This window comes from Leucopleurus acutus (genome assembly GCF_964270905.1).
Source record: "Leucopleurus acutus genome assembly, chromosome: X".
In the NCBI taxonomy this organism is placed as follows: Eukaryota; Metazoa; Chordata; class Mammalia; order Artiodactyla; family Delphinidae; genus Leucopleurus; species Leucopleurus acutus.
In genome coordinates this window covers 95,137,301-95,281,479 of record NC_139148.1, presented here as the reverse complement: position 1 = coordinate 95,281,479, position 144,179 = coordinate 95,137,301, and the positions used below count along the sequence as shown (strand labels likewise).

The 144,179-nt window shown below is 39.2% G+C and overlaps 1 protein-coding gene across 9 annotated transcripts; it reads left to right on the top strand.

Moving 5' to 3' along the window:
* The first annotated feature begins 43,596 nt into the window (after nucleotides 1-43,596).
* Nucleotides 43,597-130,073, top strand: ACSL4 (acyl-CoA synthetase long chain family member 4). Of its 9 annotated transcripts, none has more exons than XM_082865042.1 (17): nucleotides 43,597-43,813; nucleotides 82,037-82,089; nucleotides 93,441-93,547; nucleotides 95,006-95,242; nucleotides 95,482-95,659; nucleotides 96,056-96,165; nucleotides 96,283-96,421; nucleotides 100,356-100,506; nucleotides 100,652-100,775; nucleotides 102,804-102,875; nucleotides 109,260-109,399; nucleotides 110,189-110,361; nucleotides 112,473-112,547; nucleotides 116,653-116,844; nucleotides 118,421-118,535; nucleotides 121,588-121,745; nucleotides 127,204-130,073. In XM_082865042.1, exons 4-17 carry the CDS (start codon nucleotides 95,015-95,017, stop codon nucleotides 127,359-127,361), a joined length of 2,013 nt encoding a protein of 670 aa, XP_082721168.1. In that variant the 5' UTR covers nucleotides 43,597-43,813; nucleotides 82,037-82,089; nucleotides 93,441-93,547; nucleotides 95,006-95,014; the 3' UTR covers nucleotides 127,362-130,073. The 9 variants fall into 9 exon arrangements, with proteins under 9 accessions (XP_082721168.1, XP_082721166.1, XP_082721163.1 ...); XM_082865040.1 differs by having other exon boundaries at nucleotides 95,003-95,242; XM_082865037.1 differs by having other exon boundaries at nucleotides 94,712-95,242.
* The last annotated feature ends 14,106 nt before the right edge of the window (nucleotides 130,074-144,179 follow it).

The following is a 144,179-nucleotide window of genomic DNA, read 5'->3' as shown; positions in this document are numbered from 1 at the left end:
TTCTTTTTTCTTTGTCAGTTTTGCTAGAAGTTTGTCAACATTATTGATCTTTTCAAAGAACCAGGTCTTTGTTTCATTGATTTTCTTGTTGTTTTTCTTTTAAAATTTTCATTAATTTTTTGCTCTTAACTTTATTATTTCCTTCTTTCTGGTTGCTTTTATTTTTCTAGGTTCTGGAGGTGGGAACTCAGATTATGGACTTGAGACTCTGTCTCTTTTCAAATATAAGCATTTAGTGCTATAAATACCTCTCTCAAAACTTCTTAATCTATGTTCCACAGATTTTGGTATATTGTATTTTCATTTTCATTCAGTTAGACTTCCTCTCTGTCTCATAGATTTAGAGGTGTGTTGTTTAGTTTCCAAGTGTTTGGAAATTTTCCTGTTATTGATTTCTATTTTGTTTCACTGTGATTGGAGAACACTTTCTTGTATGATTTCAGATCTTTTAGATTTAGTGATGCTTGTTTTATGGCTCAGGATATCGTATATCTTGTTATATGTTCTGTGGGTGCTTGAAAAGAATGTGTATTCTGCTGTTGTTGTGAAGAGTCTTCTATATGCCAACTAGATCCTGTTGGCTAATGGTGTTGAATTCTTTTGTATCCTTGATGATTTCCTCTCTAGTTGTTCTATCAACTGCTGAGATGGGGTGTTAAAGTCTCTAACTATACTTGAGTTTTGTTTACTTCTTTGAGTTCTATCAGTTTTTGTTTCACATATTTTGGAGCTATCTTTAGTGTATGAACATTTAGGATTGTTATCCTTCTTGGAGACTGACCCTATTATCACTATATAATGTGCCTGTAGAACTCTGATCACTTTCTTTGCTCTTAAGTCTAGTTTATCTATTATTATAGCAATTCTTACTTTCTCTTGATTAATGTTTGCATTAATGTAACTTTTCCCATTCTTTTACTTTCAACCAGCCCTTCCAGTTATATTTGAAGTGAGATTCGTTTAGCTAACATAGCATTGTGTCATATTTTTAATCCACTTTGCTCATCTCTGTCTTTTAATTGGTGTATTTAGACTCTTTATATTTAATTAGTGATATGTTAGGGCTTAAGTATGCCATTTTTTAAATTTTTTGATTGTTTTCTGTTTGTTCTCTTTGTTTTTCATCTTCCTGTTTTATTTTCCTGTCTTATTGTGGGTTACTTGAACATTTATTAGAATTCCATTTTTATTATCTGTAGTGTTTTGTGGTGTATCACTTTGAAAATACACCAAAACAAAATGAAAATACACACACACACACACACACACGCACATGCACACGCACACACACACGCACACACACACAAAAGAAAAGAAAAGAAAAAGAAAATTTGGTGGTTGTTCTACGTCTTACATTATATGTACATAACTTATCATGGCTTACTAGGGTTATTTTACCAGTCTGAGTGAAGGGTAGAAACCTCACCTCCTTTTATATCTCTTTATCTTTCCCTGTTTATAATATAATTGTTTTAAATGCTTCCTCTACCTACATTTAGAACCACATCAGACAATGCAATATTTTTTGTTTCAATCATTAAATATAATTCAGAAAACTCAAGAAGACAAAGAAAGCCCATTGTATTTACCCATATTATTTTTGTTTGCTGTCTTCTTCCTTCCTGATATACCAAGATTCCTTCTTTTATCATTTCCTTTCTGTTTATAGAATATCTGATAGCTATTCTTTTAGGGTAGGTTGGCTAGCAACAAATTCTCTTAGTTTTCCCACATCTGAAAATGTCTTGATTCCCCTTCATTCCTCGAGGATATTTTCCTCTGGATATAGGATTCTAGGTTGATGATTCTTTGCTTTCAAACATGTAAAATATTTTGTTACTTCCTTCTGGCCCTCATGGTTTCTGATGAGAAATATGTTGTCATTCAAATTGTTTTTCTTTACAGGCAAGGTGTTTTTCTCTGGCTGCTTTCAAGATTTTCCCCTTGTTTTTAGTTATAAATTTAATGATGATGTTTCTTTTTGTGGATTTCATTTCAGTTTATTTTGTTTAGGGTCTGTTCAGCTTCTTAAATCTGATCTGTAGGTTGATGTCTCTTGCCAAATTTGGAAAATTTTCAGCTTTCCTTGAGTACTTTTTTAGCCTTGCCCATTTTCTCTTCTCTTTCTGGGACTCTGATGGCATGAATGTTAGATCTTTTGTTATAGGTTCATAGGTCCCTGAGTGTTCTTTTTCCTTTAAGTCTATTTTCTCTCTGTTATTCAGATCGGGTAAATTCTTCTTTTTCCATCTTCTGGTTCATGGATTCTTTTCTCTGTCCCCTCCATTCTGCTGTTGAACCCATCCACTGAGCTTTTTATCTTGATTATTGTGTTGTTACCCTCTAAAATTTCTACTTGTTTATTTAGTTCTTTATGTCTTCTATTTTTCTGAGATTTTCTATTTTCTCATTTGTTTCAAATGCATTTGTAATTGTTTGTGGAAATTTTTTTTTTACTATAGCTGCTTTAAGATCTTTGTCAGATAATTCTAACATTCTTTTCACCTCATTGTTGGCATCTATTGATTGTTTTTTCTTATTCAGTTTGAGATCATCCTGGTTTTTCATAGATGGATGATTTTAGATCAAAACTTGGGCATATTCATAGTATATTGTGAGACACAACACCTCTTTTAAACCTTCTGTTTTTGCTGGCTTTCTCTGATAACCTTCTAGTAGGGCAAGGGGTAGGTCTCCTTCATTAATTTCAGGTAGAAGTAGATGTCCCAGTTCTCCACTTGGCCTCTGTCAGCACCTGAGTTGGGGGTTCCTTGTTACTGCGACATGAGGGTGGATGTTCTGGCTCCCCACAACAGTCTCCATTGACACCACTGGGGGTGGAGGAGAGATTATTACTGGCCAGCCAAGATGAAAGTCTGGCTTTCTCTCACATTACAGCCTGGTGAGGAGGTAAGTCTAGGCTTACCAGTTGGCATTTGCTGGCATGAGTGGGAATGAGGGTCACAGTCTTCTCTGTGTTGTTTAGCTAGAGTAGAGTGGTATTGTTTGAAAATTTTCTGCCTTGCTAGGCTGCCCCTTTCCCAGTTCTTTGGCTAAGTAGAGCAGACTTAACTTCTTAGACACTTTTTTCTGTGCCTGTTGGTATTTCTGGGTTGCCAGCTTCTTCAGATCCAAGTCTAGAATGTGTGAGGCAAAAAGAATATCCAGGTAAATTAGCACTGTGTAATTCTTTGGGTTCTGAAGTCCCTAGCTGGTCTGCTTTCTTCTCTGGACTTTTCAGAGTCTTCTTATGTTCGTTTTATATAGAATATCCAGGAGTTTCAGTTGTACTTAGTGGGAGAAATAGAGAAAAGTATATCAACTTCATCTTCTGAGAAGTGGAAGTCTCCTATTTTATTTTTGTAACCATGCTCATGCTTATTTTGATATATCTTTCTATATGTATCTCTCTTTAAAGAAAGCCATCTAATGAAGTTTCAGCTAAAGTCTTTTTTCCTCCCTTTAGGAAGTAGAGATATCAGCATACTCTAAAGCTGTACTCAAATCACTAAAGCAGGTGCTCAATATATTTTTGTGGATGTTAATGGCATTCCTATCACTACACTTCTTTTCTTTTCTTTTCTTTTTTTGCGGTACGCGGGCCTCTCACTGTTGTGGCCTCTCCCGTTGCGGAGCACAGGCTCCGGACGCGCAGGCTCAGCGGCCATGGCTCACGGGCCCAGCCGCTGCGCGGCATGTGGGATCTTCCCGGACCGGGGCACGAACCCGTGTCCCCTGCATCGGCAGGCGGACTCGCAACCACTGCGCCACCAGGGGAGCCCACTATGCTTATTTTCTAAGGTACAAGCTGACTAATATTTCTCCTCTACATTTTCTCATACTGTAAAATGTGGTTGGAGGAACAATAACCTAGATAGGGTTGTGAAATGGTGTCTGCAAAAATACTAGGTACAGCAGATAAGTATCTGAAGCCCTAATTTTGAAAAGACATGACATAGAACATCCACTGATAACAATTTCTAGCTTCTATTAGATTTCAATGCTTATGTGTATACAATTTTTGTGATAACATAACAGTATGATTTATTTAATTGTAAAAAAAGGATAGTCACATGTCTGGTATTTTCAACCAGACAACAGGCTCAAATGCTGAACTGTCTTTGTCGAAACCAGACACCTGGAAACCCCTGAACCTTACCCCACTGGAGCAGGGCAGGCAATCTGGGAAGTTTCCAGGAAGTTAAATTCAATAAGCATTTATTGTGCAATGAGAGGACATCTGGACCAGTGTACAGCACAGTGGTAAAGTCTAACAACAGGCACTATGTAAACAGATCGCTGGCATCAGAGGGCTCTCAGTAAGGACTACAGTTGTGTCCCCCAGTAGCCTGGAAGAGCTCACTGAGACAAGCATTTGGCTATAACCAAAGCACTGGGATGGATATGAGTATCAGGAAACAAGTAGAGCAGATTGAAGTTCAAGCAGAGACGACAGACAGATAGGAATGACAGGGCCCCAGGTCTAGAGGAATTACAATTCTGAGATGACCAAATTAAATACGCAGAGATAAAGGAGCAAGACGAAGGCCAAGTTAAAAGAAACAAGGCAAGAATCTAATCATCAGAATCTGAGTACAAAGAAGCCAGACTCTTCTACTGGAGCCACTTTATATGAACCTTGTACAGCAATCCATTTAAGCCTGACCTGCGATTAGGTGGAAAAAGTGGGAGGCTTCTGTACTCACTTTGTCTCTAGGATTTCTTCATGTTTGATTTTATTCACTCAATTCTCTTTTACTTCTAAGTTTGTTGTTACTATTTGTTTGCATTTGTTTTGTTTCGTTTTGTTTTGCCCTTAGTCTGATTCCAGACTTTAGCTCTTGCTCTCTATTGAACCTATTGGAATGCCGCTTCTGTAGTTATACAAAACTGCCTTGGCTTTGGTTCATGGCACTCTTCAGGATACCTGGAAAGCCTGGATGTGCTCTCAGGCTTTCCACACTATAGCCACAGTGAAATTGTGCTCTGTTCTGGTTCCATTACAGTCAACCGATTCGTCCTACACTTTGGCCCCCATCTGACAGGGGAGGGGGAATCCAATATAGAGTAATACCACAGTTGGCTTACTACTGAGGCACCAGAGATACTGGCCTAGGGCTCGTTAAATCTCTTTGACCACCATCCTTGGTTGCTGTGATCAGGGTGGGAACGAGTCTGTAGGTGGGATCTAAATGACCCAGTCAGGCAGATCATTTCATTTAACCTCCTAGTATCTTTAAAGGTCAATATAAAATTTAAACAAACACCACTTAGAAGTAATAATTGTTGTTAAGTCACTCTTGCACATTTTGACAGCACTCTAAGCTTAATAGAAAAAAAAATATGACAATTATCAGGTTATTAAGGCAGAGTTACAAAACCATTTCTCATAGAATGCCTAAGACATAAGATGCATATGGGCTCTTGTCTTGGTATGTCCAGACACTGGTGGGAAATGGTGAATGAATGGAGGAAGGACAGCACAATTGGAGGGGTTAATGTTTACTAGGAGCACAAAGTGAGAAACACTGAGGTCTAAAAATCAGGGAAAGTAAATAACTAAAAGCTTATGCTTTTAAAATCACCTTCATTTCCATGTTTCCTCAGCACCAAAGTGCCTGAATCTTCCTGCCAAAAATTATGCTTTGTCTTGCCCGTACACTCACATCTCAGCCGGGGAGTTCCAAACAGAGACTCTCACCTACAGGGTCTCAGTGAAGTTTTCCGGGATTGGTTCTTGCCTTAACAGGAATGATATTAAGCTCCAAATCTCAGACAAACTGGACCAGTGTCAAGCCCTTATTCATCCCTTTTACCTGTTGCCGGAACTTCTTGCCTCTGTTCTGATTTTGGACACCAAAACTTCTAATCTGGTTTCTAACCCTTGTAACCTCTGCCTGAGTTTCAAGTCCATTCTTTCAGTGTGTTCCAGAACTGCCCTCTATTCTAACTTTATACTTTCTTAAACTTTCACTCTTGTCTGAGCATTTCATTCTGTCCACCATCTAGCTCTGCTGACCTTTCTTGTCCAGTTTCAGACTTCAAGCTTCCCGGTTACCATCCATTTCTTGGATCTTCACCAGACACGGCCTGTTTTGTACCTAGTTTTCTTGGATATCTAGCCTTAGCTTCTGTTTTTCAGTCCTGGGCTTTTGTCCTGATCCTTGATATTGTCAGCATCCCATGTTCTTAGTTTTGACCCAGGATCAACCTGGCTTTGGTTGTTCAGTAAGTAAATTGCCTGGTAGTCATGCTCTTAGGTCCTTTGGGCATTCATACTGATGACCTTGCCTCCCATTCCAGGGACTCCCACCTCACTCATTCTTCCTGTAACTGTACCCTATGTTTCCATCTTCTCTAAATTCCTCCCCTCCAACAAATACTATCTAGCTTTATGTCCTAATTTCTTACCTATACATTTAAAATAGACTAGTTTAGGGCTTCCCTGGTGGCGCAGTGGTTGAGAGGCCGCCTGCCGATGCAGGGGACGCAGGTTCGTGCCCCGGTCCGGGAAGATCCCACATGCCGCGGAGCAGCTGGGCCCGTGAGCCGTGGCCGCTGAGCCTGTGTGTCCAGAGCCTGTGCTCCGCAATGGGAGAGGCCACAGCAGTGAGAGGCCCGTGTACCACAAAAACACACAAAAAAACTAGTTTATGTTAACAGTTAGTTATCTAACCATTCCCTTCTTCCATGTAAATCTATGTGCACTTTATTTTTTTAATTTAATTTATTTATTTATACAGCAGGTTCTTATTAGTTATCTGTTTTATACATATTAGTGTATATATGTCAATCCCAATCTCCCAATTCATCCCACTCCCTGCCCTCGGTTTCCCCCCTTGGTGTCCATACGTTTGCTTTCTACATCTGTGTCTCTATTTCTGCCTTGCAAACCGGTTCATCCGTACCATTTCTCTAGAATCCACATATATGCGTTAATATACGATATTTGTTTTTCTCTTTCTGACTTACTTCACTCTGTATGACAGCCTCTAGGTCCATCCATGTCTCTACAAATGACACAATTTCGTTCCTTTTTATGGCTAATATTTCACTGTATATATGTACCATGTCTTCTTTATCCATCCGTCTGTCAATGGGCATTTAGGTTGCTTCCATGACCTGGCTATTGTAAATAGTGCTGCAATGAACAATGGGGTGCGCGTGTCTTTTTGAGTTATGGTTTTCTCTGGGTATATGCCCAGTAGTGGGATTGTCAACAGCTCTTTAAAATGTGGGCATAGTCCCTGAGGAGGGAGGAAGTTAATTTTTCTTTAGTACCTGTTTTCACTAACTGAAAGAAATTCAAAGAGGATTTTCAGTTTTACAAAAAAAAAAAAAAAAAAAGGCAAAAAGCAAAAATAGCGTTCAGCATTTATTTGGCAGCCAGCAACGCATCTGAGCAGGCAGAGTGGCACTGCCAAGCTCCTTCCCCTGGAACTACACTTAGCATCTCAGCATCAAGCTGCCATAGCTTTGAACTGTGTCTGTGGGCATCTGTACTTTATCTCGATTTATTTTTTGCATCCATCAGGAAGATATGTCCTAAGGTAACTGTTTCTTTGCTTTATGCCATTTTGGCTTACAAAAGATTTCATAGGAATGCTCTACTTTTGAAAAGCGGGGGAAACCCCTACTCATTAAACAAAACCTCCCCTTCCCACCCCCGCCCCCCATCCCGTCCCTGGCAGCCACCATTAGCCTTGTATCTACTTTTGAATGGGGTCAGCTTCTGCTTATAACAGGCTCAATATGGATATTAAAGGAATACCACACTCTGTTTTTCTTTTTAACCCAAAATTATGAATGGGCGTTAAGGTAGAGCTGGTGGACATATTCTATTCCAACAAGCAGGAACGACCTAAGTAATCCTGTCAGTTGCGCTTAGTTTTGAAATGTGATGAACTCTAGAGGCAAAAAAGAGTGCTGTGGAAATCCATTTTTTCTTTTTTTTGTTTAAAAGAGTCTCTTGGATCTTGAATGTGCTATGATCTTTCTCTACATTGGAAGAATTCAGCTAATTATCAACCTTAGGTCTTTCTTCCACTCTTTGTGTAGTTGACATTTTCAGAATATAAATGCAACAAGAGAGGTTTCAAGGTGCCGAACATGTTTCAGCAATATAAAACAATACCATTAAATGCATTCAGTGATAGGTATGAACTTTGTATAGCATTTAGATAGGTATTTTGCAGTTGAGTTAAGATGAGAAGATAAATATCTCCTAATTAGTTCATAAGATAAATACCTCCAGCATTAAGAAAAGAAAACAAAATCCCCAAGAAAACTGAGGGAAAGTTTCCCTACCTAGAGGGTTTGGCTTTTGAACCGTTCATCCAGGGAAAGAAGCTCTGAATCACCTGTGCGTTTTACAATCCCAGAGGAACGTGAGCAAATCCCTAGAGCCAGGAAAAGGCTTTAAGGTGAGAAATGGTCCAAAGATCTTATTTCCTCATACTTGCCCTGTGATAGTCTGAAAAAAAGGCCTTTTCAGATATGTTAGTTTTGTTTTGTACCATTTAAAATTATATGGGTACATCTTGCCTACCATTCCAAAAGGACTTTCAGTAGTAAATTCTCCCATGTATGAGTACTCTCTATATTAATTTCCTCCTGGCCCACACATTCTCCAGGAAGCTCATTTTGACTCAATTTTCCGAAACAAAGTCACAAATGCTCTCCAATGCCTATTGTCTCTTCACCCTGGAGTATTCAGAAACTTGGGGACTGCCTCCCATGACCTACACTTTGGGACATGGATGACATCAGGGCAAGGGTCATTCAACAGAATGTGACTCTGGAAGGTGAAGAATCAGATATTCAAAGTCAACACAGAGAATAAGTCCAAGGAGTCCTAAAGAACCTTACAATCTACCCAACCAGTGAAATTGACACACATGAGATCATTGGAGGGGAATAAATAATGATTGGTATGATATTGCTCATATAAACTCATGTAAATAAAATATGAATTGAGAGAAGGGTGACAACAGGGTGGCCAAAGCAGGCGAGAATCATGCTGAGTCAAAGCGTGGGTAACATTTACTCTGGCACACGGGGAAAGGATGAAGACTCTACACTTAACACTTCCTAGTTTTACAATTCTTTCCTGTATATATAGACTCATTCTATCTTCGTGGCAAGCCCTTCAGGTAGACAGAGAAGGCATTCTTATTCTAGCCCATAGGTGGGTCCTGATGCACAGTGGTAAGTAATTTGCCCTGGGTCTAGAGTCAGTGAGTGGAAGCACGTACCACTCCAGGTCCAGGAGAGCCTCTGCCTACAAGGAGCTTACACCTGTTCATCATGACTCTCCTACAGGTATAAAATGAATGTGTTAAAGATTTTATTTATCTTGTTATTAATGAAAGAAGTGGTAAGATGCTACAACCAGTTCAAAGGAGTAGTTGAAGAGGCACACCTTTATATGGAGTAAAGAAATGTTGAAATGAATTTAAAAACAGATGGGACACTGGCTTTTTCCATGGGGGGCAGGGAGGAGGAGGAAACTCAACTGAACCTCCACCAGACAGAACTTATTTGTATGTCTGTGGACAAGAATTATTTTTCATTGCTACCAGTTATCTCCAACTTCCAGAGTTTTAAAATAGCTCAGAGAAAATCAAAGCCTGGAATCAGATAGCCCGGAAGAATCTGCTCTAAACGATGCATAGTTTCCAATGGAGACAGCCAGTAATCTTTTTTGCTTATTATAAATTTCCCTATTCATCTGACTTATAGACACAAACAGAATACAAATGAAGTAGTAGTAAATGATACCAGGCCACAGGGCTGGAAATGGGGGTTATGGATACCTGCCACCATACCTTGGGCTCCCAAGCTGGTCTGGAGCTTCTTAGGACCAGGAACCTAATCCAGGGTGAGGGAAGTTGTTTTGTATTAAGAAGAGTCATTCAGAGGGATCTGCCCTAAGCCAGGCCAGTTTTGAGTTCAAGGCAGGCTTGAAGATGAGGTTTCCAAGTTGCTAAGTGGTAGATGGTGGTGGATGCATTCCAGGCTGGCCAATTTTATAGTGATTCAGATCACTATTTAATTAAGTTTATATCTAGCAGAGCTTTTTTTTTTTTAAAGAAATTAGTAATTAATTTTATGATCTCAACATGGATGCACTCTCCTTACTGCCAGAAACTAGGGGTTCCAGATGAGCAAGGAAGAGGTTTTTATTGATGTCCTAATGAGGGGGTTGCACAGACATGCACTTACGAAAGTTACATTCACATCCATATATGTGAATATATAGCTCATCCATTAAAATGTAATTATGTACTTATGCAAGGTGACACAAATACTAATACATAGACTTGGCCTTCCATGCATGCATCCACCTACATGGTGTGACCTGAAGGGTGATTACGAGCTTCCCCGATCCCTGATGTCCCCCTAGCGACATTAATTTATGACATTCCCACTATTAATGTTACTTCTTTGGAGAAAGAGTTAGTTCCAGAAGGCCCATGTTAAAATGCAGCAGGATCTTTTAAAGAGGAGTAAGAAAAGAGTGGGATGAAAAGGTCTAGAATGCAGACAGAGAGGGCAGGCCTGAGAAGGAAGCCACGGGGGCAGCTCTGGAAAGTGTCACGAGAGGTGCCCTGAGAGCTCTAGATACCAAGAAGGAGGATCAGTGACAAGGAGGGCAGGAAAAGAAGAGTGGAAGCATTAGAAAATAAAATTGACCATATCACAGAGTTGTGATGGCTCTGTAACAGTATCCAACAATACAAATACTGTACATTAAGAATTATTCTGTAGGAGAATTTAATTTTCAAAAGTCAAGTCACATATTTTATGAGAGGCATCTAATTTTCCTAATGTTAGTATGTTGTTGAAAAGTACTTGGCTGAGAACTGATACTCTGGGACAAAAGTTGCAAATCAGGTATTACCAGAAAACAAGAGTAGAAGTGGGAAAACTGGTTTATCAGCCAAGGTTAAGGACTTAAATGCAAATAGCCAAGAGAGACATCTTTACCTCCATCTGCATCCTCGTCATCCTTGGGATCAAAGCAGGCATTAAATACCTATTGGTACACGGAGCTGTAGCAAATAAGTAAGCATATACGTGGTCCCCTGCCCTCATGGGATTTCTAATGCTGTAGACAATTCCATGGCAGAAGTACAGTAAACAAATTCAGAACTTGAAAATTTAATACCTGACATTAATGTAATAAATTACATATTTTCACTGAGTGCACATAAGAGGGTAAGTGCATTTACCAGAGCACTGAGCAAAGGAGCTTGAATAAGGAATTACTGCCACTTTCTCAAGACTTGTCTGGTGGAGATAGACTTTTAAGAGCTGTTTAAATGATGGGAAAAATGAAGCTCATAGAATGAGATTGGGTATATTTTAGTAGAATATTCAGAGACGGGCATCAAATAAATGGGTAAATGACATCTGTTATGGAACTCTGTTCCTTTACCCTCACATTTTCTTGAGGGAACATAGATTAGAGGGACCACCATGGTCTCTATCCTTGACCCTCCTTTATGCTTCACCCTACCAAGTGAAGAAAGACTTACCTGGGTAATGAGTTTCTGAGAAGAGATTGAGAATGTTCTGCTCTGCCATTTCCAGGTCTTCTGTGTAAGGGTTTTATTGTGGTTTTCTCTTAGCTTATGGGAGAAAGCCTGAGCTTGTCTCCCTGAATCAGTGACTAAGTGGACGAGGATTCCTAATTCAGGGGTGGAGGGAGGTGTTAGAAAAACAGCTGAGGTCTCACATCTCAGCTGTGTCTTCCAGCCCAGTTTTCTAACTGATATTTTCAGCTCCTATCTGACTCTGGTGTTTGTCTCAGTTGCTTTCAAATTAGGAAGAGGAAAAGGGGTGTTCTCTATTGTTCTCCTAAAACCCAACAGAACAATGGGTAAATTTATCAGGAAGAAGTAGACAGGGATGATAAAAACAGAAAGAAAACTCTCACAAACCTCATGAAGAAGCTCAAACTTCACCACCTTCCATTTTCCTTACTATAATAGTCCTCACGAAGATATGCTATTTAGTTCAGTGCTTCTCAAACTATAGTGAAAGGCCAGTGTTTCTTTCTTCCTTTTTTAAAAATTCCAATCCATCATGGAATGCTGCTTTTAATTTTTTCCACATTTTTATTGGAGTATAATTGCCGAATGATGCATTTAAAAAATAAAATGAGTCCATCAACAAACAGATGAACGGATGAAGAAGAAGTGATATATATATACAATGGAATACTACTCAGCCATAAAAAAGAATGAAAGTTTGGCATTTGCAACAACATGGATGGACTTGGAGAGCATTATGCCAAGTGAAATACATCAGACAGAGAAAGACAAATACTGTATGATATTGCTTCTATGTGGAACCTAAAAAATACAACAAACTAGTGAACATAACAAAACAGAAGCAGACTCACAGATATAGAGAATATAGTGGTTACCAATGGGGAAGAGGGAAGGGGAAGTATAGGGGTAGGGAATTAAGAGGTACAAATACTATGTATAAAATAAATAAGCTACAAGGATATATTGTTCAGCATAGGAAATATAGCCAATATTGTATAATAACTATAAATGAAGTATAACCTTTAAAAATTGTGAATCAGTACATTGTACACATGAAACATATAATATTGTACATCAACTATATCTCTATAAAAATACAATGAGAATGAATTACTATAAAATGATAGTAAATAAAAACCAAAGACACACAAAATGCAAGCCCCCAATTTTTATTATTGGATTGGCCAAAAAGTTCGTTCAGGAAAAACGAACGAACCCAATAATTAGGTCCAACAGATATAATAAATACTGCTGCTTTGCTATAAATGTTTATAAAAGCTAACTCTTAATATCTGACTTATCTCATCACAGACCAGTAACAAGCAGTCTATGAACCACCACTGGTCTGCAGCCCACACTTTTTAGTAGTATTGATCTGGTCCACTCGGTTCACAGAACCCTCATCATCCTCCTATAATGATGCAGAGTGGCATAGTGGTTAAGAGCACAGGATCTGGCAACAGACTTCCAATTCCCACTGAATGAGTGGTGGAGTTAATACCTCCCTTAAAGGGTAGGTATGAGGAGTAAACGGGAATTTGTGTAAAGCAGTTGACTGTGTCAAGCCTCTTGTAAGTGTTCAATAAATGTTATTTGTATTCTGGACCAATATCCATGTTGGGTGGTAGGTTTCTGCTTAATGTTTTGGAAGAGGCCTAAATGGGTGTAAATAAATATCTCCACAATTTTTTCTTTGAATGAGTCAGATTGCATTATCAATTATTATCTTCTAATAATTGGGGTAATTGGGTCTTTGTGTTGTGTGTTTTTTTTTTTTTTTTTTTTTTTTTTTTGCCCAGAGGATGACAGAATCTGTGCATGTGAATCAAGGGACTTGAAGACTAGGTCTCAAATCTGCATTGGTTCATCCTCGAGATGCAAACGTGACTCTCTTGGGTAAGCTCTAGAGAAGTAGTCTAGTCAAAATCATAGTCATCAATAGCTGTAAACAGTCATAGTCAGAGGTCTACCCTGGCCTCAGAAGATCATTGTGTCTGTTTCTAGCAATATTTGCAATGTTTGTTAGTGCTGCCTAATATTTTCTCCTAAAATATTGGTTCTACTTCCCATGAGACAAGCAGACCTGGAAGGCATGCATGGAACTAGAACAACTCGGGAGTCGGGGAGGGGTGCATTGAGGGTGTCCTGGAGCTTATAATGTACCTGACTGACTTGGGTCAGGAAGCAAAGTGTGCCAAATGGCCTTGTAACAGTGTCACACAGAGATTTCTACTGGTCAGAGAAGCGGCTAACTCTTCCAAGCCCCGCCCCTTCCTTGGAACTTCCTATTCTGCAATTTTCCAGTGCCAGCTAAATCTACCTCATTATAAAAAAGTAATAAAGTATAAAAAAAGTAATAAAGCTACACCTGAGTGGCATAGAACATTAACTGGTTGTTTCCCCATATCAAACAAACATGCTTTTCAGAAAGGCAGAGCTAATGAAAGTCTGATTTGCTTTCACTGTTCCGGTCTGTTCAGTCTGTAGGGCCAAAGCTGAGGTGATCTGGGTCATGGGGACTCACCCGGCCACCGAGGATCCTGCTCTGTGGAGAACCGAACCGACTTTTTTTTTTCCAGTTTGGTCTGGTAAAGTTACAAGTTTCATGTTCCAAATTTACTTCAAGGCACTGCAGAGTTGAGTCCTGTGTGGTTATAAAGGGAATACTACCTACTAAGACAGGTGAACCAAAATTCTCAGAGATTAAATTTGCTTTTTAACAGAGGGAATAAGCTCAATGATATTTGAGGGCCGGTGTGCGTGTGGTGTGATGATATTGTAAAGTCAGGCCTTCAACAGGCATGTTATGTTCATCTCTGAATTTAACGCTTCTGAAACCCCATGCATTCTCACCAATGGCAGGAAAGAGGGCCTAAGGACTACCAGAAGAGAAGGAGATTTATTACCTTGTTATATTATTGATAAAAAGAAAGCTGAGTGATGAGTAAGACATTTCCCCCTAGAAACAAGGCCATCTGGCAGGACCTTGGCAGAACCGAAAACAATACAAAGAATATTAATGCTCAAATCCTCCTTCAAAATTAAAAGCCATTCTTGTTTCTCAGCTAATGAGTAAAAATGCTACATATTTACCTGGAATATAAACTGCAAATGCCTGTCTCACTGTCCTTGAATTTTTCGAGAGATGAGTGGGGAGGATTGCTATTTTAACAATTGAAATAAAATTACTCTCCCATTGAAATGATCCACTTCCTGGTGGGAAGCCTCACCTGGGGAATCGAGCTCTCTGTAGCCACATACTCAAATTCAGTTAAGGAGACAATGAGAAATAATAGAAGAGTCATTTAAGAGGAAGTCAATCTTTTGACGAAACAGAACAAAAGACTGACCCCCAGGAGGCTTCATGTTTCCTTCGGCCATTTTCTGAAAAGGCATAGTATAAAGTAGTCACTAGTGAATGAGAACACCTTGGTTCTGATCCAATGGAGTCCTTGGATAGCCCAGGCCACAGTGAGAAAACACTGGGCTAAAATATCCTGGTAACCTAGAGCTAATAAGCACACTGTAGAAGCCACTAATGTTCCCATGGCAGTAGCCCCCGCCTACACCCCAAATTCCATCTGCCATAGATGATTCACCTGACTGTGTTCCTCTCACCATTTGAGCTTTTTTTTTTTTTTTTTGGTTCATTCATTTATGCTTCAGATTAAGTGGCATTTAGTTGTGTGGGAGTCCTCTTTGGTTAATATGTGGCAATCTTCTGAAGACTTTCTAGCCTGTCTTCACTCAGGGCTGACTGAACCTTCTCAGGAAGGAAGACTCAATGGTTTTTTGTTCTGGACTTACTGAAGTCCCCTGAGATCCAATCCAGACCTCCAATCAGATTCTTGAATAGTCACTGCTCTCCTGGTGTCCTCATAATTCTTGAGCTGCCCTAAGTGCAGGATGAACCTTCTAGATACAATAACTGTCTTATAAAGGGTTTCTAAACCTTACTTGACTTCCAGAAGAAATTCAAGGACCTCTTAAGCCATTCTTGGACCCAAAGATTTGGGATGAGTATACTTAGTGGTCTAAATATAGTTTTGGGGCAGGAAGGCTAACCACCTTGCTTCTGGGGTAGAGAGAGAGAATACTTGTTACACTTAACACTTGATTAATGCTTTACCATTTTCAATGTGTTTACTATTGTCTTATTAAATCCTCCCAAGCTGTGAGGTGAGAGTGTGGGTATTTCCATAAAGAAACTGAAGTCAGAAGGTTAAGTAACTTCCTCAAATGTACTATTCCAAACTCTTTCAACTGGAAAGGTAACTTGAGCACAAAAGTGGATTTATTTGTTCTCATAACTCTGTGATACCTGGCAGAATTGAAGGGAGAAAATGTTGCCAGGAACCAGGGCCTCAGAGATTGAAATAAGGAATCAAAATTACCAGAAATGTCTCTCTAATCATCTTTATTTCTTCTTGTCTCTGCTTGGATTCCTTCTATATGCAGGTTCTCTTTATATGGTGGGAAAGATTGTGGGTAGTAGCCCCAATCATATGCCCTTAAAAAGTCATGATCAAAGTGAGGACTACCTTTACTTCAGACAATTTTGGGTAAGGATTCCAATTTGCTTAGCCTAGGTCACGTGCCCTATCCCTTCAGCCAATCACCGTTTCCCAGGAGATGCTGTGCTATGGTTGGTCCAGGCCTGGACCATGTGCCCATTCTTGTAGTGCAGAGTTGAGGGTGAAGGGGGAGCACTTGATTGACAGCTTCACCAGGAAGACAAGGAATGGGGAGAGGGTTCACTAAAGGGAAGATAATGTTACTAGGCAAAGAACAATGGGCAAGTGTGTGGGGTAGACAAGTACCACAACTACCACTGCCCACTACACCAATATTCTGGAAAATGCAGGTCACTCTTTCCAAATCACCATGCTAGGAGAGAGTGAAGAAAAACAAATTGGGTAAACACACAGGAGAATGTTTAAGGAATTTTAGAAGGCTAATTTAGAGCCCTTAGTCATTATTTTTGAGAAGTCATGAAGAAGAGGTAGACCTGGAGATATGAAAAGTCTGCGTACAACCCATAATTGAATATTTGTCTAGTTAAGAGTCATGCTTGGTAAGTTAAGAGAGCAGCAGTTTTCAAATATTTTGTTTTGAAGAACCTCTTACACTCTTAGAAATTATTGAGGACCCTAAAGATCTTTTGTTTATGTGAGCTATAGCTATCCATGTTGATCAAATTAGAAATTAAAACTAAGACAATTAAAAATATTTATTAGCTTAAAAATAAAAATGAATCACATGTTAACAAAAATAACATTTTAATGAAAAATAATTTTAATTTCTACTGCTTCATCAAGGATATTCCTAAGCAAACTGGCATTTCTTTTTCAGTAAGTGGATGGTGGTAAAGAATACAACGACTAGTAGTATAGTTTCATGCCTCTGTCTTGATTCACACTAAGGCACAAGCAGTTTTACCCACCACTGCTTTTTCACCATCAGCACAAATGCCAACACTCCAGAAAAAAGGAAATCCTATTTTGACCTCTCCAGTGCCCCCAAAGGGCCATGGGAACCCCCAAGCATCTGTGAACGATACTTTGAGAATCACAATTGTTCCAGGGTCAAGTACTAAATAGCAATCAGCCCAGCTTTATATAAAGGGAGTCATTCCATGACATTTTAATTTCTTTCTTTGATAGAAAAATAGGCCAAGGAGTTGAGTGAAACAGTATCATTGTAATGAAGTCACTTTGAAACTGTTTAAAAGTCTTGTTAGGTTTTCACGGTCATCAACAACAGAAAGCATTTGTTAAGCTTGCAGTTCCCAAGGATAGATCCCTGTTTCTTCTAAGCATTTAAAAGTGTAAGCTAGAATATATTGACAGAGTTTGCCACAGGAATAACTATGTAAGAGAGGCAGGTGGCAAATTTAAAAAAAAAAAAAAGAGCTCAGATTTAAACAATTGAATTTATATGTCAAATACTCAGATTAATTGATTGTCAGTCTTGCCCATGATAGCATCGTCAATGGCAAGTTGCGTAGACTTGTCAATATGGACAGCACAAGGGAGCCACATCTGTCTGGAAGCTCACACCCAGAAAAGAGATACACGGTGTTTCACAGGCTGAGCCCTGGGGATGATATATCAAATCCATTCATGATTCCAAAAAGAAATGGATAGAGTGAGTAATATATCAATGTATAGCTCTAACCAGGACACTTGGTTAAATTGGGACGGCATCTTGGGAACAGGCCAGGTAATTAAAAAACAAATATATCAGGCCACTGGACAGAGTTTTGGGGCATTGAAGTTCTAGAGGTGGAACTTTGTTATTATAGATTTATTTGTGTGCTTGTTTAATTGTCTGCCTTTTTTCACCACAGTATCCAGAGCCTAACATATTGTTCAGTAAATATTTACTGAATAAATAAATAAATGATTGCTTCTAGGTGTTCCTGCATGGTCTGACCTCTACCTCCCTTCCCAACCCCTTCTCCCACCACGTTCCACCTGGCTTTCTGGACTCAAGTCACAGTGACCTTATTTTCATCCCTTGACCACACCATACTGTCTACCATCAAAGAGCCCATGCTGTTCCCTTTGCTTGGAATGATCTTCCACTCTATTCCCTAATTACTACTCATTTGTCAGGTACCCAGCTCCAGTTTTAGATTTATGTTCCTCAGGAAAGCCCACCTTGAGCTCCATGACTACAGCAAACCTCCTCTTATAAGCTTGGGCAGGACCCAGCACAGTTGTGGGGTTCCATTTATTTGTGTGGTTATTTGACTGATGTTGGTCCCTATTCCTACCTGATGAGATTGTAAGTCACATGAAGGCTGGGACTTGGTCTGTTTTCACTCAGCATTAGAGGTCACAGCACAGTGCCTGGGGCCTGGTGAGTGTTTCACCATTACTTGTGAAATGAAGGAGAGAATGAATGGAATATGCTGTTCCCTTGTCATGGAAGACATCTAATACCATTTAGGATGGGGGAGGCACATTGGAGGAGCCACTGCTTATCCTCTGGTTTCTTCAATTCTTCTCACTCTCTTTATTCCCCTCTGCAATTTATTTGCTTTCTGTGGTTACTCAGCTGAAATGGCCATTAGAATCCTGATAGGCTAGGATAATTATTTAGAGCAGGAGTGGGCCAACTATGACCCATGGGCCAAATCTGGCCCATGGCCTGTTTTTGTAAATAAAGTTTTATTGGAACACAGCTATGCCCATTCATTTACATATTGCCTATGACTGTTTCTGCCCCACAGCAGCAGAGTCAAGTAGTTGCAATAGAAACTGTCTTGTGAAGCCTAAAATAACTCCCATCTGGCCCTTTACAGGGAAAGTTTGCTAACTCCTTTTTACAGAAATGTACGGGCTTTTTGAAAACCCAGTATCTGCGTTTAACTTCCCATGTGTTGCTGGACTTCCTAGTTACACACTTACAATGATCACTGTGTGTGAGGGTTTAACACAAAAGGATATTAGGCAACTAGTAGTCTTTCCACACAATCTTCACAAAAGAAGGTGTTCTTTGATTTGTAGCCAAAGTCGGCCCTACTGAGCCCGCAAATTTTGAGTACCTTGCATGATGATAGTTAATATTTATTGAGCACTTTCAGTGAACCAGGCTCTTAACACCTTACATGGAATTTTCTCATATATTCCTCACAACAACTCTTTGGTGCATAGATTATTATTATTATTCCTGCTTTATAGATGAGGCAAGTAAGGCCCAGAGAGGTTACACTGCATGTCAATATCACACAGCTTGTGGAAGTACCTGAGCAAGAATTTGATTTGGAAGATTCTGACTCCACACAGGATCTGTGCTTTTAACCACTCTACCATCCTTCCCATTTGATTCCTTCACTCCAAAAAAGCCACCCCGTTTTTGATTTCTAAATATGAAGACAGTTCATGTGCTGTTGTTTCCAAGTGGGACCACTCAGAGTTTTGAGGTTTGAAGGTAAGATGTGGAAAGGTTTTTAAAAAAAAAAAAAAAAAAATCCCAGTACTTGGCAGACTGCCAGACACATTAAAGTCAATCAATAAATGTCTTTATTGTAGTTGGAAGCGAGATGGCATTGAAGAGGAAGAGGATGAAAACAAAGAATTCTCCACTAGGAGATTCACCTCATCCTAGGTCATTGCCAGTGGATGAGGATATAGTTCCAAGTATTGGATTCACTGCTTAGAGATCTGGCTACCTCTGAGCATGTGAGTGGAAGTAGAAATATCTCAATACTTTGATTAGTTCTTCCTTGTAAACAAAATGGAAGATGGAAGCAAACTGTAATTAATTAACTATAGTACAGAATCAATACGCCATACTCTATAAATATTAAAAATAATGAGAACACATTTCACTAAATGAATTATGAGTACAAAATCTAACTCGTTCAAATTTTCTGATATGATTAAATGGACTTCATCAAAACAGTTTTGTCTCCACAGTCAATGCTTAGCTCTTTTTTTCTTTCTTTTTTTCCTTTTCTTTCTTTTCTTGTTCACTGTTCTTATGGGCTCTGGTTAGTTCAGTGATGTACTCTGACTATCCCCTCCTCTCATAAAATGGTCATAAGATCTCAGACACAAGATCATTTAAAGAGCAGATGCCCAAATTGCAACAAAATTAAGATTCCCACCCCACCCCGAAACAGATAGGACATATTGTGCCTCAGTTTGTGCACAAAGTTTTGCCTTGACCTTCTGTGTTGATAACTGCACCATTTGGAGTCAGCATTGGCAGCAGTAAGTTTCGGTCCTCTGTTCTCTGGTTTGTGTTGCAATGAATTCAAATTGTTTCAATGCCATTAGCCTAGTTGTATTCCAGGACTTGGTTGTTGGTGAATCTATCCTGACAATTAATGCTAAGTATAGCTTGTAGCTGACCCCAACACACTTAATTTGCTAAGATAACAAGCTTAAAGGACACCTAGATGAAATGTCCAATTCCCACTAACAGGCCCATATTGTTTTAGTGAGAGGGAACTTGTGAACCTGCTAGACTTCTCGAGGCAGCCAGATTTATTCAAAAGTTGCTGAAGCCCAGTTCTGTCGATGGCATTAAGGGCTTTGGTTAGGTCAAAATACCATGTGTAATCTTGACGCTCCTCCCCGCATTTTTGCAAAACCAACCACATGATCGTGCCCAGCAGAAGCATCCTGCTACTTTGCATCCCATTCTGATTTCTTAAGTTCATGGTTTTGAGGTGCTGTGTTAGGAAGGACTTTGCCAGCCAGAGGAGTGGTAGGAATATGTTCTTTCATTCTTCCATTCAACAGCTATTTATTGTGTACCTATATGCTCTAAGTACTAAGGATACAACCGTGGAACAAACCAGACAAGAGTCCCTTGCTCTCATGGAGCTTACATACTTGTTGGGAGGAAAACAGAAGAACAAATACAAGATGTCAGGTGGTTATAAGTCCTACGAAGAATAATAAAGCAAGTTAAGAGGAGGGAGTGAGAGAGAGAGACACGGATGATCAGTGTTAGGGATATGTGCTACTTTAGGGAGGGCAGTTAGGGTAGTTAGGGATCCACTGAGACCTGAATGAAATGAGGGATGTCAGAGGGAATTGCATGACTAGCAGCAAAGCAAAGTCCATGGGGAAAGACAGTGCTTGGGTTGTTCAAGGAAAAGCAAGGAGGCCTTTGCTGAAGGGCAAAAGCAGAGTGAGGGAAGAGGGGGGTAGTACATGGGGAGGTCAAGGAGATAGTTGGGAACTAGATAGTGTAAGGTCTAGTGGGCTCAGATCATGTTATGATAAAAACTAATCTTGGTTTTACATTTTTTCTTTTAGAGTTTCCATTTGTAAACTGGACCATTGATTAATATAATAATGTTTAATTTAGATATTTCTATATTTAGTTGCAGAGGTAAAAGCAGCCAGCTTATATCTCAATAGCTCAGAAACCTTTAGTTTCAAAGGAAACATGGTTTGGAAATAAAACAATTAGAACAGGAATTGATACTTGTATGTTGTAACAAAGTTGTGTCTTATTCAAAACAGACTAGTTCCCAGTGGATGGCTTAATTTTTGGCATGATAATGCCTGACATTTTCAAAATGCTTTCAAATCTGTGATCTCATCAGACTCTCATAACAACTCCAAGAGATGGGGGGACAGGTGGTATTGCTGATATGGAAACGGAGGGAGTTGATATGGTTTACCCCAAGATAACCCAGTGTATGAGTCAGTATTAGAGCAAGAGACTCCTGACTCGGAATACCGCTCCCCCCAATAATCCTTTTAGCATCGCCTGCTAAAAGGATTATTGAGTAACTTTTTGACTCAGAGGTCAGCATGTTGAATCAACCAAATTATTAGTTTGTTCCTCCCTTCTACCTCCCAAGGGCATAAAAAAATGCACTATAGACTTGAGTAAGAAGGCAAGGGATTTCTCTCTGCCTCTCTGTCTCTCTGTCTCTGTCTCTGTCTCTCTTTCTCCCAGAGCAATCTTTGACCAGAAGCCTATAGACTTTGAAAGCATAGCTCTACACTCAGAGAAAGGGTGGGTACGTAGGACCCAACCATACTGAAGATCACAATAGTACAGGGGCTACCCTTTTCCCACTCTTCCAGAAACCACTCTGGAAGAGTACAGCAGCTCTCTCGGAGTCCCACGCATCTATGAATAAGGCTCATTACTTTAACAAGTTAAACTTCTGCCATCATATTCTCAACTTAACAGTATTTACAGTATATATATATATATGTTTTTCTAGTTTTACTGAGAAGTATTAACAGTATATCTACTAACATCTTCCTAAAGGTATATGGTAAAAAGTAAAAGTACCCCCTCATAAAAATAGCACAATCCCCTTCAAGAAATGGAATGTTGATTTAAAGAGGGGAGAGTTATTTTTTGGACATTATCAAGTGATTGAGTGACAAAGCGAAAGAAAGAATTCAGGATTTTTGAATTCCGGAAGTGGAGAGAGAATCCACATATTGTCACAGCTACTTTTTCATTACAGATGTTGACTTTTCCTGAGGCCCAGTCCTCAGTCGTCTCCCATCTCTACGCTCTCACCCTGGGCAAACTCACTCACATCCACAGCTTAATTGCTACATGCACACCCATGAGTTCCCCAATTTATATTTCCAGCTCAGACCTCTCATCTGACCTCAGACTGGTATATCCAAATGCCTAACTGGACCGGTCCTCTAGGATGTCCCAACGCCCCCTCAAACTCAACTTGCTCCCCAACCTGGTCCTCTTCTAGCCTTCCCTCTCTCAGTGGATTGCCCTATCATTCTATCCAGTGGTACTTAGGAATATTTTGATACCTCTTTTTTCCTCCCCCACTTTGAAACCTGCTTTTCTGGGGTCAAATTTTGCTTATTTTACTTCCTAAAATCTCCAGAATCCATCCACTTCTTTAGATCTCCATTACCACCATCCTACCACCTCTTTCCTAGACGACTGCAATAGCTCTTCATCTACCCACATTCACTCTGGCTCCCTCTAATCTGTTCTCTTGATTGCAGTCAGAATGGTCTTAGCATAAGGGACGCCATATTGTCTTCATGCTTAAAAGCTTTATGGCTTCCCATCACTCTTAAAATAAACACAAAGAAAACCCCTTAATGTAGCCTACAAGGCCCTGCATGACCTGGCACGTACTTATTTCTCCAGCCTTATCACAGACCCCTACACTTTCCTCACCTACTGCCACATTTGTCTTGAAGTTCTTCACGCCACCATGCTCCCTCCTGCTATGTGGCCTTTGCATATCCAGATTTCTTTGTTTGATTTCTTTGTTGTTCCTTCCTTTCTCACCTCTTATTCATCCTTTAGATCTCATTTTGAGTCCCCAAGCAGGTCAACTCCAGCTGTCATCAAGTGTCTGGGCACTGTGTACTAGCCTTTGTAGCACTTATTATAGTTCCCTTTTGACATCTGTTAGTGTGATTATTGTCTGTCTCCCCACTAGAGTGTTAGCTCTTTGAGAGCAAGAACTTAGCACAGTATTCCTAGCGCCTAGCACACACTATATGCCTGGCGCATGGTGGGCACTTAATAATTATTTGTTGAATGAATGACTAAGTATGTTTAAGTACATTGGGTCAGTACTTTTTTCCCTGGAGAACAAACACTGGGCCTTTTCAGTTTTTTACATTCCTTAAAGCTACTGACTGGATTCCATGGCCATGCCCAAGTTTAAATAGTTACCCATGTTTTGTAACAGTAGATTCAAGGATGGCAAGACATAGGCCTAGTTAGGGCTCCCATAAATTTAAATACCAGTGAAATAAAAGGCATAGAGTTTTGCAACTGGAATTTCTGATGTAAACCATTGAAAAGAATGCCACCTTATTAGTGCCATTAGAATAATTTAATTTTTAACATTTTGTCCATTGTGTTTTTTCCCCTTTTAAATAGACTTTATTTTTTAGAGCAATTTTAGGTTCATAGCAACAGTGAGCTGAAAGTACAGAGAGTTCCTATATACTCTCTGTGCCCAGGCACGCACGGCCTCCCCCGACCCAGAGTGGTACATTTGTTACAATCGATGAACCTACACGGACACGTTATAATCACCCAAAGTCCAGAGTTTACCTTAGGGTTCACTCTTGGTGTTGTATGTTCTATGGGTTTTGACAAACATATAATGACATGTATCCACCATTACAGTATCACACAGAATATTTTCACTGCCCTAAAATTCCTGTGTTCTGCCTATTCATTCCTCTCTCCCCCCTTATTCCCACATTCACTCTGGCTCCCCTCTTTTTCTAGTGACCTTTTTATGGCAACCATAGTTTCACCTTTTCCAGAGTGTCATATAGTTAGAATCACAGAGTATGTAGCATTTTCAGATTAGCTTCTTTCACTTAGTAATATGCATTTAAAGTTCTTCCATATCTTTTCATGCCTGGATTGCTTTCTAGCGCTGAGTAATATTCGATTGTCTGGATGTACCACGGTTTATGTATCCATTCACCTACTGAAGGACATCTTGGTTGCTTCCGGGTTTGGGGAATTATGAATAAAGCTGCTATAAACATTCATGTGCGGGTTTTGTGTAGATGTAAGTTTTCAGCTCATTTGGATAAATACCAAAGTGTGTCAATGCTCTGCCATATACTGAGCATGTTTCATTTTGTAAGAACCTGCCGAACTAGCTTCCAAAATGGCTGTATCATTTTGCATTCCCACCAGAATCTACATCCGCACCAGCATTTGTTGTTGTCAGTGTTCTGAATTTCGGCTATTCTAATAGGTGTGTGGTGGTATCTTATTGTTGTTTAATTTGCATTTCCTTAATGGTATATGATGTGGAGAATCTTTTCTTATGCTTATTTGCCATCTGTATATCTTCTTTAGTGAGGTATCTGTTCAGGTATTTTGTCCATTTTTAAAATTGAGTTGTTCATTTTCATATTGTTGAATTGTAGAACTTCTTTGTATATTTTGAGCAACAGTTCTTTATCACATATGTTTCTTGCAAATACTTTTTTCCCAATCTGTGGTTTGTCTTCACATTCTCTTGGTGTTGTGTTTCACAGAACTGAAGCTTTTAATTTTAATGAAGTCTAGCTTATTAATTATTTCTTTCCTGATTCTGGCTTTGGTGTTGTACCTAAGAAAATCCTTGCCATACCCAAGGTCATCTAGGTTTTTTCTCCTACGTTATCTCCTAGGAGTTTTATAGTTTTGCATTTTACATTTAGGTCTATGATCATTTTCAGTTAATTTTCGTGGAAAGTGTAACTAGATTTTTTATTTTGCATATGGATGTCCAATTGTTCAAGCACCATTTGTTGACAGGATTATCTTTGCTCCATTGTATTGCCTTTGCTCCTTTGTCAAAGATCAGTCGACTATATGTATTTTTGTGGGTCTATTTCCAGGCTCTCTACTCTGTTCCTTTGATTTATTTGTCTGTTCTTTCACCAATCCCACTTGGTCATGGTATAGAATTCCTTTTATACATTGTTGGATTTGATTGGCTAATATTTTGTGGATGATTTTTGCTTATATATTCCTGAGAGATATTGATCTGTAGTTTCCTTTTCTTGTCATGTCTTTGTCTGGTTTTGGTATTAGGGTAATGCTGGCTTCATAGAATGTGTTAGGAAATATTCCCTCTCTTTCTATCTTCTGAAAGAGATTGCAGAGAATTGGCCTAATTTCTTCCTTAAATGTTAGATATAACCCACCAGTGAACCTATCTGGCCTTAGTGCTTTCTGTTTTAGAAGGTTATTAATTATTGGTTCAATTTCTTTAATAGATATGGGCATACTCAGATTGTCTATTTCTTTTTGTGTGAGTTTTGGCAGATTGTGTCTTTTGAGGAATTGGTCCATTTCATCCAGGTTAAGAAATATGTGGGCGTGGCATTGTTCATAGTATTCCTTTATTATCCTTTTAATGTCTATAGGATCTTTAATGATGTTACCTATTTCATTTCTAATATTAGCAATTTGTATCATCTCTCTTTTTTCTTAATTAGCCTAGCAAGAGGCTTATTGATTTTATTGATCTTTTCAAAGAACCCAATTTTTGTTTTGTTGATTTTCTCCATTGATTTCCTGTTTTCAATTTCATTGATTTCCTCTCTAATTTTTATTGTTTTCTTCCCTGGGCTTGCTTTGGGTTTATTTTGCTTTTTAGCTTTGGAGGTTTCTACTGATATATCCTCAAGCTCAGAGATTCTTTCCTCACCTGTGTCCAGTCTACTAATGAGGCCATCAAAGGCATTCTTCATTTCTTTAACAGTATGTTTGATGTCTAGTGTTTCTTTTGTATTCTTTTTTTTAGAATTTCCGTCTCTCTGCTTATATTGCATATTTTTACTTTTTCTTTAGAGCCCTTAGCATATTAATCATAGTTGTTTTAAATTCATGGTCATAATTCCAATATTCCTGCCGTACTGAGTCTGGTTCTGATGCTTGCTTTGTCTCTTCAAGCTGTATTTTTTTTTGTCATTTAGTATACCTTATAATTTTTGGTTGAAAGCAAGACATGTTGTACTGAAAGTAAAGATCTTCCATATACAGGCCTTTAGTGATATGCTGGTAATGTGTAGCGGGGAGAGAAAGTTTTCTATAGTCCTATGATTAGGTCTCAGTCTTTTAATGAGCCTGTACCCCTGGGCTATAAAAGTCATCAGTGTTTCTCAGTCCTCCCTTCTCACCTTAGGTAGGACAGGATGGCTGGAGGGAATTGGAGTGGGTATTTTTCTTTCCTCATGTGGAAGGCTAGAGTAAGCTAAAATTGAGTATTTCATTCCCTCCAAGTAAGTCAGGCTCCACTACAACCCTAATAGGTTAGGCTCTGGTAAGATAGATTCTCTTGAGGGTTAAGTCTTGTTAAGAAAAACAGAATGCTCTGGCCTATTTGAAAATGGATACTTTTCCCTTCCTCCTGCCAGAAGCCTGAGGGAATTTCCCTTTTTTCCTCACTATAAGAACCTGGTAGACAAATGTAAAATAGCTAGCTAGTGGGAAGCAGCGGCATAGCACAGGGAGATCAGCTCCGTGCTTTGTGACCACCTAGAGGGGTGGGTTAGCGAGGGTGGGAGGGAGATGCAAGAGGGAGGAAATATGGGGATATATGTATACATACAGCTGATTCACTTTGTTATACAGCAGAAACTAACACAACATTGTAAAGCAATTATACTCTAATAAAAACGTTAAAAAATAATTTTAAAATAGTTAAAAAAAAAAAAAAAAGAACCTGGTAGAGCTCCAGGAGATAAAACTCACACAAGTGTGGGTTCTCCCCTTGAGTTTTTAACTCATAGACTTGTCCACACTAAGCCTCCAGTAATTCATCCATTGCAATTCAGGTTTTCCTACCCCAGACTGGTTCCTCTGGAGGTTTCTGCTTAGATAAGCTGTGATTCCCTGTCTCTGCCTGTCTGTCTCTCCAATTTTAAGGGACCATTTTACCCTGTGACCTCACTTCTTCTGTGGATCTAAGAAGAGCTGTTGATGTTTCAGTTTGTTCAGCTTTTTACTTTTTCTCAGGATGGAGTGCCGACTTCCAAGCTCATTACATGCTGGACAGGAAACCGGAAGTTCCTGTTATGTTTTTAATGCCACCTTTCAATGTAGATGTTATCTCTGCAACGCTTAGATACAAACGTTAGAAACAACAAGGTAATCTGATCTGTGTTAAAGAGTGAATTGCTTACTGAAATATTGGCAGGCTAGAATGACAGGCACTTCATTGTATATTAACTGTACAACTGATCAAATGGCTATTATTCTCCCCAGGCGAGGGTTAAGGTGTTTTTTGTAAGAAAAGGACTTCAACCTCAAAGGGTGGAGCAATAATGGTTAACTCTCAGAAGACAGGGACTACACCCTAAGCCATTCTTATTTATGATTACTTGCCTCCATCTCTGCATCATCATCGCTGCCTCTTGTACTATTAAAAGATGTCACTGTTGGTGGAGTCTTCCATGTGTGGAAGAGTGATTGAAGAGTCTCAAAAGTGAGGCAGTTTTCTCTACACTCCTGTGTGTAAGGAGATCTAGGTGCCGTTTCTGTGGCCTTTCACAGTTCACAGCTCTAAAAGTCTATTCCCATTTGCAGTCTGTCTCTCCCAAACTTCTTTTCAGCTCTTCCCCAGCATGAATCTTCTGCTCCAATCAGGCCAGTCTTCAGACTCTCCTCGACATGCCATGTTCATTCCCAGCTTCCGCCATCACTCATATTGTTTCTTCTTCTCTGTTATCCTCTCTTGCCCTCCTTCAGGATCCGTCTGGCTCAAGTCCAGACTTCTCGGTAAAACTTTCCACTACCTTGGCCTTTTTGCACTTGTTCTGACACTTCTAGTCAGTACCAGGGCATTTAGCCCATTTGTTTTGTTTTATAGCTTCCTCTGGTTTATGTATTCAAGTCTTGTCTCCATAATAAGAGATTATATCTTATGTCTCTTTCATATCTCCCATGGCACCTAGTACAGTGGAAGGCACGTTATCATAGTTTCTGCTTGTTGACGACTTGCTTGATTATTATCTGCTGAGGATGTCTGAAATTCTACAGTAATGGGAAAATCCTCAGAGTTCTGCTTTACTTCGACTTTATGGCATTTTCCTGGGGAGAGGGACTACCTGTCTATAGTTACCCAACTTGTACCTGCTATGTGGAAACTGTTAGAATGTGCAACAGACCTGGTATAATTCCACTTACCTTCATTCTAAGACCTCTTTTTTGGTGATCCTCGTTTTTCATTTGATTTTAAAGACAATGATGATATAGTTATTAAAGAAACCCTAGACCGAACTCTGAGGATCTTTGGACTGATCTAAAGATTGATATTGCTTTAACACTATTCTTGCTTCCTTAATCACCTGAGACATCGATTTTATAATTTTGATTTTCTGCTTTGTCCAGATAGCAAGATTTGTCACTAATTTTTAGTTGTCTATCTCCATGATTATCTTAGGATGTTATGTAATGTTTCCATTGATGTAGCCAGTAAACGACCTCAGTAGTATTTGCATTTATTTCCTTGATTATTTGCACATCATCTTGTGAATATTTTCCACGGCACACACTCAGACTACAGGAGCACTTGGATCTTGTATGAATTACATGCTTATTGAGAAGAAGATTGGAAGCTTACCCCAAAGACGAGTTTCTGAATTCCTTGCTGGGTTATTAGTCTTGGCTACCAAAGATAAAAATGGACCTACTACGCAATCTTTTTTTACATCCTTAGTGACTGAGGGGAATGGTCAGGATACCAATACCTACAATATAACCGACCATATTATTATGGGATCTTATGGACATTATCTGATTCTTAGCAATAAGACAAGTGACTAGGGTTCAAGAAATCTGTGCTAAATCTTTTGTCAGTTGATAATATGTTCTAGAATTCTTAGTGTTGATTGAATTTTTTTTTGTATCTGTCACGATGCAAAGAGCATGAATGCCTGTTATTCCACATGAAGTAAACTGTTCAAAGAAAATGAGACAAGGAACAAAATAGTGTTATATTTATCCAAGAGTTGTAAAAGTCTGGATTTTCAGCCATGTAATGGTTTGAAGCTATCTACTTTCATAAAAAGAAACATTGGTCACTGAAAGGAGCAAGTGGCTCCCTGTGTGAAGTGTTTATAAAAGGATATTTAGAGCTTACCACGGGGGCTAAAGCTAGATGATTCCTCTGAAGGAGAAGAAGGATCCTTGTTGACTTAAGAGACTATCTGAGGAAGACTAACTCTTGGGAATTTACAGAGGATGAGAACTGTAGCCAGTTAATGACATTAGATAAGATGGCTTGAAGGACTCTCAGTGGAAACTGCAGTAGAATTCCTTTAGCTCTGGGAGGGGAGTGATGGCTTAGGCCTGGAGGAGTAGGTCTTCTATGGTGGAGGTAGGCTTAATAAGCCCCAGTTTTTATTAGAGGTGTGGCCTTGAAGACAAGAATTATTTAACACAAATATGTCAGACTTTTCCAGAGGGTGAAATGAGATCACATGAACACTACTATCCAAATGTCATCAGCTGCAGGTAGAGTGTTGGTGCTCTTTCTTCTTTTGTGTGTCCCAGCAAAAAAAAAACAAACAAAAAAGAAAACCCCAACAAACAAAAGCCCAACTTATCACTCCTTCTTCAGGCCAAACCACAAAGTCTCCATGTATGCAGAATTAGGCTAATAGGTGAAGGAAGGAATAGGGGAAAGTGTCAGCTGATTTTTTTCAGACAAAGTTCTAGCACTAGCTTCAGCCTAGTCAAGATAGTCTCTCACACATATATTAAGAACATAGGCTATGTTTCTATTAGGGCCTGGTGGAAATAGGAAGAGCATATCAGAGGAAGGAAACAGTGGTATAAAAGGAACCACCACTTCAGAAAGAGAATTCAACCTTGAAAGAGGTTTTGACTGTCTTTGTCATTCTTTCTTACTGCTCTCTTTCATTTTTTCAGGTTTAGTTTCAATATTGAGTCAAACTCTTTTGTTCATTCCTCTTTAGATCCAGAAGAGTACAGTTAATTAGTATTCGTGGCTGAACAACCATGAGTTAAGATGGATTTTCATCATGAAACGCTATGGGAAGTGATGGGTGATGTTGAGTTTGGTAGACCTCTTTGCCTTGAATTAATTCTACTTTATATCTAAAGCAGAAGACTTCTGTTCCATAATTCAGTGGGATATCTTTTCAGGAAAACCAGCCTTATTATGAAGATAATATCACTCTCGAACTACAGTTACTGCAACAGTGAAAACATGCAAGTACTCCCCCCATCCTTTTTTTTGAGCAGAGAAAGGTTTATTGCAGGGCCAAGCAGGGAGAACCGGTGGCTCATGTTCGAAAGACCCAAACTTCACAAGTAGCCCTTTTAAATTAGTTATCTCACTCTGAAGATTTTCAAACCATAAAAAAGAAATAGTTGAACAATTACCTCATGTCTTGAAATGGAAGAGTTTACAGACTTGATTTGTTAGATATTGTTACCCATGAGGGAAATGACAGTAAACCCCACTTCAATAGGTATGTTGTGAATTTCCAGACAAAAGTGGAGAAGAGGAAAGTTCTGGAAGCTATGGGTGATGACTCAGGAGATTTTAAAGTTATAAGAAAAATTCTTGAACATCAAGAGTTGTTGACAACATAGAGAAGAATCTCGACTTGGTAAAATATTACAAGGGGTGGGAAGTGCTATAACGAAAAAGCAAATGGTTAGATTGACCTAGAGCTCTGTTTCTCAATCAGGGGGCGTTTTGCCCCCTAGGTGATGTTTGGCAATGTCTGTAGACATTTAAAAAGAAACCTTTTAAACTTTAGTATAGCTTTAGAGTTACAAAAGAGTTGCTAACACAGTACAGAGACTTTCTGAATACCTCTAGGTAGTTTCTCCTGTTGTTAACATCTCACACTAGTAGGATATATTGTTATGACCAAAGAAACAATATGGGCAACATTATTATTAACTAAATTTCATGACTTATTCAGATTTCCTTAGGTGTTACCTAGTATATTTTTTCTGTTTCAGGATCCTATCCAGAAAACTACATTGTATTAATTGTCATATCTCCTTAGCTTTCTCTATGTGACAGTTTCTCAGATTTTCTTTGCTTTTGATGATCTTGACAGTTTTGAGGAGTACAGGTCAGGTATTTTGTAGAGTGTGCCTCAATTGCTATTTGTCTGATGTTATTCTCATGATTAGATTGGGGTTGTGGGCTTTTAAGGGGAAGGACAATAGAGGTGAAGTACCATTCTCATCACATCATATGCAAGGCTATCAACATGACATCACTAATGGTGTTAATCTTGACAACCTGTTGAAGATAGTATTTGTGAGGTTTCTCCACTGTTAAGTTATTCCCATCCACTTCCCGTCCTGCCCATCCCACACTCTATTCTTTGGATGCAAGTCACATGCTTGTGTAGCCCTCCCTTGCAGGGTAAGGTATGCTCCATCTTGTCTAAGGGGGAGTATCTACGTAAATTATTTGGAATTCTGTACAGGAGATTTGTCTCTTCTCCCATATTTATTTATTCATTGTTCACTTACATTTGTATGGAATCCTGAATATTTATTACAGACATTTAGATTTTTATAACAGTCTGGGTAAGGTGCTTATGGCATCTAGTGGGCAGAGACAGTAGTTGCTGGTCCTATAATGCACAGGACAGATCTCCACAACAAAGAGTTGTTTCACCCCAAATGTCAATAACACCAAGGTTGAGAAACCCTGCTTTAGAGTCTTGGACGTTCTACTATGTTAGATATTGCATATGGAAATACAGGTCTAATTTCATAATTGAAGTCAGTGAATAAAAGTTGTGCTTTCAGAGAACTTTGCTGGAATACATAAAATGAATAATTCTTTTGGTGTCATATAGACATAAAGTAGGAGATTTAGTCTCTCTAAGACTATGTACAAAATGAGCTGGAAAGTTGAGGCAGCCACCCAGACTCTTCAAATCCAGTGGTATCCTCCACCTATCACCCTGCTATTGAAAAATTTTGAATAGTACAGAGTGGTAGTGTGCACTGAGTGAATTTACTGAATATTTACTTAGCACCAGTGTATGAGTTCTGGGAATCAAGAGAGGCTTTGGAATGACCCTTGAGGTGGGAAGGTGAAATGAAAAAGAAAATGCCATTGCCTTCAAAGTCTACCTCTGTACAGGCTCCTTTCCACTTCCTTGCCTTGTACTAGAATGGTGGTACTCAACCAAGGTCAATTTTGCATCCCCCAAAACATTTGGAAACATCTGCAGATGTTTTGGGGGAAGTCACAGCCTCAGGGGAGGGGTGGTGCTGGCATCTAGTGAGACCAGGGATGCTGTTAAACATGGTATAATGCACAGGACAGCTGGATAAAGAATTATCCAGCCCCAAATGCCAATAGTGCCAAGGTTGAGAAACCCTGGACTAGAGGGGAAGAAAACAATCTTTCAACTTGATCAAATTAATTTCTCACAACCAGAGAAAGGTGTAGTTATCTTGGTAGAGCCCTTTTAAAATTGTGTGTGTGTGTGTGTGTGTGTGTGTGTGTGAGCGTATGTGTGTGTTTCACCAAGCTCTTTTCACTACTTCCTTGTCCAGATGATTTCTGGTGCTGAAAGACATTTTCAGAGCATAGGTGCATCTGAGTAAGATCAAACTTCTTACGCTAGCCTAGAAAACTCTGAAAAACCAGGCCCTCCCCACCTTTCTGTCTTCTTTCCATGCTCTTCTGCCCTTGGTTCTCTTGATCCAGCCAACTGTGAAAGGTGCAAGCCCAGACTGGCGTTACGACCTTTGCATTTGATGATCCTTCTGCCTGGACCACTCTTCCCCAAGATTTAAGCATGGCTGGCTTCCTTTCATCATCCCCATCTCAGCTTAGACATCACCTTCTCAGTAAAGCTTTCCCTAATCACCCTATCTAAAGTATACCGCCACACAAAACTCTTGATCCCATAGTTTTATATTGTCCAGAGCACTTACCACTTTCTGAAGTTATCTTATTCGTTTGTCTTCTACTTTAACATACAAGCTCTCTAGGAGCAAGAACCATGTCTCTTTAGTTTAGCTCGTATCTGTGTGCCCCACACCCAGTCTGGCACAGAGTCAGAGTTAAATGAATATTTATTTAATGACAAAATGGATGGATAAATGAGTTTGGAGTAAAGATTTTAAATTTCTGGAAATTCGAATTTCTAAGAAATTTTTTTTTTTTTTGCTTCAGTAGGCTCTTAAGAAAAAAAATGAAAACTGGGGAGTAAAATTTCAAGTTGAGAGTATTTAAAAAGAACTAGTTGTAGTTTGAAGTCTTCATCATTTAGGAGCACACTACGTGGTATATAAATTTCATTAGATCATAAAATAGTTATGCTTGTTGTATTGCATATAAGTGAAGAATTTATTCAAGTAATTACAAATTCAGAATTAAATTAAAAAGAATTAAACTTTCATTCCTAGATTTTTTTCCCACTTAAGAGAAGTGGAAAAACCCTTGAGGACAGGTGAAAACATCAATGCTGAAGCTGTTAGGTTTTAGGACTTAGGATCCCAGGCAGAGATTGAAAACATTCACTCTTAGAAAACAAGCCAAGAGAAGTGAACAAGAAAAATACCTCACAACTCACTGAACATAGATTTTACCCCCAGGGAACGTTGTCTACTCAGTTTTATTTTCTGAAGTATTACTATCAGCATTGAGGTATTACTGAGATATTACTGTCTTCTTTGATGCTTCAGTTCATGATCTTTTGAAAATAGAAAGTTTATCATCTATTGCTTTGTTCTTTCAATGCAGAGTTTTAATAAATAACTTATTGAGGTGAAATTCACACAGCATAAAATTAGCTATTTTAAACTATACAATTCAGTGACATTTAGCCCATTCACAATGTTGTACAACCGCCACCTCTACCTAGTTCCAAAACATTTCCAGAACTTCAAAGTAAAACCCTGCCCCCATTAAGCAGTGTCTCCTCTACCCTCAGCCTCTGACATTCACTTTTCCGCGTTCTGTCTCTAGGGATTTATCTATTCTGGATATTTCATATAAATGGAATTATAGGGACTTCCCTGGCGGTGCAGTGATTAGGACTCAGCCAGGGGCCAGTAGGCCAGGGTTTGATCCCTGGTCGGGGAACTAAGGTCCCACAAGTTATCTTATTAGTTATCTGTTTTATACATATTAGTGTATATATGTCAATCTCAATCTCCCAATTCATCCCACTCCCTGCCCTCGGTTTCCCCCCTTGGTGTCCATACGTTTGCTTTCTACAACTGTGTCTCTATTTCTGCCTTGCAAACCAGTTCATCTGTACCATTTTTCTAGATTCCACATATATGAGTTAATATACGATATTTGTTTTTCTCTTTCTGACTTACTTCATGCTGTATGACAGTCTCCAGGTGCATCCACGTCCCTACAAATGACCCAATTTCGTTCCTTTTTATGGTTGAGTAATTTTCCATTGTATATATGTACCACATCTTCGTTATCCATTCGTCTGTCGATGGGCATTTAGGTTGCTTCCATGACATGGCTATTGTAAATAGTGCTGCAATGAACATTAGGGTGCATCTGTCTTTTTGAAGTATGGTTTTCTCTGGGTATATGCCCAGTAGTGGGATTGCTGGGTCATATGGTAATTCTCTTTTTAGTTTTTTAAGGAAACTCCATAATGTTCTCCAGAGTGGCTGTATCAATTTACATTCCCACCAACAGTGCGAGAGGGTTCCCTTTTCTCCACACCTTCTCCAGCATTTGTTGTTTGTAGATTTTCTGATGATGCACATTCTAACTGGTGTGAGGGGATACCTCATTGTAGTTTTGATTTGCATTTCTCTAATGATTAGTGATGTTGAGCAGCTTTTCATGTGCCTCTTGGCCATCTGTATGTCTTCTTTGGAGAAACGTCTGTTTAGGGTTGTTTGTTTTTTAAATATTGAACTGCATGAGCTGTTTATATATTTTGGAGATTAATCCTTTGTTGATTTGTTTGCAAATATTTTCTCCCATTCTGAGGGTTGTCTTTTTTTTTTTTTTTTGCAGCCATTTATTTTACTTAGATCTGTCCCCATGCTGGTACATATAGATCAATTTCATTCACATAAATATATTGAATAAATATACCATATTTTATTCGTGCACTGATGAAAAAAAATCTTCTTCATTAAATAAGTCTTACCCATTAACAGAATGATAAGTACTTGTGTTTTATTGGAAAGACACTCTAATTCCCTTTCAAACATGTATTACAAGCATATCTTTTTAATAACCTTTTGAAGACTGCTGACATGTGATAATGAGGTCTGCTCTCCCCTCCCTGCTGAGTGTCATGAGATCTACCTGTATGTCAGAAGGCTTCTGAAAACCCAGAAAAATTCTTGAAGGGCTTTTTTAGGAAGTGCCACATACTAAAGAAAGTTTGCGATTTTTGACGTGTTAAGGAACTGAGGTATGGTGTTTGCCTAGCCTCTGGATATTAAGCATTTCCCTCTTTCCTTCCTGCAATGCCATTCTTAGTAAATGACCAAGTTTTGTTTAAAATTCTACATCTATGGCTCTTTTTTTCATAGCACCATTCTTTCTGTTTGTTTGTTTGTTTTTGTGGTACGCGGGCCTCTCACTGCCGTGGCCTCTCCCGTCGTGGAGCACAGGCTCCGGACGCGCAGGCCCAGCGGCCATGGCCCACGGGCCCAGCCGCCCTGCGGCACGTGGGACCCTCCCGGACCTGGGCACGAACCCGCGTCCCCTGCACCGGCAGGCAGACTCAACCACTGCGCCACCAGGGAAGCCCTCGTAGCACCATTCTTTGATTAATTGACATTACATTTTCCCCAGTGATGCATTGTGCATATTTTTATGTGTCTCCTTGGGCGGAGTTTCTGTGTAAGAAACTGTGTGAAAGTTGCTCTAGAAAAATTACTTAGAAGTTGAACTGTTGGTTTAGAGGGTTTGAGTATTTTTGGGTTTATCTAAATATTGCCAAATTGCTTTGCTAGAGTAGCTATTCTAATTTGTCCTACTTTCTATATAAGATTTCCCTTTTCCCACCACTCTTACCAGCAGGTGGTGCTGTGAAACATTTAATCTGGTTGCTGAACGTGGTATCTTTTTGTTGTTTTCATCTACATTTACATGGTTATTTATGGTACTGTTCTCTGTTCTATACCGTTGAACTGTCTAGTCTTACATGAATAACGCACTATTTTGATTCCTATAACTTTAAATAATAAAGAAATAACTTTAAATAATACATTTTGATATTCGTAGAAACCTATGTTCTTTCTATCGTGCAACACTGCCTTGATATCATACTTTTTACATGTACTTAGCTCTTTCCAGTATCTTATCTCTATAAAATATTTTAAGCTTCTGGAAGTGAAAGAATGTTTATTAGGCACCATCTGTATACTGAATATGGGTTAATTTCTGTTGCTTCTTTCTTAGCACTTATTAGGGTGTGATACATATAGCAGGTAAATGAATGAATGAATAAACTAGCAGATCTCTGCCTCAATCGGTCAATGGGTGTGTGAAAGAAGATCTAATTAGGCTGTGGCCTTGCCTGATGCCTTAACTCATACCATTATTGTACCAGCACCTGGCACCTACAGTAATGGGTCCTCTCAGCTTTATCAGAGTTCCTGGAAGGAGTGCTATTAAAGCCGCTTCCTGAGTTCCTGCTTTAGTTTCTAAAACATTATTCCACTGGGTCTTCCTGCCCCAGACTCAAGAGAGTATCATTGATGAGCTAGGACAGTAAGGGACCATCTCTGAGTGATACCTAGCACTGAGGGTTGTCTTTTTGTCTTATTTATAGTGTCCTTTGCTGTACAAAAGCTTTTAAGTTTTATTAGGTCCCATTTGTTTATGTTTGTTTTTATTTCCATTACTCTAGGAGGTGGGTCAAAAAAGATCTTGCTGTGATTTACGTCAAAGAGTGTTCTTCCTATGTTTTCCTCTAAGAGTTTTAGAGTGTCCAGTCTTACATTTAGGTCATTAATCCATTTTGAGTTTATTTTTGTTTATGGTGTTAGGGAGTGTTCTAATTTCATTCTTTTACATGTAGCTGTCCAGTTTTCCCAGCACCACTTATTGAAGAGACTGTCTTTTCTCCATTGTATATCCTTGCCTCCTTTGTCATAGATTAGTTGACAATAGGTGCGTGGGTTTATCTCTGGGCTTTCTATCCTGTTCCATTGATCTATATTTCTGTTTCTGTGCAAGTACCATATAGTCTTGATTACTGTAGCTTTTTTTTTTTTTTACATCTTTATTGGAGTATAATTGCTTTACAATGGTGTGTTAGTTTCTGCTTTATAACAAAGTGAATCAGTTATACATATACATATGTTCCCATATCTCTTCCCTCTTGCGTCTCCATCCCTCTCACCCTCCCTATCCCACCCCTCCAGGCGGTCACAAAGCACCGAGCTGATCTCCCTGTGCTATGCGGCTGCTTCCCACTAGCTGTCTACCTTACATTTGGTAGTGTATATATGTCCATGCCTCTCTCTCGCCCTGTCACAGCTTACCCTTCCCCCTCCCCATATCCTCAAGTCCATTCTCTAGTAGGTCTGTGTCTTTATTCCTGTCTTACCCCTAGGTACTTCATGACATTTTTTCCTTAAATTCCATATATGTGTGTTAGCATATGGTATTTGTCTTTCTCTTTCTGACTTACTTCACTCTGTATGACAGACTCTAGGTCTATCCACCTCATTACAAATAGCTCAATTTCATTTCTTTTTATCGCTGAGTAATAGTCCATTGTATATATGTGCCACATCTTCTTTATCCATTCATCCGATGATGGACACTTAGGTTGTTTCCATCTCCGGGCTATTGTAAATAGAGCTGCAATGAACATTTTGGTACATGACTCTTTTTGAATTATGGTTTTCTCAGGGTATATGCCCGGGAGTGGGATTGCTGGGTCATATGGTAGTCCTATTTGTAGTTTTTTAAGGAACCTCCATACTGTTCTCCATAGTGGCTGTACCAATTCACATTCCCACCAGCAGTGCAAGAGTGTTCCCTTTTCTCCACACCCTCTCCAGCATTTATTGTTTCTAGATTTTTTGATGGTGGCCATTCTGACTGGTGTGAGATGATATCTCATTGTAGTTTTGATTTGCATTTCTCTAATGATTAGTGATGTTGAGCATTCTTTATGTGTTTGTTGGCAGTCTGTATATCTTCTTTGGAGAAATGTCTATTTAGGTCTTCTGCCCATTTTTGGATTGGGTTGTTTGTTTTTTTGTTATTGAGCTGCATGAGCTGCTTATAAATTTTGCAGATTAATCCTTTGTCAGTTGCTTCATTTGCAAATATTTTCTCCCATTCTGAGGGTTGTCTTTTGGTCTTGTTTATGGTTTCCTTTGCTGTGCAAAAGCTTTTAAGTTTCATTAGGTCCCATTTGTTTATTTTTGTTTTTATTTCCATTTGTCTAGGAGGTGGGTCAAAAAGGATCTTGCTGTGATTTATGTCATAGAGTGTTCTGCCTATGTTTTCCTCTAAGAGTTTGATAGTTTCTGGCCTTACATTTAGGTCTTTAATCCATTTTGAACTTATTTGGTGATGGAGGATTACTGTAGCTTTGTAGTATAGTCTGAAGTCAGGGAGTCATTCCTCCAGCTCTGTTTTCTTTTTTTCCTCAGGTTGCTTTGGCTACTCAGGGTCTTTTGTGTCTCCATACAAATTTTAAGATTTTTTTGTCCTAGTTCTGTAAAAAATGCCATTGGTAATTTAGTAGGGATTGCATTGAATCTGTAGATTGCTTTGGGTAGATTAGTCGTTTTCACAATATTGATTCTTCCAATCCAAAAACATGGTATATATCTCCATCTGTTTGTGTCATCTTCGATCTCTTTCATCAGTGTCTTATAGATTACTGAGTAGAGGTCTTTTACCTCCTTAGGTAGGTTATTCCTAGGTATTTTATTCTTTTGTTGCAATGGTGAATGGGATTGTCTCCTTAAGCTCTCTTTCTGATCTTTCATCGTTAGTGTTTAGGAATACAAGAGATTTCTGTGCATTAATTTTGTATCCTGCTACTTTACCAAATTCATCAATTAGCTCTAGGTGTTTTCTGGTGGCATCTTTAGGGTTATCTATGCATAATATCATATCCTCTGCAAACAGTGACAGTTTTTTTTTTTGTTTTGTTTTGCAGTACGCAGGCCTCTCACTGCCGTGGCCTCTGCCGTTGCGGAGCACAGGCTCCGGACGCGCAGGCCCAGTGGCCATGGCTCACGGGCCCAGCTGCTTCACGGCACGTGGGATCCTCCCGGACCAGGGCATGAACCCGCGTCCCCTGAATTGGCAGACGGACTCCCAACCACTGCACCACCAGGGAAGCCCAACAGTGAAAAGTTTTACTTCTTCTTTTCCAATTTCGATTCCTTTTATTTCTTTTTCTTCCCTGATTGCTGTGGCTAGGACTTCCAAAACTATGTTGAATAATTGTAGTGAGAGTGAACATCCTTGTCTTGTTCCTGATCTTAGAGAAATGCTTTCAGTTTTTCACCATTGAGAATGATATTGGCTGTGAGTCTGTCGTATGTGGCCTTTATTATTTTGAGGTAGGTTCCCTCTATGCCCACTTTCTGGAGAGTTTTTATCATAAATGGGTGTTCAATTTTGTCAAAAGCTTTTTCTACATCTATTGAGATGATCATATGGTTTTTTTTCTTCAGTTTGTTGATATGGTGTATCACATTGATTGATTTGCATATGTTGAAGAATCCTTGCATCACTGGGTTAAATCCCACTTGATTATGGTGTATGATCCTTTTAATGTGCTGTTGGATTCGGTTTGCTAGTATTTTGTTGAGGATTTTTGCATCTATATTCATCAGTGATATTGGTCTGTAATTTTCTTTTTTTGTAGTATCTTTGGTTTTGGTATCAGGGTGATGGTGACCTCATAGAATGAGTTTGGCAGTGTTTCTCCCTCTGCAGTTTTTCGGAAGAGTTTGAGAAGGATAGCTGTTAGCTCTTCTCTAAATGTTTGATGTAGTTCACCTGTGAAGCCATCTGGTCCTGGACTTTTGTTTGTTGGAAGATTTTTAAACACAGTTTCAATCTCATTACTTGTGATTGGTCTGTTCATATTTTCTATTTCTTCCTGGTTCAGTCTTGGAAGGTTATACCTTTCTAAGATTTTGTCCATTTCTTCCAGGTTGTCCACTTTATTGGCATAGAGTTGCTTGTAGTCGTCTCTTATGATGCTTTGTATTTCTGTGGTGTCCATTGTGACTTCTCCTTTTTCATTTCTAATTTTATGGATTTGAATTCTCTCTCTCTTTTTCCTGATGCATCTGGCTAAAGGTTTATCAGTTTTGTTTATCTTCTCAAAGAAGCAGCTTTTAGTTTTATTCCTCCTTGCTATTGTTTTCTTTGTTTCTATTTCATTTATTTCTGCTCTGATCTTTATGATTTCTTTCCTTCTGCTAACTTTGGGTTTTGTTTGTTCTTCTTTCTCTAGTTCCTTTAGGTGTAACATTAGATTGTTTATTTGAGATTTTTCTTGTTTCTTGAGGTAGGATTGATTGCTATAAACTTCCCTCTTTAAACTGCTTTTGCAGACTTCCCTGGTGGTGCAGTGGTTAAGAATCCACCTGCCAATGCAGGGGACACGGGTTCAAGCCCTGGTCTGGGAAGATCCCACATGCCGTGGAGCTACTGAGCCTGCGTGCCACAACTACTGAGCCCATGTTCCGCAACAAGAGAAGCCACCGCAATGAGAAGCCCGCACACCGCAATGAAGAGCAGCCCCCGTTCCCCATAACTAGAGAAAGCCCGCGTGCAGCAACGAAGACCTAACACAGCCCAAAATAAATAAATTTATTTTTTTTAAAAAAACTGCTTTTGCTGCATCCCATAGGTTTTGGATCATTGTGTTTTTGTTGTCATTTGTCTCTTGGTATTTTTTGGTTTCCTCTTTGATTTCTTCAGTGATCTCTTGGTTATTTAGTAGCGTATTGTTTAGCCTCCATGTGTTTGTGTTTTTTATATTTTTTCTCTGTAATTTATTTCAAATCTCATAGCGTTGTGGTCAGAAAAGTTGCTTGATATCATTTCAACTTTCTTAAATTTACCGAGGCTTGATTTGTGACCCAAGATGTGATCTATCCTGGAGGATGTTCCATGCGCACTTGTGAAGAAAGTATAATCTTCTGTTTTCAGATGGAATGTCCTATAAATATCAATTAAATCTATCTGGTCTATTGTGTCATTTAAAGCTTGTGTTTCCTTATTAATTTTCTGTCTGGATGATCTGTCCATTGGTGTAAATGAGGTGTTAAAGTTCTCCACTATTATTGTGTTACTGTCAATTTCCTCTTTTATAGCTGTTGGCGTTTGACTTATGTATTGAGGTGCTCCTATGTTGGGTGCATATATATTTATAATTGTTATATCTTCTTGGATTGAATCCTTGATCATTATGTAGTGTCCTTCCTTGTCTCTTGTAACATTCTTTATTTTAAAGTCTATTTTATCTGAAATGAGTATTACGACTCCAGCTTTCTTTTGATTTCCATTTGCATGGAATCTTTTTCCATCCTTCACTTTCAGTCTGTATGTGTCCCAAGGTCTGAAGTGGGTCTCTTGTAGGCAGCATATATATGGGTCTTATTTTTGTAGCCATTCAGCAAGCCTATGTCTTTTTTTTTTTTTTTTTTTTTTTTTTTTGCGTTACGCAGGACTCTCACTGTTGTGGCCTCTCCCGTTGCGGAGCACAGGCTCTGGACACGCACGCTCAGCGGCCATGGCTCACGGGCCCAGCCGCTCGGCGGCATGTGGGATCTTCCCGGACTGGGGCATGAACCCATGTCCCCTGCATCGGCAGGCGGACTCTCAACCACTGCGCCACCAGGGAAACCCAAGCCTATGTCTTTTGGTTGGAACATTTAATCCATTCACATTTAAGGTATTTATCAATATGTATGTTCCTATTACTATTTTCTTAATTGTTTGGGGTTTGTTTTTGTAGGTCCTCTTCTTCTCTTATGTTTACCACTTAGAGAAGTTCCTTTAACATTTGTTGTAGAGCTGGTTTGGTGGTGCTGAATTCTCTTAGCTTTTGCTTGTCTGTAAAGCTTTTGATTTCTCTGTCGAATCTAAATGAGATCCTTGCTGGGTAGAGTAATCTTGGTTGTAGGTTCTTCCCTTTCATCACTTTAAGTATATCATGACACTCCCTTCTGACTTGTAGAGTTTCTGCTGAGAAATCAGCTACTGACCTTATGGAAGTTCCATTGTATGTTATTTGTCATTTTTCCCTTGTTGATTTTAATAATTTTTCTTTGTCTTTAACTTTTGTCAATTTGATTACTATATGTCTCGGTGTGTTTCTCCTTGGGTTTATCCTGCCTGGGACTCCCTGTGCTTCCTGGACTTGGGTGACTATTTCCTTTCCCATGTTAGTGAAATTTTTGACTATAATCTCTTCAAATATTTTCTCTGGTCCTTTCTCTGTCTCTTCTCCTTCTGGGACCTCTATAACGTGAATGTTGGTGTGTTTAATGTTGTCGTAAACGGCCCTTAGGCTGTCTTCATTTTGTTTCATTCTTTTTTCTTTATTCTGTTCCACAGCAGTGAATTCCACTGTTCTCTTTTCCAGGTCACTTGTCTGTTCTTCTGCCTCAGTTATTCTGCTATTGATTCCTTCTAGTGTATTTTTTCATTTCAGTTATTGTATTGTTCATCTGTGTTTGTTCTTTAATTCTTCTAAGTCTTTGTTAAACATTTCTTGCATCTTCTCGATCTTTGCCTCCATTCTTTTTCCGAGGTCCTGGATCATCTTCACTATCATTATTCCGAATTCTTTTTCTGGAAGCTTGCCTATCTCCACTTCACTTAGCTGTTTTCCTGGGGTCTTATCTTGTTCTTTCATCTGGTACATAGTCCTCTGCCTTTTCATTTTGTCTATCTTTCTGTGAATGTGGTTTTTGTTCCTCAGGCTGCAGGACTGTAGTTCTTCTTGCTTCTGCTGTTGGCCCTCTTGTGGATGAGGCTATCTGAGAGGCTTGTGCAAGCTTCCTGATGGGAGGGATCGGTGGTGGGTAGAGCTGGGTGTTGCTCTGGTGGGCAGAGCTCAGTAAAACTTTGACCCACTTGTCTGCTGATGGCTGGGGCAGAGTTCCCTCCCACTTGCTTGTTTGGCCTGAGGCGACCCAGCACTGGAGCTTACAGGCTCTTTGGTAGGGCTAATGGTGGACTCCGGGAGGGCTAACACCAAGGAGTACTTCCCAGAACTTCTGCTGCCAATGTCCTTGTCCCCGTGGTGGGCCACAGCCATCCCTTGCCTCTGCAGGAGACCCTTCAACACTAGCAGGTAGGTCTGGTTCAGTCTCCTATGGGGTCACTGCTCCTTCCCCTTGCGTCCTAATGCACACATTACTTTGTGTGGGCCTTCCAAGAGTGGAGTCTCTGTTTCCCCCAGACCTATTGAAGTCTTGCAATCAAATCCCACTGGCCTTCTAAGTCCGATTCTTTGGGAATTCCTCCTCCCATTGCTGGATCCCCAGGGGGGAAGCCTGATGTGGGACTCAGAACCTTCACTCCAGTAGGTGGACTTCTGTGGTATAATTGTTCTCCAGTTCGTGAGTCACCCACCCAGGGGTTATGGGACTTGATTTTATTGTGATTGCACCCCTCCTACCATCTCATTGTGGCTTCTCCTCTGTCTCTGGATGTGGGGTATCTTTTTTGGTGGGTTCCAGTGTCTTTCTGTCGATGATTGTTCAGCAGTTATATGTGATTCTGGTGCTCTCACAAGAGGGAGTGAGTGCATGTCCTACTCCACCATCTTCAGATTATTTCTGACTTTAGAATACTTCTGAACTTTTACAGTTTCTTTTATACTGTGCAGAAGATAGAAAGATCAGAAGCAAACAGGAATGAAAGAGCTAGTGTTATAAAATTATATTTGGCAGATACCCCAAATGTCTTCCTGGCCTCAACTCCTGAGAATATCACATTTTCCATAACACTGCAAAGTTCCTTTCTGATATCAGGTCTTACTGGCCTTGAATATTTGCTGATACAGTTATATTTAACTGTATCATAGCAGGAATGTCATAAAAGTGGCAGACAGGAAATATGGAAGGCATATAGATGGGGCAAGTTGACCACCAACTCCACGTATCCATTGGGTAAAGAGGAGGTTGCAACCTCCTCTACAAAGGAGTGGACCTTTGTAGAGTAGATTGACCACATGCAGATAATTGACAAATGCATTGGAAGAGTTTACTTTTTTTCTTTAACAAATTAGGTAATGGAGAAGAAATCATCTTTCCCCTCAAAATTTCCACTTGCTTTCTCAGACACATTCCACATAAATAGAACAAACCATATTTTCCTGTTTTTTTTAAATGATATTCCTGATTGTTCTTTTAATCTGAGCAATACAGGGCACTTTAATAAATGTGGTTATGGTAATTTTGCTTATGATTAGATTATCAAACGTCTGGCAAATTGACATGAGGTCGGCAATGTAGCAAAATAGGTTGAGCTTTGAGCCCAGTCAGGAGATCTGTGTTCCGGTCCCCAGTTCTGAAATAACTAGTTCTGTAAACTTGGATAAATTACTTAACCTCTTGAAGCCCCAGTTTCCTCATTTGTAAATAAATGAATGATTGGACTCTAGATTATCCTTAAAGTCCATTACAGCTCTAAAATTCTATTTGAGAAGTTCATGTGTTATGTTAAATTTCAGAGGCAATGCATACTATTTCTATGTTTGCATATATAAAAATTAAAACTGTTGCCTCAGTTCAAACATGTATCAACAGAATAAGTTAAAAAGGAGAAAAAAATAAGGCCTAGGGACACAGGCTTTCAAGTTCTGAAGCCACGCTCCTCTTTGTGTACTGGCTAAGTGCCTCGGTATTTTCTACATGTGATGATCTGTCCTCTGCCCTGAGGTTTCTTAATCTAAGTTTTGCAATGTGTGTCGTAGATATTTGTTTATCAAACATAATGCAACTGGCTCAGACAGGACATAACACTATTTCCTAGTCAGTGCCTAAAACATTTCTCACCTCCTGAACTTTACCAGTCTTAAATTCCATAACTTCTGTGACCTCAAATGAAGATACCTTGACTTTCACTTAATCTGAGGATGGATTTTATTTTTTGCAGGAAGATACTGGGTTTTGAAACGATCCCCTCCCTTCACTTGTGAAAAACGTTATACTAAATGATAAGGTGATTCTGCCCTGCCACCCATACAGCTTCCTTCCAGGCCTTGTGGCACAAGACCTGGGGAGCTCTGGGTCATTTCATTGCCATTGCCAGGGGAGTAAAACTGACAACTCTAGTCCCTGATGAAGAGTCAAGAGCTTACGATCTATCTGGGAAGGGTTATGTTACATGTAGGTAAAGCATGTTCATAATCTTGGGATTAATATACAAAGCCAATGGAAAGGGTGAAGCTGGTCATCTCAGATGAGAGAAGCTGACGTGGTCTTTGCATTAGTATTTATTTCCAATTTTAGAGGTTTCCTCATATTAGGATGCTACCAGAAAACTACTAGAGCTAATCAATGAATTTGGTAAAGTAGCAGGATTCAAAATTAATGCACAGAAATCTCTTGCATTCCTATACACTAACAATGAAAAATCTTAAAGAGAAATTAAGGAAACTAGCCTATTTACCATTGCAACAAAAAGAATAAAACACCTAGGAATAAACCTCCCTAAGGAGACAAAAGACCTGTATGCAGAAAACTATAAGACACTGATGAAAGAAATCAAAGATGACACAAACAGATGGAGATATATACCATGTTCTTGGATTGGAAGAATCAACATTGTGAAAATGACTATACTACCCAAAGCAATCTACAGATTCAATGCAATTCCTATCAAGGTGCCAAGGGCATTTTTCACAGAAGTAGAACAAACCATTTTAAAATTTGTATGGAAACACAAAAGACTCTGAATAGCCAAAGCAATCTTGAGAAAGAAAAACGGAGCTGGAGGAATCAGGCTTCCTGACTTCAGACTATACTACAAAGCTACAGTAATCAAGACAGTATGGTACCAGCACAAAAACAGAAATATAGTTCAATGGAACAGGATAGAATGCCCAGAGATAAACCCATGCACATATGGTCACCTTATCTTTGATAAAGGAGGGAAGGATATACAATGGAGAAAAGACCGCCTCTTCAATAAGTGGTGCTGGTAAAACTGGAGAGCTACATGTAAAAGAATGAAATTAGAACACTTCCTAACACCATACACAAAAACAAACTCAAAACGGATTAAAGACTTAAATGTAAGGCCAGACACTATAAAACTCTTAGAGGAAAATATAGCCAGAATCCTCTATGGCATAAATCACAGCAAGATCCTTTTTGACCCACCTCCTCAAGAAATGGAAATGAAAACAAAAATAAACAACTGAGATCTAATGAAACTTAAATCTTTTGCATAGCAAAGGAAACCATAAACAAGACAAAAAGACAACCCTCAGAATGGGAGAAAATATTTGCAAATGAAACAACTGACAAAAGATTAATCTCCAAAATATACAAGCAGCTAACGCAGCTCAATAACAAAAAAACGAACAACCCAATCCAAAAGTGGGCAGAAGACCTAAACAGACATTTCCCCAAAGAAAATATACAGATTGTCAACAAACACATGAAAAGATGCTCAACATCACTAATCATTAGAGAAACGCAAATCAAAACTACAATGAGGTATCACCTCACACCAGTCAGAATGGCCATCATCAAAAAATCTACAAACAATAAATGCTGGAGAGGGTGTGGAGAAAAGGGAACCCTCTTGCACTGTTAGTGGGAATGTAAATTGATACAGCAACTATGGAGAACAGTATGGAATTTCCTTAAAAAACTACAAATAGAACTACTATATGACCCAGCAATCCCACTACTGGGCATATACCATAGAAATCCATAATTCAAAAGGAGACATGTACTACAGTGTTCATTGCAGCACTATTTACAATAGCCAGGACATGGAAGCAACCTAAGTGTCCATCAACAGATGACTGGATAAAGAAGATGTGGCACATATATACAATGGACTATTACTCAGCCATAAAAAGGAAAGAAATTGAGTTATTTGTAGTGAGGTGGTTGGACCTAGAATCTGTCATACAGAGTGAAGTAAGTCAGAAAGAGAAAAATACCGTATGCTAACACATATATATATGGAATCTAAAAAAAAAAAAAAGGTTCTCATGAACCTAGGGGCAGGACAGGAATAAAGATGCAGATGTAGGGAATGGACTTGAGGACACGGGGAGGGGGAAGGGTAAGCTGGGACAAAGTGAAAGAATAGCATTGACATATATACACTACCAAATGTAAAATAGATAGCTAGTAGGAAGCAGCTGCATAGCACAGGGAGATCAGCTCAGTGCTTTGTGGCCACCTAGAGGGGTGGGATAGGGAGGGTGGGAGGGAGATGCAAGAGGGAGTGGATATCGAGATATATGTATACATATAGCTGATTCACTTTGTTATACAGCAGAAACTAATACAACATTGTAAAGCAATTACACTCCAATAAAGATGTCAAAAATAAAAACTGTACTAGATAAGATAAAGGCTCTATCAAACTTTATGATCACAGAACTTTATCAGAAAAGTGGTCTGTTCTGCACTAACTTAAGACCTGTTTTTCATATATTTATTACTTCTTGGCTATTTTTTGTTAATTTACAGGTGTACTTTGCATCAGTGCTTTCCTTGTGTTTCTGTATTTAGTCTTTCTCTTAGCCCTAGTTCAGCTTGTTTATTTCCCAAAAAGAAGCAGCTTCTGCAAAATGCTGGGAAAAATCCTGAATGTACACGAATAGGGATATGACTAATACATTATGGTATACGCATACTATGGAATACTGCGTAACAGTGAAAAAAGGAGGAGGTAAAATTCTTTAGATACCTATCTACATACAAACATAATGACATGGAATAATGTTTGTGATATATTATTAAGTGCATAAGAGCAATTTGTAGAGCAATATGCATAATCTCATTTTGAAAAAATAAGTATATGTGACTGTATACATGCACAGCAAACATTTAGAATGATATATACCAGATTGTTTACAGTTATGTCTGTGGAGAGGTATCAGAGATTCTTTTACTTCATATACTTCTATTTGAACAAAAGAAGTAAACATGCACTTCATTTGTAATTATATATATATATATATATATATATATATATATATATATATATATATATATATATATATATAAAATAAAGAGACAGTCAGGGCTTCCCTGGTGGCGCAGTGGTTGAGAGTCCGCTTGCCGATGCAGGGGACACGGGTTCATGCCCTGGTCCAGGAAGATTCCACATGCCGCGGAGCAGCTGGGCCCGTGAGCCATGGCTGCTGAGCCTGCGGGTCCGGAGCCTGTGCTCTGCGACGGGAGAGGCCACAACAGTGAGAGACCATCAGTGGAAAGTGGGGCTTGCTGTGTGAAAATTTGCTTTGTAAATAGCCTTTGAGAAATGTATTATTCCATGTACAGTGGTGTACAGCTACTAAGAGTTTGTCCACCTTCATATAGGACCTAATCTGCACCATGGCTCAATAAAGAGCGAGCGTAGTCTCAGGCAGGAGCTGATTCATAAACTGATCTAGACTGCCATACTTAAATTTTGCCCAGGGGCAATAAAATCAGATTTGTTGAACTCTTTCATAAATACCATTGAAATGAGCTTGCAGAAAGTTGAGGTTAGCCACCGATTCTGAAAGTTGCCAGTGTGGATGGATTAGATACATATCATAGCCAAAAGTGACCCTCAAAATCTATGAATTCGCCTTCAAGGTATTTGCTTTAAATGTCTTTTTATAGGAAGGGTTTTCCCTGGGTCTAATATAGAAGTAGGATGTTCCAAAATGAGACTTTGCTTCTCTCTTAGATGGGTTTATGTGATAATGAGATGGACATGTGAAACATTACTTATTCAGTCATATGTACATTTCCTCTGGAATAATAATAGTATCCACCTCATAGACTCATTGCGAGGGTAAAATGAAATAATACATGTAATGTGTTTGGGGCAGTGCCCGGCACATACTAAGTATTCAATAACTGGTGGCCATCATTATCCAATCACTTGCTAAAGATTTTCCATTTGAATAACAATAACTTGGCCTGTACCAGTTGCCATATATGGTCCAAGTGAAGGAGACATATTTCTTACAGTATTTTAGTTTGAAAAAGGATTGCTTTGAATGAATGTTTGAAGGTTTAAGCAGAGTGAATACCTAGGTGTAATGATGGGGCTTGTGGATTTCACAGAAGGCATTAGAAAGGGTACATTTAGAGGATTGAAAAGAATGGGGGTTGGCTTGGAGGTCAGAGAGTGATTTAGTGAATGAAAGTGAAGGTGGTGGTTGTGGACCACTTCGAAAGGGATTTAGCCCTTGGCTTTAAAGAAGTCACTAAATAAATAGGAGAATCTGGAGAAAGATAGGTGTGGTGTAATGGAAGGATACGAGTTTTGGTTCTAGTTTCCTTTTTTCTCATCTGTAAAATGAGGAGGTCAAAGTTAGTAATTAATAGCCACCATTTTCTACATGCTTGCCATAAGCCAGGCATCTTAAGAGCATGATTTCATTGAACCCTCCCTCAGAAAAGCCTTATGAATGAGGTACCATTATTATCCTCAACTCGCATATGAGGAGGCTGAGGCTCAGAAGAGGTTATATAACTTGGTCTAGGGTGGTCCAAGTCCAAAGCCCAAATAGTTTTCCTCCTGCTACTCTGACTCTCTGTGGCCTCCTGACTCTAGTAGCCAATGATTCTGAATAAGGGACATTTACAAATTTTAAAATTTTAAAATTTGGCTTGTCTTTTAAGAATGGGTGATGAAATCAAATCTTCCTGTATGTGAAAAGGAAAGGAAAATTGAGATTTAAGGTGAGTTATGATATCGATGACCTTTTCCCCTAACATTACTGGGCTAGAATCACTACAGAAAATGGGCAAAATATAGAAAAAGGTAACTTTTTGCAGATTTGATGACTACCACCGCCCATTAATTTGCCTCTGGCCTTATGGATAATATGAATATTTATTTTTCTTTTTGGGAAGGTTGCTAAAGCAGTTTGCAAGGATATTGTGGAGGATTTTATTTAGAGGGGATAGGAATTCGTTTTTCAAAAGAGAAAGAACGAGTTAATGAGAGACAGTCAATTCAAGTTTCATTAAAACCCTGCTGGGATTTTGATTTGGACTTTACAGATGAATTTGGGAAGAACCGAGTTTTTACTATACTGTGTTTTCCCATCCAGATGCGTTCAGTGTCTTTCTATTTGTTTTGGCTTTTCAATTAATTTAAAAGCCAGTGAAATGTACTGGAATGACAAGAAATCGTTGTTTGAACAGATAAAAAAGTCATTTCTCAAAAAATAACATTAAATCTAGCTGCAGTGTCTTTGGCCATTTTTGAAAGGAGTAGCCTAGGTTATTATTTATGTTCACAGTGAGAGCATCTTCTGCCTAGGTTTCTGATTTCACCAGTTGTTTCAGACATGCCATTGAAGACAATATTTGGCTTGGTTATTGGGTCTGAGAAAAAAAAAGGTCTCATGAATGACAAAGCATAACATCATTTGTCTATGCAAATATTATTATAAAGTCCTGCTGCTTGTAGTGGGACCAAAAAGGAAATTATTATTTTACAAACATGTGAAGTATGTTTAACATGCAAAGGCTTGTTACACAGTCAATGAAGAACAGTTGTTTTCTGCCCTTCCATAAATAACTAATGCCAAGAGCAGCCTGGCTATCTGTTTCAGCTTCTTGTTACAGGAGAATAAAATGGGCAAGGCCTATATATCAGTACCCGCTAACAGAGCTGTCTTGGTAAATTCTGTTTGCCTTCAGTTTAATTTCCATGCCTTCGGTGGCTTTTCTGTTGTATTTTGAATCTGTCAATTGCACTGTACGTTTTCCTAACTCTTCTCCATTTTCACATGTTTATCTCTTCTGTTTCTAATTGGACTAATAGTTCTGGGAAAAACTTATTACCCAGGAAGCCTGATGTAGTGGTAGGCACCCTGGCCTAGGAGTCTTGGGAACTGTGGTAGGAAATCCGGGCTCTGCTACTAGTTAGTTGTATGACTAGGCAAGTCATTTAACCTGCATCTGTTTCTCTATTTGTAAATGGGATAATAATCCCCTGTCTTCCAAACTAGTAAACAATGGTGCAAATGTTCTCTCTAAAATGTCAGACAGTTGGCTGGGGGAATGTTTTGTTCCTGGGTAGTTGTTCTGGAGGGTTTCTGAGGACAAGAAATTAAGCAAGGCTTATTTTGACCCTGAAAAAGTGAAAAAAGAGCAGCTAGAAATAGTGTGGATACACTTGGTTTCCTTTTTGTAGATGTAGCTCTTTTATCCTCTTCACCCGGGGTGTGGTTAAGTGGAGAGGAAAAGGTGGGGTACAGTAGGTGATAAAGGTAGCCAGAACTGTCAGCATTAATGAATAGTGTAAGTGATAACGATCTTGAAAATTCAACTAGTTTCTTGTCTGATAAGTACCTCTATATCTATATTTACAGACATCCTTATACATAGGTATAGATGTAGACATATGCATACATACAAACAAAAACTGATAGCTTCAGGCTCTTCCCTTTATACCTTGTAAAGCTGGAAGAACTTCAGTAACCTAGGACTGACTCAGTGTTCATAGGAAGTTACCTAATTGAAAAGGTCTGAGCTCAGTGACTGCTAGTAAAGGAAATTGACAAGAGTACTCTTTCATTATGTGTTCTTTTTCATTTTGGTCTGATTTTGCTACACTGGGTCTGTTCTGTGTCTGTGGTTTTTGTTTTTTTTTTTTGCGGTACGCGGGCCTCTCACTGTTGTGGCCTCTCCCGTTGCGGAGCACAGGCTCCGGACGCGCAGGTTCAGCGGCCGTGGCTCACGGGCCCAGCCGCTCCACGGCATGTGGGATCTTCCCGGACCGGGGCACGAACCCGCGTCCCCTGCATCGGCAGGCGGACTGTCAACCACTGCGCCACCAGGGAAGCCCTGTGTCTGTGTTTTAATTCCACCACTAGACACTTAAGTTTATTGAGGGCAGGGATGATCATTTCTTTGATTTCGTTTGTGTTAACCCTATTGTACATGACAGTGCTCTGTCACTGTAGGTACCCAGTGAATTATATAGCTGAGAAATGATTAGTTATTTCTGGTATTACAACAAGATCTTGTAAATAAACATGACAAACTTGTTGGTTGAAGTCCTGAACTTTCTAGGTCAATCTCGAAAAAGGAAGTTATATGACTGCCATAGCAAAATTCATAGGCATATTATATATAAGTGGGTGGGCCTGTTGGAAATTGGATGAGTAATCCCACTTCAAAGAAGTAACATACAAAGGCTGTAGCTCTATGCTCTCCAACTGTGGGCCTCCAACCACGTACAGTGTCACCTGAGATGCTTATTAAAGATTCATATTTCTCAGCCCTGCTCAGATCCAGGTATCCATATTTTAACAATCACCCCAGATGATTCAGATGCATACTAAAGTCTAAGAACAACTCCAGCCTGTAACCTGAGGTGGTCACACACACACACAAACACACACGTTGTTACCTCCAGTAATTCTATGGGAAAATACAAAACAGCGAGTGAAATGACATGTCCGTTCCTAGCAAGAAGAGGAAGCTAGTCCTCCATTATGCATCAGACAACTGGAAGCATACTGGCATTTTCTTTCTTTTGGTGATATATTCTTGGCAGTTTGTCGTGGCTCATTTGCAATTATGGTCTGTCTCTTTTGAAACCCCGAGACAGTTCGCCAGCATTTTATTTTTACCAACAATTTCTTGAATCTCTTAGGAACAGTATTTGTAGGACTGGCTCAGAAACAACAATCGGGGCCAGTAAGATGTCATAGTGCTGCGGTGACGTTTCCTTATCAGTTATGAGCTCTTTTGCCATTACACCATCGTGGAAATGCAAGGCATTAAGTGAAAACCCTGCATTCCTGTAATATTTCATAAGTGGGGATGGCTGGATGGGGTCTTAACGTAGTGAGAGGCGAGATAAAGGGAAGAGAGGCGTTAGCTGGGGCTGGGAGAAGCAGGATGTCTTAGGCAAAGAACGTTAAGATCTCTCTCTATAGGAAGAGCAGTGAAGTCCGAAGATGAATATCTTGAAAGGGCAGCTGGAGGACGACCCGAGGGGAACTTTCATTCTGGGGTGGAGTCCTGGGAAGCGAGCGCAGGTGCGGGAGTGGGTCCGTTCTGCACCTCGCTGAAATCAGGCGCCCGGACCTCCCGAAAACACGCTCAATCACTCGGCCCCGGGGACTGGAGCTGGACCCTGCGGTGAGCCCGCGGGGCGCCGTTAGCCGGCTCAGCTCCGCCGGAGCACACCGAACCCCCCCCCCCCCCCCACCCCGCCGCTAGCAGCCTGCTCGGGCCCTCCTTTTCGGCTGACGTCGAGGTGAGCGGAGGCGGGAGCGTGGGTGGGCCGAGCGCGCCTTCGCCGGCGATTCGGCCGGCTGTGCCACACCACCGCGCGCCCCCGCTCCGCCCGCCCCTCCGGGCGCGTCTTTTCCGGGCCCGCGCCACGCTGCGCCTCGCCCCGCCTCCTCCTCCGCCGGCCCTCCGTGTGTGCGCGCGCCGCTGCGGCTTTTTCTCCGGCCTCCGTGGCGCGCCCCTCCTTGCCCCAGCGCTAGCGGGCACGCGGCTCCTTTCCACCAGCCTCTCGAGTGTCGACCGGCTGCGGAGACGCCGCAGGCAGCGCCTCCGGTGAGTAACCCCAGCCGGCGAGGCTCCTGCCCCGGCAACCCGTGCCCTGTCGCTGTGCCGGGGCCCCCGCTCCGGCCAAGCTATCGTCCCACACCTGAGCCCGGAGGAGGTTGAGGGGACGTTTCCATTACCGGAATCCGCTCGCTTTCTTCTGGAGCTCGGGCGTTCTACCCTCCCGCCTCCTCCGGGGCCGGGAAGATTCCCGAGGTCCCGGTATCATCTCCTTTGCTGAGGTCTCGGGTCCTCGAGACCCTGGCCTGCCTCTTCTTGCCGCTCACCGCCCTCCGAGAGCCAAAAGCATCTTCCCGATCGGGGTACTAGGCTTTGCCATGACCCTTTCTTTCCAAATGAGCACATCAGGGGCTCGCCAGACCTCCAAACGACCTTTAGGGCGCTCCTGGACCTCAACTCCATTTTGTCCCCTTCGAGTCTCTCTATATCTGAGAGCTAGGGGATCTCTCTGGCCCTAGAAGCATCCGCCCTTCGAATTTGAGGGATGCCCTAGCTTCCGATATCCTCTTAGCTTCCGTATCTTTAGGTAGGTTAGAAAAACGGCTGGTTTCTAGCAGAAACATGCTCTTATTTTTTCCTGTTCTACCTATCTACATCCTTGTCCTCCATGGGTGCTGTATATTTAGCATCAGCTTTATTCACTTCCTCTTCCTCTCATTCGATTGCCCTACAGAAAGAACTGTGGTCGATGTCAATAGCACAGAGAAGAATCGAGGAGAATATGATTCACTGCCTAGCCCCCATTAAGGGGTTACATATTTTAAATAAGACGTCATTTCTTCTCTTCACTCCAGCCATCTCCTCCTTCAAAGGCATTTTTTTCACCCTCTTGAAATGACTTTGCTCTAATCGTTTTCACCTTAAAAAAAAAAATCATCCCTCTAAGAAACGGCGAGATGGAGAATAAGGGCTAAATGGCATTTAAATGAACCCCTTTGAAAAAGTAAGCAGTCTGCTTTATTGGTTAATGGTTTGATCAACGCCTCAGTTTCCTCATTTACAAAAATGAGGATGTTGAACGAAGGTTCCTTCTAGTGTTTTGATTCCAGGACCTCTAAACTCATGCTTAGTAACATGTTGCAGCATAACGGAGATTTAACCTGATGAAATCCTCATTTCCCGGTAGTTGCTTGTTGCTACGTTACTTTTTCTTTTATATTGCCTGTAACAGATAGTTTTACCTGCTCTTGGTACATAAGGCTGTAAGCAGAGATCCAATGACTGTACTGTCAGTGAGCATATCAATCAAGATTTTAATAGTGTGAGGCCTCTTCCTCGGATTGTAATAGAGCTCATCTTTACGATTGAAAAGAAGTGTGAGACTTGTAAGAATAATTAACACCCTCTCTGCCATTTAGGTGGAGGATGAAACATTAAACTGTTAGTCTGCTCGCACCACAGAATGAAGTACCTTATTGTTCTGATAGGAGAAGTAATTTGACACCTAAAAATCCACAGAAGGTGTAATGCAACAATTAACATCTTGAATAAATTCAATTTTCCCCCTAAAACCCCTATTTTAAAAATAAGAGATTCAGATTCAGATTTTTTGTTTGAGTGTTTTGGGTAGGGGTGGGATGGGTGGAGAAAGGACAGGCTTGCCCAGTTCAGTGAGAAGAGAAATGAATTGGGACTCTGGAGAGGCTCAGGCGCCAGTTCCAGTGCTAGCTGATTGTATAACCTTGAATAAGTCACTTTACCTCTCTTCATTTTTGCATCTGTCAAAGGGTCTTGATGTTGGCAGAATAATCCGTATAAGTCCCCCAATTTGAAAAATACATACATATATATATATATATATATCTCACAATTTGCGTTAAGGCTGTGCCGTAAATCCTTAGTTAAACTAAGCTAAGGTAAATCCTTAGTTATTTAGAACGTTTTTCTGAAAGATCTGCTTACACTGGTTCCAATCTATATATGCATAATTCTTAATTCATCCTTATCAAATGAATTACTATATGTGGAAGTCTATAAATTGGGAAGCATTTTACAAAAGTCAGGTATTGCTAACTTAAGCTTGCAAGTGAAGGGTGTGCATACCACACTTTATTATTTTTTTTAAACATTCAGGGCTTTTAAGAAATTTGTACGGGAATGTATACATACTGCCTTGTAACTGTAATTGGCTAGGCGCTTGAAAAGAATATGCAGGCATCTCAGTCATTCATTCATTTGTTCGTTCATTCAACTTATCTTGTTCCTCCATCTGTCACGTATTTTGTGCCAGGCCACTAGGATATGATGGTTAAGAAGACAATCCTTACCCTGCAAGGTTTAGTTTTATAGTTCAGGATGGAGGTGATGATGGTGGAAGTTTTGGAGAGACAGTTTGTATGTCAGTTTATCTTTATTAACAACAGTCAAATCAGGGACAGAAGCAAAATCCTGGGGAAGTTAAGGCTCCCCAGGGGAGGAGGAGATGATTGTAGCCTGTAGGCTCTCTTCTTGGCATTTCTTTTTTTTTTTTTTTCTTTCCTTGACTTTCAGTTATTGAGACTTTAGCAAAAATGAAAGCTTTATTTTTTCAACTCCTGCTATTGGTTGGTCTTATATATTCTTTATCTTCCTTTCTCTTTTAACTGTTTATTTTAAGATAGTTGTAGTTTCTCATACAATCATAAAAATAATCCCCTTTAATTTTCCCCAGTGGTAACATCTGGCATAACTGTAGCATAATGTCACAAGGAAATTGAGACAGATACAGTCCATCCACCTGATTCAGAGATCTCCAGTTTTACATCCACTCACTTGCGTGTGTGTATTTAGTTCTATGCAGTGTTACCGTATGTGTAAATTCGTGTGACTACCACCACAGTCAAGATACAGGACAATTCCATCACCCCAAAGGTCTCTAATGTTGCCCTTTTATAGCCACAGCCATCTCCCTCCCTCCCTGATCCCTGGCAACGACTGATCTGTTTTCCTTGCCTATAATTTTGTCATTTCAAGAATGGTATACAAATGAAATCATGCGATGTGTAATCTTTTGAGATCGACTTTTTTTTCACTCAGTGGAATTCCCTGGAGATTCATGCAGGGAATGTGTCTTGTATCAATAGTTCTTTTTCATTCCTGAGTTGTATTCCATGCTGTGGATGTATACAGTTTAATTGTTCACCCATCGAAGGACATCTATTTCCCGTATTTTGTAACCTATTATGAATAAAGCTCCTATGAAAAATTGTGTACTGGTTTTTGTATGAACATAAATTTCCACTTCTCTGGGATAGTTGCCCAAGAGTGCAATCGCTGTTCGTATGGTAGTTGCATGTTTAGTTTTATAAGGAACTGCCGAACTGCTTTCCAGAGTGACTGTGCCATTTTACATACCCCCGCCCGTGCCCCAGCAATGCATGAATTGTGCTCATCCTTGCTGACACTTGGTGTTGTCACTATTTTTTATTTTAGCCATTCTGATGGATATGTATATAGTGATATCTTGTCATAGTTTTAATTTGCATTTCCCTGGTGGCTAATGATGTTGAACATCTTTTCATGTGCTTATCTGCCATCTCTGTATTTTCATCAGTGAAATGTGTGGTCGTGTCTTTTGTCCACTTTCTAGTTGGATTTTTTTTTTTTACTGTTGAGTTCTGAGAGTTCTTTATATATTCTTAATACTAGTGCTTTGCTGGCTACATGGTTTGCAAATATCTTCTCCCATCCTGCAGCTTGCCTTTTCGTCGTCTTCACAGGGAAGTTTCGCAGAACAAAAATCTTTAATTTTGATGAGGTCCAGTTTATCAGTTTTTCCTTTTATGGATCATGCCTTTTGTGTTAAGGGGTCTTATGTACCTTTGTTATTTAATTTTATTCCTTGCTGTTCTGTATAACATCCAGTACTTCTGTAAGCAGTGTGAATATTTTTTTCTTTGAGCAGTCCTGGAGCTCAGATGTATTCTTTGAACTAGTGGTCTTGATGGCTTTCAGTGTGTGTACATACTCATACATGCTCTCACTATATTAAAATGGCTGCCATCCTTTTGTGCCTTAAAATATAATTTCTGCCTTACCGGGCAGTCAAATGAAACATTAAAATTAATATTTTAAAATTAAGTAGACACGTCATATGCCAAGGAGATTTTTGGTTTCACTTTCTAATTTTAAAATATTTTGGCAAAACTGTATCGTTTCTAATCAACATTTGTGGTAAGTAGTCCAAAGAAAAAAAATCGTGTTCTCATTTAAATGTACTTTGAAAGTCTGCTTCTGCGTTTTAAGTAGTGAAGTTGCGAATATGATGATAGATTTAGTAGGCTTTTGCTACTCAGAATAGTGAATAGAAGACTGTTGAATTTGTCTGTCTAGACTGCATGTTTTCCTTTTATAGTAGCTACTTAATGTTCATTTTAATTATCTTTTAGAATAAGCATTAGTTTTAAGGTGACTTACAGTGTTATATTTTGAAAAATATGTGTGCTCATATTATGAGAACTTACAGGAAGAGCTTAGTGATCGATTTTTAGAGTATTCATTTCCGTAAGGTGGTACTGAAATTATTACTTGTCCCTTCAGTGTCACCGTATTTGCTCAAATAAGTGTATAGCCAGGGTGGTGGATTTGAAAAAGATCAATCGTTGGTATAAGACAAGGGCTGGTATAATACTGCCGGTGGCCAAATCCTGCCCACCACCTGTTTTTATGAATAAATTTCTGTTGGAACGCGGGCACATCCATTCATTTATGTATTGTCTGGCTGATTCAAAATACAATGTCAGAGTTGAAACAGAGAACTTATGACCCTAAAAGCCAATTTACTCTCTGGTAAATTTTACACAAAAAGTTTGCCCAGAGATAACGCAACCTTAAAAATTATTGAGTCTCTGTGTTATAAAGGAAATTTGACAAACTTTACCTTGACTTTTAGTATCTTTTAGGTATATTTCCACGGGAAATTGTGGTTCAGAACAGTGTACTCATTTTCTTTAACTAAGTCTGAAGACACTGTGGTCTAGGAGCAGCATTAAGGAATGGATAGAGAGTTGGGAAGGTTGATGTTGTTGTTGTTGTCATCAAGTGTGGGGTATTTCAGTGTGAATGTCAATCTACAAGTATGGCAAATAGTGAGATTCAGAAGCAGGCCTGTCCAGTTGCGATGTCCTTTGGAGATCCTGCTGTAAGCCAGAGCGGTAACGACAGAGCCAGGTTTGGCAGCACTGTTGCTCCTGCTCCCCAAACTTCTGTGATCTTTTTTTTTTTTTTTTTGCGGTACGCGGGCCTCTCACTGTTGTGGCCTCTCCCGTTGCGGAGCACAGGCTCCGGACGCGCAGGCTCAGCGGCCATGGCTCACGGGCGCAGCCGCTCCGCGGCATGTGGGATCTTCCCGGACCGGGGCACGGACCCGTGTCCCCTGCATCGGCAGGCGGACTCTCAACCACTGCGCCACCAGGGAAGCCCTGTGATCTTTAAATACATAGTAGTTTGAGCCTATCAAGCTGACCTTAAGACTGGCTGGTTTATTATTTTGTTTGCACAGCTTCCTTTCGTACATTAGAAGTTCACACTTTAGTTCTTTTAAACGTGCTACCTACAAGTAATGTTGAAAATGGAAATTGAGTTAGCACTGTGGGCTGTATATTTGGAAAGAAATGGATCTCAGCCTCACATCATACACAAAAATACATTAAGGATGTATTTTTAAAATTTCTGGAAAGCACAAGACACCGTAACAAAGTTAAAAAGGCATATGACAGACTGGGGGGAAATAACTTCTACATATGCAGTGGAAGCTTTTATTGACTTTTACTTAACTGACTCACCATATTAAATGATACTCATTTCTTTCGTAAAATACACTGTGCCCTGAACACTTGATATTAGTAGGTTGGTCTCAGGTAAGCCAGGCTTGTGGACCCACCAGTACAACAGATGCTTTTATTACTGAACCTATGTATGCTCGTTGTTCTTGTTTTTGTAAATATGTAATTTATTTTCATATTTTATAATGTGATACAGTCTGAGTAGTGGGGAATTGAAGTTCTTACTGAAAATTTACATATGAAATGATATGTATCTGGTATTTGCTTCAGATTATATGGGAGTTGAGGTACGGAGTGCATAGAGATGTGAAAGAAATAAAATTCAGCACATATAGATAATTGTTGAAGCTGGGGGATAGGTTTATTACAACAAAACAAATGGTATGCTTTGGAAAGAGTTGATGAAAGCAAGTTATTACTGTATAATTAGGTGTGGGTAAGACAATGATAAAAGATTTGTATAAAATAAAAATCTGAGGGGTTCTCTACTCATAGTTCCTTGCAAGTGTCTTTTAAGTTCTTTGACATTCTACATTATCTAAGAATTCAAATTAACTTTCTTTACAATCCAGGGACCTGGAGTTAAAGAAAGGTCTTGGCTTCTTGGCCCTTTATCAAAAGTTTGACGAATGAGTGTACATTTACCACTGATAAAATGAAGATAAAATGAAATGTTTGTCATGTGCATATTTTCTTATGACTGTTCACCTTAGTTGACCTTTTCAATTAGCTAATCAAGTGTTCCAAATAACATTAGATAAAAAGGTTTCTACTGTGTAATATCTATGATATGTAAAGAGCTCCTACAGATCAATAAGAAAAAGGCACCTGTTAGAAAAAGTGGCACAGGGTTATGAATTGGCCTTTCACATAAGAAGAGATTGAAATGATGATTAAAAAAGAAGAGATGCTCAAATTCATTCTAGTAATTAGGGAAATGAAAACCTTTTTTTTTTTTTACCAAATACATTGGCAAAAACTATAATATCCACTTTTTGAAAGAAACGGGCACTCTCATACACTGTTAATGAGAGTGCAAATTGTGTAGCTTTTTGATAGAGGGTACCAAAATCCTCTCATTTTTTAAATATGCATATATTTTGGCCCAGCAATTCTGTAGGAAGCTATTCTAAGGAAATATCTGCACATTTGTATAAAGATGCATACAAGATTTCAATGCAGTGAAACTGGTCATAACAGTGAAAACTTGGCAGCACCCTAAATGTCCATCAGAAGGGGAATGATTTAAATAATGGCATGCTGTTCTGTGGAATAACATGGGGCTATTAAAGGAAAGAAACCCTTCAGACCTATATAAACTGACACAAGAGTTCCAAAATATGTTGTTAAAGGTGGGGGGGGGGCAGAGGAGGGAGTTATAGAACAGTCCGTATACCATGATTCCACTTATCTAAAAGAACAAAACCTTACCATGCGTATGGATAATACAAAAAAGTGTGATTGATACGCACCACAAATGGTTATCTCTGGGGCAAAAGGGAGTGGTGTTAGAGGAAGGCAGTATAGAGATACTTATACATTTTACCCTATACAATTCTACAGTGCATTTTAATTTATGATTACTATTTTGATACTAATTATACAGATTCATCATACGCATCATACGCATTGGAGGATAATTACAATGCGATTCTGAAATGGAGTGAATGCCTTGTATTTAGACAGCACTCGGGTAGTTTTTAAAAATAATTTTCTCCCTTTGTTAAAGTAGTATTTGTATTGTCTAAATTTTCTGCACTGAAAATATGAGTATAAAGAAGAATAAGAGCACCATAATCCCATACCCAAGGAGCTCTATTGTCAACTTCTGGGTACACGTTTGTGTACACACGTTTGGATGCTTGCATGCACACGTGTGCACACATACATGCACATGTGCAAACATACGTATCTTCTTTCTACAAAAATGGGTTCTTACTGTGCATACCTATTTGTAATTTGCTTCCTTTAACTTGACTCTATACTGTGAGCATCTTTCACGTTTGGTAACTCTGAATAAGTGAAAAAGACATTTTAGTGGGAAGAAGAACAACACTGTGCCATGTAAGTATAGTGTTCCACTTAAAATAACTGGTTTCTAGGACAAACTATAATCTTAAAGTCATGGCCACCAAAAGTAAATAGCCAAGGAATTAAAAAATCCTCAGTGTTAAACCAGTTCAGTTCTGTTTGGAATTTATGCACATGTTGTTTAAATTGTAGTTACTAGTAATGATGTATAAGTGCAATGTATTAAAATGTCATTAGGAATCTTTTGGGTGGGGTTTGGTTTTAATGAAGATTTTAAAACTGAACTTGAACAGTTATTTTGGTTCAAAGAAAAACCAACCGGTCTAATTTTTGGTAAATGTGTGGGCTTAGTTGTGTTCTTTCACAACTTACAAAAGTAAAGAAAATCTAGGTCTCTGTGGCAACATGAATCTTTGTGTATGGTAACTCAGTCTGTAGTATATAAAATTGTACATTAGGAGAACTGTGTTGGATTTGGGCAAGTATGTACGTATTCTGCTCGCATGTCCTCTAGAAGCATTTATTAAGCACATCCGCCCTAGGCTCATTATAACCTTTTCTGGGTTTATGCTGTGGGACTTAGAGGTGAAAAGACCTTAGTTTATGATGAATTCAATAGAGTATTTAACAAAAGAAGATTCTACCTTGTAGACAATGGTGTTAATGTGATGGCCTAGCGTAGCTGCTCATATTTTTGTTATGGCGATTGAAATAGCATCGCTGCTCTCCAAGGCTGTGCCTCTTGTGCATTTTGGCCTTTCTGGAACTGATTTCACAGCAAGAGGATTTTTCTTTCATAGGCGCTGTGAAGTTAGCAGATTTTATGTGGGAGTCAGAATAGAGGTTTCCCATTTCTCAGTTGATTGATGACAGAGACATGTGAGATGAGGCTAGTAACAGAGGTATTGAAAATATTTATGGTGGCTTCTAGTGGTTGTTAAGAAGTTAAGGCAGTGGAAGGCATGGTGAAATACCTGTTTTCTCTTAGGTATCCTGTTTATTACCTTCAACATGTGCCTAAAGCATTTTAATACTACAAAAAAAGTAATGATAGGGTTTTGAAGGACCACTCCCCTGGGGGTACCCGAGTGGTGAGTCATCAGAGAAAGCCTGCAGAAATGGGCAGAGCTGCTCCTGCTGAAATGGTGATCATTCGTGATTCTCAGAATATGTTAGTCATTTCTGCTTCTCAAATGAACTGAAAGCTGAACGTTTCCCGCAGACAGGAAACAGGAACTTGGTTGAATGAGCTTAAAGTTCAGTTATGGCTTTGGAAACAGAAGAGAAGACAGAACTAGCACTAGTATCTCATGGGACGCATCCAAGTAAAAGATGCTGTGTTCCCCATGACCACTGAAGATACTAAGTTGAGACATAGCTTAAAAGAGTAATTGAAAAATCATCACTTGACTGGGGGGTGGAACTGGGCAGAACTCTAGCCATAAACAACTGTCAGACGAATGTGTTTCAAATAGAGCAGAAAAGAGAAAAGCAGGCTAGGATAATGGTATTCTTGTACTTGGAACCACAGAGACCTTCAGGATTTGCTGCAAGGTTAGTTTAGTATGGTTTAAAGCCTTTGGTGAAATATTTGGGATTCCGTTTGTGCCCAGGCACTTCCTTACAGGAGTAGGTTGGAATTTCTGTGAAGCAGGTGGTTTCCATACTCTGGAAACTAGAAAAGTCATGGTTCAGGCTCACTGTTTGGTGAATTATAGCAACCTGCAGATGGGAAGCTGTGTAGTGTTTATTTCCCCCAATAGAAAGAAATGTCAGTATTAGCATATTCATTCAAATATAGTTACACATTTTACATTTTCAAGCAGAATGACTGAACTCGTAAGGACATTATATAACACAGCTTTTCCACCAGAAAATTTTGGATTCCTCTGCTTAGATTTTGTTTTTAGTGTCAAGTATAAAGGCCAGGGTTTTTATGTGGAAGCAGGTTTTTAATTTATGCACATATTTACATTAATTTGAATATTCTCTTGATCACCAAGAGATTGTTGAATATTAAACTGTTAGTAAGGGAGTAGCTTGCTTTAGGAAGTATCCTCCAAAGAATTTACTTCTTTACAAGTAATTTTAGAAAAGACAACTGCAAAATGGAAACTTCCCTGGTGAATCTCCCACCTTTTTTTTTTTTTTTTTTCCTTGCGGTACGTGGGCCTCTCACTGTTGTGGCCTCTCCCGTTGCAGAGCACAGGCTCCGGACGCGCAGGCTTAGCGGCCGTGGCTCACGGGCCTAGCCGCTCTGCGGCACGTGGGATCTTCCCGGACCGGGGCACGAACCCGTGTCCCCTGCATCGGCAGGTGCACTCTCAACCACTGCGCCACCAGGCAAGCCCCCACCTCCTTTTTTAATCCATGTTTTGAAATGGAGTTCCCCAACCTCACTTTTAAGCCTTTCTTTTATGGCCTGAGTAGAATTGAATGAGGGGTGATCCTCAACCCCAGAAGTACAAAGTGTTCATTGGGGTTAAAAAGATACTTGTACTTGCCCTGCCGGCTGACTTGAATCCTAGCTCAGTAGGGTCATTCTGGAGTCACTGTAAGCCTAAGGGCTCTGCAAAGGTAGAAGAATATTCTGCCTGGCTCTTGGAGGAAGAATATTCCAGTGCTCAGATAGCTTCCCAATCTCTATCTTGTCTCAGTGGTACTCTGCATTTGAGCCGTTGTTATTTGGTTATATGAAATGTTTGTGTGGAGTGATTGGCCTATGATTGCAGTGATATAGTACATGTGGTGCAATGGGAGAGTCATTCCTAACTTAACTTTCAGATCTTTTTCTCAAAAAGCCCCTAACCCTAAAGATTGTAGGGTTTTTTTTTTTTCACCTCTTAGGGAGAAAGTGCTTCCTTACAATCTAGCTTCTAATTGTCCTCAACTGAGGAAGACTATTGACCACCTCCCTCCCTGCCTTTGACTGAAGGGTTATGTTGCTTAGGGCACTGCCCACAGGAAAGAGGAGGTCAGTGCTGTGCTAGGGCATGACCAAAGGAGTGAGAGTTGGCCATGAACATATGGTCTCTAGCCAGAGCGTACCTTGAGTTTTGAAAACTAGGAATCTCAACTCCAGTTTGTTCTTTAGAGACATATTTTAAAAACAAGCTGTAGCCTATTGGGTCCCTAAGCTAAGAGTGTGTTGAGAAGCCTTGCAGTGTTGAATCTGATATCACGGGTCTCTGGTGGAAATCTGCAAAAGTGAGTCAAAACTGTGTGTTTTTCCAAAGACAATTGTTGTTATGAAACACATATATGTTACTTTAATGACTTTGATGAGATGGAAGCAACTCATTTTGAAGCAGCTATTTTTGGCTGAAAGAATTGCTTTTCAACCTAGAGTTGATTTCTTTAATTTTGCATCATTCCTAGCTAATGTGACACTAAGGTCATTTTATTTGTCTGGTCTCTTCTAGATGTCATAACATTTTGTCATGAGATCATGAGAAAATGTTTCTTCTGCTTTGAGAGGAGTGAGTAGGAGTCTGCTTAGGATGGAAAATCAATTCTTAGATTTGTTGCCTCTGCTGCTGACCTCTGCCTCCTGTGTGAAAGAAAATCAATGATGTTTCAAAGTCATACAGTTACATATTTGGGTTCCATAACATTGTTCTGTGGAATGAGCTAAACTTTTAGAATTTGAGTTTGGTACTTGGCCAGATCTGGGGACATGTCCTGCGATTGCTAGACCTTTTTTTTTAAAAAAAAATTTTTTTTTCTTGCTTTTACCGGCAGCAGCCCATTGCTGATGAAAGATCAGGATGTTGCCTGGACTTGGCACCGGGCACCGAACCTCAATGCCTTTCTCTTCTACTTTCAGACATAGCAGCCCTGGAAACCATAAGATCGAGGTGCTGGAAGCATTCTGATAATCCCTTTTCTTATTCTTTAAAAATCTGGCCTGTTGCTGTCACACAACCATCAGGCCTCAAACAGAGAACGTTTGTTTTCAGAACCTCCTCTGTGTTGACCTTAGTTTTGCTTTTGAAGAAGAGTAAGCAGCAGGTTGCCCCGTATAGTACATGAGAAAGAGAACCGCCTTTACCTTTAACTGCTGCTCACATTGTTTGCAGATGCTTCCAGGAGGATTGAATTATAACCTAATTTAAAGAGGATGTATTTTCGCTTAACCACACACAGAAATAACTGCAAAGGGATGTCTTAAAAGCAAATTACACATTGTAGGTACAGCGGAAGTTAAATGCTTTAGGGATAAATGGGTGATATCTGCTGGTCGGAAATATCAACACTGTTGAAGTTATAGCAAGTTTCTTGGCTGACGTTTTTATGGGGACCCATAACTCCCCTTCCTTAAACAGTGTTTCATTGAGATGGGAAAAAGACTTCTGCTCTGCTTGGGAGTTTTTAGTACACTGGTGCTTCTCTTTAAATCTGTTTTTGAAATTCTTGTTTTGGATCTCATCTTCTGCAAAAGTGCCTTATATTGACACATTGTCAATACTCAAGTAATGAAACCTACAAGTAAGGAAACCTACAAGTAAGGAAACCCCCTGTTGTGTGTGTTCTGCAGTGGAACTAACCTATTCCAAATTTTACACTTGCTGGAGGAGTATTATAACCAGAAGGTTATAACCTGTTTGTAACAGAGGGATAGTAGTCTGCAGATGAAATTGATCCAGACCTTTTAGTTTTCTGTTTGTATTTTTAGCTCTGCATTGTCCTTTCCTTTATTCCTTTTCAGAACCTCACTTTCAGGCTTTGCATAATTTTCCTTGCCCTGATATTTAAAGGAAATTGTAAAAAATCCATTTTGAGCAAGCCAGCTGGTACCTACGCATTAACAGGTATAACTGGATAATCCCAGAGGGTAGCTATTATTATTAACTTTTTAAAAAAGTCTGGTTGGGCTATTATTACAGGGTTGAGGGTTGGCTCATGGGTATCCCTCTTTTCCTATTATACGTATATGTCTGCTCTCTATGTTAGTCTCATGTCCTCTTAAAATATTGTCTATTGAACAGTAAGCTCCAGAAGGAGTGGGCTTGGTAAATGCTCATTGAATTTTTCTTGAACGAATGCATGTGCATGTACCTGTAGCTGCCCAGGATTTGGGAAACTAAATTTTTAAAAATTTTACAGATGAAAAGGGTGGTTACTGGCTATACTTATTTTTAATTTTTTTTTTCCCTCAAATGCCCTTATGGTGGTTAGTCTTCAGCAGTGATGATTACAAAACCAAAGAAAATAGAGACTCAACCGTTTGTTTTCTGCTTCAGTGAGCCTATGCCCAATAGGATAACATCACTTTCATATTATGAAAGTCACTGCATATGTCATTAAGTCTTTACAACTTTCGGTTGTCATGCTAGAAGGCATAGCTTCTTCCAAGACTTCTTTCTACCAAAGAAGTTTTATTCCACCATATTCTTGTTTAAATGTAGGAATCTCTTAACCAAATGGATTTTTTCTTCTGGATTTAAAAAATGTGATCTTAATACATGGCTTATTTTTTTAAATAAATGTTTCATTTTGGAATAATTTTAGATTTACAATGAATTTGTAAAGATAGTTCAGAGGTCCTGGATATTTTTCCCCAGCTCCCCCTAATGTTAACATTTTACATAACAGACACTGGTGCAGTACTCTAGAATTTATTTGGATTTCCCTAGTTTTACTACCAAAGTCTTTAATTTTTTTCCTGTTCCAGGATCCAAAATTGTTATACATGTTTATTTTAGAAAACATGTATGGATAAAAAAACAAAACAAAGTACGGGTAGTGCCCGTACGCAGAGACAACTATTGAGATTTTTTTAGTATATATCCTTCCGTATCCCCCAAACGTTTTTGGATTCCCCTAAAAAACAAAATGTGTTTTATATACTGTTTTGTAATTTGCTTTTTTACACTTAATATAGCATTTAAATTTTTTGTGAACATCTTCCCATGTCTTCTATTTTTAATGTAGTTTAATCTATTCCCTATCCTTATTTATTTGTTTATTTATTTGGCCATGCCAGTGGCTTGAGGGATCTTAGTTCCCTGACCAGGGATTGAACCCAGGTCCCCGGCAGTGAAAGCGCCAAGTCGTACCCACTGGACTGCAGGGAATTCCCTGTCCTTAGTTATTTTGTTTCCATTTCTTTGTTCAGTTAATTCTTCATGATTTAAGGCCAAACGTGTGCGGGTGTTCTCAACCTTTCCCCCCCCAACAAACCTGAGAAATAGGACACTCCTATCAGTAACAATGGCTCATTAACCCAGTGATTCTAAATATGTGTGTATTAGGTTGAACCATTTGAAATTGCTATATTTGTGGATGTAACAGCTTTTCGACTATTGGCAATTTTATATGGTTCAACCTAATAGTTTAAAAAAGCTTTCTAGGTCATTCTGATCCCTTTCCTCCATTCTCACTCCACTGAGAACCCCTGGCCTCTCACTCTACTGAGAATCTCTGCATTTAGAATGGTGAGCTGACTCTGAAACATTTCACCAGGCAAAACTGTTGACAAATCACCTTCCAGGTGTCTCTGATAAACACAACATCCTTAAGACTTATGCCTATGTTGATGGCATATGCAGAGAACTTGAACTCCGGTGAATTGCATCTGTCCATCAGCATGTTGAAAATAGACTTCTGAGCATCCAGCCTAAGCTCTGGAAAATACAGGCAGACTGGTGGCTCCGAGTCCTGGTTCTGTATCTGTATTGGATAGCCAGGGGCACTGGCGCCACCCAGTGGTACCTTGTAGACGAGCAGCTGATGTTGCTCTTACCTCTACTTTCACTTTTTTCTTTCTTTCCTCTTCTCCCATGTTTATGGTCTCACCTTCCTTTTCTTTTCTCCATCTGTGCCAATTGCAGTAAGGGGTTTCATTTAGCCCAGCTGATGAGAATCAGAGCGCTACACTAGCCATATAATTTTGCTGTGATATCCTCATTTAAGTAAAGGCTTTGGAATATGAGACATGAAATCATACGTGTAAACATACTGAGCAGACTGTTATTCGCTCTGCTTATGAAGTCATGATTCCTACCCAGAATGGGAGTAAAATTTGTACTCTGCCAGAATGCGGTCCATCTTGTGTTTAATTTCAAGCTTGTCAGTGTATGAGAGGAAGCACGCCTATGTATCTCAGATGTGAGGAGGCATACATACATAGAGTGAAAGATTTAACTGGGAAATCATTCTTTGGTTTCCTTCGTCTTTAGTATGACTTGTTATTTCAGTCAAGAACTATTTAGTAAGCACCTACTGTGTACCTGTACGGTGCTAGTTTCTGGGGATTATAGCAGCGATGGGGACAGAGATGACTTCTGTCTTTAAAGAGCTTACAGCCCAGCCGGGGAACAGAAACTTGAACGCGTTTAGGTGCTGTGCTGGGAGAGGAAACAGCAGAGGCACCTGACGTAAAGCGGGGAGGTCAAGGAAGGCTTTTTAGAAGCGTCATTCAAACTGAGACCTAAAGGAAGCCAGGAAAAGGGAGAAGAGAATGTTCTTGGCAGAGAGAAAAGGATGTGCTAGACGCAGAGGTGAGAGATTAAGCTACGTGCTTTTGAGAACCTAAAAGAAGTTTGTGATGGCTCGGGCTGTGAGATCAACTCATTTATAAGTTTCACACCAGTGCCGGGAGGTAGGAGTAGTATTCCCTCCACGTTAGAGTTGTAGCAGATGAGGCACAGAGGGCACAGAACTTGCCCGAGGTCACCCCACTCTAGTAAGTTGTCGCGCCAAGAACTGGACCCAGGCCGTCTGGCTCCAGCACGTTGGCTCACAACTACCTCAGCAGGACGCTGCATTATAGATACTGGAGCTTCATTGTCCTCCCCCCCTCCCCGGCGCCCCCCCTTTACCCTTTGATGAAGCATAGCGCCTTATCTTGTTCATCTGTGGTCTTCTTAAGGGCCAAGTTAAATCTTTCTTAGTAAACTGAACGTTAGGCTGTACTGGGTACAGCCTCTTCCAAGAACTGGAGCTTACAAATAATGTGAAGAAGTCCTTAAGCTTACAGCATCTGGGTTAGCCCGGAAAGTCTCGGGTTTGCTTTAGTCTTTTATCATTGATTGGGAATCAAATACCTCATTTGATGTGCAACTCTATGGTTGCTAACCCATATTTTCCAGAAAATCATAGATGGGAAGTTGTAATTGGTCGTATTTTTAAAAAATGAGTGTAAGGTATGTATTCCGCACAAGGCTAGAATTTTTGTTTGCTTGCTAAAGTTGATTTGGCAATATCCTTTTCTCTGACTTAGGTTAAGTTAGTGAAAGGGTAAACACAACTTAAATAGGACTATAGTCTTTAAAAGTCATACGAATTAAAAACCTATTCATGGAGAGATTTTCTTACAACAGATCTGATTTGTCCTTTATGTACTTAATATACAAGTGTGCGCTTTGTAAGATGAGGAATTGACTTCAGTTTGAAATTATTAATTAAAGTTTAATTCTAGATTTTAGAAGTTGGGTTATAAATACTCAGTTGTATATAAACTATTTAAGATTGTTCTAATTTGATATCGTTGAAACACTTGGAATAAAAAGGTGTGTGTGTGTGTGTGTGTGTGTGTGTGTGTGTGTGTGTGTGTGTTAGATGGCACAAAGCTGGTTGTTTCATTTATTTTCCCATTTGTATATGACTGTGGATTCACTCAGGACTTAGTACTTGGAAGTGTGTTTCCAGTAGTGAAGGTAAGGCTTTTGCTGATGTAGGCACACATTCTTGCCTTGTTCTCCGTGCGACCCGAGTTAGGGTTATTACTGGGGTCATCATTACGGATGTTTTTGCAAAAAGGCGGGGGGACACTCTGATAAGAATTACTCTGGGACAACATGTGTAAACCAGGGGACAGACCTAGGCAAGCTGGGAAATTTCCAAGTACTAAGTCAGTCGGGTTGAGCCAGTGCTTCTGAAGCTAAGCTCACAAATTGAGGCGACCAGCAGCCACAGGTAGCTTTCCCTTTACTTTGGAGTAAAACCATTAATTTTCCAGGAAATGTATTATCGTATATTGCAGTGGAATTGTATGTGTAGCAGCTGTGTTCCTCTTAGAAGTTTGAGCATTGTGAACTCAGTGCTGCTAGGCCCTGTCGAGGTTATTGCAGGACACAGAGCTGTGTGGGCCTTACAGGAAGTGAGATTACTTAATGATACTTTACTGTTGCCTGAAACATTTTGAAATGAAAACTTTGAGGGAAAGAAATGATTCAGCCTTTTCTGCCTCCTACTGCTTTCTGAAGTCAGCTAGTACACATTAGTAAGCTGATACCACAGTTGATTGGAACGTCTGAAGCAAGACATTCTTAGGTAAAATGATATCCTCTAAAGTTCTGAGTAGTTGGTCCCAGAGTTCAGGTTGTAAACAAGTGGGTACTGATGGAGAGCTGACTTCTGAAATCCCCTCCCTTCACCGTCCCTCTCATCCCCTGTGTGGCAAGCAAAGAAGGGATACCCAGTTGGTACCTTTTGCCCATGACACCTTCATCTGGGAGGCCTCAATTCCCATTGGGAGGCTGGGTCTGGTTAGCTGAAAAATGGTTTCCTTGTGGGGCAGAAGAGTGCCAGTATGACTCTTCTCATACCTATTAAATCTTAGGCTGGTATCATCTGGCATTTGAGTTCCTGTTTGTTTTAATACGATAAGGGAGTGGAACTCTGGGCTTTAAGGAAATTATTGACACAGTATTTCCATCTGTATGGAACCCCTCATGATTATCTGGCTTTTTGATATTGTCTATTCACTTGGCAGTAGTAGTCAATTTTTGTTAGTCGCATTTTGACAGAGGGTACCACGGGGATGCTTAACTTTAGGAAGCATTTAACATTGTAGTTATAGCAAGAAAAAAACCCACTCATTTTATCTCGCTTCATAGATCATATTACATGAGCGAAAGAAGTTTATTTTACTTTGAGTCTAGTTTAAAAACATAAGTATCAAATCTTCTTTCCGTAGTGAGGTTGAAGTCAACTTTTGGCTCCTTTGTAGCATCTCTTCACCACGTGAATAGGGCCAAATGCCTTAAGGGCCATACCCATTGTCACTTATCAACACACGCATATATACACAGACACACGCTAGAATTCGTTGAGACTGGTGCTATATTTTCTACTTATGTATTGAATGATAAAAGTAATATGTTCACTGCAGAAGTTTTAGAAAATGTAGGGGAAAACAGAAGGACAAAACTAAAAATCACCTATAATTCTACAACCCAGAGATTAACATTTCAGCCTGTAGCCTGCATATATGTGGTTAAGTTGCATCTTAAACCAATTTCACTTCATATATCTTGACTGTTTTCTCATATCCTTAAATATCTTTGACAACACTGCACTTGATGACTGTGTAGTATTCAGTCATAAGGATACATCATTATTTTACCAATCTCCTCTTGGGCATTTGATGTTGTTTCTAGTTTTTCTGTTATTTATATCACAATGGTGACTATTGTCTACATTTTTTGTGTGTGTGCATCTCGGACTGTTTCCTTAGGCTATTCGTAGAAGTAGAGAGTGAAATTATTCGGTCATGAGTTATGTAAGACTTCAAGTGTCCGGATGCCTATTGCCAAATTGCTTTCTATAAAGCTTGTACCAATTTACACTTCTGTCAACAGGATAAAAAGTGCCTTTCTGTATACATTTGGCAACAATGAGTAATTTATTCTTAATTGGCACTACTTTTGATGGCTCCCCAGTGCATTGCTGTCTGTTTCAGCAAATAAAAATTATTCCTGGCAGAAATGAAAGTGGGGGATGTAATATCATAAACAGTAGTACTACAACGAACTGGCGGCCCCAGATACTTTGAGAATTGTTGAAGCAGGCCATATTTTAGCTCTAAGAGTCTGTGTTTCTAAAAATACATTTTTCCTTTTCAAGTAGTTTATCAGTCTCATCTTTAATGTAGAGAAAAATGCTAATACTTTTCTTCTAAAATTATTGCTTCATGAACTGTACTTTGCTGGACAGCAGAAACTAACACAACACTGTAAAGCAACTATACTCCAGTAAAAATTAATAAAACATTATTGCTTCATGAGTGCTTACTGTTCATTACGTTAGCGCTTTCTGTATGTATATTTATTGAGTCATGCCTTTGAAAACAAAATGTAACTTCTGGCAAAAATAGTCCAAGTTTTTGGAACATTTGGTTTGTTACACAGCAGTAATTTCTGGTCAAGGTCTCTTAAATTAACAAATACTTCTTTCAACTATTATTCAGTTCTTTAGTATTTTAGTAAAGGCCTTGTGAATTCAGAATCACCCATGTATCACCATACTGCTTGAGTAAACTTGGAAGGAAGAGATTTGGTAAGTCCAATGTTTGATATTATGCAATCGATTTGTCCAACACATTTTCTAAAATCAGTATCATAAGATTGCTGGTCCTAGAGGGCAGACAGCAGAAGCAAGAAGAACTACAGTCCTGCAGCCTTTGGAACAAAAACCACATTCACACAAAGATAGACAAGATGAAAGGGCAGAGGGCTATGTACTAGTTGAAGGAACAAGATAAAACCCCAGAAAAACATCTAAATTAAGTGGAGATAGGCAAGCTTCCAGAAAAAGAATTCAGAATAATGATGATTCAGGACCTCGGATAAAGAACGAAGGCAAAGATCGAGAAGATGAAAGAAATGTTTAACAAAGACCTAGAAAAATTAAAGACCAAACAAACAGAGATGAACAATACAATAACTGAAATGAAAACTACACTAGAAGGAATCAATAGCAGAATAACTGAGGCAGAAGAATGGATAAGTGACCTGGAAGACAGAATGGAGGAATTCACTGCTGCAGAACAGAATAAAGAAAAAAGAATGAAAAGAAATGAAGACAGCCTAAGAGACCTCTGGGACAACATTAAACGCAACAGCATTCGCATTATATGGGTCCCAGAAGGAGAAGAGAGAGAGAAAGGACCAGAGAAAATATGTGAAGAGATTATAATCGAAAACTTCCCTAACATGGGAAAGGAAATAGCCACCCAAGTCCAGGAAGTGCAGCAAGTCCCATACAGGATAAACCCAAGGAGAAACACGCCAAGACACACAGCAATCAAATTGGCAAAATTCAAAGAAAAATTATTGAAAGCAGCAAGGGAATAATGACAAATAACATACATGAGAACTCCCAGAAGGTTAACAGCTGATTTCTCAGCAGAAACTCTACAAGCCAGAAGGGAGTGGCATGATATACTTAAAGTGATGAAAGGGAAGAACCTACAACCAAGATTACTCTACCCGGCAAGGATCTCATTCAGATTCGATGGAGAAATCAAAGCTTTACAGACAAGCAAAAACTAAGAGAATTCAGCACCACCAAACCAGCTCTACAACAAAGGCTAAAGGAACTTCTCTAAGTGGGAAACACAAGAGAAGAGAAGGACCTACAAAAACAAACCCCAAACAATTAAGAAAATGGTCATAGGAACATATATATTGATAATTACCTTAAACGTGAGTGGATTAAATGCTCCAAACAAAAGACACAGGCTAGCTGCATGGATACAGAAACAAGACCCATCTATATGCTGTCTACAAGAGACCCACTTCAGACCTAGGGACACATACAGACTGAAAGTGGGGGATGGAAAAAGATATTCCATGCAAACGGAAATCAAAAGAAAGCTGGAGTAGCAATACTCATATCAGATAAAATAGACTTTAAAACGAAGAATGTTACAAGAGACAAGGAAGGACACTACATAATGATCAAGGGATCAAACCAAGAAGAAGATATAACTATTATAAATATATATGCACCCAACATAGGAGCACCTCGATACATAAGGCAACTGCTAACAGCTATAAAAGAGGAAATCGACAGTAACACAATAATAGTGGGGGACTTTAACACCTCACTTACACCAATGGACAGATCATCCAAAATGAAAATAAATAAGGAAACAGAAGCTTTAAATGGCACAATAGACCAGATAGATTGAATTGATATTTATAGGACATTCCATCCAAAAACAGCAGATTACACTTTCTTCTCAAGTGCACACGGAACATTCTCCAGGATAGATCACATCTTGGGTCACAAATCAAGCCTCAGTAAATTTAAGAAAATTGAAATCGTATCAAGCATCTTTTCTGACCACAACATTGTGAGATTAGAAATGAATTACAGGGAAAAAATGTAAAAAACACAAACACATGGAGGCTATACAATACGTTATTAAATAACCAAGAGATCACTGAAGAAATCAAAGAGGAAATCAAAAAATACCTAGAGACAAATGACAATGCAAACACGATGATCCAAAACCTATGGGATGCAGCAGAAGCAGTTCTAAGAGGGACGTTTATAGCTATACAAGCCTACCTCAAGAAACAAGAAAAATCTCAAATAAACAATCTAACCTTACACCTAAAGGAAGTAGAGAAAGAAGAATAAACAAAACCCAAAGTTAGCAGAAGGAAAGAAATCATAAAGGTCAGAGCAGAAATAAATAGAAACAAAGAAAACAATAGCAAAGATCAATAAATCTAAAAGCTGGTTCTTGAGAAGATAAACAAAATTGATAAACCATTAGCCAGACTCATCAAGAGACAGAGGGAGAGGACTCAAAGCAATAAAATTAGAAATGAAAAAGGAGAAGTTACAAAAGACACCACAGAAATACAAAGCATCCTAAGAGAATACTACAAGCAACTCTATGCCAATAAAATTGACAACATGGAAGAAATGGACACATTTTTAGAAAGGTATAACCTTCCAAGATTGAACCAGGAAGAAATAGAAAATATGAACAGACCAATCACAAGTAATGAAATTGAAACTATGATTAAAAATCTTCCAACAAACAAAAGTCAAGGACCAGATGGCTTCACAGGTGAATTCTTTCAAACATTTAGAGAAGAGCTAACACCCATCCTTCTCAAACTCTTCCAAAAAATTGTGGCGGAAGGAACACTCCCAAACTCATTCTATGAGGCCACCATTACCCTGATAGCAAAAGCAGACAAAGATACTACCGAAAAAGAAAATTACAGACCAATATCATGATGAATATAGGTGCAAAAATCCTCAACAAACTACTATCAAACAGAATGCAACAACACATTAAAAGGATCATTACACCATGATCAAGTGGGATTTATCCGAGGGATGCAAGAATTCTTCAATATATGCAAATCAATCAATGTGATACACCATATTAACAAATGGAAGAATAAAAACCATATGATCGGGCTTCCCTGGTGGCACAGTGGTTGAGAGTCCGCCTGCCGATGCAGGGGACACGGGTTCGTGCCCCGGTCCGGGAAGATCCCACATGCCGCGGAGCGGCTGGGCCCGTGAGCCATGGCCGCTGAGCCTGCGCGTCCAGAGCCTGTGCTCCGCAACGGGAGAGGCCACAACAGTGAGAGGCCCGCGTACGGCAAAAATAAAATAAAATAAAATAAAAACCATATGATCATCTCAATAGATGCAGAGAAAAGCTTTTGACAAAATTCAACACCCACTTATGATAAAAACTCTCCAGAAAGTGGACATAGAGGGAACCTCCCTCAACATAATAAAGGCCATATATAACAAAGCCACAGCAAACATCATTCTCAATGGTGAACAACTGAAAGCATTTGCTCTAAGATCAGGAACAAGACAAGGTTGTCCACTCTCACCACTATTATTCAACATAGTTTTGGAAGTCCTAGCCGCGGCAATCAGAGAAGAAAAAGAAATAAAAGGATTCCAAATTGGAAAAGAAGAAGTAAAGCTGTCACTGTCTGCAGATGACATGATACTATACATAGACAATCCTAAAGATGCCACCAGAAAACTACTAGAGCTAATCAATGAACTTGGTAAAGTAGCAAGATACAAAATTAATGCACAGAAATCTCTTGCATTCCTTTACACTAATGATGAAAAATCTGAAAGAGAAATTAAGGAAACACTCCCATTTACCATTGCAACAAAAAGAATAAAATACCTTGGAATAAATCTACCCAGGGAGACAAAAGATCTGTATGTAGAAAACTATAAGACACTGATGAAAGAAATTAAAGATGATACCAACAGATGGAGAGATATACCATGTTCTTGGATTGGAAGAATCAAGATTGTGAAAATGACTATACTACCCAAAGCAATCTACAGATTGAATGCAATCCCTATCAAATTACCAATGGCATTTTTTACAGAACTAGAACAAAAAATCTTAAAATTTGTATGGAGACACAGAGACCCCGAATAGCCAAAGCAGTCTTGAGGGGAAAAAACCTAGGTGGCGGAATCAGACTCCTTGACTTCAGACTATACTACAAAGCTACAGTAATCAAGACAATATGGTCCTGGCACAAAAACAGAAACAGAGATCAATGGAACAAGATAGAAAGCCCAGAGATAAACCCACGCACCTATGGTCAACTCATCTGTGATAAAGGAGGCAAGGATATACAATGGAGAAAAGACAGTCTCTTCAATAAATGGTGCTGGGAAAACTGGACAGCTACATGTAAAGAATGAAATTAGATCACTCCCTAACACCATACACAAAAATAAACTCAAAATGGATTCAAGACCTAAATGTAAGACCGGATACTATAAAACTCTTAGAGGAAAACATAGGAAGAACACTCTTTGACATAAATCACAGCAAGATCTTTTTTGATCCACCTCCTAGAGTAATGGTAATAAAAGCAAGAATAAACAAATGGGACCTAATCAAACTTAAAAGCTTTTGCACAGCAAAGGAAACCATAGACAAGACGAGAAGACAACCCTCAGAATGAGAGAAAATATTTGCAAATGAATCAACTGACAAAGGATTAATCTCCAAAATATATAAAGAGCTCGTGCATCTCAATGTTAAAGAAACAAACAACCCAATCCAAAAATGGGCAGAAGACCTAAATAGACATTTATCCAAAGAACACAACAGATGGCCAAGAAGCACATGAAAAGCTGCTCAACATCACTAATTATTAGAGAAATGCAAATGAAAACTACAGTGAGGTATCACCTCACACCAGTTAGAATGGGCATCATCAGAAAATCTACAAACAGCAAATGCTGGAGAGGATGTGGAGAAAAGGGAACCCTCTTGCCCTGTTGGTGGGAATGTAAATTGATACAGCCACTGGGGAGAGCAGAATGGAGTTTGCTTCAAAAACTAAAAATAGAATTGCCATATGATCCAGTAATTCCACTTCTGGGCATATACCCAGAGAAAACCATAATTCAAAAAGACACATGCACGCCAACGTTCATTGTAGTACTATTTACAATAGCCAGGTCATGGAAGCAACCTAAATGCCCATTGACAGACGAATGGATAAAGAAGATGTCATACATACATACAATGGAATATTACTCAGCCATAAAATGGAATGAAACTGAGTCATTTGTTGAGACGTGGATGGATCTAAAGACTGTCATACAGAGTGAAGTAAGTCAGAAAGAGAAAAACAAATATTGTATATTAGCGCATATATGTGGAACCTAGAAAAATGGTACAGATGAACTGGTTTGCAGGGCAGAAATTGAGACACAGATGTAGAGAACAAACGTATGGACACCAAGGGGGGAAAGCCGCGGGGGGGTGTGGATGGTGGTGTGCTGAATTGGACGATTGGGATTGACATGCATACACTGATGTGTATAAAATTGATGACTAATAAGTACCTGCTGTATAAATAAATAAATAAATAAAATTTAAAAATTACCAAAAAAAAAAGATTGCTGGTCCTGAGTCAAGAATTATCAATGTGACAGCAATTTTCATCTATTAAAACTTTTCTTTCCCAGTGGTTGTTTCCTAATAGTCAAGCTGTATCTTAGGTGGGTCTTACAAGTAGATTTTTGATATTTGTTGCTTTAAAAAATTCTTATTTAAATGCAGTTGTTCTATTGAGAGCTTTTAAAAGAATGTGCCTTTCCCTCTTGATACTGTTGTTAGTTTCATCCAAGGTAATCAAAAGGATAGGGATAGTGCACCTTTTTTTGTTTTCTGATATTCTCACATTCATCTTTTTTTTTTTTTTTTCAGTATGCGGGCCTCTCACTGTTTTGGCCTCTCCTGTTGCGGAGCACAGGCTCCGGACGCGCAGGCTCAGCGGCCATGGCTCACGGGCCCAGCCGCTCCACGGCATGTGGGATCTTCCCGGACGGGGCACAAACCCGTGTCCCCTGCATCGGCAGGTGGACTCTCAACCACTGCGCCACCAGGGAAGCCCCACATTCACCTTAAGAGTAAAACTAATCAATACTGATTAGAAAGAAATTCTTAATTTTGCTGTGTAGGGAAGCATATAAGATGCTTTCCTAATGTTCTAGAAAGTAGACCCTATTTTAGTCCATTTGGAGGGGAGAGGGAGGAGAGTTTGTTTTTAGAGACTAGTTCATTACTCTCATTTTAAAGCCTATTTCCGTTCTGAAAGTGTGCAACTTTTGAAGTAAGGAATGGAATTTCTATGCATGTGGTTTATCTTCCCGTCCCAGGTGAAGTCTGGTACTTATATTGTAGGTTAGGTACTTGTCATTTTTATACACACACAATTTACATATGTGTGCTATGCAAATTGTGTGTATGTGTGATATATATAAAACCATACTAATGATAAAACTGTATGTGTCTATATATAATTTATATACATAATTTGTCATACTAATTATAAGGGGAGAAGTTAAGTAACAGAAAGAGTGATAATAGAATTCTTAGCTAGAGTTGAAGTATTTCTCTTCACATTCAAACTAGACTCTGTCTTTGAGCTAGGGTAAAGACAGTGGGTATAGTATAAATAAACATTACTTCAAAACTTAGAAAGTGAAACAAAGAACTTACCCCTGAGTACTGCAGATTTAACTACATAAAGAAAACTAAATAAAGAAATATTTCTTGTTTTTCTCTTTCTGTATATATATATATATAAACATAGACAATTTATATGTTCTTCTAGCATTGAAAAGAATAATTTTTGACTTAGGAGTAAAATGAAAGATTTTCTGTTTGGCTAAAATTGATTATCATCATTCTAAAATATAATAGTACTTGTAGCTGTCCAGTTTTCCCAGTACCACTTATTGAAGAGGCTGTCTTTTCTCCATTGTATATTCTTGCTTCCTTTATCAAAAATAAGGTGAGCACACATGCGTGGGTTTATCTCTGGGCTTACTATCTGTTCCATTGATCTATATTTCTGTTTTTGTGCCAGTACCATACTGTCTTGATTACTGTAGGTTTGTAGTATAGTCTGAAATCTGGGAGCCTGATTCCATCAGCTCCGTTTTGTGTTCTCAAGATTGCTTTGGCTATTTGGGGTCTTTTGTTTTTCTATACAAATTGTGAAATTTTTTGTTCTACTTCTGTGAAAAATGCCATTGGTAGTTTGGTAGGGATTGCACTGAAAAGTAGATTGCTTTGGGTAGTGTAGTCATTTTCACAATGTTGATTCTTCTAATCCAAGAACATGGTATATCTCTCCATCTGTTTGTATCATCTTTAATTTCTTTCATCAGTGTCTTATAGTTTTCCGCACACAGGTCTTTTGTCTCCTTAGGTAGGTTTATTCCTAGGTTTTGTTTTTTTTTTAAACATCTTTATTGGAGTATAATTGCTTTACAATGGTGTGTTAGTTTCTGCTTTATAACAAAGTGAATCAGTTATTCATATGCATATGTTCCCATATCTCTTCCCTCTTGCGTCTCCCTCCCTCCCACCCTCCCTATCCCACCCCTCTAGGTGGTCACAAACCACCTAGATGATCTCCCTGTGCTATGCGGCTGCTTCCCACTAGCTCTCTGTTTTACGTTTGGTAGTGTATATATGTCCATGCCACTGTCTCACTTTGGTATTTTATTCTTTTTGTTGCAGTGGTAAATGGGAATGTTTCCTTAATTTTTCTTTCAGATTTTTCATCCTTCGTGTACAGGAATGCAAGAGATTTCTGTGCATTAATTTTGTATCCTGCTACTTTACCAAATTCGTTGATTAGCTCTAGCAGTTTTCTGGTGGCATGTTTAGGATTCTCTATGTAGAGTATCATGTCATCTGCAAGCAGTGACAGCTTTACTTCTTCTTTTCCAATTTGGATTCCTTTTATTTCTTTTTCTTCTCTGATTGCTGTGGCTAAAACTTCCAGAACTATGTTGAATAACAGTGGTGAGAGTGGACAACCTTGTCTTGTTCCTGATCTTAGAGGCCATGGTTTCAGGTTTTCACCATTGAGAACAATTTGGCTATGGGTTTGTGATATATGGCCTTTATTATGTTGAGATAGGTTCCCTCTATGCCCACTTTCTGGAGGGTTTTTATCATAAATCGGTGTTGAATTTTGTCAGAAGCTTTTTCTGCATCTATTGAGATGATCATATGGTTTTTCTCCTTCAGTTTGTTAATATGGTGTATCACACTGATTGATTTGCATATATTGAAGAATCCTAGCATTCCTGGGGTAAACCCCACTTGTAGAGTTTTGAATATTGTTTCTTTGAGCCAGGCTCAGTTACTTTTGTGAGATCCCAATAGCACAACTTTTAGTCATTTCTTGTTTTTCCTTTGGTACCTGGCTTATCATGAACTACCTGGCTTATCATGCACAGGTAATGTGAAACAGCATGTGAGGTTTCTTTTTATTTAGTTATTTATTTTTAAAATTTTATTTTTATTTTTATTTTTGGGTGCATTCGGTCTTCGTTGCTGTGTGCAGGCTTTGTCTAGTTGTGGCGAGCGGGGGCTACTCTTTGTTGTGGTGCGTGGGCTTCTCATTGCGGTGGCTTTTCTTGCTGTGGAACACGGGCTCTGTGTGCATGGGCTACAGTAGTTGTGGCACGTGGGCTCAGTAGTTGTGGTTTGCGGGCTCTAGAGCGCAGGCTGAGTAGTTGTGGTGCACGGGCTTAGTTGCTCTGCAGCATGTGGGATCTTCCCGGACCAGGGCTTGAACCAGTGTCCCCTGCACTGGCAGGAAGATTCTTAACCACTGCGCCACCAGGGAAGTCTGAGGTTTCTTTTTAAAGGGGATCTTTTCTCATGTCACTATACATAAATGTTGTCTCTTATTGCAGATTGGAGTCACGAAAGATACACGGGTTCTTCTTAAGAGAAAAAGAGGAAATCTGTAAGTATTTGTCCTTTAAAAATTCTAAATTTGCCATCTTGTCAGCTTTTGGAGAAAACTAAGTGACCAAACTAACAGGCATTTTTCCTCTCTTTATATTAGAAAAGCCCTGCCAGTATTTATGTTTGTGTTAAAAAGGCAATATTTGGGAAAGTAAAATAGGAAAGCTTTTTACTCTGGGCAACTTCTAAAATTTAAACTGTCACTCACTTATGAAAGGGGAAGTGTTGCTTAAAATCTAAATACAATCTTTTTCTTTTGAGTATTACCAAAAAATGGAGTCACAGATTGGAGTTCCAATTCTGGCTACTGAGGCGGTGTGTCTTTGGCAAGCTGTTTAGCTTCCCTTTGCCTCAATTTCCTCATCTGTAAAATGAGCTTAATAAGTGTAAGTGTCCAGTGACTGGTTCATTAATATCGATGAAGTTGAATCTGTAGTAGTGTATATTTTCTCCAGTAAATTGAAGCTTATTCTAGTTACTGTTTCTCAAACTGTTTTACATATATTTCTGATCTTCAAAAATCTAAGCATCTCTACTGTCCTTTACTGAGGCATCTACTCTAGACTGTAATATAGAATGAAAGAAATGCAACAGAGCACCTAAAGTTAGAATTTTAGTGTTTGAGCCTTGGACCTTGAAAATTACCTAGTCCAGGGGTTCCCAAACATTGACCTATAGACCGTGCCCTCACCAGTGAAGCGTTTTTACTGGTCCATGGTGAAGTGAGGAAAACAAAGACAACAGGCCATGAGATTTTTAAAGCTCAACTTTTTCCATTTAAATGATTGCTTCTTATTATAAGATACATCCTCCTAATTTTGAGGAGTTAGACCCATTCTGTATTTTATGAAATGATAGTGATAGTAAATGATAGGTTTATGGTTTTTGTTTTTATGTCCATACCTGGCCAAAAAAAAATTGGCAGCTGTGTCATTGCTGCCTTCTTTGTTTTTAAAACTTTTATTGGTCCATGATATCTTAAAATCTGAAGCCAACTTTCTCATTGTACAGATGAGGAAACAGACAGGAGGTTATTTAATTTGTTCCAGGTAATGCAGCTCAGCAAGGTGCTGAGCTAGGACCAAAAGCCCTGTATCCAATGCTGCCTCTCTTGTATTTCTGTTCTTCTGAGAATTGCTTTCATTATAATAGCTTATGAAATTGAAACAGAAGATCTAGTAGTTCTTATGTGCTAATTCAGAACACTCAGTGTTCTTGTAAAGCTAAGGTTTAAAGTCTACCGATCAGCCTGCATTAGAAAAATCTTGAACATGACCAAAGATTTTCATCAACAGGCCAGAATTAGTTGTCCCTGAATTCAGCTACATAGGCAGCATGCTATTTCCATGATTGACAAAGAAGATACCAATAAGTGTAGTGTTTCCTTTGGGAAATAGACCATAGTGCAATTGTGAGGGCTGTAGTATTCAGGCTTCTATAGTTATTTATCCAGAGAGTCTGTTTTCTCTCTCTCTCTCTCACTCTCTCTCTCTCTCTCTCTCTCTCTCTCTCTCTCTCTCTCTCTCTCTCTCTCTCTCTCTCTCTCTGTCTCTCCCTCTCTCCACACACACACACACACACACACACACACACATCTACACACATAGATAAATACTAACAGTAGTTGGCCTGCAACCCATCTAGATGTGTAACAGAAAAAACTACCAAGGTGAAGAGCTGGAGTTGCCAGGAGCCTTAGTGAGAGGCCAGTTGTGGCCAGTTGTGTTCAGGTGTCAACAGACACCTTGGAGACTCCTCTTCAATTGGCATAGCTCTGCCTTGGCTATCCCCAAACACACTTCAAAACAGAAATACCTAATTCCCTCATCTCCCTTGCCTCACTCACGTTTGTGACGCTCGCATGGGCCAGGTAAACAAATGAACGTGAAGAGAGAACAGAATGGAAAGTATTACCCATCCCTAACGTGGAGACATTATCTCTAGGAGTACTTTTCCATGGCTTCTTGTATTTGACTTCATGTGGCTTCCTTCTTTAGTTAAGAATTCTTTAATTTCTCAAATGTCAGGCACACACTAATGCAATGTCAATAATTTAAATACATATTAAATTAATAATAATGTTAATAAAAAATACGTATTGAATTTTTCATTGTCTGGAATACCTGTGCCCTTTTCTTACCAACACTAATATTTAAGAGTTGACTGAATGGCTATAAGCTTTCGGTCTTCAACAGATTTATCACTCTTTGAGTTCTTTTATTAACCTAATTTATAATGAATATTTACTACTGAAGAGCAGAGTGAAGCTTTTTTGTTTTGTTTTGTTTTCTACCATGATACAGTTTCACATCATGGTGGCCAGGTAGCTGAGTTGTAGTGACTTAATTAGCCATTTTGTAAGAAATGGTTTAAGACTACATTGCTGCATAACTTTTAACAGTGTGAAGTACTGGGAAACAACATTAGCAGAGAACCAACCTATTAAACTGGTCCCTCTTCTAGCAAAGGTGGAAGATAGGGCATGTGGCCAAAAAAAGATATAAGTTGCAAAATTCTCCCTATAACACAGAGGTACTCCTGTGGGAAGTATCACTGCTGGTTACAGATTTTTATTTGAACCTGAGTTCATGTTTGGCAGCCCGCAGTTGTATTACTTTATTATAATTAGTAGATAAGATGATAGAAGACAGATGAATAACAAATAGGTAAGATGACAGAGTCTGCATATTTCTCACTCAGATGAAACACATGTGTAACTGTGAGCTAATTTGAAAGATCAGATCTGTAGCCCAGTTGTTTTTGATTAACTAATGTTACGATCATAAAGAAAAAATATCCAGTAAATGGAAGAGTCTACAGACAAAATTAAAGTCCACACCATGCGTGATGGGCCGTCTAATGTAGCAGCAGGATTTTGTCTACAGGGACCTGTAGCAGATTCTCTTTAGCAGCAGCTGTAGAACACTGGAATTGTCACTGTGCTGGCTGCTTCCCTTCTACAGCACTGAACGCATAACTCCTAGAACTTAGTTTGTCTCCCCTTTTTCATGATGTCTGATAAAGTTGGATTGTAACATCATGCTTTGTCAGTAGGTGCCACTTCTAGCATGATATATCCTCAAAATTCCTTACATGTAAGCTTTGGATTAAATTATATCCAGCCCACTCTCAACTTTGGAAAGCTAGCTGGGACGAAGTGAGAGAGTAGCATTGACATATATACAGTACCAAATGTGAAATAGATAGCTAGTGGGAAGCAGCTGCATCACACAGGGAGATCAGCTCGGTGCTGTGTGACCACCTAGAGGGGTGGGATAGGGAGGGTGGGAGGGAGATGCAAGACGGAGGGGATATGGGGATATATGTATACATATAGCTGATTCACTTTGTTATACAGCAGAAACTAACACAACATTGTAAAGCAATTATACTCCAATAAAGATGTTAAAAAAATCGTGTGTTGCGATCACTTAAAATGAGGAAGAGATATGTAACACAGTGTTACATACACAGTGTGTGTATACATACACAGTGTGTGTGAAGTGCAGAAGCACAACATGGGCTCCTAGATCTCATTTCAACATACTAGATCTCTTTAACACATGTGAGTAGGGTCCCAATTATATACTATCCGATGACCTAGAAAAAGCATTATCTGATGAATGAGTGCTGAGGATGTTCTTAAGGTGTTATGGGAGGGAACACGTGCTAGAACAAGAAAGAGCATTTTCAACATGGCAGCGGAGGTGCTTTCTTTTCTGGGGAAAGCTGGGAAGAGACTAGCAGGATGGCGACTTCAGGAGTTAATACCTGTCCAGGTGATGAAGTAAACAGGTTTGGTTAATCTTGTTAGAGACAAACCCAAAGATCAGTCATAGTTGTGAGATACTCCTAGTCAAGGTAGCTAGGCACAGGTGCAATGTGGTGTTAGAGAGCATCTATATATTCACCCTAGGTGTTTTTGTTTTGCTTTTTTCAGTTTTCAGATGTATTTATTATAATTACTGTATACCAGGTTAAAAGTTTGCTTGTATTAGCTATTTCATATTTATTATATTGGCTTACTAACTTTGAGTCAGATGAGACTTACAAGGGGCAGACGGATGTATATTTCACATGATTATTCAGTCTTGTAGACTGCCTGATAGCAAAAGATCCTGCTAGCTACTCTTAATGACTTTTATTTTCTTAAAATATTAACATTTAAAAAGTTTTAATGTTAAAATGTTAATTTTAATGTTTTAGTGTTAAGGGTTGACTGAATGGCTGTAAGATTTCAGTCTTCAACAGATTTATCAGTCTTTGAATTCTTTTATTAATCTCACTTATAAGGTATATTTACTGCTGAAGAGCAGAGTGAAGTTTTTTTTGTTTGTTCTCTCCCATGATACAGTTTCACATCATGGTGGCCAGGTAGCTGAGTTGTAGTGACTTACTTAGCCATTTTGTGAGAAAATGGCTAAATAAGTCATTTGTCTACAAATGTTTTAATGTTAAAAGTTTTAATATTAAAATATAAAGTTAATTATATTGTAATGTAGCTCCTGTAAAGTTTGATTTCATGAACCAAAGGCAACCAATTTCTTTAACATGTATATGAGCTTTCTCCTACATGTTTTAAAATCATTTGGAGCTTTTTAATAGTGTGTGAAAGAAAATAGGATTTTTTAAAAAAGCACCCCAGCCCTTTACAGAAGTCTTGGTGATGTAATATCTATGTAGAAGTATGATCTTCTAAAGTGCAACCGGTATGCTTACCTGTTTAATCTCTTGTATTTTTTATAATTTTCTGATTTAAAGTTGTTTAGTGAATACAGCTTATCCTTTTCAGAAGGCAAATTATCTCTTTATTTGGTGTTTAAATTACCCTTAAGTGATGTATGATTTGAAAATGTGATTTCTTAAAGTAGCACTGACATAGTTAACCATTGATTATCAAGTTTATATTTTGTATGTTTTCATAAGGTATTATTATATCAAGGACAGATGACGTTAATTTGCCCTACCACGTGTTTCAGCTTGGTAGAGGTGTGCATCCTTCCTTGGTTTAGTCTATTTTATAAAACTTTCGAAAAAAAGTGTCTTGGCATTGACTTCACTTTATTAGTTTTTCTCTGTGCTGCTGGGAGAGATGATATCTTTTAAATTCAGACTTTAATCAGTATGTAGTGTTTGTTTACTTTGTGTACTGGAGCTTAATGTATTACTAATGCTTTTTGTGTTTAACCTAGCTATCTCAGAGCGTTTGAAGTAACTGGAATGAAATACTTAACATTAAACTTGACCTCAAAATTTTAAAAAAATTTTAAAATAAAAAATTTTTAAATTTTTAAAAAATTTTTTAAAATTTTTTAAAATTTAAAATTTTAAAATAAAAAAATTAAAAAAAATTGCACTTACACTTACACTTATGCTTCTAGGACTTACTAGACACCTAAAGGGCTTTTTTTTCCCTATAAAAATGCCTTAGGCTGTAGGACAGATCAGTGCTCAAAGTTGTCATCAGGATTTTTTTCATATACAAAGTTTGTCACTCTCACCCATTTAGATTATACCAGTATGACCAAGGTCACAGACAGTACAGCTGAAAGTATGGACTTTAAAATCAGATAGACCTGGGTCCAAATCCCTACTTAGCTGTGTTAACTTGGGCAAATGATCTGTCTGAGACTGTTCTATCATCAGCTATGTCATCAGGGTATTACTTCAAAAGGGTTTTCTGATGGACTAAATGAAATAATGTATCTGAAGGACTGAGCACAGTGCCTAGCTCCTAGTACAGGCTCAACAAGTGGTTATTAATCTGATTCTCATATAGAATGCCGAACATCAACAGGAATGATTAGCTATCCCCTGACTGAAGCTGATGCCCTGCCCTTTTACAGCTGAAATACAAATGCATCACTTGATTTCAAGGAAGCGCAACTCAGAGTTTACGTCCTCCTGGTGGGACAGCAGTATTTCTCTTCATGCATGGCAGGACAGCACTCCTCTCTGAAAGGCATCCGTGAAAAAGCACATAGTAAAAATTCTGTAACCCTCTTGCTTTTATAACAACTGTCTTTTCCCTCCATGTAACAGGCAGTTTTTCCAGTTTCATATTTTCTCTCAAGCAACTAAATACGTGTTCAAATTAATTACCAGGGGCTTTTAAGAGTATACCATTTCCTAGAGTGTTGGCATGGACAAGTGATTTTTTAAGAAGATGACTAAGGTTGGTTGTCTTCCGGCTATTGCACTTACGTCCATTTTTACTTTATAGTTTCAGAGCAATCCATGTCCATTCCGTTTTTTTTTTTGGCTGCGCTGGGTCTTCATTGCTGCGCACGGGCTTTCTCTAGTTGCGGCGAGCGGGGGCTACTCTTCATTGCAGTGTGCACGCTTCTCATTGCGGTGGCTTCTCATTGCGGAGCACGGGCTGTAGGCTCTCGGGCTTCAGTAGTTGTGGCACATGGGCTCAGTAGTTGTGGCTCATGGGCTCTAGAGCGCAGGCTCAGTAGTTGTGGCGCACAGGCTTAGTTGCCCTGCGGCATATGGGATCTTCCCGGACCAGGGATCTAACCCATGTCCCCTGCCTTGGCAGGCGGATTCTTAACCTCTGGACCACCAGGGAAGTCCCTCCATGTCCATTCTTATTTCAGTCAACAAGTTTATTGAACAGTTAACACACAGAGGTACTGTTGTAGGAGGATTCAGCAGCAAACAATAAACTCTCTGCCTCATGGAGCTTTTATGTTCTAATGGGGGCATTCATAAATAAACATGAAAAATAAAGCATATGACATAGTAGTTACAAGTACTAAGGAGAATAATAAAGCGAGAAAGGGATAGGAGGTCTTGGGGTTCGATTTTGGAGTGGCTAGAGAAGGCCTCACTGAGAAGGTGACATTTGAGTAAAGACAAAAAGAAGGTGAGAGAATAAGCTGTGCAGGTATCTTAGAAGAACATTCCAGGCAAAGAGAATAGCATGTACAAGGACCCTGAGGCAGGGTCATGCTTGGTGTGTCCCAGAAACAGCAAGGAACAAGTGGGACGGTAGCAGAATGAGGCAGGGAAAAGTGTCGGAGATGAAGATGGAAACTTGAGGTGGAGGACAGATCCCGTCTCCTAGGTCTGAGTAAGGACTGTATTTCTGAATGAGTCATATGGGGATTCTTTGAAAGGTTTTGAGCAGAGGAATGGTATGGTCTAACTTGAACTTGAACTAGAGCACTCTGGCTGCTGAGTTTAGAATTTATTATAAAGGTGGAAGCAGGGAGATCGGATTGGCTATTGCATTTATCCAGGTGAGAGAGGATAGTGGCTTGAGCCAGGATGGTAGCAGTAGAGGTGGTGAGAAGTAGTTGAATTTGATATCTGTTTTGTAAGTAGAGCTGGTAGGATTTGCTGTTGAATTGGGTGTGGAATGTGTGAGAAAGAGAGGGGAGTGAAAGTGAACCTGGTCATTGAAGGCTTTTGGTCAAAGCAACTGGAACTACAGAAATGGGCAAGACTGGGTGTGCTAGGTTTGTGGGAGGACGATCAGTGGCTCAATTTTCAACATATGTATTAAATTTGAATATGTAACTGATATCTAAATGGATCTGTTGAGGAAACAGTTGGATATACAAACCTAGGTGCCTAAGGGAGACCTCCAGGCTAAGGGGGGACATTTTGAGAGTCATCACCATATATATGCTAATTAAAGCTGTGAGACTAAATGAGATCACCATGGGAGTGAGCAGAGATAAAGAAAAGGTTCAAGGACTGAGCACTATAGCGTTTAGAGGTCAGGGAGATGAGGAAGAAGCAGCAAAGAAGATGGAGAAGGAATGGCCGGGGAAGTCGGAAGAAAACCTGAAGAATGGGGTCTACTGGAAGCCAAGTGAAGAAGTTTCCAGCAGGAAAAGAGGGGTCAACAGGGCTAAAGGCTGGTAGTGGGTCAAAGGGGATGAGGACTGAGCTTTAATTGACCTTGGGATCTGACAACATGGAAGTCATCAGTGAACTTGAGCAGAGCAATTTTGTGGAATGGTAGAGGGGAAAGCCTGAGCGTAGTGGGTTCAAGAGAAAATAGGAGGAGGGAGCTGGGTGAGAGAGCACAGAGACAACTCTTCTCCTTCTCCTACAGAGAGGGAGTGGTTTTTAAGATGAAAGAAATAAAAGCCTGTTAGGATGCTGATGGAACCGATTCGAGCCGGAAAAATTAATGAGGCTGGAGAGAGGGAAGAATCAGTAGAGTGGCACCGCCAGGTCTTTCTGGTCTAGACAGGGGTGTCACACACAAGTGAAGGGGTTGGCCTTAGCTAGGAGCATCACTAGTCCATCTCTAGTCATGGGAGAGAAGAGAGCACATGGCCACAGATCCGAGTAGATGGGGAGACACACTGGTGGGAGTCTGTGGAAGTTCTCTTCAGATGGTTTTAGTTTTCTCAGCCAACTGGTAAGCCAGGTCAGCAGCTGAGGATGAGGATGGCAGAGGAGCCTCGGTGGTCTGAAGAGAGAGAACAAAGTGTAACCCCAGGAGAGCAAGCCTCTGGATGGCCTAGTGGATGCCAGGGCAGCATGGTTTCTGTGCAGCTTCAAGGGTCCCTTTGAGGGAGCAAGCATGGATCTAAAGGGGGACGTTCAGCACAGCTGGGTTTTTCTCTAGCCAAATTCAGCTGCATGGGGACGGGTGCAGATTAGGTGGCGGACGGGATTTAACCAGGTTGTGGTTTAGCTGAGTGAGTACAATGAAGAGGGAGAGATGCAAGCAGGTCGAAAGTGTATTCCAGGAACTGATTATTAATGCTCATGAAATTGAAGCTGGATCAGACGAAGGTTTCTCCCAACAGTGGCACGAAGTAGATAACACAAGCGGTATTCCTGTTTTACACGCAATGCCACTGGTACAGAGCTTTTAGGTGAGAGGTCATATATCTCATCCGAAGTCACACATAAGAGCAGACGCTGAGGTTAGAAGCCAGACCTCCTAACTTTGTTTAGTCCATGTACCACCCAGGATATCAGACTTTCTCTTCTTTAGAGAACAATTCATTTTCCCCTAACATAATAGCGGGGTGCATAGTCTTGAGTTGCCAAATCATCATACACGTGTCTCTTATAGTATAGTGGCGTTCTAGTAACGTTGACTCTGAAGTAATTCAATTTTCCCATTGACTTAGATCATAAAAGGGGAACAGCACTTTCCACAGAAAGCTCGAAAGCATCTGCCACTCTACTTGCTGTTTTCTGATACATCCTGCAGTTCTGCCCCCATCCATTCCCCAGTCCATGAGGACTGTCCTCATTTCCCAATCTTTGTCCTCTCCTTTTGAAAACATATCCATCCTTCATACCGACTCCAAATACTGTGCTATTTTGTGAAACCTTTCTGGATGGTTCTCCTTCCTCCCTCTTTTTGTCCCCCCCCAAACTGGATGTAATCTCATCCCTCTTTTGAATACCTTTAGCGTTTCGTTCTTGTTTCTCTGATGGGATCTATCATATTCTACTGTATATATTTGTGAACTCATCTCCCTGCACCCTGCCATACATATGGACACATATGTACATGCACACGTGCATGTAAAGGATTGAGAACATGTTTTACTCATCTTTGTGTTAAGTGTTCAAAACTTACACATAGTAGGTATTCAGATCTTTTTTTTTTTTAACGAATGTATCAATAGGCTGGATGTAACACTGGGGACAGGCCTTGGTTACAGTTTGTACTGTCACAACATTTGCTTCTCTTTGAGATGAAAGATCAGACGATATCAGTGGCTCAAATATTCAGCTGAAATGGAGGTTCCAGTGTGCTCCCACCAAAGCAACTCTGCCTTTTGCTTTTATCTGTACTTGTGTTTTCACGTCCACATAAGATTTTATTCAAATGAATGAGCCATGCCTCGCCCCCTGCCCCCAGTACCACCAGAAAGAATTAGAAAACTTCTGGACTAAATGACCTCTCTGATCTCTCTTTACCTGAATGTTTTTTGAGCCTTGTGTACTCTGTGTGTGTGTGTGTGTGTGTGTGTGTGTGTGTGTATGTGTATGTGTCTCTGTACTACGAGGATTAAGTAGATGTTTCCCTACCTCCAAGACTTAAGGCAAATCTGTTTAAAAAATTAAGTGTATGTAACAACATGAATGACTGAACACATACAATACAGTTTAAATCTAGCTAGATTGTAAGCTCTTCAAAAGCTGTCTTCTACTTCTTCAGCCCCAAGGGTGAGCCTGAGGTGGTACTTCTGGTATTGTCCCTGATAATTTACATATTGAAATAAGTATTTATTTTGAATTGATTTCCTTTCAGTACTTCTTTATATTACCAGTAAAGAATTATTTTAAAAAATTGTGTGTGTGGGTAGACTATCATCTGAGACTATCATCTGTGACTCTCCTTTAAGGTTTATAAAGGAGTATTATGAAGTATTTGTTATAACAAAGAGGTGTTGGGTTTGATAGGGTTGAGAACTCCTGGTCTGTGCCCTATACTTAGGTGCTTAGATGTTTAAAAATGATGGTATAATCAAGGATCAGAATGAGCGGTAGACATTTCAAGTGATGTGGGAAATTAGAAAAAGGAAAGATTATCAAGGATTTGGGTAGTCATGGAACGTCTGATGGAGGAGAGGATTGTTAGAGGGAATCTTGCATATTGAGGATTAGGCACTATGATAGACACTTGATGTACCTTGTCTTGAAAAAATGAATGACCAGACTTGTCAAAGAGACTGAGAAAGCAATTTCTAGGTATAGTAAATCATAAAATTAAAGTTGGAAGGGCCCCAGGAAATCATCTAGGCCAGAAATTTTTAGTGTAAGGGTGGTGTCACCCTTTGGTGTTCATGGATGGATTCCAGGGAACTCAGGAATCCCCTGAATTTGTGTATACCATTTTGCATATCTTTCTGAGGGGAACTGGGTTCATAGTTCTCATTGGATGCTGAAAGGGGCCCATCACCTCTAGGAAGTTAAGGGCTACTGATCTAGTCAGATCCTAAGCTCAGACAGATTGTTTTGCCCAAGGTTACGCAGCCGCCAGTCAGTGACAGAGATGGGGTCTGAAACCCAGGTCTTTCCACCTGTAGTTTCTTGCTCAGTTCACCACACTCAGTTGAAGGACATGAACAAAAGCAGAGGCAGGATTAAGGATTAAGCCAACCATTTTATAGTAGTTGGTGTAAAAACGCACAACTCTCTTGGGGTCAGTAGTCCATTTCCACAAGAGTTGCAGAAGGATGCACTGCAATTTGTCTCCTCACAGTGAACTAATATTTTAATTTTTGTAGTTGAAATATACTGCCACTCTCCAAAATAGCTTTCTCAGCTGAAGGCAAGTTCCTGGAGAGACGTTATTCTCCCTGAGGCTGTTTCTGCGGTTCCTTTCCATTTGGCACTGTTTTTTCTGACCTGCAGTGGCCTCCAGTTTCCTGTCAAATCAAATCAAAACTACTTTGCCTGATTTGTCAGACCCTGTACTACTGTGGCCTGTTTAGCCAGCGAGTACTCTGTGCCCCACTCAGGTGAGTGTCCTTTTTTTTGGCAGTCTCTCCTCTCCCAAAGTCCTTTCATTTCTACCTCTTTATCTTTTATCATGTGGTTCCCCAGCCCAGAATGACCTCCATTCTTTCTCCTTTGTTTCCAGATCCCTGACATAAGGTCCAGCTTAAGTCTAATCTCCACAAAGCCTCCCCTAGTAACTGTGGACCATTTTGCACTTGCTCTGAACTGCTATCGCATTTATTGCTTGCAGTGCACACCATAGCACTTAGGTATTTCCACAGGCTTTTCATCAGAAAAGGTCCAGTGGTCACTTTGGGAGTGGGATTCCAGGAAGTCCAGGGTGGGACTCTGGGCACCCCCAATCCCTGCTTCAGCCAGAGCAGTTCCACTTTAGTGTCTATATATGGGAAGTCTGCATGAGTGTTTATTTGAAGAAATGGTTTTGCTGCCACCTTCTCCTGCAAACAAAGTTTGAAAACACTGGATCTATCTTGTGTGCCGATGGTCTCACAAGTGTTAACTCGTAATGGGCAAGGGCCAGGACTTACACTACTTTGGACTTAACACTACCACTCCCAGGCAACTAGTGCAATTTTGAGCACGAAAGCGGACAAGTAGGAAATGATTTTATGATTGTATTGCTCCAGTTGGGGGGATAGGAGGTAGTGAATAGCATTACCAAGAAATTATTTTAAAGAAGAACTCAGAATAATATTTCTGGTTTGATCTTTGAGAAATAAACCAAAATTGGTAGAATTTTTCTCTCTTTTGGAAACAAAACCAAATCCTATTTAAAGCTGTCCAGTTTACATATACATATTTAAGAGAAACCTCAATACTGGCATTCACTACTCTCCCAAAGTTTAGCCAAACTTAAATACCACGTGCCTGCACTCATATAGGCACTCTAAGTGTTACACGACTGACTTACAGAGTGATGTGTAGTATACCTGAAAACCTATAAAAATTAAATTTAAAATTTATGGCCATAGTGATTAAAACTGGAAAATGCCAGTCTTTCAGACCAGTTATTTCCGCTTTCTTGTATCAAATCAATTATAGCAACTAATAAAGACCTGAGTATTTAAATCAATGGTCTGTCAACTTGCTAATACTCTTTTGTTTTGTTTTTGTTTTGTTTTGTTTTCCCTGCTCTCTGCCTGGTTTGTTGTCTTCACCTACAGGTGTACTTTATTGTCGGCTTCCAAAGATTACTAACTCTTATCTGTATCGTTAAAATTGAACTGCCTTGACTCTTCTGCTACTCTCACTACTGCTTCCATTATTGCCTTCTTCAGCAAAATCAGGCTTTCTGAAGCCAAAGAATAACAAGAAATAAACACCATTTTAGAAGCCTTGCCACTATGAAACTTAAGCAAAATGTGCTCACCATTATTTTGCTGCCTATCCACTTGTTAATAACAATATACAGTGCCCTTGTATTTATTCCGTGGTATTTTCTTACCAATGCCAAGAAGAAAAACGCTATGGCAAAGAGAATAAAAGCTAAGCCCACCTCAGACAAACCTGGAAGTCCGTATCGCTCTGTCACGCACTTCGACTCACTAGCTGTCATAGACATCCCCGGAGCAGACACCCTGGATAAATTATTCGATCATGCCGTATCCAAGTTTGGGAAGAAGGACAGCCTGGGGACCAGGGAAGTCCTAAGTGAAGAAAATGAAATGCAGCCAAATGGAAAGGTTTTTAAGAAGGTAAAGCATTTTTGTGCTTCCTATTGTTTTTAAAGGGGAAGGTACACTTTATTATAAATCAAGTGCATTTAAAACATGCTGGCGTTCCATTATAGTGCCCGTAACTAATTCTCAGAAGGTGCTCACAGCATCTGTGTAATTCACTTAAGGATGTTTTTAGAGTTCTACACTTTGAATAGTATGTTAATTGCTTGTTTTGAGTACATATGCCAATATTACAGAATGTCTCACTTTAACAGTTAATTCTTGGGAATTATAAATGGATGAACTATCTCGAAGTGAACCGCAGAGTGAATAACTTTGGTAGTGGACTCGCTGCATTGGGACTGAAACCAAAGAGCACTATTGCCATTTTCTGTGAGACCAGAGCTGAATGGATGATTGCAGCACAGACCTGCTTTAAGTACAACTTTCCTCGTAAGTGCCTGGTGTTTTTGGAGGGGGAGAGAGTGGGCTTCGCTTACATGTGAAATTGTCCTGAGATCCTCTTGTTTTCCAAGCAAGTGTTCAGCCAGAACCTGCTGGCCTTGAGAAACTGAATTGACTGATGATTTTTGCCCAGTTTGTGGCACTTCCAGTATTTCTGGGTTTCTTAGGTTTAAAAAGTTAGAATCCCGAAAATTTGTAAGAAAGATTTGTGACTACCAGGAAGTTTGAGGCAAGGCTGAAGGGTAGTAACAGAGACTATGAAATCAAATGAGATTATAAAATGTCTTTGCATCTGTGAGTATATCTGTCATTAAAAGTTGACTTAGATAATATATCTAAGAAATGTTTATCATTTAACTTTTGTGTTCATTTTTTATTATGCAGTTGTGACTTTATATGCCACACTTGGCAAAGAAGCTGTAGTTCACGGGTTAAATGAATCTGAGGCTACCTATCTGATTACTAGTGTTGAACTTCTGGAGAGTAAACTTAAGGTAAGTATGAAATTTTCTTTTAATTCATGGCAGTGTTTGGCAGCATAGGAGAATATTCAAGAGTTGAGTTTATTGCATACCCATATTTAATAACTGGCTTTTCTTTCTGCTCAACAGACTGCATTGTTAGACATTAACTGTGTTAAACGTATCATTTATGTGGATAATAAGACGATCAATAAGGCAGAATACCCTGAAGGATTTGAGATTCACAGCATGCAATCAGTAGAAGAGTTGGGATCCAAGCCAGAGAACTGTAAGTAAAGCAGTTAAAACAAATGCATTAATCTCTTCAAGGCTTGTTATTCCAGTAGGTTAGGAAAAGCAGTAATGCAAGTGAAAGCTGTAAAGTTCTCTGATTTGAAACAAGTTTTGTATAACTCAATAAGAAAACTTTGAAAATGTTTAAAAACTCTCAAGACCATATACGATTAAGATTTTTCTCTCCCTTTCTCCTCAAAAAGGTAACCACTATTTGAAATGTTACTAAATGGCTGAGGCTATGGCAGTTGCTCCCAAACTTTTCTTTTTTCAAAGAAACCCGCTGTAACCTTCCAATCTGGACTCACGTAAGGCAAAGATCTCAGGCCTTCCATTCAGTAAACTTTTTTTTTTTTTTAATGCTTAATGCTGCTGATTTTCATCATGTCTCACAGGATGCAGAGCTGTTTGCCAAAACCGTACTTGGCTTATTCTACCACTGATACGGTAGCTGGTATTTCATTTGAAACAAGTTAAGTGTGTCTTATGTCAAAATGTCAGTTGGTCATCAGGACAGAGGGTTGAGCAAATGAAGTGCTCCATTGAAATATTTTTCTTTCTCATGTTTAATGAGAAGATCACAATACTCTACTAGATGAGTAATCCGAGTCTTTTATCATAGGCATAAGTATGCCTGCCCTTTGCTCTGGGGAAAGATATTATCTTTATTGTACTGGACAGTGAACATGCCTGCTCTTTGCTCTGGAGGGAGACACTTTCTCTGTCTTCCAAGGCTGTTCACTGTGCAGTCATCCTTGCAAAGACAGCCTGGAACAGTCAGTGCCTCTGCTCGCAAGATGTACAGAAACTCAAGAGACCCGTGGAGAATTATCTCTCAACACCAGGTTGACCCTGCAAGATCGCGGTGAACTTGACTGGGAAGTCCTGATTGGTAGGGATTTGTTGGCACAAAACTGTGGGGGGTATTGGTCCTCATAATTTTGTGTGAGCCAGAGCATGATAGACCACAGGTCCCACCTAGTCCACTCATCTCTACAGTTAATAGGACACATATGTTTGGGGTGGTCCTTTACCTGAGTAGACAGTTGTTACGATGATGACAAGAAGTGAAGTGTCACATTGTGTGCTTAGCCTGAGAAGACCTTAACATATCTACTGCTGCCGCTTCCATCAGTCATCAGAAGAAGGATGCAGTCCCTGTTTGCTTGATTTATAAACTATGACAGTAGATACCTTTAAGGAGCACTAACATTACCCCATTTAAGTATAGCTTTATCTTTGGTTATCTCAGTACTAAATCATACTGTTTAAAATGGTTATTTTAACTTGTATATATAAATGTGATTCATTTTATAAACTGATTTGTAAAAAAGTTTATTTTGTAGAGCAGTTTTCGGTTCACAGCAAAACTGAGGGGAAGGTACACACGTGCACAGCGTCCCCCATTATCAGCATCCCAGAGTAGTATGTTTGTTACAATTGATGACCTTACATTGACATCATTATCACCCCAAATCCATAGTTTACATTAGGGATCCCTCTGGGTGTTACACATCCTACGGGTTTGGACAAATGTATACTGACATGTATTATCATCATAGTATCATACAGAGTATAAACTCATTTTTTAGCATCCAACAACCTTATTAAACTTTTATTTATTTAATTGCGATCATATACCTGGGGATTCTTCATTATTTTGGTGTATTCTAGAAAGGAAAGGAGATTACTAGGTTAGCACAATACACTGTCTTGAAAGTGGAAGCCCCAGTGTGCTGTTTAAAACTTAGCATGTTAGAATCTTAGAGTTGATGTCGCCTTAAAGATCAAATCAAAAACAACAACAGCAGCAACAACAAAGGAACACAAGGAAACTTAGGGAAGTGATGGACACGCCTGTTGCCCTGATTGTGGTGATTGTATCACGGATGTTTGTATATGGTCAGTCATCAAATTGTACACATTAATATATTCAGTTCTTTATATTATCAATTATACCTCAATAAAGCTATTAAAAAACTATATGAACAGTTTAGATATACGTTATCTCTTGTGAGCAGCACTGTTGTCCATCCAACCTAGGTTAGATAGATTAAGAGCTGGAAGCAAATTCATGTCACGTTAAAATTTAAAATATTGACATATATATATATATACACACACACAGTGTTTGTTTAGAGTGTGCATGTAGGCAGTTAATAAATGGGGAATTGAAATTTCACTCAACTTTTTGTTTAGTTAGTATCGTGGAATGACAAAAAAAGTTATGTCTTATAATAGCAGTTCTCTTTATTAATAAGATACTTTCAAGGAACATTTACAGTTTCTCTAATTCTTTTTCCCTGTGTGTGACTATTCTAATTATATTTATTGAAATGTAAGTTGTTGCCTGTTTCATCTAAAAATTTTAAGCTTCTGTGTTATGTCTTTTTAACTGCGTTGTTCCAGTAATTCATTTTTATTGTATTTTACAAATGCACCCATCCATAAATTATTAGGGGAAAAAAGGGTCCTCACAGCAGATAGTTTGAGAAGCACAACTCTAGCAGACAGGTTAACAAGCTCCAGCCTGCATCTGTTTCTCTAAATGAAGTTGGATTGGAACACAGTCACATCCATTTGTTTAAACAACTGCCTATGGTTCCTTTCACGCTACAGCAACAAAGTTGGGTAGTTTGGGCACAGACCATATGACCCTCCAAGCCTAAAATATTTACTGTCTGGTCCTTTGCAAAGAAATCCTGCAGATTCCTGCTCAAGATGGCTGACTGTATTCTGTTGGGAAGACCTCTCTATTTCCCTCCCCCAATCATTCAATAAGCAGAGATGGCACTGGGGCTCAGGACCCTTAAGATGATTAAATGTTCCTACCTGCAGACAGAGGGCAAGAAGAAACGAAGTTTAGAAACTGTTTAGATATTACCTTTGGTAGGAAATGAAGGGCTTGTAAACCCCTTTAAACTGTCTCTTTTTCTTAGTTTCCAAAAATTCCTGTCTGATTTTGATTAAAAAGAATCAAAGTATGGTATGCCCTGATAGGGGCTGGGAGATGCAAAAGAATCCCCAATCCAGACACATACCAAGTATTCTAACTACAGGAGTGAGTGAGTGAGTGAGTGAGTGAGTGAGTGAGTGAGTGAGTGTGTGTGTGTGTGTGTGTGTGTGTGTGTGTGTGTGTGTGTGTAGCAGAGAGAAAGGACCTCCTGCTATAATTTTAATCTCACTGCACTTTCAATACTTTTAAACAATGATTTCCTGTATAGATTTCAAGAAGCAACAATCAGAACAGTAGACATTATCGTTTGGGTTTGATATCCTTTGGAGTTTACTTGCTACTTGGAATCTAATAAAAATATGTTAAATACATAATGGTTCTCTAATTCAATATCCATGGTTCAATTATTTTAAAATAAAATTATTTTTCTAAAAACTTGAAAAAATCAAGTCCAGTGGTTTTCAATCAGGAGTGTGTACGAGCGTCACCTGTGGAGCCTTTGATGCATTTCAGACATATAGAATCAGAATTTTCAGAACTAGGGTCCAGAGATAGTATTTTATTTAAGTTCCACAGGTGATTCTCATGCCCACCAGTGGTTAAGAACCATAATCTCGTCCAACTGTCTCATTTTAGAGATGAGAAAACGGAGGCTTGAGGAGCTCACACAAAATACTCTATCTTCCTGATTGTCCGAATCTTAGATATCTTTCCACAACAAGGCCCTGTAAACAGCACTGTGGAGAGGTACGAACAGACAGGGATTAGGTTAAACATCCAGAAGATGGGCCAGATTGAGTTTGAAATTCTCATTGCAGGTAACCAGAATTTGATAACCATTTTCGTGGTGATTAACAGTAGAGAGTGTTTGTTTTAAATAGTTTACCATTACGCCAAAATCTGAAAGTCTTATCTGTGCTTAGCAATTTGACTTGGAAACTAGAGAAAATTTGCTGCTTTGTCATTTATTTAGCAAGCGTTCCTCCAAATAGACCAACTCCTTCGGACTTGGCTATCGTCATGTACACCAGTGGTTCTACTGGCCGACCTAAGGGAGTGATGATGCATCATAGCAATTTGATAGCTGGAATGACAGGCCAGTGTGAGAGAATTCCTGGACTGGGGTAAGAGAGAATTACTCAGCTTTCTTCTTAGAAATCAGAGCTCATGTTTGGCATTCTCTAGTCTGTATTAAAACGATAAGGTCATTGATGTTTCTAATTGTGTCTTTGTAAGAATGGCTAAAATGTTTCTCTTGCTTTGTTTTAGACCAAAGGACACATATATTGGCTACCTGCCTTTGGCTCATGTACTAGAATTGACAGCAGAGATATCTTGTTTTACCTATGGTTGTAGGATTGGATATTCTTCTCCACTTACTCTCTCTGACCAGGTGACAAGCTTTTCAGTATATTGGCATGATCGTATTACGTTACAGTGTTCGGCTGAGAATAGATTACTAAAACATGAGATATTTTAATTCAGCTAAAACTTTCTCCTTGGTTTCAAAAGTTTGCAGCTGTAGTAAATAACCTTGAGGATGTGTTAGCATTGCTTTATTTTACATATTTTAAAATCATTTTGAGACAAATAATCACTTCCATTGTCTTCAGTATTCTATCAGCCAAAATGTTATCAAATTAGTATTTCTGTATGATGTTAGTTGATGTTCATAGTGGTGACTTTGAGATGTGGCTTTGCCTTTTGGCTAATCAGAGAAAGTTAAAATGATCTTCAGGCTTGTTTCAGTGCTTTACCTACCTTCGTTGAAGTTTTTTGCTTTTTGTTTTTGTTTGAAAATGGATGGTCTGTGCTATGTGTGATATGTTATTAATAAAAATGCTCAGTTTACCAAAATATCCCATTTTCTTTTATCCTGGATCAGAGTTTCTCCTCTAAGAAAGGCTGAAATGTGGTAGAAGAAATAGTCTACATCATAAAGCACTTATGCACTCATACCTCAGACTTGTAGGTTACGTTAGTTGGAACAGTTAACTCACAGAGCAGTAGAGATAATATTCCATGTGTAAATGTCTGTCTTTGCCCTAAATGTAGGGCCAGACACTACCAAACGCTTAGAGGAAAACATAGGCAGAACACTCTATGACATAAATCACAGCAAGATCCTTTTTGACCCACCTCCTAGAGAAATGGAAATAAAAACAAAAATAAACAAATGGGACCTAATGAAACTTCAGAGCTTTTGCACAGCAAAGGAAGCCATAAACGAGACCAAAAGACAACCCTCAGAATGGGAGAAAATATTTGCAGATGAAGCAACTGACAAAGGATTAATCTCCAAAATTTACAAGCAGCTCATGGAGCTCAATATCAAAAAAACAAACCACCCAATCCAAAAATGGGCAGAAGACCTAAATAGACATTTCTCCAAAGAAGATATACAGATGACCAGGAGGCACATGAAAAGCTGCTCAACATCACTAATTATTAGAGAAATGCAAATCAAAACTACAATGAGGTATCACCTCACACCAGTCAGAATGGCCATCATTAAAAAGTCTACAAATAACAAATGCTGGAGAGGGTGTGGAGAAAAGGGCACCCTCCTACACTGTTGGTGGGAATGTAAGTTGGTGCAGCCACTATGGAGAACAGTATGGAGGTTCCTCAGAAAACTAAAAATAGAACTATCATACGACCCAGCACTCCCACTACTGGGCATATACCCTGAGAAAACCATAGTTCAAAAAGAGTCATGTACCACAATATTCATTGCAGCTCTATTTATAATAGCCAGGACATGGAAGCAACCTAAGTGTCCATCGACAGATGAATGGATAAAGAAGATGTGGCACATATATACAATGGAATATTACTCAGCCATAAAAAGAAACGAAATTGAGTTATTTGTAGTGAGGTGGATGGACCTAGAGTCTGTCATACAGTGATGTCAGAAGGAGAAAAACAAATACCGTATGCTAACACATATACATGGAATCTAAAAAAAAAAAAAATGGCCACGAAGAACCTAGGGGCAAGATGGGAATACAGACGCAGACCTACTAGAGAATGGACTTCAGGATACGGGGAGGGGGAAGGGTAAGCTGGGACAAAGTGAGAGAGTGGCATGGACACATATACACTACCCAATTTAAAATAGATAGCTAGTGGGAAGCAGCCGCATAGCACAGGGAGATCAGCTCGGTGCTTTGTGACCACCTAGAGGGGTGGGATCGGGAGGGTGGGAGGGAGATGCAAGAGGGAGGAGATATGGGGATATATATATATGTACAACTGATTCACTTTGTTATACAGCAGAAACTAACACACCATTGTAAAGCAATTATACTCCAATAAAGATGTTAAAAAAATGTCTGTTTGCTCTTGTTAGTACTTGAATTATAACCTTTTCTGCTGAAAGTTTCTTTCCTTGATCCTGTTTACTTTTTCTTTACTCTAGTCCAGCAAAATTAAAAAGGGAAGCAAAGGAGACTGTACTGTACTGAAGCCTTCACTCATGGCAGCTGTCCCGGTGAGTACAGAATGTATGTTATTCACTGCCTGCACTTGGACTTGTAAAAAAGTAACACTCTTAGGTATTTTTCTACATTTTAAAATAATTTTACTTTGGGGAAATTATGGCCAAACGTGTCCCTTAAAATCTTAGCTGAGCACTGGGAAAAGATGAAATGGCAAACTTCTGAAGTGTGTGCCTGTTAGGGTTTGCCAATTCTTGAAAATTAAGTGATGAAACTGACCTAGCTCAAATTACCTAGTCTGAGAATTGGTCATAATATTTTAAAGGTAGAATACACTCTAAAGATCATTTTGTTTAATGACTTCATTCAAAAGTGAGGCAACCTAGGCCATCCTAGAGAACTGGGGCAGTGTACCCAAGGTTGCAGAGCTGATTCATGGCAGAGCTGATTCTAGAATCCAAGCCTCCTGACCCTTACGGTGGCTAAAGAAAGAGTAAGGAAACTGTCATTTGAGAGAACTCCCAGAGAAAAAAGTTGAATTCTAGATATTCAAAATCCTTATGTGCAATATTGCCTTTTATAAAAATAAGATGTTATATTTTATAGCCTTATAATGATAAATTATGAGATATTTAACACAGTGTTTCTAACTTGTATAATCAGATATATTCTAGCGCTTTAGGCTTCCGAAACTCCAGTGGGAGTATCACCGCTGCTTGTATCATGATCAGACTTTACATCTTATCCCAGTATCTTTCAAAGAATTGTTTTGTCACACGGAAAGCCTGCGATTACACAATGAAGTGTTCAGTTTTTTCTAAGAATTACAGATGGAAGATAATTTTTTTTAGCTTCTGATTACGAAATTACCAAATAACGAAAGAATCAGAACAGATCAGTGTAGCCTTTGCTTTTTTATTTACAGGTGCCGTAGAATTCAGCGAGTTTACAAACTAAAAGGAGAGGCTTCTGATTAAAAGCATAATACAGTGGTAATAATAGGTCCCATAGTACTTAAGTATGTTCTAGACACTGGGCTAAAGCGCTTTAGATGGAGCATCTCACTTAATCCCCCCTAAGACTCTGCTAGGTGGGTCCTGTTATCCCCATTTTATAAAGAAAAAAAAAAAAAAACTTGCCAGAGGTCCCAGAGCCCATAGGTGGTCATTAAAGCTTGAACTCTTAGCAGTCTGATCGCAGAGACTTCTTAACCACTATGGCTGTCTATTTAGGATTGTGTTTTGTTTTGGGAAACGATATGTTGGATTTATTACCCAGGAGTTCCTAGGAAACAGTATCAGAGAACATACTTAGGGAGCGGGAAGGGCCGAGGAGTCTAGGAAGTAATGTCTGAATTTAGGCCTGAAAGATAAACAGGAGTTAGCTGATATGCTATGTATCCTTTAGTTACCCATTGTTCATTCTTCTTTACTTTGCGTCTTGGGAGGCTAAGTTCTGTGGATGAATTACCAGGAGGACTTGCTTGCCTTCTGATTTCTGGTGGGGCTTAGCCACTTGTTGGCGCTCATGAAAGTTCAGAGGGCAGGGAGAGAGGTCTGCATACTTGACTGCCTTTGCCTCTCCCTGCTGGGCTGCGATTTGTGGCACCTGTTGCCAGGTGCTCATTGGACAGTCTCTTTCCTGTTGGCTCTAACCAGGTCTTTCCCATGGTTACCGTCCTCTACCAGGGTCCAGTAATACTTCTCTCGTCTTATTTCTTCAGACCTAGGGACAGTAAATGGCCTCCTGTGTTGCTAGTCCATTGATGCTTCGCCAAACCTTATTGGCTCCCCTAGCTCCTCCCACTCGTCTGTAAATAGGCCTTTAAAAAATCTTATTATTGACAATTGTTTTTGATAGATTCTATCTTCTGAGTTTGTTTCTTTCCTGAGTGAGAATAAAAGATCCATTTAGTATTGTAATGGTCACATATTCACAGTGTGAGAATTCAGACTAAATCGCTGCTGATAAGCAGTGACTCCACCGAACGTCATGTAATGTTAGGTTGAGGTAAAGGGTGACTGAATGTGCTAACAATAAACCCTGCCAACTTGTTGCAACTGTGTTGTGTTCCTTATTCATTAAGCCCTTTCTGTGCCTGTGATTGGTATATAGTGTTGGAAGGAGCATTGGAAGTGGTTCTCACACATCTGTCTCACTCCCATATGCTCTCTTCCACCCAACATACTTTCTTTAAAAAAATGACATACACATGATTTATTGGTAGGGTACACATGGTACAATTTATTTCCTTTCGGGGTGATTTTTAAAATTGAAGTATAGTTGATGTATAATATTATATTAGTTTCAGGTGTACTACATGATTTGACATTTGCATACCATACACTTTTTTTTAACATCTTTATTGGAGTATAATTGCTTCACAATGTTGTGTTAGTTTCTCCTGTATAACAAAGTAAATCAGCTATACATATACATATATCTCCATATCCCCTCCCTCTTGCATCTCCCTCCCACGCTCCCTATCCCACTCCTCTAGGTGGTCACAAAGCACCGAGCTGACCTCCCTGTGCTATGCGGCTGCTTCCCACTAGCTATCTATTTTCCATTTGGTAGTGTATATATGTCCATGCCACTCTCTCACTTTGTCCCAGCCTACCCTTCTCCCTCCCCGTGTCCTCAAGTCCATTCTCTATGTCTGAGTCTTTATTCCTGTCCTTCCCCTAGGTTCTTCACAGCCTTTTTTTTTTTTTTTTTAGATTCCACTTATATGTGTTAGCATACGGTATTTGTTTTTCTCTTTCTGACTTGCTTCACTCCATATGACAGACTCTACGTCCATCCACCTCGCTACAAATAACTCAATTTCGTTTCTTTTTATGGCTGAGTAATATTCCATTGTATATATGTACCGAATCTTCTTTATCCATTCATCTGTCGATGGACACTTAGGTTGCTTCTGTCCTGGTTACTGTAAATAGAGCTGCAGTGAACACTGTGGTACATGACTCTTTTTGAATTATGGTTTTCTCAGGGTATATGCCCAACAGTGGGATTGCTGGGTCCTATGGTAGTTCTATTTTTAAAGGAACCTCCATACTGTTCTCCATAGTGGCTGTATCAATTTACATTCCCACCAACAGTGCAAGAGGGTTCCCTTTCTCCAGACCCTCTCTAGCATTGATTGTTTGTAGATTTTTTGATGGTGGTCATTCTGACCAATGTGAGGTGATACCTCATTGTAGTTTTTATTTGCATTTCTCTAATGGTTAGTGATGTTGAGCATCCTTTCATGTGTTTGTTGGCAATCTGTATATCTTCTCTGGAGAAGTATCTATTTAGGTCTCTGCCCATTTTTGGATTGGGCGGTTTGATTTTTTGATATTGAGCTGCATGAGCTGCTTATATATTTTGCAGATTAATCCTTTGTCAGTTGCTTCATTTGCAAACATTTTCTCCCTTTCTGAGGGTTGTCTTTTGGTCTCGTTTATGGTTTCTTTTGCTGTGCAAAAGCTTTTAGGTTTCATTAGATCCCATTTGTTTATTTTTGTTTTTATTTCCATTTCTCTAGGAGGTGGGTCAAAAAGGATCTTGCTGTGATTTATGTCATAGAGTGTTCTGCCTATGTTTTCCTCTAAGAGTTTTATAGCATCTGGCCTTACATTTAGGTCTTGAATCCATTTTGGGTTTATTTTTGTGTATGGTGTTAGGGAGTGTTCTAATTTCATTCTTTTACATGTAGCTGTCCAGTTTTCCCAGCACCACTTATTGAAGAGGCTGTCTTTTCTCCATTGCATAGTCTTGCCTCCTTTATCAAAAATAAGGTGACCATACGTGCGTGGGTTTATCTCTGGGCTTTCTATCTGTTCCATTGATCTATATTTTTGTTTTTGTGCCAGTACCATACTGTCTTGATTACTGTAGCCTTGTAGTATAGCCTGAAGTCTGGGAGCCTGATTCCTCCAGCTCCATTTTTCTTTCTCAAGATTGCTTTGGGTATTCAGGGTCTTTTGTGTTTCCATACAAATTGTGAAAGTTTTTGTTCTAGTTCTGTGAAAAATGCCATTGGTAGTTTGATAGGGATTGCATTCAATCTGTAGATTGCTTTGGGTAGTATAGTCATTTTCACAATGTTGATTCTTCCAATCCAAGAATATGGTATATCTCTCCATCTGTTTCTATCATCTTTAATTTCTTTCATCAGTGTCTTATAGTTTTCTGCATACAGGTCTTTTGTCTCCTTAGGGAGGTTTATTCCTAGGTATTTTATTCTTTTGTCTCCTTAGGGAGGTTTATTCCTAGGTATTTTATTCTTTTTGTTGCAGTGGTAAATGGGAGTGTTTCCTTCATTTTTCTTTCAGATTTTTCATCCTTCGTATATAGGAATGCAAGAGATTTCTGTGCATTAATTTTGTATCCTGCTACTTTACCAAATTCGTTGATTAGCTCTAGTAGTTTTCTGTTAGCATGTTTAGGATTCTCTATGTGTAGTATCATGTCATCTGCAAACAGTGACAGCTTTACTTCTTCTTTTCTGATTTGGATTCCTTTTATTTCTTTTTCTTCTCTGATTACTGTGGCTAAAAATTCCAAAACTGTGTTGAATAATAGTGGTGAGAGTGGACAGCCTTGTCTTATTCCTGATCATAGAGGAAATGGTTTCAGGTTTTCACCATTGAGGATGATGTTGGCTGTGGGTTTGTGATATATGGCCTTTATTATGTTGAGGTAAGTTCCCTCTATGCCTACTTTCTGGAGGGTTTTTATCATAAATGGGTGTTGAATTTTGTCGAAAGCTTTCTCTGCATCTATTGAGTTGATCATATGGTTCTTCTTCAATTTGTTAATATGGTGCATCACATTGATTGATTTGTGTATATTGAATGAAGAATCCTTGCATTCCTGGGATAAACCCCTCTCCATCAGGTGTATGATCCTTTTAATGTGCTGTTGGATTCTGTTTGCTAGTATTTTGTTGAGGAGTTTTGCATCTGTGTTCATCAGTGATATTGGCCTGTAGGTTTCTTTCTTTGTGACATCCTTGTCTGGTTTCCATACACTTTTTAAAGCAGGATAGTTATAGGATGTTGAAGTCCTTTTAGGGAACTTCTGGGATTTCTCAGTCACAGATAGAAACAAAGATTTCAGTTATCCAGCAGTGATACCTTTTGTGGAAATGTAGAAAACAACATTGTACCATGCACCACCCCCCGCAGCTTTATTGACATATAATTGACACATAGCATTGTGTCAGTTTAAGGTGTACAGTGTGATGATTTGATATACATATATATTGTGGAATGATTACCACAGTAATGTTAATCAACACATTTATCACCTCACATAGTTACTATTTGTGTGTTTATGATGAGAACAGTTAAGATCTATTGTTTTACCAACTTTCAGGTATATAATACAGTCTTGTTAAGTGTAGTCACCATGCTGTACATTAGATCTCTAGACTTATTCACCTGGAAGTTTGTACCCTTTGAGCAACATCTCCCCATTTCCCCCGCCCCCTAGACCTGGCCAACCACCAATTTACTCTCTCTTGCTATGAATTCATCTTTTTTAGGTTTCGCACGTAAGTGAGATCATGTAGTATTTGTCTTTTTCTGTCTGACTTATTTCACTTAGCATAATGCAAGGGCTGGTTCTGCTGTCCTCATTTGTGAATGACTCTGTTCTAATATTGAAAGAGCCATCCATAGAGTTATTCATTGTAGCACAACTGAATTTACATTAATTGCTATTTTAAATATTTAAAACTAGCTATTTATAAATAGGTGTGTTTTATGCAATAACTCGTTAATTTGTGCTAAGTAATGCCAAGAAACATCATTTAGTGATAGTTGGGGCTTTTATTGGTTTGTTTGGTGTTTTCTGTTTTGCATGTATTAGCTTGGGAGTCAGTATATCCCAAACCTAGTCCTACGTCTAATTTTCCAAGGAGCTGTGAACAAGAATCCTATTTTGTTGTTGTTGTTGTTGTTATCTTAGCTTCTATTGAAATGGAATAGAAATGCCTAAATTATAGGGACATAAGAATTTTAAGAAACTGTAAAACTCTCTGCCAGGCTGTAAGAGTCACAAGGTAGTAGTAAGAAAAACATCAGGATTAGATTCAACATAGTTGGATGTTTTAGTGCTATTTGAGAGTAAGTGAATATATTTGAAGAAAAGAATTAAAAAAAATTATCTTTATGTGATAGGTGAATGAACTATTTATTCTCCAGTCAATTTTTAAAAAATTTTAGATAAACTTAGTGTGTAGAACTGAAGAAACCCCTATACTTGTCCTTAGTGTTTTTGAAATAGTGAACAAGTTAGTGAAATTAATCCTACAATATAATAAATATTTCCATTCTACTAAAGACTTTTACCTAAGATACTGTAAATAAGGTGTTTTCGACTAAGACTGTCTCAGTGTTGGTGTAGTTCTTTTCAGATTATTTAATATGTTGCTTGCCTTTTAGGAAATCATGGATAGAATTTATAAGAATGTTATGAGCAAAGTCCAAGAGATGAATTATATCCAGAAAACTCTGTTCAAGATAGGGTATGATTACAAATTGGAACAGATCAAAAAGGGATATGATGCACCGCTTTGCAATCTGTAAGTATATCTCATAGACTCTGTAGTTTGAGCCTTTAAATCTTTTTGTGTTTTTACATCGGGAAGATGAGTAAGTAAATGACAAGTTAATTTAGTTTGAGCATCACCACCATGATCATAACGTTGAATTTCTCTTTTATTCACTTCTAAGCCTCGTTGCTTATATAGCAAGCAGAGGACCTTGAACTCTGATCGTGGCAAATTAACAAATTTTAATAATTGAGTACATATTTAAGAGCTAATTATAATATTTGGTCTCATGAAGAAAAACTAGAGTAGACTTTTGTGTCAAGACAATTGAGTTTAAAAAATGCCATTTCTAACTCAAAAAAGTGATTTTCAAGATTTATTTGGCGTGAAGGTTTCTGATTTATTGTATTCATAAAATAGCATATTAAGTGTATGAATATAACGGTTATTTTAAATGTGGTGCTGGGGAGTTGAGATGGGGAAACATTTTTCACTGGAAAGGAAATAAGATGGATGACTAAATGTTCCAAAGGTAACTTTACATTTTTTCCTTTGACATCATCCTTTTCTTTCATTTACTGTGTGTCAAAGTAGTTTCCTGACACCATACCTTTTTCTTTTTGCCTTTTTAAGAGTTTTTCTGGCATTTTTTTCAGTGTGTTACTAGTTGTTGCTTTGTTCACCTCTCATTATCACAATGATCCTGAAATATAGGTGTTCAACCAAAGTTGAGAAATCTTTTCCAGAGCCTATAAATTAGTGTGTCACCAAGAATAATCTGTGCATATATTAAAATCATTTATCACCCCTTTTATCAAGGATACTATTTAAAAAGGTGAAGGCTCTGCTAGGAGGGAATGTCCGTATGATGCTGTCTGGTGGAGCACCCCTGTCTCCGCAGACACAGCGATTCATGAATGTCTGCTTCTGCTGCCCGGTTGGTCAGGGTTATGGACTGACAGAATCGTGTGGTGCTGGCACAGTTACTGAAGGTAAGCGTTTTTAATGTGGCAAATAATTATGTTAATTTCTACTGGTCAGGCCAATTTGCACTGCCTTTGGGAACCATGGTAACTTTATACCTCTTAAGTAATAATCAGATTCAATGAAAATCTACATATTTTAGTTTTAGAAACTTGTAGTTGAGTCATGTGTACCCTTCATTTTTAAGTCTCGTAAATACTTATGACACATTGTCAGTCCTGAAAGTTCTGTCACCCTGGTCTTGTAATCTTCTTTCTCTAAGTGATCACTTCCTCGGAGAACTGCACTCTTGGAATAAGGTATCAGTTTTGTGTTCCCTCTCGAATCTGTATTCCTGCCCTGACTTCTGGTTTGCTCTCTGTTGTTTTCAACAGCCTATAGCAGGGTTTCTCAACTTCAGCACTGCTGAAATTTTGAACCAGATAATTCTTTATTGTTGGGAGCTCTCCTGCACATTGTAGGATGTTTAGCCACTAGATAGCTGCCAGATAATATGACAGTGCATTATATCTTTAGATGTTACCAAATATCCCTTAAGGGGCAAATCACCCTAGGTTGTGAAACAATGCGGTATAGTAATCGTTTCACTATCTCACTTTCACTTTAAACTTATGTCCAAAGTCAGTGCCATTATCCAAAACCATCTTTCCGTTGCCAGATTGTTTGACAGTGTTATTACCATCCTTAAAATCATTCAGGGCATTAGCTTTGAAGTCATCTGACTGTTTATTTTTAATATCTTTAACTTTCACCAGATCTTCCCACCTTTTCATTGGATTGCTCCCTCCACTGCCTGCCACCTTTGGCATCTAACCTTTTATTACTTCACACTGCCCTGTGGTAACAGCCTTTCAGCTGCTGTGTCTGCCTCTATTATATTACTTCTGATTCATCCTCTGTTCTTCTGTTAGACACATCCACCTCAAACACTACTTCATACCTGGTGAACGTAGCTTTCAAGATGTCTCTAACCTGGCACCATTGTACCTCTTCATCATTATTTGCCACCTGTGTACACACCAGGATTCTTGTTTCCAAATAAGCCAGTCTTCTTACTCTCTCTTGTATTTTCTGTTCCCTTCTCTTGCAATGCCCTTTTTGCTAACTGGTCACAGCCGTCTTCTCATGTGCAACTCTTCAGTTAAGTGTTTCCCAGACATTTCATCTTACATTGATCTTCCTAGTCTCCAAGGTGCTACTGTTCTCACCATCAGTACCATGCAGTTTAGTATTTAAAAGTGCTCTAATTATTTCACGTGCTTTTCTCTCCAGGTAGTTCGTTTGTAAGCTCATTGAGGGCAGGGTCTCCTTACCTTTAATGTGTTTTCCTCACAATGTTTAATATAATGCTGGGTACATAATAGGTTGTCCATAAATACTTGACTACTGCGAGCAATAATCACAAACTACAAAAGGATAATATCATCATCATCATCATGTTGGATAATAGCTGCTAACATTTATTGAACACTTTGTTTTTTGCCAAGAAGTGTTAAGCACTGTCTACGAATCATCTCATTTAACCCTCACAGCATATCCCCATATGAAATGGGTTCTGTTATTATCCCCTTTTATATAGATGAGGAAATGGAGGTTTAGAGAAGTTAAGTAACTTGTCCAATTTATACATCCAATCAGTGAGTTGTAGAGGAGGACTTCCAATCAAAATCTGTCTTACCAGAATCCTACGTAGATAATGGTGGAGCCAGCTCTCCTCCCTTAACAGATTTTTATACTTAATTATCTGAAATGTAGCCATGAGAAGCCAAAATGGTGTACCAACATTGAAATCAATTACACTGTTAAAATGAAGCTGAAGGGACTTCCCTGGCGGTCCAGTGGGTAAGACTCCACGCTTCCACCGCAGGGGGCACGGGTTCGATCCCTGGTCGGGGAACTAAGATCCCGCACATTGTGCGGTGTGGCCAAAAATAAATAAATTTTAAAAAATGAAGCTGAATTATTGACAAATGGTCACGCTTTGCATTCCTCTCGCTATGGCCTCTTCTTTTGTCATCTTTCAGAATCTGGCTCCAACTTTAATATTCCTGTAATCACATTAGTGGGAGTCTGAAATGTGTTACACTAATTAATATCTTTGTTGCTCTTTCCCTTATAGTTACTGACTATACTACTGGCAGAGTTGGAGCCCCTCTTATTTGCTGTGAAATTAAGCTAAAAGACTGGCAGGAAGGTAAGCATTTTATGACAAGCTCTAGTGTTTCTAGATATGCTAAAAACTACCGCGAGCCTCTAGACTTCCATTTTTAAAAAGCATTAGGTTGTCTGCAGTAGCAGCCGAGTCTTTGCTGTTGCTTGTTCCCTGTGCTTTCTTTTTCTTCAGTAACATTGTTAGGTTCCCAAGAGGAAAGGGAAATCTCTAGAATCTAGGCATGATGATTCTGAACTTGGGAATACTCGATGGTAAAGAGGAAAAAATTCTTAGTGGGGCATTCCCTGGATTTGGAAAAGGATGTATATCCTATCTTTTGAAGCTAGATTTTGCTAGTGAGTAGGTTTGGGCTGGGAAATGAAACCCCGTATTTTCAGGGGATAGAGTGACTAATCACACACACACATACCCCCCAACTTCTTAGAGCTTGACCCCAGCAAACATTTTTTTTAAAGAGAGTTAACTTTTATTAAATATCTTATAGGTTCCAGGCAAAGGACTAGATACTTGATGTGAATTATTTCATTAACTTCATCAGCTGTTTGTAGTGAGATAGGCATATACAAATAAACCCATAGACTGACAAACAAGTAAATTAAGAATTACTTAACACACAGCACATTCAATGGCCAAGGAAATTGAAATTCAGAGACATTAATTGCACAGCTAGTAAGTGGCAGACCATGAATCACACCTAGAACTGTTTGACACTAAAACTGATGCACTTTCTACCATACTTTGCTGTCTCCTAAGTCACATCCCTGGTTTGGCTCAATCAAACTTTTGGTAAACAGTGAATCACCATATGATTTTGCAGTGGAGAACAAGCTCTTGGCAAGATCTTATATCAGAAAAGATACCAAGGAGAGAATTATTTTGAAGACATTTTCCTGGACCTGACTCCTGGTACATCCTGAAGTTTAGTAAGGCAAAAACAGTTCCACTGGATTACTCAAGGCAAATGGGAACCTTGTGGAGGAAAATAAAAAGAATGGATTGGGTCTGAACAAGGAGTAAGAAAATCTAAAACTTAATCCAGGTTTTGCATTTAATTCACCAGTGCACCTTAAAATCACTTATTTGCTATTCCAAACAACTAAGTGAAAGGAGGAAGTTAACAAACAGCATTATGTAAACAATATTAAGTAATTTTTTACTGGCTTTTCAAAAACTACCTTCTTTACTCCCTGTCTTATCTATATGGCCTTATAACCTCACAGAGGATGTAGCAATGGGGACAGATTTTCACAGAACCTGGCATATAGAAGAGTGGTTCCTACTCTTTCACATGCATGAGAACCATCTAGAAAGCTGATAAAACACAGATTCCTGGACCCTACCTCCAGAAAGACTCATTCAGTAGATCTGAGGAGACCTGATAATTTGTATTTCTTTTTTTGTTTTTGCTTGGTCACTGTGCATGTTATTCAGTTCACATACAGACAGCAAGATCCATGTATTGCTTAGAATAGAACCATTTAACCTTCAAGTATTTTGGAATTTTCCAGCTTTTTTTTTTTTTTTTTGCACACACACACACTGTATTTTATTTTTACAAGAGATAAATAAACTGGCACCAAGCATTGTAAATGGATGACCACAACAAAAGCAACAATGATTGCAATTACCAAACACGAAACACACTCATACTAGGTCATAATATTGACATTCAGTCCAGTAATCCTCCACTGTAACCGCTCCTTTACTTTGCGGTGAAAATTGATTTGTATATTTTTTGCCCCTGAGTCCTTGTGGGACTTTTTTTTATTCAAACAGAAAGTCACAAAAATTGTAATCATCCTCATCAGTTCACTCAGTCCCATGTAATTAATTTTTTTTCATCTTGATCTTTTGTTAGCACTTTTATGAATTCATCAGTTTTCCACTAGAGTTCTGAAAATGCTTATTCATTCAGTTCAGCAGTATAGTCAGTTACCAGAAACCTGTACCTGTCAGAGTCTTTTCCATGAATTCCTTGAAGATGAAACCCTTTTATAGGAACATTTTTGCAAAAGCATCAGAGTACACCCAGACTGTCTGTAAATGACAAAAGACTTAAAAATGACCACGGTTAAAGATTTGATGAAAGGTCATAATAATGCAATTGACAAGGAAGTTTAGCTATTTCTGAGATATACATTTTAAAGTAATAACTAGAATTATGACTTATAACATTATACCAGAACATAGAAGATTTTTAGAAATTTCATGTAATGTCTGAAACATTTATATTAACATATTTCCATACAAATAACCCACAGAAAGTTTAGAATTAGTTGTTGTTTTTGTTTGTTTTTTTTATACTACAGGTTCTTATTAGTCATCAGTTTTATACACATCAGTGTATACATGTCAATCCCAATTGCCCCCAGGAAACATTTTTATAGTTGCTAATCAATTGTCCAGCTATTTGTATAGTTTAATTTTTATAAGTGACTGCAGAAGGCGAGCCACTTAGAGGAAACCTGTGCTTTACAGACACTGGTGATAATCTGCAAAAGTAAAGCAGTCTTCCTATGATGAAATTGTGAAAAATATTAAACATATTCATTAACTGCAAAATAATTAATAGCCTAGCCATGCCAGATAAAGGAAGAGTAATTAAAAAGCTTAAGATTTTCTTTTATTTTTTTAAATGTATTTATTTATTCATTTTTGGCTGCTTTGGGTCTTTGTTGCTGCGCACGGGCTTTCTCTAGTTGGAACGAGCGGGGGCAACCCTTCATTGAGGTGCGCGGGCGTCTCACTGTGGTGGCTTCTCTTGTTGCGAAGCACAGACTCTAGGCGCAAGGGCTTCAGTAGTTGTGGCACGCGGGCTCAGTAGTTGTGGCTCGCAGGCTCCAGAGTGCAGGCTCCGTAGCTGTGGTGCACGGGTTTAGTTGCTCTGCAGCATGTGGGATCGTCCCAGACCAGGGATCAAACCTGTCACCCCTGCGTCGGCAGGGTGGATTCTTAACCACTGAGCCACCAGGGAAGTCCCTCTTTAAGTTTTCAATTTGGTATATTTGACATACAACATTCTGTAAATTTAAGGTGTACAACATGTTAATTTGATACATTTACATGTTGTAATATGATCGCTGCCATAGCGATATTTAGCATCTCTATTACATTACATAATTGCCTTTTTAGTGGGTGGGATAGTTAAGTTTTAGTCTCTAAACAAGTCTGATGAATATAGTACAATATTGGTGTCTGTAAAGAGCCATAGACTGAACCTTTAAAGGACCAGTTACCTTGTAGGACACATCCCTTAGGTTGTTTGAACCCAACAAAATGAATGCGCTTTGTCTGACATAAATTTGAAGTTTCAATAAGTGTTTCTCCCATGTGACTTTTTATTATGTGCATTACTGTGGTGCTCTATGAGCAAACAACCGTTCCTTTTTAAATACCACACTGAAAGGCCAAATTTATTCCCAAGCGTTTTACATCTTGGGAATAAGTCCTCCTTTCTCCCATGGTAATGCCCTTCCAATTTTAGAATGAAAATCTTAAAAAATATAGGGAGTGTGTGTCTACGTATATTGGGCATCAGCATCAATATTGCTTTACTAAATGGGTTATTTATTAAGCAGTGGAATCAGAGAAACAAGGTGTATTGTAAAACTTGGTAAGGAGAATTCTGCCTTTAATTTTTATTTTTCTAATTTTTCTGGTACTGGGCTTTAATGTCAGTTTTGGAGAGCGGGTCCATAGTTGGAGTTTTCCTTGCTGTGAAAGAACCTTTGCTTTATATAATGAGTTTAATGTTTTATGTACAGTGGGTTTTGTCATACTGAAATATTGAATAGCTTTAAATTTATAACTACCTATGCTCTTTGATTAAAACCTTAGAATATATCTGAAACACATTTGATATCAACATATGAATAATTTACTTCTAAAAACTTCAAGTGTTACCCTTCTTGGGGGTGATTTTATCTTAACCAGAACTCTATGAACCCTAAGCTTTAATGATGTTCTAAGTGTGAAATTTTATGATCCTGGGAAATATTAACTAATATTGCTCCCGTAAAGTGAAGTAAAATTTGATCAGCAGAAAAATAGTAGCAAAGGATCTTTAAGAATTAATACAAGTAAATTTGTTTTAGAACAATAACTAATTTGCTTTTATGACTTCCAGGTGGTTATACAGTTCACGACAAACCAAACCCCAGAGGTGAAATTGTAATCGGTGGACAGAATATCTCCATGGGATATTTTAAAAATGAAGAGAAAACAGCTGAGGATTACTCTGTGGACGAAAATGGCCAAAGGTGGTTCTGCACTGGTGATATTGGAGAATTCCATCCCGATGGGTGTTTACAGATTATCGGTCAGTGTATTCTCTTTTTGTGCTTTTCTTCAGTTTTTGCAACTTCCACATATATGAAAGGTAATGTTGGTCAGGTCATTAATAGGGTTGATGATTCCATTGGTTTAAACTTTAGAAAAGTTATTTAACTTGGGTCTGTGCTTCTCCATCTGTGAAATGGGGACAACAATACTGACCTGGTAGGGGTTTTGTTAGGATTAAATGAGTTGTTACATGTAAAATGTTTAGAGCAGGGCAGTGCCTGCACCTTACTAAGTGGTAGCAGAAGCAGCATTGGGGTAGGGAGGGTGGGCAGGAAAATAGCAGTTGGCAGTGAGAAAACAAAAATTGCTCAGAAGAGGTTTTCTTTGTTTGTTTCCTTGTTTTGTTTTCTTTTGGTCAACTGTTGATACATTTGGTTCCGTATAACCATCTCCTGTAACATACCCTGTTCTAGGCCTTGCTCACCATTTACCTCCCCACCCAAGAAGCATTGTGGACATGTTATTTTCCCTAGTGGCCATTTATAGGACTCTAACTAGCCTGGACTCTTAGAAAAGTATAATATCAGTCCTCAACATTAATCTGTTCTTCTGAGAATGTCAGTTGGCTTGGCACTGCCCTTATTGAGCCTACTGAAATAGACTAAGTTCAAAGCTACTCCAGAATAGCCCTTACACTATTCATTTTAATCAGGCAAAAGTTAAAAATTTGACTAGCCGATAAGGACCACTCTGTTGGGTCCCATTCAGATCCTTTTCAAGCCATAAAATTTCCCCAGTCATTATCTCTAGTGGTCCGTTTAAGTCTGTCTCTGGACCCATATGTGACCTGAATATAGTTAGAGATTTCCTGGGAAAATTGGTTCTTCGCCTAGAAGTTTGATCTGCCAGGGAAATTCCCAGGAAACATGGCTCAGTCTAGAACCAGTAACTCCCCCACCTACACCACCACCGCCTTTTCCCCCTTGATCCTTGATTGTGCTGGAATCAAAGGCTGGCTCCGGTGGCATGTGTACTGGGTTCCCAGCCTATGGGTAGGCAAGTCAGCACTCACACAAAGGATGTAAGGCAACCTGATGATGTACCATCCTATGCCAGCATGTTGTTAGTGCACTGTCATTTTAACAAGATAATGACAAATCTGGAAAATGGGGAATTAACATTTATTGACTGTTCTGTATGTCAGACATTGTGCTACATGCCAGTATGAGGTAGGCGTCATTATCCCTGATAAAATTTGTGGGTTGGAGCGGTCAAATGACTTGTCTAGGATCACATAGCTAGTAATGGGCAGAGCTACCATTCAAATCTAATGCCCCAAAGTCTTTGTTCCTTCTATTAAATTCATGATACTATTAAACATTATAGTAAGATATTAAAGCTTTTGGTGTAGGATATAACATTTTAGCCAGTACTTCTTTAACTAGGCATTTTCTTTTTAACTGATACGTTTGGGCAAACATTAGATATAACAAGATTTTAAAAGAAGTATCTTTATAAATAAAGATTCAGGTGATGAGACTGAAAGAAAATCAGAATTGGACATACCTTAATCAATGTACTATGGATAACATAACATGCTTCATGACTTACAGATCGTAAGAAAGATCTGGTGAAGTTACAAGCAGGGGAATATGTATCTCTTGGGAAAGTAGAAGCTGCACTGAAGAACTGTCCACTTATTGACAACATCTGTGCTTTTGCCAAAAGGTAATTTTAAAGTTGCATTTGTGTTTCATATACTTACAGTAAAAGGGTAATTGGGAAAAAATTGATATAATCATAAGGGAAACATCCAACTTTCAGAGTTGGGGAATGTTAGAAATTTATGCAAGTGCTTGAATTCGACAGCTGAAAGGTCATTTGAGATAATCCAGGCATTTTAACTATTTACTGGACTACCTACTATGTCTTGCTAAATACTTAGCTATGCCACAACAGTTATTTCATTTAACATCCATAAGAACTGAAATTTAGCGTAGGTCATTTTCCCGAGAGGGTAACACAGCTAGTACAAGTTTTCTAAATAAAAACACCTGAGAGATTGAACCATTTTCTTTCTTTATGTGTTAATATGGTTTATTTTTCTGGGTTTTATTACTCCCTTTAAAAAATTTAATTATAAAAAACACAAAACCTAAATTTACCATCGTAACCATCCTAAGTGTACCGTTCACTAGGGTTAAGTATATTCACACTGTTGTACAACCAATCTCCAGAACTTTTCATCTTGCAAAAATGAAACTCAATATCCGTTAAACCACTCCCCATTTCCCCTCCCCCCACCTAGCCCCTGGCCGCCACCATTCTACTTTCTGTTTCTGTGAATTTGACTCCTCTGGCTACCTTGAATAAATAGAATCATACAGTGTTTGTCTTTTTGTGACTGGCTTATTTCACTTAGCAGAATGCTCCCCAGGATTCATCTACATTGTAGTATGTGTCAGAATTTCCTTCCTTTTTAAGGCTGAATAATATTCCATTGTATGTATAGACCACATTTTGTTTAGTCATTCATCCATCAATGGACAACTTGGGTTGCTTCTACCTCTTGACTATTGTGAATGATACTGCTATGAACATGGATATTCAAATATTTCTTGAAGATCCTGCTTTCAATTCTTTTGGGTATATACCCAGATGTGGGATTGCTGGATCATATGGTAGTTCTATTTTTATTTTCGGAGGAACTGCCATACTCTTTCCATTATGGCAGCACTATTTTTTTTTCCTTCCTATCAACAGTGTACAAGGGTTTTAATTTCTCCACATCCTCAGTAACATTTGTTTCTACTTTTAAAATTTTTTTTATAATAGTCACGGTAATGAGTTTGAGGGGATATCTTGCCCCTAAGGATTAGTGATGTTTGAGCATCTTTCCATCTGCTTGTTTGGCCGTTTGTATATCACCTCTGGAGAAATGTCTAATCAAGTCCTTTGCCCGTTAAAATTTTTTTCCCTCTTAATTTTGATTAAACAATACAGTGTTATCAGCTGTAATCACCGTGTTACACATTAGATCATCAGACCCTATTCATCTTATAGCTAAAAGTTTGTACCCTTTTATCAGCCTCCACCCCCAGCCCCTAGCAACCACTTTTCTACTCTCTGTTTCTATGAGTTTGACTTTTTTTTTTTTTTTTTTTTAAGATTCCACGTTTAAGCAATACCATGCAGTTTTTGTCTTCCTCTGTCTGGTTTGTTACACTTAGCATGATGCCCTCCAGCTTCATCAGTTTTATCGCAAATAGCAGAATCTCTTTCTCATGGCTCAGTAATATTCCACTGAACATATACACCACATCTTCCTTATCCATTCATTTGTTGATGGACACTTGGTTGTTTCTATATCTTGGCTATTATGGACTAATGCAGCGATGAACATGGACCAGATATCTCCTTGATATCCTGTTTTCATTTCCTTTGGATTTATACCAAGAAGTTGGATTGCTGGATCATATGGTAGTTCCATTTTTAATTTTTTGAGGAGTCTCCATACTGTTTTCCATAGCGCCTGTACCACTTTGCATTCCCACCAACAGTGCACAAGGGTTCCCTTCCCTTTTCTTCACATCCTCACCAAAACCTGTTATTTCTTGGCTTTTTGATAATAGCCATTTTAACAGGTATGAGGGGATATCTTGTTGTGGTTTTGATTTGCATTTCCCTGATAGCTGGTAATATTGAGCACCTTTTCATGTACCCGTTGGCCATCCGTATGTCTTCTTTGGAGAAACGTCTATTCAGTTCCCCTGTCCATATTTTAATTGATTTTTTTTTTTTTGCTATTGAGTAGTATGAGCTCTTTATGTGTTTTGGATATTAACCCCTTATCATATATGATTTTCAAATACTTTCTCCTATTTTGTAGGTTGCCTTTTCATTTTGTTGATGGTTTCCTTTGCTGTGCAGAAGCTTTTTAGTTTTATATACTCCCACTTGTTTATTTTTGATTTTGTTGCCTTTGCTTTTGGTGTCAAATTCAATAAGTCATTACCACAGCCTATGTCAAAAGATCTTCCCCCTGTGTTTCCTTGTAGGAGTTTTATGGTTTCAGGTCTTTGCCCATTTTTAATGGGGTTATTTTGTTGTTGTTTTTGTTGTTGAGTTGTAGGAATTCTTTATACATTCTAGATGTAAACCCCTTATCAGACATATGATTTGCAAATATTTTTATCCAGTTCCATAGATTGCCTTTTTACACTCTGTTGTGACCTTTGATACACAGAACATTTCTTATTTTTGTTGTACTCTTCATCTATTTTTTTCCTTTGTTTCCTGTGCTTTTTGGTGTCATATCTAAGAAAGTATTGCCAAATCCAATTTCATGAATCTTTTCCCCTATGTTTTCTTCTAGGCATTTTATAATTTTAGCTCTTACAGATTTAGGTCTTTGATCTATTCTGAGTTAATTTTTGTATGTGCTATAAGGTAAGGGTCCAACTTAATTCCTTTGTATATGGATATCCAGTTCTTCTAATACCACTTGTTGAAGAGACCGTCCCCACTGAGCGGTCGTGGAACCATTGTTGAAGATCATTTAACCATATATGCAAGGGTTTATTCTGGACTCTCTATATCATTGGGCTTTCTATGTGTCTGTCGTTATGACAGTACTATGGGCTTTATTACTTCTTAATGAAGCTGTAACAAATAAGAGAAAAATATATTCAGAATTGTGTGTACTATTTCTTTGCATAATTTATGAATAATTGTTCTTAATGTTTTAATTTCCAGTTTGTTTTATTTTCTAATTTTTTAGTGACCAGTCCTATGTGATAAGTTTTGTGGTTCCTAATCAGCAAAGGTTGATGCTTTTGGCACAACAGAAAGGGGTGGAAGGCACTTGGGTTGATATCTGCAATGACCCTGCCATGGAAGCTGAAATACTGAAAGAGATCAGAGAAGCTGCAAATACCAGTAAGTAAGAAGTGGCTTATCTGTTGATGTCCCTACAAGTTATTTAATGAGGTCCTGTGCATTACACTCTTCAAGATGTCTATTTGGTTTGTTTGTTTTAAATTTTTATCGGAGTATAGTCGATTTACTATGTTGTGTTTTAAAAAACCTGCCTCCTAAACATACATAATGAATTTCCATGTTGGAAGGATCTTTAAATGGTATATGGTAGAATAACCTAACTAGTTCTTTATCGCATGTCACAGCATCCCTGCTAGGTGGTCATCTACTCTGTGTTTGCAATGGTCCATCTTTGTTCTGATAGTTCATACTAATGTGCCCTGGTGTGAATCTTTTATCATTGCATATACTTACTTGGTGTGGGCCCTTTCAATCTAGAGATCTCTGCCCTGTGGTTCTGGGAAATCTCCATTTACCTTTTGTTGTTTGTTTGCTTTTCTTTCATTGCTTTTCCCCTCTGAGTTTTGTGTTCATGTTTTTATCTGGGACTACTTTTATATGGTTGTTGACCTTCTACTTTCATCCTCTAATTTTATTATCTTTTTTTTTCTTTTGTAATCTATTTTACATCTTTATTGGAGTACAATTGCTTTACAATGGTGTGTTAGTTTCTTCTGTATAACAAAGTGGATCAGCTATACATATGCATATATCCCCATGTCTCCTCCCTCTTGCGTCTCCCTCCCAACCTCCCTATCCCACCCTTCTAGGTGGTCACAGAGCACTGAGCTGATCTCCCTGTGCTATGCGGCTGCTTCCCACTAGCTATCTATTTTACATTTGGTAGTGTATATATGTCCATGCCACTCTCTCGCTTCATCCCAGCTTACCCTTCCCCCTCCCCATGTTCTCAAGTCCATTCTCTAGTAGGTCTGCGCCTTTATTCCTGTCCTGCCCCTAGGTTCTTCATGACCTTTTTTTTTTTTAGATCCCATGTATATGTATTAGCATACAGTGTTTGTTTTTCTCTTTCTGACTTACTTCACACTGTATGACAGACTCTAGGTCCAGCCACCTCACTACCAATAACTCAATTTCCTTTCTCTTTATGGCTGAGTAATATTCCACTGTATATATGGGCCACCTCTTCTTTATATCTTGTCCTTTTTGTTTTATATTCTGGCAGATCCCTCAACTTTATCATTGCCTCAGTCTATCGAGCTTCCAACTTCCAATATCAGAATTTCAATTTTCAAGAGTTCTTTCCTGCTTTCTTAGTGTCCTTTTAATAGCATCCTGTTGCTCTTTCATGGATGCAGTCATCCTCTGAGGGTGTTGAAGGGATTCCTTTTATGAAGTTTCCTTCTCCTGTTATCGTTTCTGTTTCCTTCAAGTTCCACTTCCTGCTTGCTTTGGTTGGCCTTGCATATATCTGCTGATCCTTGTCTGGCCATTCATATTTGAGAATGAGGTTCTAAAAAGCTATTTGGAAAGCTTGCTGGGCTTCACTGAAAAGTTATTCAAATGTTAGTGTCTTGAGTCATTCCACTTCTCCAGAGGAGACTTCTGCAGTCTCTTACCTGGGAGATATTAGCATGACTGCCAATATTCTGGTAGCCAAAAAAAAAAAAAGGGCATTGGAAGGGGGCTGGGGCTGGGGTGGGTAGGTCTTCCCCTCACTGAACCTTTAGGTTTTCGGCCTTACTCCCTCCCTCTATTGTAAGTGTCCTGAGTCCAGAGTCTCTCTAGTTCAGTTTTTCCAAAAGGTAAATCTATCTGCAGCCTGGTTGGGGAAGAGCAGGATGAGGGAGAGCTATCCTCTGAACAGATGAGGGCCAGCCCTGCTTTTTCAGCATGCCCCTCATCTCTGGCTTCTGTCCCTCAGCTTCTGTCTACGGGCTCGGGAGGTTGGTTTGCCTCTTGTTGGTGTTCTTCGATGTGGGCAGTTAGCGTTTAGCTCTCTTGGCTCCCAGTCAGTTAACTGCTGGCCTGTTTGCTTTTGGTCTTCTAAGAGTTTGTTGGGCCTCCTCACCCAGTGTCCTCTTTCTCTCATTTCTATTTTTCCTTTGTGGTTAATACCTTTTGAATTTAAAAAATTGTTTTTAAACTGTTTGTTTTCCAGGGGAGCAGAGATAAACTGTGGACTCATGTTTAATTGGAAGCGATTAACCTAGTTTTAACCTATTGCTTTTCCCTCCCAAAAAATGAAAATGTCATTTTTCTGATTACAGATACCTATATTCATTATAAAGTACTGGACAATACAGAAAGTTTAAAGGAGGAAGTAAAAATCACTTGATAGTAGCTACCTTTGGGTGGTGACATTACATTTTGTTATATATACTTAACTTACCAACGTCATCGACTTTCTTCTAAGTCAGTAGATATAGAATTGAATTACCATTTTTTAAGCTAAACAGTATTCCAGTAAAGGAGTGTCCACTTAAGTCCTTATTGGTAGACTTTTTCCCTCCACTGTAAACAAATAGAATATATATCTTTTACTCTAATTTATTTTCTTATGTGATTATTTTCTTAATATGGATTATCTGAGTCAAGAAAAATGTATATTTTAAAAGCTTTTTTCCCTTATGTTGCCAAATAACTCCCTCTTCCCCCCCAGAAAAACTGGACTAGTTTATACTCCTGTCAGAGATACATGAGCACACCTGTTTCCCTAACTAGGCTACTATTATTTATTTTTTAAATTAACTACTTGGGTTCCATTTTGGTTAAAAAATATAGTTTGTAACATTTGTTAGCAAGTTGAAGTTGAAAAACTATTTTCCCCAAGAAGAACATTCTTCTGGTTAACTCTGGTCACTGTAAAGTTTTAAATAGCAGTTACCTATTAACATAATCTGCAAAGTAAGTTACTGTATAAGCATAAAGACAGTAACTTAATTTTTTTCTTAAAGTTGGTTTTGTTAATTATAGTATTATTGACATATCACACTTTTTAATATCACCAGGCCTCCAGAATTTTCTTTGATACAAATCCTCATTTTTTTCTTTAAATGTAGTATTTTAAAAAGTATTTCAGGGCTTCCCTGGTGGTGCAGTGGTTGAGAGTCCGCCTGCCGATGCAGGGGACACGGGTTCGTGCCCCGGTCGGGGAAGATCCCACATGCCGCGGAGCGGCTGGGCCCGTGAGCCATGGCCACTGAGCCTGTGCTCCGCAATGGGAGAGGCCACAACAGTGAGTGGCCCGCGTACCACAAAAAAAAAAAAAGAAAAAAAAAAGTATTTCAGCCAATAGGCTGTTATTCTTAGTCACTCTCTGAACGTACTAATGGAGCAGAATGTGACCTGAATAATTTGTCATTGAATATTCACCTGTGTAAAAGCAACAGTGGGGGAAGTTTTTCAGGCTGGAAAATGGAATACAATTCTAGGACCTGCTAGGCCTACATAACTTTCCTGTGCTTGGATTGAGGCGTGAAATGGAACAATTCATGATTTGGATACTGAACACTAATCATGAGCTAAATCTAAATAACTCATAAGCTCGTGTGTGCCACAGAAGATTTATTTTGCTAACCTTTTGCTTCAAATTATAATTTCAGAGACTTAGGCCAAAAAGTATAAAATAGTTTTGTTTTCAGTTAAATCTGCCTGAAATCATACATCGTTCATAGCAGGCCTCTTCATGTTTTAAATATAAGTGCAAGGTATAGATAGTATCATAAGAATGCAAAATAATGGTTTTGGGGTGATTTGACAACTATCAGTGGCTAGAAAAATTGACATTTGCTGCCACCTGCAGGTCACATTTCATAATGTCCTAGGTAATTCTGATAAAATGCCACGTGTAAAATTGTTTTTGTTTTTTTCTTCCCCTAATCTTTTTCACTTGTTTGCAATTTATAAATTTATTTAATTTATAGGAAACTGTGTGATTGCCCGTTGCTCTCTATAGCTTGTGGTACTAGCTAATGTTTAGGAGTTTCCAAAACTACGAAACTTCTAATGCAGCATTAAAAAAAAATGCTTAATTTCCTTGTGCGCAATTGAAATAACGTACCTGCTTTGTCCCATTGTTGTCAGTGTTTCTGGAATACGACCTGTGTAAGTAGGTAAAGTAATATGAAATAAAAGGTTTCGGAGCCAGATCAGTATTTGAGAATTTAACTATTCCCTTGAGATCCAAATGTGACCTTATTTCAGGCACCTCTGTATAACTGAGCTATAATCTATCATCAGAGTAGATATGGTTAATTTGAACAAGTTTTATATTCCTTTATTACCTTTTTAGGCGTTACTTTTAGGAAGTTGGTTCTAAGTAATTTGAAACATTACTTTTCACACCCAGCTTTATATTTTTCTCTTATTTTAATGAGAAACTCGCTAATTCACCCAAGCTTTCATAAAGCTCAGACTAGCATTAGAACAAAAACTTCATTGAATTTGAGTTCTTTGTGCTTATCACTGAAACCAAGTTGTTTCTCAGGTTACCTAGGCTGTTTAGCAGTAGTTTTAAAACATGCAGATGTTTGCTTCTTCGAAATTGCTATTTTAAATAATTGCATATAAAATAAAGCTCATCTGTAGATTAACATTACAGTTAGTAGGCCTTCAGAATTTTAAGGATGACCTTGTATTAATAATAAGTAACTTCATTGAATATAATTTATTGAATTTAAAATTATTGAGCACTGTATGGATTGCTTCTATGTCCTTATTTTCACCATTTTCTTACATTTCTTTCAACGTGTTGTGTTGTCTAACTCAAATCCAATATGTGCTGCGTCAATTCTTACATCATTTAAGAGTATGAAACTCACAACCCCCCCTTTTGATTCTTACTTGAATTACAATAAAGCTTACGAAGAACAGTTGTCTAGAGGCTAATTTTCTGTAGAATGAATGAATAAATATGTATGTTTCTTGAGGGCTCAGTGTAGCCTGTGGATGGCAGTGAACACATCAAAGCCCCTGCTTTCATGGAGCTTACATTCTAGTAGGTGACATAAATATATAATATATGAGGTGGTGATAAGTATTTTGAAGAAGACATAGCATAAGAGGATACAGAGAGACAAAGGGACTTCTGTTTTGTTAGGAGTGGTCAAGGGAGTCCTCTCTGAGGCGGTGGCATTTGAACAGACACGTGGATGGGGTAGGGAGGTGAGCCATGCAACTACAGCAGGGAAGGCCATCCCAGGCAGAAGGCGCAACAGATAGAAAGACTCTGAAGAGGAGGGTGTCTACATATATATTAGAAAAAAAGCTGCATAGTCCAAAACCATTCAACTGAAACAACTGATACGTACTTTGAGAAATAGAAAATGAAATTGTAAGGTGGTGGTATCATTAATTAACTCTAACATACCATTAAGTTTGCCTCATCACCTGCATCATCTAGGTGAATCCTGCAAAATTCATGTTTTATTGTTTCTCTCTCTCCCACTCGCCCCTATTTTCCTAACCCTCGTCACTCTTCCCCCTTCTTTCCCCTCTCTCTCCCTCTCTTTCCCTCTTTCTCCCTCATTCCTACCCCCCCCCTTTCTCATTTCAGTGAAATTGGAGCGATTTGAAACTCCAATCAAGGTTCGCTTAAGCCCAGAGCCCTGGACCCCTGAAACTGGTTTGGTCACTGATGCTTTCAAACTGAAAAGGAAGGAACTGAAGAACCATTACCTCAAAGACATTGAGCGAATGTATGGGGGCAAATAAAATGCTGCTCTCTTACTTACAATTGTGCAGGAGGCGGCCTGGTGGTTTTTCAGTTCTGGGGTTTTCAGCCTTGTTGAGCTGTCTGTTAGAATGTAAAGTGTATCATTCTAAAGTCATGGTAATAAAAAAACAAAACCCAAAGTGATTAAAATAGTTGTCGAGTCTACTTTGACTTAGTTTTGCATAGTTCTAGTGAAGCTGAAACTGAAAAGTTATTTCCCTGTAGCTGTGTTATTAATTTTAGAGCAAAATTCCTGTTTTTAAAAATTAGCCTAAGATATACTTGTTTCATTAAAGAAAAAATATTTAATGTTGAACAAAATAAGTTGGAGCTGGAGTAGAATGTAGTTTGAGGAAATTTGCAACTTCCAATGTCTATTGTCTTCCTAGTTCAGAAGATGCTCAAATATTAAGCATGACCAAAAAAATATGTTAACACTACTCAAAGCAGAAGTGCTGCAGGGCTTTAAAATTCTCTTCCAACCATTTGTCTTGAATCATAATATACAGAATCAAGTAATACCTTGGAAACCATTTTAGCATTCATAATTGTTGTGTAGGTTACACATAGAATCATTATAATATTGTGAATAATTACAGTGCCTGAAGTGAGAATAAAACAATATAAACGCACCAAAAAATATCTAGTAATATATTTAAAGGGAAATTCAACTGCTTTTCTGAAACTTGGAGATGTGAAATCAGTAACTGTAATTATTTGAATGACTTAAGAGTAAAAGTACATCTTAAAAAATGCTGAACATTGCGTTTCTGTTTGTTCAAAATAAGACAAACCAAGAGTTAAAATAATAGAAAGTTAATCAAATTTTAACAGGAAGCATTTTCTCTGTTAGAAAAGGTGTTGAAATCATAAGTATTTAGAATTCCAACCCTTGCACAGCACTGAACCAGGGAGAGGATTTAGACTTTGAACTTATCTTTGATAGCAGGGATTGATTTTAAAGTGTATTAAATCACACTTGTAATTTAAGGTCTGTTTGCTGTTGCTGATTTGATTCTTGGTCAATTATTTGTACTACCAAAAGCCTTTCATTTTGCTTTAATTTTAGCAAAAGCGGGTTATGATGAATGACTTCCCTACTATCTTGACTTAATCTCCGAATTATTAATTAACTTGGATGCGTTTTAGGAACTTAAAGGGAAGAACACACTGTTACCACTTTTTTTCTGTTTGAGAAGAGTTCAGAAACTGGAAATGCTGGATTTGGGAGAAGGGAAGTTACTCACTAAGGGACTGATACTTGTGCAGTAACTTGGTATGTGGGCTTCTTTTTGAATCTTTAATTAAAATCTGGGATTATATATCCCTGATAGGTATTCACACTTGAACCATAGTTACTGTAAAAAAAAAAACAAAAATTCTTAATACTGTTATTCTTTGCACTTTTTTCTTAGTCATTTTATATATATATATATATATATATATATATATATATATATATATACACCTATATATATATGTTGCTTACATTGCTTTGTACAGATGTGGGCCACCACTGCAACAAAACACATTCTGTTTGCTCTAGAATATTTATAAAGAAAATATTTAAATGTTATGTATATGGTGGTATAAAGGAAAAATCATCTGGTGTTATTACAAGCAAGAATGGAGGTTTTTGTAAAGAATGTTCAGTGTTCTGCAATGTAAAATTTGAAGCAAGGTCTCCCTGAGTTATGTGTATGTGAGTATTCTCATTCTTCCCAACTTGCCTTCTAAGAGTGAAAAACCATTCTTACCGAGTAGACTACTATTCAGCTTCCACTGTTCTGGCCCACTGTTGATCCTCTAAAGATGATGTTCTTAGACTTTTTCAGTATGTGAGTCCCCTCCTTTTGGAATGGTGATTTTAAATGTGTGAGTGCATGCGTACTCAGATATTTGAACCCTCACCCGCTCCCATCTCCCAAAAGCTAGAACACTGCCAACTAATCTGTTGTATGGGTCCTTTAGAAACGCGTAATTAACACTTAAGGTTGGGTGCTGCTAATTCTTTGCGAAAATCCAAATATTGTTAACGGACCAGGGAGATGCCACTACCCCCTGATTTTTCCTCAGCAAATATACGTGTTTATGTAAACAGATCTTTCCATATTCATAGTGACTTTTCAAGTATTTGAGCGTAAAGATTTTGATCCTACCTTTTTTATACCTGTTTAAATTGTTCACTGTTATTATTACATGTCAGCCATCAAATAAAGTTGTACTTAAAAAATTTCCTGCAATTATGTACATTTCTAAGACGAACACTTGTGACGTTGCTTTAATTACATGAAAGTACCTTGCCTCCTTGATATTTGATACTCATATTGATTTTTTTTTTCTGGAATGGAGGTGTAATTGTGTCACTTCTTGGAACTGAGATACACATGAATGATTCAAAAAGTCAGAAGTTAAGGAGAATAATGTTTCTTTGGTCATAAAGACTGATTAATAATCCTTGCCTCTATTTTCCTGATAGCATGTGACAGATGTTTCTGGAGTAACAAGATGAGAACAGATTAAAGATTGTGTGGTATTTGGGATTTGGAGAGAACTATTTTAATTTTCAAATGTAGTTACAATTTAGAATGTATTCATATTTCTACTTTCTGTTAAAATGCACGATTGCAGGATTGTTACTTAGGTTTTCACGTTTTCCTTGATGAAAAGCTTCGTTTGTTCTTAAGAAATAAATCCACCCACGTTATCAAGCCAGTTTGTGCTTAATTATGCGTCAAGATAAAATGTGCAAGTTTGAAGAATACTAGCCAAACTTTTAAACACATATTTCAAAAGTCCTCCTCTCTAGGTTTATAGAATCGCATTAAGCAGATAACCTGGGTTGTATAAATCATATCCATTAGTTTGGAGGATTTGAACCCAAAGCTGTTAACTTTCGTACAGTTAATAGAGTAGAATCCCTCTGCAGCACTGATACTGTGGGACAAAACATAGTCATGTTGTGTGCATTATTAGTACATGCTAGTAAATGGTAACTGTTACCTTTAGGCTAATTAAAATTTAGGGAGAAATTAATTTATCTGAGTTTGCCACTCACTCGCTGTGTGACTTTGGGCAATTCATTAACATCCCTCCACTGCGTTTCTCCCTCCCGAAAAATGGGGTTGATTGATAAAATAGGATCTACTTCAGAGGACGGTTGTGAGGGTAAAAATGAGTTAATCCATATAAAGTGTTTAAAACATAGTAAACATATGTTAGCTGTTATCATTATCATTGTATCCAGGTAACATTCATGAGTCAAGTTATTTAACATATTGGTTTGCACCTCAGGGCCTTAAAGGACTGCTTGCCCCTGAAGACTTTGAAGAAAAACTTCTGGATTTAGAGGTGAGGAGACCTGGGCTCTTTCTATCACTAGTTTTGTAGCCATGGACAAATCTCAAAATACCCCCCTTAGCTTTAGTTTCTTCTTCCTGTATCAAAGAGAGAGAGAGAGGGAGAGAGACTGGACTTCAAAAAAAGACGCTTTGTAAAAAGGGAAAGATGAATGACAGAAGAAATAGGGAGTGTATTTGTCCCTAAGGCCCATCACATCTAGCTTTCATATTGTGATTTTGCTGTCCCAAGGTGATTTTTGGTTTGCTTTTTAATGATGCCCTAGGTCCCAAGTTTCCTATAGGGATATGAGGCTGTGGCTGATGCCATCACAAGAAGTGAGAATTCTACTAGGTACAAGGAATTTCTGTAATTCTCATGTTCTCTCTCTTTAAAAATCAGAGTTGTGCACATATAATTTAAAGCAGTGCTTTCATTTTTTTTACTGTGATCCACAGTGCTTTGCACACATGCTTACGTGTATATAAAACAATATTTTATGTGAAATGTTTGTGTGAAAACAAACAATGTTTATGTGAAAAAACAATACTGAGACTTCCTATTTCATTTATTTAAATGTTGGTTGTCACCCTCTAAACTGGTTTCATGACCCCGCAAGATAGTGCTGTTCGATGGAACTCCTGTGAGGTTGGAAATGTTCCATATCTGTGCTATCCATTATAGTACTACTAGTCATGTGTGGCCATTGAGCATTTGAGATGTAGTTAGTGTGACTGAGGAACTGAATTTTTAATTTCATGTCCATGTTGGACAGCACAGCTTTAGAGAGTCTGCAAGCCACAGTTTGGAAAACACAGGTTGAAAGCTATCCCCTGCCATCATACTCCCACCTCCTCTACACTCTTAGACCTCCCAGTCAGTACTAGTACTCTCTTCTTAAATGAGAAGGCAAGGATTACCAAACCTTGGAAGACTAGAGATAAAAGCAAGGAGGAAAAAGCAAATTGGAGTAAATCGGTTCCGCAGGGTAAAGAAAGAAAGCTTTAAAAAAAACTTTTAAAACTACCATTAAACAAGAACAGAAGGCTGCAAAAAAGGAATATACAGAAAACAAAAAAAAATAAAAACATCTCTTAGAAATTATAAACATGATGGCTGAAATGAAAAATTCAAGAGAAAGGTTGAAATAGTAGAGGAAATCTCTCAGGAAGTAGAACTTTTGGAGGAGCCAAATGTTTTTTCTTGTGGTAAAAAATATATAATAAAGTTTGCCATTTTAGCCATTTTTGAGTGTACAGTTAGGTGACAATTATATTCACGGTTTCGTACGACCATCACCACTATCTAATTCCAAACAGTATTTTTTAAAGATGAAAACTAGGAACAAAAAGATAAGAATATTAAGGGATCAGCCCAAGTGATTCCTCATTTGAATAACAGAAGTTCTAGAGAGAGAGAATAACAACAAAAAAAAGGGATTACAAGAATTCAAGAAAATTTCCCAGGACAGTGTGGGTGGGGCTTGTTAAAAAAGCTTTGCTATAAGTTGATCCCATGTCAGCAGTATTCATAATGACCCACAAATTGGAAGTAACTCTAATGTCCATCAACAGGAGAATGGACAAAGAAATTGTGGTATATCCATACAAGGAAATGCTACATAGCAAGCAAAAAGAGTAAACTACTGCTACATGCAAAGACATGGATAAATTATGTTCACAGATAATTATGATGTACGAAAGAAGCTATTCACAGTACATTGTGATTGTATTTATATGAAGTTCGAGAATAGGCACAACAGACCTATGGTGATAGAATCCAGGATCATGGTTTTCTCTGAGGAGAGTGGTATTGCCTGGAAAGGGGCATGAGGGAATCTCCTGGCATGCTGAAAATGTCCCATATCTTGTTTACATGAGCATCCAGGGTAGGTAGGGTCAGACATGTCTGGCATGAGCAGGTAAGATTGATAATATGGAGGAGAAGTTGAAAGTTGGGTGTATTTCGGTGTGTTGGAGGAGAAGAGGATGAACCAATCGGGTTCATCATATTCTGTCCAGCATGTACTGATCATCAAACTGATCAGTCTTTGGAACAAATGTGTTTAATTAAGGGTGTGGGAGAACCTGAAAGGTTCATCTGATGAGAAGCATCTTTGTGGGCTTGATGGGGAGGAAGTAGACCTAGGTAGCTGTGAAGTAAGGGACACAGACAACTTGGGTGAACTTAAAATACCTGAAGTATGTCAGTATATTTCAGTGTTTGCACCCACTTTCAGTCTCAGTTGGGCTTAGTTTTGGAGAGACATGACGTCATGTGCCTAAAGTTCGTTTCTTACTCTCTTCCCGCTATTACCACCCTAGATCAGACCTTCACCCCTTTTGACCTAGAAGAGCTATACCAACCTCCTAACTAGTTTCTTGGCAAGTCTTTTCTTTCCATCACTGCCAGTATACTCAGTATACTCCATCTTGTATAGAGATCTGCCAAACTTACCTTCTTAAAATACCACCTTGTTGATGCTGTTCTTATTCAAATCAAAATGTCAGGTTGGTATTCAAGTCCCTGAATCAGAAGATCTCTCTTTACCTGTCTTACCTTAACTCCATTCTCTTTCACTTCTGTGTTTTCCAATCTGCCAAGCTCATCCTTCCAAGTTGTTCTTCACCCTGGCTGCACTTAGGAATCACATGGGAAGGTTAACAGCAATAACAATGACCAAAACCCAAACAAACAAAAAACAGTACCTGTGCCTCGTCCCGTCTCATTGGCCAACAGTGACCTGTTTGCTGGATCTGTAAATTCCTCTATTAACACCTGTCCTTAGGATTAAACTACAAAATAATTCACAGAAGAGAGGGCAGTTTTCACAGGTTACCAAAGAAGGAGGCTCCTGGTTAACTGTAGGCTCCCCTAACCCTCTCCTGTTGATATGGGATTGATTTTTCTTTTGTGTTGATAGATTAGCTATTTCCTTTGACACTTGAAAACCTGAGAGATTCTGAGAGAATGAGGTCTAGAACCATTTTATTTCTTAGAAGACACTCCTAAGGGTATCAAGAATCAGAAATGGGCTCTAGGGGTGGGACCGCTTGGAAGTGCTAAACATCAACTTTAATTCATATTTTTGCCTTGGGGCTGTGAGAAATCAATAATAAAAAAGAGTCAAGAGACTCCTAGGGACAAGGGAAAAGAAGAGAGAATATGTTGACCCATCCATGTGTCTCTTCAGAGTGACTTTTGAAGCAGAATTATGAAAATGGTTCTTTTGAGGTCAGGTATTTCTTCTTGTGCCCAGCTTTTTCTAGCTCGTAGAGTTATAAGAAGCTCAGAACAAGGTGTGTATATATATATATATATATATATATATATATATATATATATGTATATATCACAGACATGTCCACACACATTTTCTTCTTTATGGTCAACAGCTCTACCTTAGCTGTATCTTTGACATTCCTTAGGATAAGGCATTCCAATGCCCACGTTCAGTTTGGGATGGTGAACTGTATGTGTCAGTATAGGAAAGCAGCAATGTAGCGTCCCAAGAGTGGGAGAGAGACGGGGCCAGAGAGGGAAATCAGGAAGGTTTCCTGCCTAGTAACTGAATCACGAACTATTTGAGCAAGCAATGCACAGAGATGAGTTAAAATTTGTCAGATTTGCCCCCCAGCCTTCCTGGAGGTTGCATCATTTCTAAACTGGATCTGCATTTCATTAGCCATCAGGATTCTTGATGCTGAGAGAATTAACCTTTCTCAGGGAGTCCCAGTGAAGGAAAAGATGTGGACTCTTTCTGTTTCATTTCAGCAGGAGTCTTTGTTTTCTCTGCAAGACGCCCCTTTGGCTCTCTTTGCTTGTGAATTCTTCCCTTTTGCTCATGATATAAACAATAGCTCTCTCGACCCCATCTCCTGGGGTTGTGGGATATCTTGGTTGGCCTTTGGTTGTGCTCAGAGAAGAAAAACTCCAAACTGGCCTGGAGCTGGATGACCTCATTCTCTTACAGCTTTGGGATTTTTTCTCTGAAGTTTTAAAAGATGGCTTGGGCACTGAACTTTTCTTAGATAGCAAAGCCATTTCCATTTGAAGGCCCTCTTAAGTTCCAATAAGATTTCTTTTGTCTTGAAACATCACACTTAAGAAGTACTTCTGAGCCCTCTCCTGTGTAGTATTGCTAGAGAGGAGACAAAAGATGGTCTTATGCTCTCAGCATACAATGTCAGACTATGGGGGTGAATTAGAAGCTGAACTGTGAGCTGAAGACTAAATATGTAGGAATTTGGAAAAGACAGAGATCCTTTTAGGCTTCAGTTGTCTGGGAAGGCTTCCTTGGAGCCTCCAGTCTGCGCCTAATGCTGAAGAGGCAAGAGTGACTCTTACCAACTTCTAGCTAATAACAAAGAGTGTGTATTCATCTGCAGCGGCATCCCTTCTGTGCCCATCAGCCTGCAAGGACAAAGTGGGGTGAGAGCAACAGCAATGCCATGGGCCATAGCTTGAGATTCTCAACCAGAGATCTCCCAGAGATGCTAGGTGTGCCTGAGGTATTGATGCCCTCTGCCCTTGGAGTGGCCAGAGCTCCCTGGCAGGCTGCTCTCTTATCCATTTATCCTAGGGGGTCATATATGTTATCTATGTGTGCTGTGTGGTGAAAACAATTGGAGAGCACTATTCTAGATATATCCCTTGTCTGAGAAAGCCCTGGCAACACATGGTCACAGTGCTTTGTTTTCATGTCTGTAGTTTCAGACAGACTGTCAGCTCTGGGAAGGTAGACAGATTGTGTCTGTCTTGTTCACTGCTATATCTCTAGCGCCTGCCACTGTGCCCGGCACATAGTACATTCTCAGAAAATATTTCATGCAAGTCAAAACCACAATGAGCTACTACCTCACACCTGTTAGGATGGCTATTATCAAGAAGACAAGAAATAACAAGTGCTGGAGAGGGTGTGGAGAAAAGGGAACTCTCATGCACTGTTGGGTGGGAATGTTAATTGGTGCAGCCACTGTGGAAAACAGTATGGGGGTTCCCCAGAAAATTAAAACTAGAACTACCATGTGATCAAGCAATTCCACTTCTGGGTGTTTAAAGAAAATGAAAACATTGATTTGAAAAGATATATGCATCCCCATGTTCACTGCAGTATTATTTACAATAACCAAGATAGGGAAACAATCTAAATGTCCATTAATGGACGAATGAATAAAGAAAACGTGGTGTAGATATACAATGGAATAGGTGCAATAAGTCAGACAGAGAAAGACAAATACCGCATGATCTCACTTCTATGTGGAATCTAACAACAAAAAAAAGCAAGCTCATAGATACAGAAAACATTGGTAGTTGCTGGGAGGTGTGTGGGAGAAAAGGGTGAAGGGGGTCAAAAGTACAAACTTCCAGTTATAAAATAAATAAGTCCTGGGCATGTAATGTACAGCATGGTGACTATAGTTAATAACACTGTGCCGCATATTTGTAAGTTGCTAAGGGAGTAGATCTTAAAAGTTCTCATCACAAGAAAAAAATGTGTAACTGTGTGGTGACGGATGTTAACTAGACTTATTGTGGTGATCACTTCACAATATATACAAATATCGAAACATTATGTTGTCCACTTATAACTAATTAATGTTATAGGTCAATTATACCTTAATTTAAAAAAATATTTCATGAATGTATGAACAAATGAGAAAGTCTAGACCTTGAAGGATGAGTAAAACTTGGACAATGTGGAAGGGTTAAGCATTGGCAGGGAAAAACAGTATGAACAGAATCAGATGTGGTCATGGTGTGTGCCAGGCAAAATTTCGAGAGCAGCTGAGGGGCCCAGAATTATTCATGTTTTGAGGCAGTGGGAAATGAACAGGCTCCATCATGCCTGTTGAACATAATGTTGGATGAATAAAGAGCCACGGAAGCATTATTGCCCCCAAACAAAGTCAAAATTAAAACAAACACGTGGTAGTTGACACAACTGGTCTTGATTTTTCTCTTAGCATCTAATTTCAAGTCAGGCTTTGCCTACCCACTGTGGGAACCAATTTCTCACTTGGTCTGGGTCCCGATTCCAAGAATTCCTAAATGTTCCCACATCATCTTGCAGCCCAGAGGCCCTCACTGAAACCCCTGGCTCCCCCGAGGCAAGGATGCTGTGCAATGCCTCATGATGCAGGGGTGAGGGGAGGTGAACACTGTTGTTTTCCTTATTCATACGTTGCGGATGTTGCTTTCCACGTGGAGAAAGGGTCCGAATGGCTACTTCCTATTCAAAACATCTCAGATGTCACATCCGCGGGGACGTCTTCTCTGAGCTCTCCAAGGTTGAGTTAAATGCCTCTCTTCTGGGCCTCACAGCACCATACGCTTATTGTTAATAATGAAGTAACCACAGCTGACATTTTTGAACATTTAATATGTTCAAGGCACTATGCTAAGTGCTTTCCCAGCATTATCTTATTCAGTCCTTGCCACAAAATCCTACAGTGAGCGCTTTCTCTTATTATTTCCATTTTACAGAAGAGGAAACCGGAGCACAGAGAAGTTAAGTGACGTTGCTCAAGGTAACACAGCTGCTAGGTAGCCAAGCCAGAACGAAAATGCAGGTTTGTCTTATTTGCCTCTAATAGGGCCTTGACCACATGGCGTTGTAAGGGTCTGGGTAGCCCCCCCCCCCCCCGCCCCCTAGAGTTTTAGCTCCATTACGTCAGGAAGCAAGTCTCATCTAGATCCCCGGCTCCTAACGCAGGGCGTGGCACAGAAAAGGGCAACAAACGTGTGAGCAGAAAAACGAAGAAAAACAAAAACGCAAGGCTTCCACCAGATGGCGATGTGGGAGTCCCAGAGAAAAATGCCCTCTGGCTTCTTCCTTTCCCACAGAATACCCCAAGTCTTCACGTTGTTTTCCAGAGAAGACTGAGTGGGCAGGAGAAACGTTTTTCATGATAACGTTTAGGTATGAATTGACACAAATTTGACAATTTATGACCTTATGTTTTGGCCCCAAAGGGAAGGTTGACCTTACTCCACCCTCCTAGATTCACGCGCTTCTTTCAAAGATCTCAAAGTGGTTTTCAGACTCTTGTCATACACTAAAAAGCTAGAAATAAAATCCGAATTGCCCAAAGCATTGAAGGAGGCTGTGCACTGGAGTGGAAAGATTTCCTGACTGGGAGGCAGGAGACTTGGATTCTGATGGCTCTGCCATTAACTAATAGGGGACTTCAGGCAAGTCCTTTCTCCTCTCTGGACCTTCGTATCCTCAGCTGAAATATAAGGGCGTTAGATGAGGGAACACAGAAGCTCTTTTTTTTTTTTTTTTCCTGCTAGCCTCTGGGCAAAGGACCTTAGGCAGCAGCATTATAGCATGATGGTAATAGATTACGGACTCTGGTTCAAGTCTTGGCCACCTCCAAGCTATGTGACTTTGAGCAAGTTAACCTCTCTGGGCCTCAGTTTCCTCATCTGTATAATGGGGTTCCTGTAAGGATTAAGTGAGATAATGCATATAAAGTGCTTAACACAATGCTCGGCACACCTAAGCTTTCAGGAAAAGCTATTATCTCATAGAGTTAATTCACATTTTAGCAACTCCATCTAGAGTTTGGCTATACATTTAGTAGTCAGGAAAATGGGGGGGAGCTTTAAGTAATAAACCACAAACAATCAGGGTTGGTCCTATCATAAGAGCAAACGCATGTCATGTGTACAAGACAAAGTTAAGTGTGCGATTGAAGCAAAGAGCTGCAAAAGTAACCACAAACAATTGGAATCCTCATACATTACTGGTGGGAGTATAGAGAAATACAACCACTTTGGGAAAAGGTCTTGCAGTTTCTTATAAAGCTAAACTACATCTTCCCTGTGATCCAGCATTTCTCCTCCTAGATATTTACCCAAGAAAAAGGAAAACATATGTTTACAAAAAGATTTGTTTGAGGGCTTCCCTGGTGGCGCAGTGGTTGAGAGTCCGCCTGCCGATGCAGGGGACACGGGTTCGTGCCCCGGTCCGGGAAGATCCCACGTGCCTCGGAGCGGCTGGGCCCGCGAGCCACGGCCGCTGGGCCTGCGCGTCCGGAGCCTGTGCTCCGCAACGGGAGAGGCCACAACAGTGAGAGGCCCGCGTACCGCAAAAAAAAAAAAAAAAAAAAAAAAAGATTTGTTTGAGAACATTCATAGCAACTTTACTTTTAATAGACAGAAACTGGAAACAACCCAAGTGTCCATCAGTAGGAGAATGGAGAATGGATAAATGGATAATCAATAAACAAACTGTGGTATTGTCATACAATGGAGTACTACTCAGCAGTAGAAAGGAACAAACTACAGGTACATGTGACAACGTGGATGATTCTCAAAATCATCAGGCTGAGTAGAAGAAGCCTTATACAAAAGACTTCATACTATATGATTTCATATATATGAAGTTCTGTAACAGGCAAAACTAATCGACGATGGAAAAAAATCAAAGCAGTGGTTGCCTCTAGGGGTGAAAGGAGGGGATCGCCTGGGAAGCGGCAAGAGGAAACTTTCTTGAGTGGTGGTAATGTTCTACATCTTAGTAGGGGGCTAAGTTACGCAGTTACCTTTGTCAAAACTCAGCAAATATACGATTAATGTTTGTGTATGTCATCGAACATATATGTTACTTCAAAAGGAAAACAAAAGAATAATAAATATTGAACTCTAGTTAAGGATGGGTATGTGGAAGGTGCTTACGGGTGAAGTGTACTGATGTCTGCAACTTCAAAAAGAAAAGACACTGGATAGAGAGACAGATGGATAGGTGAGGGATGGATAAAGCCAGTATCAGAAAACATTAGCGGTAGAATCTGGCTAGTAACAAGGCACCACTGGAAAATTCTTTCAACTCCGCTCTATGTTTGAAATTTGCATAAATTTTTGGGAAAAAATGTATCCACAAAGTTCCATCTCCTGAATGGAGCCAATTTTTTTTTCAAATTTAAAAGCCTTCGTTGGAGGAAGGCAGACCTCAAACCCAGGTAAATATTTCCTGATCACCTACTATAATGCCAGGCACTGTTTCAGGCTAGGTGAGGAATACGAAGGGGAAGAATACAGCCCTCGCCCTCAAAAGGATTGTTGGGGCCATCTGACGAGCACACATATCACTGTTATCCTATGCTGTCGAGTTGCTAAGGACAGTGAGATTTCATCTAGCTGAAAGAGTGTCTTAAAAGTTCTCCCCACAAAAAAGAAATGATCATTATGTGAAGTGATATAGGCATTAGCTAACGCTACGGTGGTAATCATATTGCAATACACATGTACCAAATCAACACATTTGACGCCTCAAATTTACACAGTGTTACATGTCAATTATATCTGAATAAAAAATAATTTGTAAAAAAAAAGAAAAGGTTTCTGGTATTGGAGACATGTGGGTAGTTATTGCTGCAAGTATGATTGGAAGGCGTCTTCAAGCCAGAGCACAGAGAGTCTTGAAGTCCACACTAAGGTGATAATTTGTCAATCTGATGGGGCACATTCAAGAATTTTGAGCCAACAAGTGGCATCCTTAGAAAATTGCTGGGAGAAAGGGGCAGCTGCAGTAGATATCATTGCTTTAGAGGAGTCAGCAGGCGAGGGATCTTTTCATGTACCTGCTATGAACACAGGGAGCAGTGGAGGCATCCACAGGGAGGAAGGGGGTTCAGAAAGACCTGGGACAGCTCTGAAGTCCAAGGAGATGAGATCTTGGTTTCATCTTCTGGGAAACGGGAAGCTATTTGGTCTGTGCCCCTCTCCTACCTCTTTGCCCCACGATGTTGTGCCTCTGTAAGGCTATACTGGTTGTTTACAGCCAGCATCTATTCTGATTGTTTGCTAGTCCATTCTGATTGGTCAGTGTCCAAGACATAGGGCTGTTAGATAGATTTTTTAATATTTATTTATTTATTTTTGGCTGCGTTGGGTCTTCGTCGCAGTGCGCGGGCTTTCTCTAGTTGCGGCGAGTGGGGGCCACTCATCGATGTGGTGCATGGGCTTCTCAGTGTGGTGGCTTCTCTTGTTGCGGAGCACGGGCTCTAGGCACGTGGGCTTCAGTAGTTGCGGCACACGGGCTCAGTAGTTGTGGCACATCGGCTTCAGTAGTTGTGGCTCACGGGCTCAGTAGTTGTGGCGCACAGGCTTAGTGGCTCCGCAGCATGTGAGATCTTCCTGGACCAGGGCTCGAACCCATGTCCCCTGACCTGGCAGGCAGATTCTTAACCACTGTGCCACCAGGGAAGTTCCTGTTAAATAGTTTTAATATCAACCCTACCCACCTCATAGGGTTGCTGTAAGGTTAATTAATAGCACATGCTAGGCATTTGATAAATGAGATCAGGGACTATAGTTAATGTTCCAGTATGTGGCCTGATATAGGGTGACCCCAGCACAAGCCCACCAAGACCCCCAAGAAATCTTTAAGGTAGGCACTCGAAGCCCCTGGGGTGCATTCCAACCCATAAATATTGATCTTTATCAAACCCCAGTCCCCCCACCCCAAATATAGCATATATTCCCATAAAGCAACTGAGAAGCCCCAGTTGGACCCAGGAACTATCCCATTTACTCTCCTCCCTCTTTTGAATAAAGAGGGATCTTCCTTTTTCGAACAAGGTTTTGGACTCTAGTATTTGGGTCCAGAGTCAAAATTCTCTCCAGGGCTTCCCTGGTGGCGCAGTGGTTGGGAGTCCGCCTGCCGATGCAGGGGACACGGGTTTGTGCCCCGGTCCGGGAAGATCCCACATGCCGCGGAGCGGCTGGGCCCGTGAGCCATGGCCGCTGAGCCTGCGCGTCCGGAGCCTGTGCTCCGCAACAGGAGAGGCCACGACAGTGAGAGGCCCGCGTACCGGGAGAAAAAAAAAAAAAATCTCTCCAAATCAGAATTCTCGCTGGATTTCATGCCCACTGCTCATCCCACTCCAGATCCTGGCACTTGTCCCCCGTTCACAAAGAAGTGGCTGTAAGCCATCAAAGCCACAGACAGTTCACCAGTGTGACTTGTTCACTGATGTGTCTCTAGGACCCAGCACAGTGCCTTGCACAGTGTAACATGCGACAAGTGTTTGTTGAATAAATGAATGAATGAATGAGTGATTCATTCTGGGTCTGTAGTTGGTGCTTCACGAAGACTTTTTTCCTCCCCTCCCTCAGAGCGCATTGTGGCTTTGCCAACCTCCTGGACTCCAACAGTGCTTACCATCTGTGCCCGTCCTTTGGCAACTAGCCAAACTCAACTCAGTTCAATTCAACCAACTTCCATGGAGCTGCACTATTGGCAGGAAGCATTCACAGTCTCAAGGAATGGTGAAAGCATTTCCTAGCCCATGGCGCCTCAATTGTACTTTTAAAACAACCTTGGCATGGAACAGAACCTTTTCCAAGACTTTTTGAAAGTCTAAATACATGATTATAAATTACTTCCCTTTGTCAACACACTTGATTACCGTTCAGGAAATAAGTGAGTTCTGGACAATAGATCAACAGATGATTATGGGACAGGTATGGGACAGGTGTAGAGGGGCTGGAAGTCTGGGGAGGAATGAGACTCAGTCCTTGTCTGATGGATTCGGACTTTCATTAAGTGTGGGGAGGAAAAGGAGGTTGGCATCTCAGCCATTCAGGGCTGGGATTGAAGGGATGTCCAGCAGCTCCTTGAGTGAAAAGAAAGCCAGAGTCTCCCACACACACACCTGTTGTTTTTTTCTGAGGGTTGGGCCTTTTTAAATTTTATGACTAGTCTCCATTCCTGTTTCCACCCCCTTCTATACATCTCTTGCTTCCTGTGCCAGTCTCCTGTAAATTTCTAATTTGCTTTCTCTCTGGTAATTATTTATTTTAATGGAGTTAGAATTGGCCTTGTATGTGTTCATTAAAACATTATCTTTAAGGGGCTTCCCTGGTGGCACAGTGGTTGGGAGTCCGCCTGCCGATGCAGGGGACGCGGGTTCGTGCCCCGGTCCGGGAGGATCCCACATGCCGCGGAGCGGCTGGGCCCGTGAGCCATGGCCACTGAGCCTGCGCGTCCGGAGCCTGTGCTCCGCAACGGGAGAGGCGACAACAGTGAGAGGCCCGCGTACCGCAAAAAAAAAAAAAAAAAACAAAAAAACAAAAAAACAAAAAACATTATCTTTAAGAGCAAGAACCTGGAAATTAATCAGAAATCTTACGATAAGAGCTAATTTAAATACATAATAGCAGATCCATAGTCTGGAATACTGTATAGGTAGTAAAATGATGTTGTAAATAATAGTAATTGACACGGGGAAAAATTACCGGTATCTTGTTAAGTGAAAAAATAGGCTACAAAACAATGATGTATAGTGCCTGTGTGTGTGTGTCCATGTGCAACACATGTGCGCTCTTGTTGACTTTTCTTATTGGTGTTTTTCTGTGTTTTCCAAATTTTCTGCACTGAATGCTGCAGTCTGAATTGGGGCACTATCAAGAGGGGTGCATTGTAGGGACTCTGAGAGCACAAATAAGGGGAATCGAGCAAGACTTCCTTTTGTGAGTGTATTTTGAGGAAGGTGAAAGGCACAGAGTATTGGAGAGGAACTCGAGGAATACGCTGTTTTTCAAGTGCCAAGGAAGAAGGTGGTGTCTACTGGTGGTGAGGACTTCAGGTCCATCAGAGAAGACTGGGCTCCATTAAAGAAGCAGCGGGGAGCAACTCTGGGTCTCTGAACACAGGGGTGAGTGGATGGAAGTGGTGTTGGCGGAGGATTAGTCCAGCCATAGCAGGGTGGACTGGGTTGTAGGCAGGGTGATCTGCCAGGAGACTCTCAGTTTGCATGTTTGACCTGAGGTAACGGAGAGCTTGGATTAAGGTTGTGGCAATAAAACCAGAAAGGAAGGAGCGGATGGATTTGAGAGATGTTACCAAGAAAGAATCAGAGCTAGAGATTCAAATTTGGCTAAATATATGCCAGGTGGTAGGTGAAAGCATGTAAGGAGACACTTTCCAAGGAAATGGATGTTAAGAGAGAATAGCTGAGGATTGAGTCTTGGGGAATTCCAACAGTTAATGGGAGGAGGAAAGAAGAGGGGCCGGCAAAGGAGACAGAGTGATACGTCAGAGAGATAAGAGGAGAAACTTGAGAACTCAATGCCATGAGAGCCAAGGGTAGGACAGGAAGGAGTGGGTGGTTGATGGTATCAAATTCATCCTTGAGGTCAAAGATGCAAACTGAGCAGAGACCCTTAAATTTGGCCGGGAGGCGGCTGGTGAACTTACTTACAGAGAGTGGTTTGGGCAGAAAGCGCTGGACTCCAGAACGTTCCAGGGAAGGGAGTGGTGGGGAAATGGAGGCAGCCCATGTGACAAGAGTCATGTGTTATGACAGAGAACAAGGTCAAACTTTATTATTCTAGACCTGCTGCTCAACCATTTGAATCTACTGGCTCATAAGGCTGTTAAAAGTACAATACACGTTTAAATGATTGTTTTTATGCTACAGTGAAGGGACTTCTTCCTCCCACTGCCCCAAACCAAAAAAAAACCC

Coding starts and splice junctions, on each gene's coding strand:
- ACSL4 (XM_082865039.1), top strand. CDS start 94,892: ATGAAACTTAAGCAAAATGTGCTCACCATTATTTTGCTGCCTATCCAC. Junction 110,362..112,472: donor TGCTGGCACAGTTACTGAAG/GTAAGCGTTTTT, acceptor TTTCCCTTATAG/TTACTGACTATACTACTGGC. Junction 116,845..118,420: donor TGGGTGTTTACAGATTATCG/GTCAGTGTATTC, acceptor CATGACTTACAG/ATCGTAAGAAAGATCTGGTG.